General features: G+C 56.8%; 20 protein-coding genes, 1 long non-coding RNA gene and 1 other non-coding gene across 31 annotated transcripts in view; 10 read left to right on the top strand and 12 right to left on the bottom strand.

Moving 5' to 3' along the window:
* Positions 1-13,600: 13,600 nt before the first annotated feature.
* On the bottom strand, positions 13,601-16,167 carry MLLT11 (MLLT11 transcription factor 7 cofactor). Its single transcript, XM_031054697.2, has 2 exons — positions 15,916-16,167; positions 13,601-14,587 (listed from the first exon to the last, which is right to left on the bottom strand). Exon 2 carries the CDS (start codon positions 14,578-14,580, stop codon positions 14,314-14,316), a length of 267 nt encoding a protein of 88 aa, XP_030910557.1. The 5' UTR covers positions 14,581-14,587; positions 15,916-16,167; the 3' UTR covers positions 13,601-14,313.
* Positions 16,168-17,563: 1,396 nt separating this feature from the next.
* CDC42SE1 (CDC42 small effector 1) lies at positions 17,564-20,754 on the top strand. 3 transcript variants are annotated; one of them, XM_034073461.1, is made up of 5 exons: positions 17,564-17,684; positions 18,748-18,865; positions 19,098-19,208; positions 19,854-19,928; positions 20,027-20,754. In XM_034073461.1, the coding sequence occupies exons 2-4, from the start codon at positions 18,812-18,814 to the stop codon at positions 19,923-19,925; spliced, it is 237 nt and encodes a 78-aa protein (XP_033929352.1). In that variant the 5' UTR covers positions 17,564-17,684; positions 18,748-18,811; the 3' UTR covers positions 19,926-19,928; positions 20,027-20,754. The 3 variants fall into 3 exon arrangements, with proteins under 3 accessions (XP_033929352.1, XP_033929354.1, XP_033929353.1); XM_034073463.1 differs by having other exon boundaries at positions 17,634-17,680; XM_034073462.1 differs by lacking the exon at positions 17,564-17,684 and adding an exon at positions 18,370-18,557.
* A 1,400-nt stretch (positions 20,755-22,154) lies between these two features.
* LOC101873936 (myosin-6-like) lies at positions 22,155-35,244 on the bottom strand. The gene is made up of 39 exons (XM_034073457.1): positions 35,044-35,244; positions 34,423-34,566; positions 34,194-34,350; positions 33,361-33,388; positions 33,177-33,285; positions 33,013-33,105; positions 32,882-32,945; positions 32,271-32,369; positions 32,075-32,178; positions 31,633-31,771; positions 31,436-31,554; positions 31,219-31,368; positions 30,943-31,113; positions 30,552-30,861; positions 30,402-30,475; positions 30,240-30,327; positions 30,043-30,160; positions 29,836-29,959; positions 29,528-29,664; positions 29,328-29,454; positions 29,123-29,251; positions 28,794-29,036; positions 28,495-28,671; positions 28,254-28,399; positions 28,078-28,168; positions 27,298-27,687; positions 27,096-27,222; positions 26,895-27,013; positions 25,862-26,058; positions 25,206-25,389; positions 24,670-24,835; positions 24,466-24,590; positions 24,083-24,391; positions 23,682-23,885; positions 23,431-23,556; positions 23,084-23,359; positions 22,872-22,967; positions 22,431-22,565; positions 22,155-22,216 (listed from the first exon to the last, which is right to left on the bottom strand). Exons 1-39 carry the CDS (start codon positions 35,242-35,244, stop codon positions 22,196-22,198), a joined length of 5,817 nt encoding a protein of 1,938 aa, XP_033929348.1. The 3' UTR covers positions 22,155-22,195.
* A 2,922-nt stretch (positions 35,245-38,166) lies between these two features.
* On the bottom strand, positions 38,167-38,238 carry TRNAM-CAU (transfer RNA methionine (anticodon CAU)). Its single transcript has one exon. It is a non-coding gene; the product is annotated as a tRNA-Met (tRNA).
* A 143-nt stretch (positions 38,239-38,381) lies between these two features.
* ILF2 (interleukin enhancer binding factor 2) lies at positions 38,382-42,624 on the top strand. 2 transcript variants are annotated; one of them, XM_034073459.1, is made up of 14 exons: positions 38,382-38,508; positions 38,989-39,030; positions 39,397-39,439; positions 40,256-40,360; positions 40,558-40,635; positions 40,778-40,880; positions 40,963-41,028; positions 41,180-41,296; positions 41,409-41,487; positions 41,583-41,670; positions 41,748-41,809; positions 41,952-42,066; positions 42,136-42,226; positions 42,349-42,624. In XM_034073459.1, exons 1-14 carry the CDS (start codon positions 38,504-38,506, stop codon positions 42,507-42,509), a joined length of 1,155 nt encoding a protein of 384 aa, XP_033929350.1. In that variant the 5' UTR covers positions 38,382-38,503; the 3' UTR covers positions 42,510-42,624. The 2 variants fall into 2 exon arrangements, with proteins under 2 accessions (XP_033929350.1, XP_033929349.1); XM_034073458.1 differs by having other exon boundaries at positions 38,989-39,048.
* Positions 42,625-42,661: 37 nt separating this feature from the next.
* SNAPIN (SNAP associated protein) lies at positions 42,662-43,750 on the bottom strand. The gene is made up of 4 exons (XM_034073460.1): positions 43,619-43,750; positions 43,191-43,237; positions 42,993-43,111; positions 42,662-42,915 (listed from the first exon to the last, which is right to left on the bottom strand). Exons 1-4 carry the CDS (start codon positions 43,726-43,728, stop codon positions 42,823-42,825), a joined length of 369 nt encoding a protein of 122 aa, XP_033929351.1. The 5' UTR covers positions 43,729-43,750; the 3' UTR covers positions 42,662-42,822.
* Positions 43,751-44,758: 1,008 nt separating this feature from the next.
* On the bottom strand, positions 44,759-52,330 carry CHTOP (chromatin target of PRMT1). 2 transcript variants are annotated; one of them, XM_005140890.4, is made up of 6 exons: positions 52,179-52,330; positions 51,079-51,160; positions 49,516-49,669; positions 46,828-47,011; positions 46,569-46,706; positions 44,759-45,773 (listed from the first exon to the last, which is right to left on the bottom strand). In XM_005140890.4, the coding sequence occupies exons 2-6, from the start codon at positions 51,141-51,143 to the stop codon at positions 45,571-45,573; spliced, it is 744 nt and encodes a 247-aa protein (XP_005140947.1). In that variant the 5' UTR covers positions 51,144-51,160; positions 52,179-52,330; the 3' UTR covers positions 44,759-45,570. The 2 variants fall into 2 exon arrangements, with proteins under 2 accessions (XP_005140947.1, XP_005140946.1); XM_005140889.4 differs by having other exon boundaries at positions 46,828-47,014; positions 52,179-52,326.
* Positions 52,331-53,447: 1,117 nt separating this feature from the next.
* On the bottom strand, positions 53,448-59,300 carry LOC101871484 (protein S100-A1). Of its 4 annotated transcripts, none has more exons than XM_031054688.2 (3): positions 59,203-59,300; positions 53,832-53,980; positions 53,448-53,702 (listed from the first exon to the last, which is right to left on the bottom strand). In XM_031054688.2, exons 1-3 carry the CDS (start codon positions 59,255-59,257, stop codon positions 53,559-53,561), a joined length of 348 nt encoding a protein of 115 aa, XP_030910548.1. In that variant the 5' UTR covers positions 59,258-59,300; the 3' UTR covers positions 53,448-53,558. The 4 variants fall into 4 exon arrangements, with proteins under 4 accessions (XP_030910548.1, XP_030910549.1, XP_030910550.1 ...); XM_031054689.2 differs by lacking the exon at positions 59,203-59,300 and adding an exon at positions 55,685-55,777; XM_031054690.2 differs by lacking the exon at positions 59,203-59,300 and adding an exon at positions 55,681-55,748.
* LOC117438050 (protein S100-A13) lies at positions 56,828-58,328 on the top strand. Its single transcript, XM_034073418.1, has 3 exons — positions 56,828-57,336; positions 57,534-57,690; positions 58,140-58,328. Exons 2-3 carry the CDS (start codon positions 57,556-57,558, stop codon positions 58,272-58,274), a joined length of 270 nt encoding a protein of 89 aa, XP_033929309.1. The 5' UTR covers positions 56,828-57,336; positions 57,534-57,555; the 3' UTR covers positions 58,275-58,328.
* On the top strand, positions 59,269-61,950 carry S100A14 (S100 calcium binding protein A14). Its single transcript, XM_005140901.3, has 4 exons — positions 59,269-59,419; positions 59,603-59,685; positions 60,854-61,000; positions 61,102-61,950. The coding sequence occupies exons 2-4, from the start codon at positions 59,653-59,655 to the stop codon at positions 61,219-61,221; spliced, it is 300 nt and encodes a 99-aa protein (XP_005140958.1). The 5' UTR covers positions 59,269-59,419; positions 59,603-59,652; the 3' UTR covers positions 61,222-61,950.
* A 2,475-nt stretch (positions 61,951-64,425) lies between these two features.
* S100A16 (S100 calcium binding protein A16) lies at positions 64,426-67,498 on the top strand. The gene is made up of 3 exons (XM_005140888.4): positions 64,426-64,572; positions 66,542-66,703; positions 66,783-67,498. The coding sequence occupies exons 2-3, from the start codon at positions 66,548-66,550 to the stop codon at positions 66,945-66,947; spliced, it is 321 nt and encodes a 106-aa protein (XP_005140945.1). The 5' UTR covers positions 64,426-64,572; positions 66,542-66,547; the 3' UTR covers positions 66,948-67,498.
* Positions 67,499-69,008: 1,510 nt separating this feature from the next.
* On the top strand, positions 69,009-70,443 carry LOC101873606 (protein S100-A4-like). The gene is made up of 3 exons (XM_013130582.3): positions 69,009-69,375; positions 69,488-69,646; positions 70,278-70,443. Exons 2-3 carry the CDS (start codon positions 69,506-69,508, stop codon positions 70,440-70,442), a joined length of 306 nt encoding a protein of 101 aa, XP_012986036.1. The 5' UTR covers positions 69,009-69,375; positions 69,488-69,505; the 3' UTR covers position 70,443.
* A 1,232-nt stretch (positions 70,444-71,675) lies between these two features.
* LOC106023604 (protein S100-A4-like) lies at positions 71,676-72,572 on the top strand. Its single transcript, XM_031054691.2, has 3 exons — positions 71,676-71,758; positions 72,094-72,248; positions 72,349-72,572. The coding sequence occupies exons 2-3, from the start codon at positions 72,111-72,113 to the stop codon at positions 72,511-72,513; spliced, it is 303 nt and encodes a 100-aa protein (XP_030910551.1). The 5' UTR covers positions 71,676-71,758; positions 72,094-72,110; the 3' UTR covers positions 72,514-72,572.
* A 1,887-nt stretch (positions 72,573-74,459) lies between these two features.
* LOC101873440 (protein S100-A9-like) lies at positions 74,460-75,254 on the top strand. Its single transcript, XM_005140899.2, has 3 exons — positions 74,460-74,490; positions 74,577-74,733; positions 74,865-75,254. Exons 2-3 carry the CDS (start codon positions 74,581-74,583, stop codon positions 75,099-75,101), a joined length of 390 nt encoding a protein of 129 aa, XP_005140956.1. The 5' UTR covers positions 74,460-74,490; positions 74,577-74,580; the 3' UTR covers positions 75,102-75,254.
* Positions 75,255-77,070: 1,816 nt separating this feature from the next.
* On the top strand, positions 77,071-78,526 carry LOC101873273 (protein S100-A12-like). Its single transcript, XM_031054686.2, has 3 exons — positions 77,071-77,142; positions 77,686-77,904; positions 78,249-78,526. Exons 2-3 carry the CDS (start codon positions 77,704-77,706, stop codon positions 78,411-78,413), a joined length of 366 nt encoding a protein of 121 aa, XP_030910546.2. The 5' UTR covers positions 77,071-77,142; positions 77,686-77,703; the 3' UTR covers positions 78,414-78,526.
* A 3,493-nt stretch (positions 78,527-82,019) lies between these two features.
* Positions 82,020-83,707, bottom strand: LOC101873102 (protein MRP-126-like). The gene is made up of 3 exons (XM_031054687.2): positions 83,650-83,707; positions 82,938-83,096; positions 82,020-82,356 (listed from the first exon to the last, which is right to left on the bottom strand). The coding sequence occupies exons 1-3, from the start codon at positions 83,656-83,658 to the stop codon at positions 82,174-82,176; spliced, it is 351 nt and encodes a 116-aa protein (XP_030910547.2). The 5' UTR covers positions 83,659-83,707; the 3' UTR covers positions 82,020-82,173.
* A 6,897-nt stretch (positions 83,708-90,604) lies between these two features.
* On the bottom strand, positions 90,605-91,656 carry LOC106023603 (loricrin-like). Of its 2 annotated transcripts, none has more exons than XM_013130576.3 (2): positions 91,525-91,656; positions 90,605-91,210 (listed from the first exon to the last, which is right to left on the bottom strand). In XM_013130576.3, the coding sequence occupies exon 2, from the start codon at positions 91,189-91,191 to the stop codon at positions 90,844-90,846; it is 348 nt and encodes a 115-aa protein (XP_012986030.2). In that variant the 5' UTR covers positions 91,192-91,210; positions 91,525-91,656; the 3' UTR covers positions 90,605-90,843. The 2 variants fall into 2 exon arrangements, with proteins under 2 accessions (XP_012986030.2, XP_030910565.2); XM_031054705.2 differs by having other exon boundaries at positions 90,605-91,213; positions 91,525-91,623.
* A 9,789-nt stretch (positions 91,657-101,445) lies between these two features.
* LOC115947520 (keratin-associated protein 5-3-like) lies at positions 101,446-102,965 on the bottom strand. The gene is made up of 2 exons (XM_034073481.1): positions 102,843-102,965; positions 101,446-102,443 (listed from the first exon to the last, which is right to left on the bottom strand). The coding sequence occupies exon 2, from the start codon at positions 102,420-102,422 to the stop codon at positions 101,664-101,666; it is 759 nt and encodes a 252-aa protein (XP_033929372.1). The 5' UTR covers positions 102,423-102,443; positions 102,843-102,965; the 3' UTR covers positions 101,446-101,663.
* Positions 102,966-104,526: 1,561 nt separating this feature from the next.
* On the bottom strand, positions 104,527-105,819 carry LOC106023606 (small proline-rich protein 2H-like). Of its 2 annotated transcripts, none has more exons than XM_013130584.3 (2): positions 105,720-105,819; positions 104,527-105,621 (listed from the first exon to the last, which is right to left on the bottom strand). In XM_013130584.3, the coding sequence occupies exons 1-2, from the start codon at positions 105,816-105,818 to the stop codon at positions 105,010-105,012; spliced, it is 711 nt and encodes a 236-aa protein (XP_012986038.2). In that variant the 5' UTR covers position 105,819; the 3' UTR covers positions 104,527-105,009. The 2 variants fall into 2 exon arrangements, with proteins under 2 accessions (XP_012986038.2, XP_030910556.1); XM_031054696.2 differs by having other exon boundaries at positions 104,527-105,645; positions 105,720-105,755.
* An 8,935-nt stretch (positions 105,820-114,754) lies between these two features.
* LOC115947523 (keratin-associated protein 5-5-like) lies at positions 114,755-116,947 on the bottom strand. Its single transcript, XM_034073456.1, has 2 exons — positions 116,842-116,947; positions 114,755-116,434 (listed from the first exon to the last, which is right to left on the bottom strand). Exon 2 carries the CDS (start codon positions 116,393-116,395, stop codon positions 115,124-115,126), a length of 1,272 nt encoding a protein of 423 aa, XP_033929347.1. The 5' UTR covers positions 116,396-116,434; positions 116,842-116,947; the 3' UTR covers positions 114,755-115,123.
* A 7,006-nt stretch (positions 116,948-123,953) lies between these two features.
* On the bottom strand, positions 123,954-125,251 carry LOC117438062 (putative small proline-rich protein 5). Its single transcript, XM_034073452.1, has 2 exons — positions 125,100-125,251; positions 123,954-124,567 (listed from the first exon to the last, which is right to left on the bottom strand). The coding sequence occupies exon 2, from the start codon at positions 124,544-124,546 to the stop codon at positions 124,250-124,252; it is 297 nt and encodes a 98-aa protein (XP_033929343.1). The 5' UTR covers positions 124,547-124,567; positions 125,100-125,251; the 3' UTR covers positions 123,954-124,249.
* Positions 125,252-129,613: 4,362 nt separating this feature from the next.
* The window catches only part of LOC117438064 (uncharacterized), a 2,045-nt gene continuing 925 nt past the window's right edge, over positions 129,614-130,733 (top strand). The window contains exons 1-2 of the long non-coding RNA XR_004550632.1: positions 129,614-130,004; positions 130,530-130,733. The exon at positions 130,530-130,733 is cut by the window's right edge and continues 925 nt beyond it. This is a non-coding gene — a long non-coding RNA (uncharacterized lncRNA). The remainder of the gene's footprint in view (positions 130,005-130,529) is intronic.

The raw sequence follows: 130,733 nt of genomic DNA, 5'->3' as shown, positions 1-130,733 counted from the left end.
CTGGTGCTGCGCCTGTTCAGTGCACGCCTGGCTTCGCAACGCTGCCCCCCGCCCGCCCCTCACTCTCTGCCCCCGGCCCCCAGGGCCGTTGCCGTGGGCAACAAGGCCCCCCCCGGCCCCGGCTGCCCGGGCCCGGGCGCCCTGCCAACCCGCCCGAACGCCGGGCCCCCGCGACCGGGGCCGGAGGGCCAGGAGGGGGTACTGGTGCTGCGCCTGTTCAGCGCACGCCTGGCTTCGCAACGCTGCCCCCCGCCCGCCCCTCACTCTCTGCCCCCGGGCCCCAGGGCCGTTGCCGTGGGCAACAAGGCCCCCCCCGGCCCCGGCCGCCCGGGCCCGGGCGCCCAGCCAAACCGCCCCCAATGCCGGGCCCCCGCGCCCGGGGCCGGAGGGCCAGGAGGGGGTACTGGTGCTGCGCCTGTTCAGCGCACGCCTGGCTTCGCAACGCTGCCCCCCGCCCGCCCCTCACTCTCTGCCCCCGGCCCCCAGGGCCGTTGCCGTGGGCAACAAGGCCCCCCCCCGGCCCCGGCCGCCCGGGCCCGGGCGCCCTGCCAACCCGCCCGAACGCCGGGCCCCCGCGCCCGGGGCCGGAGGGCCAGGAGGGGGTACTGGTGCTGCGCCTGTTCAGCGCACGCCTGGCTTCGCAACGCTGCCCCCCGCCCGCCCCTCACTCTCTGCCCCCGGGCCCCAGGGCGGTTTGCCGTGGGCAACAAGGCCCCCCCCGGCCCCGGCCGCCCGGGTCCGGGCGCCCTGCCAACCCGCCCGAACGTCGGGCCCCCGCGCCCGGGGCCGGAGGGCCAGGAGGGGGTACTGGTGCTGCGCCTGTTCAGCGCACGCCTGGCTTCGCAACGCTGCCCCCCGCCCGCCCCTCACTCTCTGCCCCCGGGCCCCCAGGGCCGTTGCCGTGGGCAACAAGGCCCCGCCCGGGGCCGGCCGCTTGGGCCCGGGCGCCCTGCCAACCCGCCCCGAACGCCGGGCCCCCGCGCCCGTGGCCGGAGGGCCAGGAGGGGGTACTGGTGCTGCGCCTGTTCAGCGCACGCCTGGCTTAGCAACGCTGCCCCCCGCCCGCCCCTCACTCTCTGCCCCCGGCCCCCAGGGCCGTTCGCCGTGGGCAACAAGGCCCCCCCCGGCCCCGGCCGCCCGGGCCCGGGCGCCCTGCCAACCCGCCCGAACGCCGGGCCCCCGCGCCCGGGGCCGGAGGGCCAGGAGGGGGTACTGGTGCTGCGCCTGTTCAGCGCACGCCTGGCTTCGCAACGCTGCCCCCCGCCCGCCCCCTCACTCTTTTGCCCCCGACCCCCAGGGGCGTTGCCGTGGGCAACAAGGCCCCCCCCGGCCCCGGCCGCCCGGGCCCCGTGCGCCTGCCAACCCGCCCGAACGCCGGGCCCCCGCGCCCGGGGCCGGAGGGCCAGGAGGGGGTACTGGTGCTGCGCCTGTTCAGCGCACGCCTGGCTTCGCAACGCTGCTCCCCGCCCGCCCCTCACTCTCTGCCCCCGGCCCCCAAGGCCGTGCCGTGGGCAACAAGGCCCCCCCCGGCCCCGGCCGCCCGGGCCCGGGCGCCCTGCCAACCCGCCCGAACGCCGGGCCCCCGCGCCCGGGGCCGGAGGGCCAGGAGGGGGTACTGGTGCTGCGCCTGTTCAGCGCACGCCTGGCTTCGCAACGCTGCCCCCCGCCCGCCCCTCACTCTCTGCCCCCGGGCCCCAGGGCCGTTGCCGTGGGCAACAAGGCCCCCCCCGGCCCCGGCCGCCCGGGCCCGGGTGCCCTGCCAACCCGCCCGAACGCCGGGCCCCCCGCGCCCGGGGCCGGAGGGCCAGGAGGGGGTACTGGTGCTGCGCCTGTTCAGCGCATGCCTGGCTTCGCAACGCTGCCCCCCACCCGCCCCTCTCTCTCTGCCCCCGGCCCCCAGGGCCGTTGCCGTGGGCAACAAGGCCCCCCCCGGCCCCGGCCGCCCGGGCCCGGGCGCCCTGCCAACCCGCCCGAACGCCGGGCCCCCGCGCCCGGGGCCGGAGGGCCAGGAGGGGGTACTGGTGCTGCGCCTGTTCAGCGCACGCCTGGCTTCGCAACGCTGCCCCCCGCCCGCCCCTCACTCTCTGCCCCCGGGCCCCAGGGCCGTTGCCGTGGGCAACAAGGCCCCCCCCGGCCCCGGCCGCCCGGGCCCGGCCGCCCTGCCAACCCGCCCGAACGCCGGGCCCCCGCGCCCGGGGCCGGAGGGCCAGGAGGGGGTACTGGTGCTGCGCCTGTTCAGCGCACGCCTGGCTTCGCAATGCTGCCCCCCGCCCGCCCCTCACTCTCTGCCCCCGGCCCCCAGGGATGCTGCCGTGGGCAACAAGGCCCCCCCCGGCCCCGGCCGCCCGGGCCCGGGCGCCCTGCCAACCCGCCCAAACGCCAGGCCCCCGCGCCCGGGGCCGGAGGGCCAGGAGGGGGTACTGGTGCTGCGCCTGTTCAGCGCACGCCTGGCTTCGCAACGCTGCCCCCCGCCCGCCCCTCACTCTCTGCCCCCGGCCCCCAGGGCCGTTGCCGTGGGCAACAAAGCCCCCCCCGGCCCCGGCCGCCCGGGCCCGGGCGCCCTGCCAACCCGCCCGAACGCCGGGCCCCCGCGCCCGGGGCCGGAGGGCCAGGAGGGGGGACTGGTGCTGCGCCTGTTCAGCGCACGCCTGGCTTCGCAACGCTGCCCCCCGCCCGCCCCTCACTCTCTGCCCCCGGGCCCCAGGGCCGTTGCCGTGGGCAACAAGGCCCCCCCCGGCCCCGGCCCGCCCGGGCCCGGGCGCCCTGCCAACCCGCCCGAACGCCGGGCCCCCGCGCCCGGGGCCGGAGGGCCAGGAGGGGGTACTGGTGCTGCGCCTGTTCAGTGCACGCCTGGCTTCGCAACGCTGCCCCCCGCCCGCCCCTCACTCTCTGCCCCCGGCCCCCAGGGCCGTTGCCGTGGGCAACAAGGCCCCCCCCGGCCCCGGCTGCCCGGGCCCGGGCGCCCTGCCAACCCGCCCGAACGCCGGGCCCCCGCGCCCGGGGCCGGAGGGCCAGGAGGGGGTACTGGTGCTGCGCCTGTTCAGCGCACGCCTGGCTTCGCAACGCTGCCCCCCGCCCGCCCCTCACTCTCTGCCCCCGGGCCCCAGGGCCGTTGCCGTGGGCAACAAGGCCCCCCCCGGCACCGGCCGCCCGGGCCCGGGCGCCCTGCCAACCCGCCCGAACGCCGGGCCCCCGCGCCCGGGGCCGGAGGGCCAGGAGGGGGTACTGGTGCTGCGCCTGTTCAGCGCACGCCTGGCTTCGCAACGCTGCCCCCCGCCCGCCCCTCACTCTCTGCCCCCGGCCCCCAGGGCCGTTGCCGTGGGCAACAAGGCCCCCCCCGGCCCCGGCCGCCCGGGCCCGGGCGCCCTGCCAACCCGCCCGAACGCCGGGCCCCCGCGCCCGGGGCCGGAGGGCCAGGAGGTTTTACTGGTGCTGCGCCTGTTCAGCGCACGCCTGGCTTCGCAACGCTGCCCCCCGCCCGCCCCTCACTCTCTGCCCCCGGCCCCCAGGGCCGTTGCCGTGGGCAACAAGGCCCCCCCCGGCCCCGGCCGCCCGGGCCCGGGCGCCCTGCCAACCCGCCCGAACGCCGGGCCCCCGCGCCCGGGGCCGGAGGGCCAGGAGGGGGTACTGGTGCTGCGCCTGTTCAGCGCACGCCTGGCTTCGCAACGCTGCCCCCCGCCCGCCCCTCACTCTCTGCCCCCGGCCCCAGGGCGGTTGCCGTGGGCAACAAGGCCCCCCCCGGCCCCGGCCGCCCGGGCCCGGGCGCCCTGCCAACCCGCCCGAACGTCGGGCCCCCGCGCCCGGGGCCGGAGGGCCAGGAGGGGGTACTGGTGCTGCGCCTGTTCAGCGCACGCCTGGCTTCGCAACGCTGCCCCCCGCCCGCCCCTCACTCTCTGCCCCCGGGCCCCAGGGCCGTTGCCGTGGGCAACAAGGCCCCCCCCGGCGCCGGCCGCTTGGGCCCGGGCGCCCTGCCAACCCGCCCGAACGCCGGGCCCCCGCGCCCGTGGCCGGAGGGCCAGGAGGGGGTACTGGTGCTGCGCCTGTTCAGCGCACGCCTGGCTTAGCAACGCTGCCCCCCGCCCGCCCCTCACTCTCTGCCCCCGGCCCCCAGGGCCGTTGCCGTGGGCAACAAGGCCCCCCCCGGCCCCGGCCGCCCGGGCCCGGCCGCCCTGCCAACCCGCCCGAACGCCGGGCCCCCGCGCCCGGGGCCGGAGGGCCAGGAGGGGGTACTGGTGCTGCGCCTGTTCAGCGCACGCCTGGCTTCGCAACGCTGCCCCCCGCCCGCCCCTCACTCTTTGCCCCCGGCCCCCAGGGGCGTTGCCGTGGGCAACAAGGCCCCCCCCGGCCCTGGCCGCCCGGGCCCGTGCGCCTGCCAACCCGCCCGAACGCCGGGCCCCCGCGCCCGGGGCCGGAGGGCCAGGAGGGGGTACTGGTGCTGCGCCTGTTCAGCGCACGCCTGGCTTCGCAACGCTGCCCCCCGCCCGCCCCTCACTCTCTGCCCCCGGGCCCCAGGGCCGTTGCCGTGGGCAACAAGGCCCCCCCCGGCCCCGGCCGCCCGGGCCCGGGCGCCCTGCCAACCCGCCCGAACGCCGGGCCCCCGCGCCCGGGGCCGGAGGGCCAGGAGGGGGTACTGGTGCTGCGCCTGTTCAGCGCACGCCTGGCTTCGCAACGCTGCCCCCCGCCCGCCCCTCACTCTCTGCCCCCGGCCCCCAGGGCCGTTGCCGTGGGCAACAAGGCCCCCCCCCGGCCCCGGCCGCCCGGGCCCGGGCGCCCTGCCAACCCGCCCGAACGCCGGGCCCCCGCGCCCGGGGCCGGAGGGCCAGGAGGGGGTACTGGTGCTGCGCCTGTTCAGCGCACGCCTGGCTTCGCAACGCTGCCCCCCGCCCGCCCCTCACTCTTTGCCCCCGACCCCCACGGGCGTTGCCATGGGCAACAAGGCCCCCCCCGGCCCCGGCCGCCCGGGCCCGGGCGCCCTGCCAACCCCGCCCGAACGCCGGGCCCCCGCGCCCGGGGCCGGAGGGCCAGGAGGGGGTACTGGTGCTGCGCCTGTTCAGCGCACGCCTGGCTTCGCAACGCTGCCCCCCGCCCGCCCCTCACTCTCTGCCCCCGGGCCCCAGGGCCGTTGACGTGGGCAACAAGGCCCCCCCCGGCCCCGGCCGCCCGGGCCCGGGCGCCCTGCCAACCCGCCCGAACGCCGGGCCCCCGCGCCCGGGGCCGGAGGGCCAGGAGGGGGTACTGGTGCTGCGCCTGTTCAGCGCACGCCTGGCTTCGCAACGCTGCCCCCCGCCCGCCCCTCACTCTCTGCCCCCGGCCCCCAAGGCCGTTGCCGTGGGCAACAAGGCCCCCCCCGGCCCCGGCCGCCCGGGCCCGGGCGCCCTGCCAACCCGCCCGAACGCCGGGCCCCCGCGCCCGGGGCCGGAGGGCCAGGAGGGGGTACTGGTGCTGCGCCTGTTCAGCGCACGCCTGGCTTCGCAATGCTGCCCCCCGCCCCGCCCCTCACTCTCTGCCCCCGGCCCCCAGGGATGTTGCCGTGGGCAACAAGGCCCCCCCCGGCCCCGGCCGCCCGGGCCCGGGCGCCCTGCCAACCCGCCCAAACGCCAGGCCCCCGCGCCCGGGGCCGGAGGGCCAGGAGGGGGTACTGGTGCTGCGCCTGTTCAGCGCACGCCTGGCTTCGCAACGCTGCCCCCCGCCCGCCCCTCACTCTCTGCCCCCGGCCCCCAGGGCCGTTGCCGTGGGCAACAAAGCCCCCCCCGGCCCCGGCCGCCCGGGCCCGGGCGCCCTGCCAACCCGCCCGAACGCCGGGCCCCCGCGCCCGGGGCCGGAGGGCCAGGAGGGGGGACTGGTGCTGCGCCTGTTCAGCGCACGCCTGGCTTCGCAACGCTGCCCCCCGCCCGCCCCTCACTCTCTGCCCCCGGGCCCCAGGGCCGTTGCCGTGGGCAACAAGGCCCCCCCCCGGCCCCGGCCGCCCGGGCCCGGGCGCCCTGCCAACCCGCCCGAACGCCGGGCCCCCGCGCCCGGGGCCGGAGGGCCAGGAGGGGGTACTGGTGCTGCGCCTGTTCAGTGCACGCCTGGCTTCGCAACGCTGCCCCCCGCCCGCCCCTCACTCTCTGCCCCCGGCCCCCAGGGCCGTTGCCGTGGGCAACAAGGCCCCCCCCGGCCCCGGCCGCCCGGGCCCGGGCGCCCTGCCAACCCGCCCGAACGCCGGGCCCCCGCGACCGGGGCCGGAGGGCCAGGAGGGGGTACTGGTGCTGCGCCTGTTCAGCGCACGCCTGGCTTCGCAACGCTGCCCCCCGCCCGCCCCTCACTCTCTGCCCCCGGGCCCCAGGGCCGTTGCCGTGGGCAACAAGGCCCCCCCCGGCACCGGCCGCCCGGGCCCGGGCGCCCTGCCAACCCGCCCGAACGCCGGGCCCCCGCGCCCGGGGCCGGAGGGCCAGGAGGGGGTACTGGTGCTGCGCCTGTTCAGCGCACGCCTGGCTTCGCAACGCTGCCCCCCGCCCGCCCCTCACTCTCTGCCCCCGGCCCCCAGGGCCGTTGCCGTGGGCAACAAGGCCCCCCCCGGCCCCGGCCGCCCGGGCCCGGGCGCCCTGCCAACCCGCCCGAACGCCGGGCCCCCGCGCCCGGGGCCGGAGGGCCAGGAGGTTTTACTGGTGCTGCGCCTGTTCAGCGCACGCCTGGCTTCGCAACGCTGCCCCCCGCCCGCCCCTCACTCTCTGCCCCCGGCCCCCAGGGCCGTTGCCGTGGGCAACAAGGCCCCCCCCGGCCCCGGCCGCCCGGGCCCGGGCGCCCTGCCAACCCGCCCGAACGCCGGGCCCCCCGCGCCCGGGGCCGGAGGGCCAGGAGGGGGTACTGGTGCTGCGCCTGTTCAGCGCACGCCTGGCTTCGCAACGCTGCCCCCCGCCCGCCCCTCACTCTCTGCCCCCGGGCCCCAGGGCGGTTGCCGTGGGCAACAAGGCCCCCCCCGGCCCCGGCCGCCCGGGCCCGGGCGCCCTGCCAACCCGCCCGAACGTCGGGCCCCCGCGCCCGGGGCCGGAGGGCCAGGAGGGGGTACTGGTGCTGCGCCTGTTCAGCGCACGCCTGGCTTCGCAACGCTGCCCCCCCGCCCGCCCCTCACTCTCTGCCCCCGGGCCCCAGGGCCGTTGCCGTGGGCAACAAGGCCCCCCCCGGCCCCGGCCGCTTGGGCCCGGGCGCCCTGCCAACCCGCCCGAACGCCGGGCCCCCGCGCCCGTGGCCGGAGGGCCAGGAGGGGGTACTGGTGCTGCGCCTGTTCAGCGCACGCCTGGCTTCGCAACGCTGCCCCCCGCCCGCCCCTCACTCTCTGCCCCCGGCCCCCAGGGCCGTTGCCGTGGGCAACAAGGCCCCCCCCGGCCCCGGCCGCCCGGGCCCGGCCGCCCTGCCAACCCGCCCGAACGCCGGGCCCCCCGCGCCCGGGGCCGGAGGGCCAGGAGGGGGTACTGGTGCTGCGCCTGTTCAGCGCACGCCTGGCTTCGCAACGCTGCCCCCCGCCCGCCCCTCACTCTTTGCCCCCGGCCCCCAGGGGCGTTGCCGTGGGCAACAAGGCCCCCCCCGGCCCTGGCCGCCCGGGCCCGTGCGCCTGCCAACCCGCCCGAACGCCGGGCCCCCGCGCCCGGGGCCGGAGGGCCAGGAGGGGGTACTGGTGCTGCGCCTGTTCAGCGCACGCCTGGCTTCGCAACGCTGCCCCCCGCCCGCCCCTCACTCTCTGCCCCCGGGCCCCAGGGCCGTTGCCGTGGGCAACAAGGCCCCCCCCCGGCCCCGGCCGCCCGGGCCCGGGCGCCCTGCCAACCCGCCCGAACGCCGGGCCCCCCGCGCCCGGGGCCGGAGGGCCAGGAGGGGGTACTGGTGCTGCGCCTGTTCAGCGCACGCCTGGCTTCGCAACGCTGCCCCCCGCCCGCCCCTCACTCTCTGCCCCCGGCCCCCAGGGCCGTTGCCGTGGGCAACAAGGCCCCCCCCGGCCCCGGCCGCCCGGGCCCGGGCGCCCTGCCAACCCGCCCGAACGCCGGGCCCCCGCGCCCGGGGCCGGAGGGCCAGGAGGGGGTACTGGTGCTGCGCCTGTTCAGCGCACGCCTGGCTTCGCAACGCTGCCCCCCGCCCGCCCCTCACTCTTTGCCCCCGACCCCCAAGGGCGTTGCCGTGGGCAACAAGGCCCCCCCCGGCCCCGGCCGCCCGGGCCCGGGCGCCCTGCCAACCCGCCCGAACGCCGGGCCCCCCGCGCCCGGGGCCGGAGGGCCAGGAGGGGGTACTGGTGCTGCGCCTGTTCAGCGCACGCCTGGCTTCGCAACGCTGCCCCCCGCCCGCCCCTCACTCTCTGCCCCCGGCCCCCAGGGCCGTTGACGTGGGCAACAAGGCCCCCCCCGGCCCCGGCCGCCCGGGCCCGGGCGCCCTGCCAACCCGCCCGAACGCCGGGCCCCCGCGCCCGGGGCCGGAGGGCCAGGAGGGGGTACTGGTGCTGCGCCTGTTCAGCGCACGCCTGGCTTCGCAACGCTGCCCCCCGCCCGCCCCTCACTCTCTGCCCCCGGGCCCCAGGGCCGTTGCCGTGGGCAACAAGGCCCCCCCCGGCCCCGGCCGCCCGGGCCCGGGCGCCCTGCCAACCCGCCCGAACGCCGGGCCCCCGCGCCCGGGGCCGGAGGGCCAGGAGGGGGTACTGGTGCTGCGCCTGTTCAGCGCACGCCTGGCTTCGCAACGCTGCCCCCCGCCCGCCCCTCACTCTCTGCCCCCGGGCCCCAGGGCCGTTGCCGTGGGCAACAAGGCCCCCCCCGGCCCCGGCCGCCCGGGCCCGAGCGCCCTGCCAACCCGCCCGAACGCCGGGCCCCCGCGCCCGGGGCCGGAGGGCCAGGAGGGGGTACTGGTGCTGCGCCTGTTCAGCGCACGCCTGGCTTCGCAACGCTGCCCCCCGCCCGCCCCTCACTCTCTGCCCCCGGGCCCCAGGGCCGTTGCCGTGGGCAACAAGGCCCCCCCCGGCCCCGGCCGCCCGGGCCCGGGCGCCCTGCCAACCCGCCCGAACGCCGGGCCCCCGCGCCCGGGGCCGGAGGGCCAGGAGGGGGTACTGGTGCTGCGCCTGTTCAGCGCACGCCTGGCTTCGCAACGCTGCCCCCCGCCCGCCCCTCACTCTCTGCCCCCGGCCCCCAGGGCCGTTGCCGTGGGCAACAAGGCCCCCCCCGGCCCCGGCCGCCCGGGCCCGGGCGCCCTGCCAACCCGCCCGAACGCCGGGCCCCCGCGCCCGGGGCCGGAGGGCCAGGAGGGGGTACTGGTGCTGCGCCTGTTCAGCGCACGCCTGGCTTCGCAACGCTGCCCCCCGCCCGCCCCTCACTCTCTGCCCCCGGCCCCCAAGGCCGTTGCCGTGGGCAACAAGGCCCCCCCCGGCCCCGGCCGCCCGGGCCCGGGCGCCCTGCCAACCCGCCCGAACGCCGGGCCCCCGCGCCCGGGGCCGGAGGGCCAGGAGGGGGTACTGGTGCTGCGCCTGTTCAGCGCACGCCTGGCTTCACAACGCTGCCCCCCGCCCGCCCCTCACTCTCTGCCCCCGGCCCCCAAGGCCGTTGCCGTGGGCAACAAGGCCCCCCCCGGCCCCGGCCGCCCGGGCCCAGGCGCCCTGCCAACCCGCCCGAACGCCGGGCCCCGGCGCCCGGGGCCGGAGGGCCAGGAGGGGGTACTGGTGCTGCGCCTGTTCAGCGCATGCCTGGCTTCGCAACGCTGCCCCCCGCCTGCCCCTCACTCTCTGCCCCTGGGCCCCAGGGCCGTTGCCGTGGGCAACAAGGCCCCCCCCGGCCCCGGCCGCCCGGGCCCGGGCGCCCTGCCAACCCGCCCGAACGCCGGGCCCCCGCGCCAGGGGCCAGAGGGCCAGGAGGGGGTACTGGTGCTGCGCCTGTTCAGCGCACGCCTGGCTTCGCAACGCTGCCCCCCGTCCGCCCCTCACTCCCTGCCCCCGGCCCCCAGGGCCGTTGCCGTGGGCAACAAGGCCCCCCCCGGCCCCGGCTGCCCGGGCGCCCTGCCAACCCGCCCGAACGCCGGCTGGGGTGTAGCTAACCTGGGGTGTAACTAATGTAAGGGGTACGAGCACAGCAGCATGGGAGGTCAATGACACTGCCTGCAGCTGGAGGCCGCTGTTAAGCAGCCCTGGCTCTGGGAAGCTTCATTCCTGACCCTTCCCTCAGCTCTAATGAAGATGAACCCCAGGCAGGAACTGCCTCAGGAGCCCCATCCACAGCAGCAGGGCCACAGCAGCCCTGAGGATGGTGTTTAGCTTGGCTGGGTGACTGCAGAGGGTCAGTTACTGTGGGACTTCTGGCTCGCCCAGGTCATCAGGAGCGGAGGCCTGAGCTGCATCCTGCTCTCAGGGTGAGCTGGGATCCAGCCAGCTCCAGACGCCCTGTGAGAGGAAAACACTCAAGCACCACAGGTCATCAACACTGGTGTGGCACCAGCAGCTTAAAGGGAAACTGCCCCTCTCTGGAGTCCAGCAAAGCCACTTGGCTCTGGGGTAAAGAAGTGAATGTTAAAGGATTATAGAGAAGTTATCAGATTCCTAAATCTCAAGTTAAGGTCAAACATACACTCTACAAACATAAGAGATCACAAAACAACCCCCCCAAAACCCACCCAAAACCCACCCAAACCCTTCCCTAAGGAAAAGTTACCAGATCTTCAGGAGACTCAAACCATTTGCTGACAACCACCAGTTTCTGAGACTGGGCCAGAAACCATTGCAGCCCATTCCTTCTGAATCAGTATCTACCTACAGTTACACACTCAAGTAAACCCGTGTTGGTTTGTGGTGCTTTTCTGTTGTTGTTTTTAACATCTCTGACTGTTCTAACCTGTCACCAGGGTCACAAATGCCAGCTCATAAAACCAGTTATGTCTATTGGTGACAGTTGCTGGGGTTTTAATGACATTCTAACTGGGATGAAATAACCAAAGAAAGCCCCAGATTAACTCACTGCTTCACAAACATTTATCATCATCTTTACCCTGGAAACGAGGCAGGAATCACTTCCACATCTTCAGCTTCCCCCCAGGATGCTGCCTACACAAACCTGAACGGGCACCAAAGTGGTTTCCCTACCTGTGCCACTGTCTGAGCCAGAGAGTGGGGCTGACACCTCAGCGAGAGCTGCGAGCGTGGCCAGCACGGATGTGGTTGGGTTGGCAAAGGGCACCATGGAGCCATGGGAATCCCCTGCTTGGGAAATGGGATCGTCAGGACCTGCCATAGCTCAATGTGAACAAAGCAGACCAAGACACCAGCTCTGAAGCATCTCCTGGGCTTCATCCCAGTGGTCAATGGGAAAGGGGGGATGCTACAGACAGCTTGAGGTGCCTCTCCTGCTGCTGACTACCAAGGGCTTGGGTTAGGGAACAGACTGGACCCACTGTGAATCCTTCATGACAGTTGCTATGCAGGTAAGGAACTGGCTCTGTGTTGCACTGCAGCTTGTACCTGCAAACCCCAAAGGATGTGTTAAACTCATTGGATATGAACAGATCACAGCAGCCATGCTCCTCCTCAGCTGGGACAGCCTCCGTCTCTTCAGCAGTACTTTGGGGGCCACTTTAGCAGCAGTTGGTTACAGAGCATTGTGGTCAGACCCAGGAGCTGCCTGCACATGCTGCTGGGTTCAGTGAGCTGAGCATGCAGGTACTTGCTTCCTCCCCTCTCACATCCAGTAAGGGAGGACCACGGTTACTGCAATGAGGTCTTGATTTGAATGAGATAAAGGAGCCCTCTCGCCTCCAAAAACAATGTTTCTTCCTCCAATTGACCATAGTAATTCCTATTCAAAGGCAGACTTAGTAAGAATGGGACAGGAAATTAACTAAATGGGTGCAAACTCAGTGCATCCAACCCACAATTCCTCTTGGAACAAAACAAAACAGAGATCCTGTTCCTCATTGCCAGCGTAGATAAAGAGATTACAAGCACACAAAGGGAAGTTCAGACAAAGTTCCTGCCTTAACCCTTGCAACCCATTGTCTCTCACCAGCTGCCGACTTTATCAGGGTTATCAAGGGGGTTGTGTTCCAGGAATGACACTTTCAAAGGGCTATGGTGCCTGTTGGGGCAGGTACAGGCCTGGTGCCTGTACCTGCAGGGTACAGGTACCTGCAGGGCACAGGCCTGGTGCCTGTTGGCAGCCGCTTGGAGCCACGTTACAGACTACAGCCACAGACACCTCTTAGAGCGGCACCGCCCCCTCCGCTCCCTACCCCCTCCCCTTCGCGGCTGTTCCCGCCCCTCCCGCCGCGGGCACACAAAATGGCCGATGCGGAAGCAACGTGAGAGCGGAAGGATACATATCGATAACAAAAGAGTCCCCCACGGTCAGCGGGATGGGGGCGGATTGCGCCTTCCCTCCCTGTCACAGAGGGATTAGAGAAGTTCTCCTTTATCCCAGCACCCTCCCAGCCCGGGAGGAGGGTGGAGAACAACGGCGGAGCCCTAAAAGGGGAGTATTTTTTATAGCGGAAGGAGCACAGGAAGAGCGCAGTGCTCTAATTAAGCGCATGCGGAGTGATGCGGCTCTGCAGTTAGTTCCGGCAGAGGCGTCAGGCGCCAAGTACAAAAGGGCCGCGTTGTGGTGCGGGTGTTTTGTGCCCCGTTAACCTGTGAGGTCTGTCTGTACGTATATAAATATACATCAATATCTCTATATAAGTTCGTACATATAGAGATAAAAGGTGGTTTGTGCGTCTCCTGTGGGTGTCCTGCCCGCGGCTGGGAGGCCTCACTCCCTGTGGTGGGTGCTCGGAGCCAAGCGGGGGCTCTTCCTTAGGGATCATCTGGGACGGTTAAAGACAGGAGTGCATCAGTTCTGAACTCACCCTAAACCGATTGAAAACCATTTAATAGCAAATGATGGAAACCAGATCCCAGCCTGGGTTCTTGTTAACGGATCCACAGGAACGTGTGCGGTTTGAAGGGTTTAATTCAAGTTTCATCATAAATACTGTGGGTTTCCCAGCCGGGAACACAGGAATCACAGCTCTGCATAGGAGGGTTTACATTGACACCTCTGGCTTGGCATGGTTCACAGTCAGGCTGCCGGCTCCTGCCGGAGGTACAGGAGGCAAAGGGCAGGTTTCCCAATGTATTCCTTCTTTTTAGGGCACCTTTTGGTGCTGCCTCAGTTCCCCCCTCCCCACAACCTTCAGGACAGCTTCAAATGTTCCACATCACCCCATTAAACCCCCACCCAAGGAAACCACCACCAGGAAGACAAAGTTGTGTCACTCTCACACTTGGGAACAGAGCCCACGACCGTTTCAGAGCAAAGCATGATCCAGGGATGGGACTTAGCTCCCTGTTGTGGGATGATGCTCGGGAAGAAGCTTCATCCGGAACCTCCCCAAGGAGAATGCAGCATTTCTGTTGTTGTAGGTTGTAAAGGGCTGGGATGGATGACTGGGAACCAGCGACGCTTCATTCTGGGGTAAGAGCAAACTGGAGTCTCCTCTCTGGTGTTCAGCTCAGCCCTTGCCCCCGCCCAGCTCCAGGAGGTGCCCAGAGCACTGGGGATGAAACGGGGAGAAAACATGAAGAAAAAGGCAATTCTGGGCAGTGAACACCCCCCCCCCCCCCCCCCCCCCATCCAGGCTGCAGCATTCCCATGTGTGTTTTATCCTCATGGTGTCATTCCTCCTGCTTGGGCTCAAGCCACAGCCTCAGAGAGATGATTCCTCCAAGGCAGAGGTTTGTGCATGTCCTGGCCACGTCCCTGCCTCTCCCACCTCACATCCCTCAGGGTCTGGTTCAGCAGGGATGTGGCTTTAGGAGAGACTGGGCTGGGGGCACAGGGGGAGAGGAGCAGGAGTGATGCTTCCTGCAGCACGAAGCCTGTTCCCCCTGGTCTGCACTATTCCCTGGGCACAAATGAGGTTCCTATAGGAGCACACCAGAAATCAGCTCAACCCCATGGTCACAGAGCCACGGGGTGCAGGGGGGGCAGAACCCCCAGCACCTCCCACACTCGCTGCCATGTGGACGTGGGGCAATGGGGTGGCTGTTTCTGTCCCCTCCCCGTGTGTTTGCCCCCATCCCATTACCCCCTGCTCGCATCGTTGTGGTGCCAGCGGCAGTGCAAGGAGGGGAGATGAGGGAGAAGGTGGAAAAGGGCTGAAGCTTTGAGGGGAGCTCATTTCTGTCAGGTCAGGGTGAACCACTTCATTAATGTTAATGAACGATGTCAGACACTGCCTGGTGACACCAAAACCCCAACCTCCAAACCGACACCAAACCCGAACCTGACACAGCCTAGCAGAGAGGGAGAGGGCAGGGGGTGAGGAGGGGCAGAGAGGAAGGCTTCAGATTAGGTCGAAATCTAAGGAGCTGATGCTGGCAATGGGAGCTCGCCAGAAGTTGAAGCTGTTGAACTGCAGCAGACCCTCCTCTTCCTGGGAGATGTCCTGGGCCTCATCCTGCTTGCTGAGGAGCTTGCCCAGCCCTCCTTTGGGTTTGTAGAGGGCCACATCACTGAGCCCCAGCCCCTCCAGCTCGGCCACATCCAGCTGTGGGATCGGCATCCTCCAGTAGATGAAGGAATCGTACTGGCTGCTGATGGTGTCCAGCATCTTCAGGCTGTGAGGGGGAAGGGGCAAGGGGAGAGGGGGAGAAGAGCTCTACCAAAGCAGCCAAAACCCTCAAGTGTTGTCCATAGTGACCAATCCCATAGGATACACCCACAGAAAACCACTGGGGCAGGAGGGTGTGGTGGAAGTTTGGGTCTGAATGCAGAGCTCAGCTCTGCCACTGGTCTTACCCATGGCCTTTCTCTAAGCTGTAACTTGGAGGGGTGTGCAATGGGACCTGTGCCTCCGTGCCTCAGTTTCCCCATCCACACAAAGGGGAGTGTGGAAAGGAAGTTCAGGATGGGCTCACCCCTTCCCCATCGCATCTGACACCCATCCCAGGCACCTGTATTCCTGTGTGCTGGCATCAGCAGGGAGCAGAGCTGGGCTGACCCTACACCCAGGATCCAGAGTGCAGGAAGTGAGGTCCCAGTGCCTCCCCCCAGAGCCTGTGCCCCTCCCTGGCTGGCATCGCATCACCCCGGGGACCACGACCGAATCCTCTAGAAGGGGCTGGAAGCATCTCGGTGCTGCCATTGCACCCACCCACCCCACGGGTGCATCCCGATCCCACCCCACAGGAGCCGGGAGGGAGCAGCAGGGATGCGGTTCCGCTGCTCCCGCAGCACGGCTGGAGCTGAGTCACTGCTGCCTCCTTCCCTGCAGCTCGAGCGCTTCAAACACCCTCATTCCCCATTGATTCCCCATTGATTCCCCCTTGGAGCCCTGGGATTGATTGGAATGCTCCGGGATGGGTCAGACGCACCTGGAATCACACCCTGCCCCTTGCCATGAGGGGGACCCGCTGCTGAATGTACCGGTGTAAGTCAGGGGCTGGGAAAGGCTCCTGCATCACCACCCCCCGGGGACTGAGCCATGGGGCTCTGGAGCAGCCTCCTCCCTGGGACACATCCCTGGGACCCATCCCTGGGACCCATCCCTGGTGCCTCTCTGCATGACAGCAGCGGGATTTAGCAGGGAGGGTGCTGGGGACAATGGGTTTTAAAGCTTCAAAGCGGGAGGAAAAGGGAGTTTAGCAACAAGAAATATCCAGAAAGGCAATGGATGGGGGGGGGGGGGGGGGGGGACACCCAAACCCCTCCTGTCTTGTGTGTCATCCCCCGTGAAGAGCCTTTCCCCTGGGATCGCTGTGGTCCATTCCTCCTGTGGGGCAAACCCACCTTTATCCACTGCATCCCCTCTGCCTGTGCTTATGCCCCAACCCCAAAACTGATAGAGCAAATAAACCCTGCGGTGCCAATGTCCTCTCCATACAAATCTCTTCCCCAGAAAAGCATCCTCTTGCTTTTCACCCCCCTCTGCTGCATCCCACCTTACCTGCGGAGGACGGACGGACAGACGGACGGATGGACAGACGGATGCTCACTCGCTGCTGGACCAGCTCTTTGTGCGGGAGCTGCAGGCGTCACCGCGTCCCTTTTGTCTGCTGCGTGTCTGGGTCTGCAATGCAGCCCCTCGATGAGCTCCCCTCTGGTGGGGGGGGGACGGTGGGAGGATGAGTCAGCAGCGCCCCCCCCGTCGGGGAGGGGCCGGGGATGCGCAGGAAGGATCCTGTGCGCTGGACCCGTCCAGGTGGGGATGCATTAACCCCACAGCAGACGGGGGGTGTCCCACAGCAGACGGGAGGTGTCCCACAGCAGACGGGGGGTGTCCCACAGCAGACGGGGGGTGTCCCACAGCAGACGGGGGGTGTCCCACAGCAGACGGGGGGTGTCCCACAGCACATGGAGGTGTCCCACAGCAGACGGGGGGTGTCCCACAGCACATGGAGGTGTCCCACAGCAGACGGGGGGTGTCCCACAGAGCTCCCGACCCCTCCAGCTCAGGATTTGGGGGGTAATGGACTCGTTTCAGCCCCCAAGGAGCTGGCAATGTCTCTTTTGGCCTTCACTGTGAAGAGAGGGGGTCCTGCGGCACCCCCAAACCTGGGGCTGCTCGAGGGCGCTTGTGGGTTTGGTGTGAACACCCCATGGATGGGGGGGGCTGGGGGCTGTTTTTGTCTGCATTGCTCAGTCCGGAGGTGTTTGGTTCTGATGCCACACGTCAAAAATAGCTCAGCTTTGGAGCTGGAAGCAGCAGAGAGACACCCGGAGCCGGAGCCGCTGCCAGGGCTGGGACTGAGGCTGCTTTGAGGGGTGCAGTCCTGCTCCCCCCGGTACCGTGTCTGTGGCTCCCAGCGGGGCTATTGCTGCCTCCCCACTGCTGCTGGGGCCAGGAGGATCTCGTGTCCTCTGCTCTCAGCCTGGCCCCACCGGCAGCCGGTATGGGGATATGGGGATATGGGGATCCCTGCCAGGGCCTGAGCTCTGTGTTCCCATGGAGTCCATGGGGTGCAGCTTGGCTGGATGTGACTCACCTGCTTGCCCAAGCCCTTGGCTTTGTGGTGTCAGCTCCGGCAAGGGGCAGCTCCCGGACATCCCAAACCTGTCACATCCCTCCCCTTGTGCCAGGCGCTGTGGGGGAAGGTGTGGGACGTGGGGATGTGGGGTCCCTGTGCTCTATGGGGACTGAAATCGTTCTGCTCTCAGGGCTGCCCAGGCCCAGCACACACACTGTGGGGGGTGTATGGGGCACAGTGTCCTCTGGCACCACAACAACCAGACGTGTCCTTCAGCTGCACCAGGACCATGGGGTAGGAGCAGCCCATGGCTCAGGATGGGGATGGAGGCGGCTGAGTGGGGACAGCGCTGCCTTGTCCGGCCCTGCTGGGAGGGAGCAATGGGACTTGGGGCTGAGCCGGGAAGGGACCATCTGGGGCTCAACCCGGAGCTCCCCGTGTGGGTCTCGGGGGTCGGAGCCTCCGCAGCGGCTGTGGCAGCACCGTGGAGGCCGCAGCATCCAAAGGGAGCGGTGCGGGGGGGGGGGGGTGAGGGGGGGTCCCCACTGTGGGTGCTGCGGCCCCCCCAGGGCTCCGGAGCACACGGGGACAAGCCGAGCCCCGCAGGGACCCGCAGGCCCCGGCCCCTCCCGCGGCCCTGCAGCACCGGCAGCGTCCAGCGGGGGGCGCTGTGCTCCGGGCCGGGCGCCGGGAGAGCCGCGGCCCGCAGCGAGAGCCGGGCCTGGGCCCGCAGCCAGCGCCGGGGCAGGTACCGGGAACGGGAACGGGGCTGGGAACGGGAACGGGGCCGGGAACGGGAACGGGGCTGGGAACGGGAACGGGGCCGGGAACGGGAACGGGGGCTCCTGAGGGGGGGACCCCGCAGAAGGGTCCCGGAAGGAGCCGCGGGGGAAGGCACCGGGGGGGGGGGGATCCCCTTGAAGCCCAGCGGCAGCACCGAGGCCCTGCCGGGACCCTCGGGCCTGTCCGGACACCCCCAGGCCCTGCCGGGTCCGTGCGGGCTGAGCCCGGAGCCCCCAACCCCTCCGGGCCCTGCAGGCCCCGCTGCGGCCGCCGCGCACCGGGGGTCCCGGGGCGGGGGGGGGGGGGCCATGGGGGCCATGGGGCGGGGTTGGGGGGGGGGGGGTTGCGGTGCCTTGAGCCCCTTGGGGTTCCATAGGGATTGGGGAGGCTGAGCCGGGCCCTGAGGCCCAATCCGGCAGCGACATTCCCTAAGGAAGTGGGGCTGGAAGGAGCCCCCCCCCCCCCGTGTCCATCCATAGCCGTGGGGGAGCTGAGCCCCCCCCGTGTCCATCCATAGCCGTGGGGGAGCTGAGCCCCCCCCGTGTCCATCCATAGCCGTGGGGTGATGCAATCCTGCCGGCACCCACCGCACCCAGAGGGTGCTGAGCGCCCTGACCCCATTGCTGGGGCCCTGCAGGACCCATCCGGTGCCGCTTCCTGTTTGCCGGCACCGGGAGCTGCCATCGGGGCTGAGCCGCGGCCATGGAGCGGGTTCTGGGGTGAACCCCCCCCCGTTCCCCCCTCTTGGGCTGCCCCACCGGGGCCGGGGGGGGCTCGGACCCCGTCCGCTTTGGGAGCCGGAAGAGCCCAAACCCGTCCCCGTTTGGGGGAGGCCGCGGTATTTATAACCCGGCTCCGGGATCTGGGATGTGCCAGGGCCCCCCCCCATCCGCACCCCACATCCCGCACCCCACACCGGGCACAGGGGCCGCATCCTGCCCCGGCCCCTCTGGGCTCTGTTTGACCCATGGGTGCTGGGGTTGGGTGCGGGTCCGGCTCTTCCTTCACCCCCCCCTCCCCCCCCGCAGCCTCCTGCTCCCACCCGCACCGGGTCCATGGACTGACCCCGGGGGTCCCTGCACCACAGTCACCATGAGCGACTTCTGGCACAAACTGGGCTGCTGTGTGGTGGAGAAACCGCCGCCGGTGAGTGCAGGGGGGGGGGGTCCGGTGGGGGGGGGCTCCGGTGGGGGGGGGGGGGCTCCGGTGGGGGGGGGCTCCCGTTGGGGGGGGCTCCGGTGAGGGGGGGGGGCTCCGGTGGGGGGGGGGCTCCGGTGAGGGGGGGGTTGGGGCTCCGGTGGGGGGGGCTTTGGTGGGGGGGGGCTCCGGTGGGGGGGGGCTCCGGTGGGGGGGTCTCACGGCCTTCATCCGCTTGCAGAAGAAGAGGAGGAGGAGAATCGACCGCTCCATGATCGGGGAGCCCATGAACTTCGTGCACCTGACTCACATTGGCTCCGGGGACATGGCTGCGGGGGAAGGACTGCCCATGGTACCCAACCCGCGGGCAGCAGGGGGTGCGGGGCACAGGGATGGGTGCAGGGTGGTGGGGTTGGGGTCTGGGGCCATGGTTGGTTGGTGGGTGTCACTGGTGGGGTGCTGGTGTCTCACAGTTGGGTGGTGGGTGTCACTGTTGGGTGCTGGGGTCTCATGGTTGGTTGGTGGGTGTCACTGGTGGGTGCTGGGGTCTCATGGTTGGTTGGTGGGTGTCACTGGTGGGGTGCTGGTGTCTCACAGTTGGGTGGTGGGTGTCACTGTTGGGGTGCTGGGGTCTCACAGTTCGGTGCAGGGTGTCACTGTTGGGGTGAAGCGGCCTGTCCCATGGGTGTCAGCTCTGCTGCCTGGTGCTGGGTCCCTGCCGGCCTCCAGGGTTCTGTGATGGGCATCAGAGGGCTGATAACACAGCTCCTCATCCCCATCCCTCACCCCCATCCCTCACCCCATCCCTCATCCCCATCCCTCACCCTCATCCCTCATCCCCATCCCTCACCCTCATCCCTCATCCCCATCCCTCACCCCATCCCTCATCCCCATCCCTCACCTTCATCCCTCATCCCCATCCCTCATCCCCATCCCTCATCCCCATCCCTCACCCCCATCCCTCACCCCCATCCCTCACCCCATCCCCACCCCACAGACGGGTGCTGTGCAGGAGATGAGGTCCAAGGGTGGATGGGAGCGGCAGTGGAGCAGCTCCCGGGTCTTGTAGCAGGTGAGTACCTGGGGCTGGGCCCTGAGCACCCAATGCCCCCCATGGGTTCATGCAGTTCATTAACAGTTAATTCTGTAACCGGGTTCTTCACTGTGCAGATTCTTGGGTGTTTCAGCCCAAACTTCAGCTGCCTGAGCCCCGACCGGAGCAGAGGCCGACCCCAAGTGCTTCACCCTGCGGTGACTGACACAGCGCAGCCCTCGCCTGCCTCCCGGTGCCTTTGGGCACATCCTGCTTCCCGGAGGCACCGGCTCCGTGATGCGGGGGGGGAGCAGCCCCAGCAGCGTCCGGGACACGGCTGCCTGCAGGATGTGCCAACCCCACCGGGCTCCCTCTGCCATCCCTGCCTGCGCACCAGGCCCCTGTGCATGGGGATCATGGCAATGGTGCTGAGGCTGCTCCGGTGCCTCTGGCAATGGTGCAGGAGAGCAGAACTGATGCTTGTGGCTTGAGCCTCTGGTGCCTCCCGGCAGCGTTTCCAGCACTGCCTCCTTTTCTAGCATAGAGATGTGTTTTTTACCCCCCTTCCCGGAGCAGGACTGTGGCTGCTTCCCTGGGGTCACCACCAGCATTGCCTGGCACTGGCCGAGGCAGGACGGGGCCTGACCCATGGCGGTGCTCGGGCTCCTGACTTCGGGCACGGGTGTACATAGTTCAGACAGTGCCAGGATCCCCTCTCCCATAGCGGATCCCAGGACATCCCACCCGGGCGGCTGCGGCCATCACCGCACTCTGTGCCGCACCGGGTGTGTGGTGCTGGTGAGTGCCAAGGCTCGGTCTGGTTTAACCAACCCATCCTTAAATAAAGCCCTTGTGCTGCCCAGGAGCACGTCTGCAGCTGCCCAGGCTCCCTCGGGAACACCCCGTTGGCACCGAGCTCCTGTCCACGGCCTTCGGTCACCCATGGGTGCTGGTTTGGGTGCGCCGAGAGCCCTGATGCTGCCGCCTGTGTCTGTCATTGTGCTCTCCCACCATGGGTGCTGAGCTCTGCATTACCCCATGGTGGGTCCGGCTGCTGGGCTGGACTGTGCCCTCATCCCTGCTCTCCTGCCGCTCCCTGTGGGCACTGGGGGGTACATAGGGGTCCGTGCATGCCCCCAGCCTAGGGCCTCTATCCCTATGGACCCACCCCGGTGAAGGGCTCTGGTGATGGCAGAGGTGCCTCACCCAGACTGGTGGCACTGGTATGGGGCTCGTTTCCATCTGGAGCGGGTTTGGGCCATGTGTTCGTTCCTGCCCTGGCTCCTCATGGTGCTTTGCTGGGAAGGGGATGGCCACGTTCAGTGCTGAGGCAATGGGAAGTGTTGGGTTTGTAAACTGGGTTTGGAATTCCAGGGAGCAGGAATTCCTTCAGACTGAGCAGTGGGGAAGAGGGAGGGAAACAGCCGCGTCCGGAGGAGGAGATTGTGACAGCACCAGAGGACAACGAGTTCCTACAGGAGAGCCCCAAGCACCATCCGGGACACCACAGGCCCAGAGACCCAGCTCATGGGACGTGTCCTTCTGCAAGGAACATGCACCTTGCTCTGTCCTATCCTATCCTGTCCTATCCTACCCTATCCTATCCTATCCTATCCCCAGCCCCATTCCATGTGCCTGGAATCCCGGGATGCTCCCGCCCCCCTCCCTGTTCCCACTCCCCATTGGCTGCTGCTCCTCCGCCCCGAGCGCAGTTCCTCCCTCAGCCACCAGCGGGCGCCGCAGCAGCGGGTACCGGACGGGCCCCGGGAGCCCCGCCCCTCTCCGCGCAGGCCACGCCCCCTCTCCGGGGCCGCCCCGGGTCCTAATGCCCGCCCGGTCACAGCTCTCCCTTGAGGGTCTGGGGAGTGCCCTGGGGGGCACTTATGGGTCCCAAAGTGTCACTTATGTGTCTGGGGGGACACCTTTATGTGTCCCAGGGTTCAGTTATGGGTCCACCAGAGGCCATTCGTGGCTCTGGGGCTCAGTTATGGGTCCCAGGAGTCAGTTCTGGGTGTGCAGGTGGCACTTGTGGGTCTCTTGGCCTCCACTGTGGTGTCCTCTGTGATGTCCTCACTGCTGCTGTCCCCACATGGCCTCACCCCACAGCCGAACCCGACCCCCAAGTGACCCCCAAGTGCCATCCCAGCCCCACAGCCGCCCATTGACTCCTCTCCAGCCACCAGAGCTGCTTCAGGTCATGTTGGGTCACTCAGTGACATCATCAGGCCCTGCCTTGGGCAGGGAGGGGAGGTGCTGAGCTCAGAGGTCACGTGGGGTCATGGGGTCACATGGTCATGGTGGTGGGGTCACTCCTCATCGTGCAGCTTCTAGGGTAGGACAAGAGATGGAGCATGGTTATGGGCAGAGCTATGGGGCAGAGCTATGGGGCAGAGCCATGGGGCAGAGCTATGGGGCAGAGCTATGGGGCAGAGCTATGGGGCAGAGCCATGGGGCAGAGCTATGGGGCAGAGCTATGGGGCAGAGCCATGGGGCAGAGCCATGGGACAGAGCCATGGGGCAGGGTGATGTTGAAGGTCCCACCTTGGAGCTGATGTCCCGGCTCTTGGCCTTCAGCTTGTTGACCTGGGACTCAGCCATGTCCGCGCGTTCCTCAGCTTCATCCAGCTCATGTTGCACCTTCCGGAACTTGGTCAGGTTGGTGTTGGCTTGTTCCTCCTGGAGGGGGTGACCTTCTGCTCCATCCATCCATTGTCCATCATCCATCATCCATCCATCATCCATCATCCATCCATCATCCATCATCCATCCATTGTCCATCATCCATCATCCATCATCCATCCATCATCCATCCATTGTCCATCATCCATCATCCATCCATCATCCATCCATTGTCCATCATCCATCATCCATCCATCATCCATCATCCATCCATCATCCATCCATCATCCATCCATCATTCCTTCCATCCATCCTCCATCCATCCAACCTTCTCCCCCATCCCACCCCCATCCCTTCACCCACCGCCTCCTCCGCCTGCCTCTTGTAGGCCTTGACTTTCATCTGCAGCTTGTCCACCAGGTCCTGCAGCCGCAGGAGGTTCTTCTTGTCCTCCTCTGTCTGCAGGGGAGGACACAGATGGGGCTGGAGATGAGGCCTCCCCAGACCCGGACTCCTCTAGGGCAGAGCTCCACCATGGCCACCAGGTCAGCCCCATTGCAGCCCATGGTGCTCACCTGGTAGCTGAGCTCCTTGACGCGCCGCTCGGACTTGCGCAGCCCCTTGACGCTCTCTGCATTGCGCTTCTGCTCAGCCTCCAGCTCCGTCTCCAGGTCCCTCACTCGCGTCTCCAGCTTCTGGAGCTGCTTCTTGCCCCCCTTGAGAGCCAACTGCTCAGCCTCGTCCAGCCGCAGCTGCAGGTCCTTGATGGTCTGCTCCATGTTCTTCTTCATGCGCTCCAGGTGAGCGCTGGTGTCCTGCTCCTTCTTCAGCTCCTCTGCCATCATGGCTGCCTGCAGGAGGACGGAGGTCACTCCAGCATCTCCTCACCGTGGTGCTGGTGGACAAGGGGTGCTCTGCTCACGTCAGTGATGGCTTTCTTGGCCTTCTCCTCGGCATTGCGGCACTCCTGGACGGCCTCTTCCACCTCGGTCTGCAGCTGGGAGATGTCTCCTTCCATCTTCTTCTTCTGGTTGATGAGGCTGGTGTTCTGCAAGGAGGAGACCTCAGGGGGGGATCTGCACCCTCGGAGCATGGTGGTGAGCACAGAGCTCCACTTGGATGTATTGGGAGATGCCCACGTGGGTTCTCCATGCCTGGAGGTTGAGGTCTCACCTGTGAGTGCAGGAGCTGGACCCTCTCGGTGGCTTCGATCAGCTCCTGCTCAGCCAACTTGCGGGTCCTCTCGGTCTGCTCCACCACCGCCCGCAGCTCCTCCAGCTCAGCCTGCAGGAGGTTGTTCCTCCTCTCCACCATGGCCATGTTCTCCTTCAGGTCCTCATTGATGCGCCCCACGTCATCCAGCTGGAGCTGAGTGTCCTGCAGAGCACCATGGGATGGGACATGGAGAGAGGATGGGGATGTCCTCCCATCACCACCATAATGGTCCCAGAGTTGGGAATGGGATGAGGAACCATTGAGAACCACCTGGGCAGAGACACGTGGGGCTATCCCAGAAGACCACCCCAACCTCCTCCATCACCTCCTGCTGGGACCCACAGCCACCACCCCCATACCTTGAGGTAACCCTGCAAGGTCTTGACTTGCTTCTGGGCCTCAGCAGCCGCGCGGTTGGCATGTCCCAGCTGGATCTCCATCTCATTCAGGTCACCTTCCATCTTCTTCTTCAGCCTCAAGGCCTCGTTGCGGCTCCGGGTCTCAGCGTCCAAGGAGGTCTGGAGGGAGTCCACCACCCGCAGGTGGTTGCGCTTGGCCTGCTCCATCTCCTCGTCCTTCTCAGCCAGTTTCCGCTCATGATCCACCTTGGCCTGGTTGAACTCCAGCTGAGCCCTCAGGATCTTCCCTTCCTCATGCTCCAGGGAGGCCTGGTGGGAGGGATGGAGGAGACCTTGAGGACCACAGAGACAGGAGGGTGCAGGAGCCATGGGGCTGGGCTCACCTCTGCCTCCTCCAGCGCCGCCTGCAGCTCCAGCTTCTCAGCATCCAGCTGCTTCCTGACCTTCTCCAGCTCATGGATGCTCTTGTGGCTGGAGCTCAGCTGCTCCGTCAGGTCCGAGATCTCCTCTGAAGGGGGTGGAGAGCCCATCACAGCACATGGACAATGGTGGGGAGCACAGGTGGGTGCGAGGACACAAGGTCTCACCTTGAAGGTTCTTGTTCTCCCTCTTGAAGGTCTCCAGGTGCTCCAGGGCCTCCTCATAGGCATTCCTCAGCTTGAAGAGCTCCGTGCTGAGGGCTCGAGCCTCCTTCTGTGAGGCTTCCAGCTCAGCCTGAGCCTCCTCCACCTTCTGCTTCCACTCAGCCAGCACCTGCAGGCACCACAGGAGAACCTCCTGGTGCTCCTGCTCCTCCTCATCCTCTCCATCTCCTCCTCCACACGCTGCTCCTCCTGCTCTTCCTCCTCCTTCTGCTTCTCATCTTCCTCCTCCACCTCCTCCTCTTTCACATTCTCCTCTCTCTCCTCCTCCAAGTCCCCATCTTTCTCCTCCTTCTGTTCCCATCTCCTCCATGTCTCCTCCTCCTTCTACCTCCTCCATCTCATTCTCTTCCTCCTTCTCTTCTTCCTCATCCTCCTCCACATCTTCTCCACCATTTCCTCTTCCTTCTTTCTCCTCCTCCTCCTCCTCCTCCTCCTCCTCCTCCTCCTCCATCCCCTCACACCCCCTTGGTGCCCCCAACCTTATCGAAGTTCCTCTGTTTCTTGTCCAGGGCAGCAGCTGCCGCGTTCGACCTCTCCAGGTCCACCAGCAGGTCCTCGATCTCGTTCTGCAGCCGGTGCTTGGTCTTCTCCAAGGAGGAGCACTTGGCGTTCACGGCCTCCACGGCCTCCTCGGCCTCCTGCAGCCTCTGCGCCAGCTTCTTCCTGCCCGGGGCCACCAGGACATGTGGTTGTGGCCACCCCAAACCTGCTCCCATTCATGGGCTGGCCAAGGCTCAACTCTTCACCTCCAGGTCCTGCAACCTCCTCCAGACCCTTCCAGACCAATCCCATCTCCTCTAGAACCCAATCTTCTCTAGATCTTCTGTAGGCCAATGAAACCATCCTTGGACCTTCTCCAGACCAGCCCAACCTCTTCTAGACCTTTCTTAGACAAATCCAAGGTACCTTAGCCCTTCTCTAGACCAATCCCATCCCCTCTAGGACTTCTGGAGACCAACACCCAACCTGTTCTAGACCAATCCAACTTCCTCCAAACCTCCTCTTGACTGATCCCACTTCCTCTAGACCTTTCTTAGACCTTCTGCAGGCCAACCCAACCTCCAGGTCCTTCAACCTCCTCCAGAACATGGTGTCCCCCCCTGCTGTCCCCATCCATAACGTGATGTCTCCTCACTTGGCCTCCTCCAGCTCCTCGGTTCTCTGGATAGCGTCTGTCTCATACTTGGTCCTCCACTGGGCGACCTCAGAGTTGGCCTTGGAGAGAGCGCGTTGGAGCTCAGCCTTGGCCTCGGTCTCCTCCTCGTACTGCTCCCGCAGGAGGTCACAGTCATGTCGGGCTGACTGCAGGGCATGTGCCAGAGCGTTCTTGGCCTGGGGCAAGAGGAACAAATGGGGGCACCATTGGGTCAAGGTGACCCCTCCTGGGGGGCTCCAGCTTGGCAGGAGATGGACTTCATCAGCCCAGCCCAACTGGAGCTGCTGGAGACCAACCCAACCTCCTCATGCCCTTCTCTAGACCAACCCAACTCCCTCCAACCCCACCTCCTCTAGAGCTTCTGTAGACCCAACCAAACCTCTGAAGCTTCTCTACACCAACCCAACCTTTTCTAGACCTTTAGACACAAGCCAGTCTCCTCTAGACCAACCCAATCTTGCATAGACCTTTCTTAGACTCAGCCCAACCTTCTTTAAACCTCTTCTAGACCAACCCAGCCTCCTCCTGACCTTCTGATCAACCCAATCTTCCTTAGATCTTTAGGATGATGTAGGACCATTGGTTCCCTATTATTTTGCACCCCCTCGAGGTCCTCCAGCTCATCACCACTGCTGCTCCTCAGCCCAAACCTTCTCTCAACCATCCCATCCCCACCATCAACAGTGTTCAGGCTTGGACTTCTCCATGGTTGATCACACCCAATGGCCCATAGAGCAATCCAGCCCATTCACTGCTGGATGGAGGGACCCCAGATCCACCACAGTCAGGTGGAACAACCTTTAGAGTGGAACCTCCATGAGTTGGAAACACCCTCAGATGGAACCTCCATAAAGTGGAACCACCTTTAGATGGAACTGCCACGAGATGGAACCACCCAACCCAACCAGCCTGAATGTGATTCCTCTTGGGTTCTACCACCATAAGGCTGAAGGAGACCTGGTCGTGTATCCTCTCTTGAAGACCCCTGGTGTTCCCAACCCTCCAAACTCACCTTCACCTCCTCCTCCAGCTGCCTCTTGAGGTCCTCCAGCTGTTGGGTGTACGACTGCTTGCCCCTGGTCAGCTGGGAGATGAGGGCCTCCTTCTCATCCAGCTGCCGGCTCAGCTCTCCTGGGGGGGGCATAGGGCATGAGGGGTGAAGAAGTGGGGCAGGGGGGTGAAGATGTGGGGCAGGAGGTCAAGGGGTCCCCACCATTCTCTGTCTGGAGCTTTGCCCGTTGGGTGGTGGTGTCATTGAGCACCCGCTGGGTTTCCTCCAGCTTGGCGCGGTGCTCGGCTGCCTGGTCCTCCATGGTGCGGGAGACCTTCTCCATGGCCACCTTGGAGGAGGGCAAAGGCCTGAAGACAGAGCCTGGTGCCCACCCAGAGCAATGTCCACCTCAGCCTCCTCCTACCTTGGCTTTGAGCAGCTGCTCCATGTTGGAGCTGAGGTCGTCCAGCTCCAGCTTGAGCTCACTCTTCTCCTTCTCCAGCTTCTGCTTGACCCGCTGCAGGTTGTCCAGCTGCTCGGCCAGCTCGGCCACACCATCCGCGTGCTTCTTGCGCAGGGCTGCGGCCGTGGCCTCATGCTGCAGTGTGGCCTCCTCCAGGTCCCGACGCATCTTCTGGAACTCGGCCTCTCTCTTCTTGTTGAGCTCCATCTGCACCGAGGTGGCTCCTCCAGCCTCCTCCAGGCGCTCGCTGAGCTCCTCCAGCTCCCGCGACAGCTCCGACCGGAGCTTCTCCACCTTGGCCCTGCCCGTCCGCTCGGCCTCCAGCTCCTCCTCCAGCTCCTCAATCCGAGCCTGTGGCCACCGAGGACAGGGGAGGGTTGGAGGTGGCTTCAGCCATTGCTTCTGCTCAGCCAACCGGCTGCAGGGCCTCCCATCCGCTCAACCCAACCCAGCTCAACCAACTGCTGACCCTTCAGCTCAACACAACCCAAGGACATGGAGACCCTTCAGTTCAACTCAACCCAAGGACATGGAGACCCTTCAGTTCAACACAACCCAAGGACATGGAGACCCTTCAGTTCAACTCAACCCAAGCAGATGGAGACTCTTCTGCTCAATCCAAGTCAAGGAGGTGGAGGCTCTTCAACCCAACTGAGCTCAACCCAACTGAGCTCAACCCAACTCATCTCAACCCAGCTCTACCAGCTGGAGACCCTTCAACCCAACCCCAGGGTCCCTCACCTGCAGCTCCTTCAGCTTCTTCTGGAGCTGCAGGGCCAGCGCCTGCTCGTCCTCCATCTTGCTGTTCTGCTGGTGGATCTCGAAGTCCTTCCTGTGGGAAGCAGGTTGGGGGGCAGTGAGGTCCCTGCCCGTGTCCCCACATGTGCTGGCCCCACACAACGGAGGCCCAGCCTCACTTCTTCAGTTTCTCCTCCAGCTGCTGTTTGTCGTTCTCCAGGTCCATGATGTTCTCCTGGGTCAGCTTCAAGTCCCCTTCCAGCTTCCTCTTGGCACGTTCCAGGTCCATCCGGATCTTCTTCTCCTGCTCCAAGGAGCCTTCAAGCTGCAAGGAATGGGGAGGAACCTCAGGTTGTCCTCACCAACCACGGTTGTCATCCTCATCAAGGTCCTCAGATGGTGGCCCTGGTCCCTGCTCACATCATCCGCCTGCTGTTCCAGCTTGACTTTGGCCTTGGTCAAGGTGTTGACTTTGTCTTCCTCAGCTTGCAGGTCATCCAGCGCTTGCTGGTGAGCTTCTTGCAGAGCCTTCTTCTCCTTGGTCAGCTTGGTGATGGTCTCATCCAAGCTGGCCATCTCCTCCGTGAGGTTCTTGACCTGGAGAAGAACATCAGGCAGCCACCATTACAGGGTTGGGGCTTCTCAACCAGACTTGGATCTTCTCAACCCAATCCAACCACCCTTGGGTCTCCTCAACCCCCTCCAGGCCAAGGCCTCACCTTGTTCTCAGTGGCATGTTTCTCCTTCTCCACCTTGGCCAAAGTCAGCTCCAGGTCATCAATGTCTTTCTTCAGCTCAGAGCATTCATCTTCCAGCTTCCTCTTCTTGGCCGTGAGCTCAGCGTTCATCTCCTCCTCCTCCTCCAGCCGCTCCGTCAGCTCCTTCACCTTGGCCTCCAACTGGATCTTGTTCTTGATCAACTGGTCACAACGCTCCTCGGCATCCGTCAGGTTGTCCTGCTCCTGTGGTGAGCAGGGGGTGATGAGGGGAGGTCCCACTGGGGGTGCTGACCCCTTCTAGAGGTGCTTTTGGGGTTCATGTCACTCACAGCCTGCACTTGGAGCTGGAGATCGTTCTTCTCCTGCAGCATGGAGACCATCTTCTCCTCCAGCTCCTTCCGTCGCGCTTCTGACTTCTCCAGGGCTTCCTTCAGCCGCCCAAACTCCTCCTTCATGGTCTGGGGGAGGCCCAAAGGTCCCTCTATGAGTGTCCCCACGTCCTCCTGCTCAGCCTTCATCCCATCCCTGACCCACCTGCATCTCCTTCTCCGTCTCAGCACTCTGCAGCAAGGGCTTGATCTTGAAGTAGAGCTTCATCCATGGCCAGTTCTTCACTCCCATGAAGGCTCGGATGTTCCATTGGATCACCAGCAGCGCGTCCCTGGATCGGCCATGGTGAGGTGTCCATCACCGGCAGCAGACCCACCCTCAGGCCCCACATCTCCAGCACCCACCTGCGCTCCAGGATCTTCTTGAACTCCAGGCGCATGAGCTGTCCCCGGGCTTGAGCTTGGATGCGGGTGATGATGCGGGAGAGACGCTCGTCCCGCATCTCCTCCAGCTGCCCCAGCAGCCCAGCCTTGAAGAAGACCTTGGTGGAGAGATGAGGACATGAGCTTGGGGGATGAAGAGCACACTTTGCTGGTGGGATGTAGCCCAGGGAGCTCCAATGGGCAGGGGACCATGTGGCAGGTAGAACAGTGAGGTCTAGATGACCTCCTGGGTGGTGGCACCATGGGGACCATCACCCCTATGCCCTCACCTTGGTGTGGCCAAACTTATATTGGCTGTGGTCAATGTCGATGGAGCCCAGAAGCTTCTCAGCCCCTTTCCTGCTGTCAATGAACTGTCCTTCAGGGATGGCCGCTGGGTTCAAGATGCGATACCTGATGCCAGAGAAGATGAGGAAAACCCAAGCTCAGCCCCTGTGGCTTTGTCCACCTCATCCCATCACCTCCTGGGCTCCTACCGTTGACGGAAGTCCCCATAGAGGATGCGGTTGGGGAAGCCCTTGCGGCAGATGCGGATACCTTCCAAGACCCCATTGCAGCGGAGCTGGTGCATCACCAAGGGGTTGTCCATTACCCCTGGGGGGGGGAGAAGGGGGCATGGTCAGCTTCAAACCCTGCCCTCCCTATCACAAGGACATCACCCCCTTCTCCTCACCTGGCTCCTTCCGCTCATTGGGGATGAGGCATCGGACAAAGTGGGGGTGGGTGGTCTTGAGGTTGGTCATCAGCTTGTTGAGGTTCTCCTGGGGGTGGAGAAGAGGGTTGGCCAAGGGGAAAGAGCTTTGGGGTAGGGGGTGGAGCCACATGGGTCCCATACCCGGTGCAGAGCAGACACAGTCTGGAAGGAGGAACCTTTCTTCTTGGCTCCTTTGCCCTTCCCTCCATCACCACCTGGAGATACAAGATGATTCCATGGAGAACTGTCTTCTCCATGCACCCACCCATCACCCATCAGCCAACCACCCACCGGTGTCTGCCCCAGCGTAGTTGGAGAAGAGGCTGGCCAAGAGTTTGAGGCCTGACTTCTGGTAGAGCCCAACCACCGTCTCGTTGAGAGGGTCCTTGTTCTTCTCCAACCAGCCAATGATGTTGTAGTCCACGGTGCCAGCGTAGTGGACCAATGAGAAGTGAGCTTCTGTCTTGCCTTTGACGTTCCTGGGCTTCCCAAAGTTGGCCGACTTGCCCAAGTGGTTGTCATAGAGTTTGGCCTTGAAGGTCATGTCCGAAGCCTTGGGGAACATGCACTCCTCCTCCAAGATGGACATGATGCCCATGGGCTGGCAAAGACAACACCTGGTCATGGTGGATACCAGGCAGGACCTCAAGTGCTTCCCCAGCCACCCTGGGGGCAGTGGTACCTTCTCAATGAGGTCAATGCAGGCCTGGAGGTCCATGCCGAAGTCAATGAACTCCCACTCAATGCCCTCCTTCTTGTACTCCTCCTGCTCCAGCACGAACATGTGGTGGTTGAAGAACTGCTGCAGCTTCTCGTTGGTGAAGTTGATGCAGAGCTGCTCGAAGCTGTTGAACTGGAGGAAGAGAGACAATGGAGTCAATGGAGTCAATGGAGAGTCAACAGGGTCAACTGAAGACCCAGTGGGCTCAACCCAACACTCAAGGGGCTCAAGGCTCACATCGAAGATCTCGAAGCCAGCGATGTCCAGGACGCCGATGAAATACTGCCGCGGCTGCTTGGTCTCCAGCGAGTTGTTGATCCTCACCACCATCCAGTTGAACATCTTCTCATAGACGGCCTTGGCCAAGGCTCCGATGGAGTAGTAGACCTGCAGAAGGACACCCTGGTGGTCTCTGTGCTGCTGCAGGAGGTGGCTTTGGAAGTGTCCTCCTTACCTGCTGCACGTTCTGCCCCTTGGTGACGTACTCATTGCCAACCTTGACTCGAGGGTGGCATAAGCCCTTGAGAAGATCGGCCGAGTTGAGGCCCATCAGATAAGCCGACTTGTCAGCATCTAAGGAGAAGACAAAGTCAACCTGGAAGAGCTCGAGGGGTTCCTCATCCTGACTGGTCACCATTAGGTGGAACCCACCTTCGGTGCCGTCCGGCTCAGCCTGCTCCTCCCGCTGCTTCTGCTTGAACTTCATGTTGCCGAAGTGCATGATGGCCCCAGTCAGCTTATAGACCCCGGCCTTCTCCTCGGTGGTGAAGCCCAGAACATCAAAAGCGCTCTGGAAGGGGAGGGAACAGGCTGATGGGTGTCCCCACCTGGGGGCAACCAGCCCGTGGACCATCTGTGGGCTGCTCTTTCTGTTTGAGCAGTTATCGACTTCTCAGCCATCTGAAGCCTCTCATCCATCCATGGCTTCATCCATTCACCCAAGGACTCACCCATGGTCTCCTCCATCCACCCATGGACTTCTCCAACCAGCCACAGATTCACACATCCATCCATAGACCACCCATCCATCCATGGACTCCTCCTCCCATGGTCTCCTCCATCCATCCCATCCCTCCACCATGAGATGTCTCACGTCGGTGGCCAGCAGCTCCTCAGCATCATCGATGGAGGCCACGGTCACCTCTCCTTGGGAGACGTAACTGTAGTCGTAAGGGTTGGTGGTGATCAGAAGCATCTCTGGCATGGAGACAACCAACGTTTGTATCAGCCCCAGGACACCCAGATACCACCATGGGGTCACCATAAGTCCAAGGTGTCCCCAGGCTCACCCAGAAGCTCTGGCTTCTTGTTGGAGAGGATCTGGTAGAAGATGTGGTAGTTCCTCTCAGCCTTCAGCTGGAAGATGACGCGGGACTTCTCCAGGAGGTCTGGGGCAGGAGAGAGAAGGTGGTGGGACAAGGAGGTGGAGATGGATGGAGATGGGGATGGAGGTGGCAATGGAGATGGAAGTGGGGATGGGGATGGAGACAGAGGGTCAGGTGGATGGAGACATGAGATGGATGGTAGGATGAGGAGATGGAGGGTCAGATGGATGTGGAGGTGGTTGGACTGATGAAGAGATGGACAGAGAGGTTAGATGGATGGAGACATGGATGAGGAGATGGGGATGGAGACAGATATAGATGGAGACATGACAAGATGGAGGTGGAGAGTCAGACGGATGGATGAGGAGATGGAGAATGACACCAGGAGAGGGAAGAGGACACAAGGAGTTGGAAGATACAAGGAGATGGAGGTGAAGGAGATGGAGATGAAGGAGATGGAGATGAAGGAGATGGAGGTGAAGGAGATGGATGTGAAGGAGATGGATGTGAAGGAGATGGAGGTGAGGGGTACACAACCATGGAGGAGGACACCAGGACATGGACCTATCACTCACAGGTCTCAATATCAGCTGACGCCAACTTCCCGGTGGCCCCAAAGTGGATCCGGATGAACTTGCCCTGGGGATGAGGTTTCTCCTTGAGGCCCCATCCCCATCTCCACCCCCAACTCCCCCACGTCACTCACGAAGCGTGATGAGTTGTCATTGCGAACGGTCTTGGCATTGCCGAAGGCCTCCAGCGCCGGGTTGGCCTGGATGATCTGGTCCTCCAGGGTGCCCTATGGGGCAGGACATGGTCCACAAGGGTCTGACACCACCCCATGGGTGACCCCCATGGCTCAGGCCTCACCTTGCTGCTGTTGGTCGCCTCCTTCTTGCGGTCGCCGATGGCAGCGATGCTGGCGAAGTACTGGATGACCCTCTTGGTGTTGACTGTCTTCCCCGCGCCGGATTCTCCGCTGAGGACAATGGAGGGGACGGTGAAGGATGTTCTTCCCCATTGCACCATGGGGGGGGGTTGGACGTGACCTTACGTGATGAGGATGGATTGATTCTCACGGTCTGGTGGAGAAGAGAAGGGGGGAGATGGATGTTGAGGTTCTTCAGCCTCCACCATGGGAGGTGATCATGGACTCAATGGGGTCCAATCACCCACTTATCATAGAGTCATGGGATGGGTGGGGTTGGAAAGGAGCTTGAGATCATCCAGTTCCAACCCCTGCCATGGGCAGGGACACCTCACACTAAACCAGGGCACCCAAGGCTCTGTCCAACCTGGCCTTGAACACTGCCAGGGATGGAGCATTCACAACCTCCCTGGGCAACCCATTCCTGTGCCTCAGCACCTGAACAGGAAAAAATTTCCTCCTCAGATCCAATCTAAACCTCCCCTGTTCCAGCCTGAACCCCTCACCCCTTGTCCTGTCACTGCAGTCCCTAATGAAGAGTCCATCCCAGCATCCCTGTAGCCCCTTCAGACACTGGAAGCTGCTCTGAGCTCTCCATGCAGCTTCTCTGCTCCAGCCTGAACAGCCCCAACTTCCTCAGCCTGGCTCCATACAGGAGCTGCTCCAGCCCCTGAGCATCCTCGTGGCCTCCTGGGGCCTTGTTCCAACAGCTCCATGTCCTGTTGATGCTGAGGGCACCAGAACTGCCCCCAGTGCTGCAGGGGGGGTCTCAGCAGAGCAGAGCAGAGGGGCAGGATCAGCTCCATCACTGCTGCTCGTGCTGCTTCCAATGCAGCCCAGGCTGCGGTTGGTGTCTGGCTCAAGCACACCCTGAACCCAGCTCATGGTCACCTTCCCATCACCCAACACTTATGGGGCTGGACCCAGACGTGGTTTGGGGTCTGGAGGGCAGTGCTCACCCGTCAGCATGTACTGGTAGGCGTTGTCGGAGATGGAGAAGATGTGGGGAGGAGCTTCGCTCCTCTTCTTGCCCCGATAAGCGGCAACCACCTCCGCGTTGTAGACAGGCAACCACTTGTAGGGGTTGACGGTGACGCAGAAGAGCCCAGAGTAGGTCTGGAGGGGGGACAGGGGGTCAGGGACACCCACATGGGGGGACAGCCATGAGGGTCCATGGGGGGTGCTCACATAGATCATCCAGGCTGCATAGCGCTCCTTGAGGTTGAAGAGCACCGCGGGCTCGTGCAGGAAGGTCAGCATGGCCATGTCCTCCATCTTGTCGAACTTGGGGGGGTTCTGGGGGTGCACATCGGCCTCCTTCACGGTCACCGTCTGCGGGGGGGGGGGCAGGAGGTTATGGGGCAGCTCATGGGGAAAGGGGGTCTCCAGTGGGTTGGGGGGATCTTCAGTGGGTTGGGGGATCTTCAATGGGTTGGGGGATCTTCAATGAGTTGGAGGGATCTTCAATGGGTTGGGGGATCTTCAATGGGTTGGAGGGATCTTCAATGGGTTGGGGGGATCTTCAATGGGTTGGAGGGATCTTCAATGGGTTGGGGGGATCTTCAATGGGTTGGGGGGATCTTCAATGGGTTGGGGGATCTTCAATGGGTTGGGGGGTCTTCAATGGGTTGAGGTCTCTTCCACCCATCAGGGGGCACCCCCATGACTTGAAGAGCCCCCCCATAGTCCCCCCCCTTTGACTCCCATTTAACCCCGCCCCTTTGACCCCACATGGTCACGCCCCCTTTGGCTCCACCCACCCCGGCCCCGCCCACCACGCTTGGCCCCGCCCACTTTGGCCCCGCCCACCTCCCCGAGCTCGGTGGTCACGATGACGTCAGCCCCGCGCCGCTCCGTGATTCGTCCGCGCACGAACTCGTGCTGGGGGTGGGGCACGAAGCACTCTGCGCGCGGCTCGAAGGGGCGGGTCTGGGCGGCCACGCGCTCGGCCTCCGACGGGCGCAGGAACGGGGCGGCCGCGCCCAGAGCAGCCAGCACAGCCTCGGCCATCCTGCCCCATAGAGCCGGGGTCAGTGTGGGGCTGCCCCATAGAGCCGGGGTCAGTGTGGGGCTGACCCATAGAGCCGCGGTCAGTGTGGGGCTGACCCATAGAGCCGGGGTCAGGGTGGGGCTGCCCCATAGAGCCGGGGTCAGTGTGGGGCTGACCCATAGAGCCGGGGTCAGGGTGGGGCTGACCCATAGCGAGGGGGCCAGAGCCACATTCTGACCCATAGCGGCCATGGTCAGTGTGGGGCTGCCCTATAGCGATGAGGCACACAGACACACCCGACCCACCAGTACCCTGCCCCATGGCTGCCCCACGGCTGCCCCATGGCACTGCACTCACCTGGGATCAGTGGGTCTGAAGTGTAAAGATAGAGGAAGCTGTTGGGGGGGGAGAGTGAAGGGCTGCCCCATAGAGCTCAGAGAGCCCCATGGGCACCACAGGCCCTATAGAGCCCTAGCAACCTATAGATTCCTGCACCCCCATGCTATAGGGACATATCTATATCTACACCCTTGTGCCCCATGGATCCCTAATCCCCATTGCCCCCCCCCCCCCCCCGTGCCCCATACTCCTGTGCATCCCACAGCCTCCCTGGTTGCCCCATAGTACCCTGTGTGCCCCATAGATTCTGTGCCCCACAGCCCCTACAGACCCCACTTATCCCCACAGATCCCCACACCCCATAGCTCCCTGTACACCCCACATCCCTCCCGTGCCCCAGAGGTCTTGGCATCCAACAACCCTGTGCACCCCATAGAACCCCCGTGCCCCAAAGCCCCACAGATCCCCCGTGCACCTTATACCCCCCTGTGCCCCATAGATCCTGTGCCACATAGAAACCACCCCGTGCCCCATAGCTTCTGTGCGCCCCAGTCCCCTCTGTGCCCCATAAATCCCTTGTGCCCCATAGCCCCCCTGTGCACCCCATCCCCCCCATGCCCCACAGATCCCCCACTCCCCATCCCGTGCCCCCCAACCTCTCTGCCCCACAGCAGCAGCTCTGCCGCCTCCGCTGCCCATCGGCCTTTATATGGGGCAGAGCTGGGGGGAGGGCGAATTCCTTGGGAGGGGTGGGGGGGGTGTGAGGAGAGGGGGGGGAAGGGCAGCCCTAACCCCTGCCCCATGGCTGAGCTATGGGGCAGAGCAATGGGGCAGAGGAAAGGCTGCCCAGACCCATTGTAGGGGTGGGATGTGGGGGGTGGCTATGGGGCAGGATGTGTGAATTTGGTGTGGGGCATCTATGGGGCGGAACCCACATGTCCCCTCCCTTTGGGGAATCTATGGGGCAGAACATGGGGGTCCCCATGTGTGGGGCACATCTATGGGCCAGGACACCTGTTTTCCCTGTCTATGGGGCATCTGTGGGGCAGAACGTGTGCGTTTGCAGTCTGTAGAGGTGCATCTATGGGGCAGGAAACCTCTTTTCCTTTGTCTGTGGGGTGTCTATAGGGCAGGATGTGTGGGTCCTGCTGTATGTGGGTCATCTATGGGGCAGAACCATGAGGTTCTGCCTGTGTGGTGCCTCTGTGGGGCTTAACCCCCATGTCCCCTCCCTGTGGGGCATCTGTGGGGCAGGACATGGGGGTCTCCATGTGTGGGGCACCTCTATGGGGCAGAACATGTGGGTCTGCAGTCTTTGGAGGAGCATCTATGGGGCAGAACCCCCATTTCCCTTCCCTGTGGTGCCCCTATGGGCAGAACCCCCATGACTGTCGCTATGGGGCATCTATAGGGCAGGCCATGGGGATCCCCATGTGTGGAGCATATCTATGGGGCAGGACAAATGGGTTTGCAGTATGGGGGGGTGCATCAATGGGGCAGAACCCCCATTTCCCCTCCCTGTGGTGCCTCTGTGGGGCAGGACATGGGGGTCCCCATGTGTGGGGCCCATCTATGGGGCAGAACAATGGGGTTCTGTCTGTGCAGGGCCTCTATGGGGCTGAACCCCCATGTCCCCTCCCTGTGGGGCACATCTATGGGGCAGGACAAATGGGTTTGCAGTCTGTGGAGGGGCATCTATAGGGCCTGTATGGGGCAAAACCCCCATGACCGTTGCTATGGGGCATCTATGGGGCAGGACATGGGGATCCCCATGTGTGGGGCACATCTATGGGGCAGAACAAGTGGGTCTGCAGTCAGTGGGGGGCATCTATGGGGCAAAACCCCCATGACCATCGCTATGGGGCATCCATAGGGCAGGACATGGGGGTCCCCATATGTGGTGCCCATCTATGGGGCAGACCCCCCGTTTCTCATGGCGGGGGGGGTGGGGTGGGGCCCTCTATGGGGCAGGCACCGTGGGCCTGGCTCATGTCCCGGCACTTGTGGGGCGCTGACAGGCGGCCCCTCTATCAGGCCCCGTTATCTCCCCCCGCCCCCCCCGCCTGGCGCCGCTGTGGGGCCGCGCTATGGGGCAGGGTCTGGCAACCGGCCCCACACGTGGGACCCACTTTGTTCCTGCAAGAGGTGACAAATTCCCACGGGGGGGGGGGGGGGGGGGGGGGGGGAGGGGACGGGTTTGTTCCTAAAAATGTGGAATTCAGCCCAAATTGGCCCAAAAATGGGGGAATTTGGGGGGAATTTGGGGAATTTCAGCCTCTCCGGACAGATTTTGGACCTTAAAAGGAGGAATTTGACCCAAAATGGGAGGAATTTGGTGTGAAAAGTGGAATTTTGGGGTTAAAAAGGAGGATTTTGGCCCAAAATTGGAGGAATTTGACCCAAAACTGGAGGAATTTTGCCTGAAAAGAGGAATTTTGGGGTTAAAAAGGAGGAATTTGGGTGGAATTTTGGAAATTTCAGCCCCCCCTACAGATTTTGGACCTAAACAGGAAGAATTTGACCCAAATGGAGGAATTTGGCCTGAAAATAGAAGTTTTAGGGCTAAAACCTGAATTCAGGTGTTAGTGAAGGACAAAAGGAACTAGCAGAGGATGGTTTCGATCCATCGACCTCTGGGTTATGGGCCCAGCACGCTCCCGCTGCGCCACTCTGCTGCCTGCTGCCGCCTGCTGCCAGCGCTGTAGGTAACCGCTCTGCGCATGCGCGACAACCTCCGCTCCATTCATACCTATAGCAGCTCTCCCAGCCATGACCGCTCCCTCCCCCCCCTTTGATCGACATCCTCTTGAACCAATAGGATGCCAGCTCCTCGCTGGCAGTGGGCGGGACCACACGGGCGCCAGCCAATAAGCGGCCAGGTTGTTGCGTGGCGCCGGCAGCTCAGAGCGGAGGGGACTCATTGTTGGGCACGGCGGGACCATGAGGTGCGGGGCTCGGGGGGGGGGGGAGTCCGGTTCCCGTTCCCGTCCCCCGGTTCCCGTTCCCCCGTTCCCCCGTTCCCGTCCCCCGGTTCCCGTTAACGCCGTTCCCGATCCCGTTCCCATTCCCGTTCCCCGTTCCCGTTAACGCCATTCCCATTAACGCCGTTCCCCGGTTCCCGTTCCCGTCCCCGTTCACGTTCACGCCGTTCCCGTTAACGCCGATCCCGTTCCCATTCCCGTTCCCATTAACGCCGTTCCCGTTCCCCGGTTCCCGTTCCCCGTTCCCGTTAACGCCGTTCCCCGGTTCCCGTTCCCCGTTAACGCCGCTCCCGTTAACGCCGTTCCCGTTCCCCGGTTCCCGCTCCCATTAACGCCATTCCCATTAACGCCATTCCCATTAACGCCATTCCCATTAACGCCATTCCCATTAACGCCATTCCCATTAACGCCGCTCCCGTTAACGCCGCTCCCGTCTCTCCGCAGGGGTGACCGAGGCAGAGGCCGCGGCGGACGCTTTGGTTCCAGGGGAGGCCCTGGCAGTGGGCGAGTCCGGCTTCTGCTCTAGCGAGGGTGGCTCTTTAGCTCGGCAGGAGCGGGGGGGCTGCTGTGGGCACCGGGACGGGGGGGCCGGAGCTGGCAGCGTAGAGCAGGACAGCGGTGAGGGTAGGACGGGGGGGGGGGAGGGGAGCGGCCCCCACGGGCTGCGGGCACGGGGGGCTCCGGTGCGCGGCCAGGGCCCGTTGGCACCGGGGCAGGGCTCAGCTGTGGACAGTGGGGTCAGATGAAGCCTTTCCCGTTTCTATAGGGCCTTTCTTGCGTCTCGGGGCTGGGTGGGTGTCCCCCCCTCGATCAGAGGATAAAGTTGGTTCTTGTCTCCTTTCATCCCTTTAGGTTCCGGCCCTTTGTGCCGCACATCCCCTTTGATTTCTATGTCGTGAGTAAGCTGTTGGCAGGGCACAACCCGTGTAAGGCTGAGCCCCCAACCCCGTGGGCTGGTTTAGGGTAACCGGAGGCAAGGAGTGCGCTGGGGATGCTCCTGGTTCCATAATGACCCCGAATAGGTCTCATTGTGGGAGTCTGTGTTACCTGGGATGCAGGGGGGGGGTAACAACCACAACCAGTGCCCCCCCCGACCCCAGTTCCTGGGCTTGCTCCAGGAGCTGCCGTTCACCCATCGGATGCTCTCCAGGCTCTTTGTGCTGTGTCGCTCATGGGATTGTGCTGCACTGGGATGAAGGAAGCTTCAAGCTCATCCTGCTCCAGTCCCTGTGTCCATCCTGGCCTTGAGCACTGCCAGGGATGGGGCAGCCACAGCTTCTCCATTCAGCCCATGCCAGTGTCCCATCACCCGCACAGGGAAGAGCTGTTTCCTCAAGGACCAACAGCAACACACGTTTCCCCCTTTAGATGAGGAACCAGTTCCCTCCTCCTGCCCAGTGACTTCCCATTAGGATACAGGACATCCAGAGCAAACAGTGATGGAATCATCCACTCCAGGGCCTAAACCCCCTCTTCCTAAGCCCATCCATTAGAGCCGCCTGCCTGCATGCTGCTGCCTCCTTGCACCGCGGGGGTCCCATTGGAGCAGGGGGAGCTGCCTTAGGCTGTACAGGCAGGATGGGCAGCTCCGGATGGAGCACCGGGACATGGTGCCAGGCTCCGGTGCTGGTGCTCTGGTGGTGGCACTGGTGCTGGTGCTGGCACTGGTGCTCTGGTGCTGGTGCTGGGCTCACCTCTGATCCCCCTGCAGTGTGAAATGGCTTTCCCCCGCGTGAAGCCGGCTGCGGATGAGAGCGGCTTCAGTGAGGCCTTGCTCAAGAGGAACCAGGACCTGGCTCCCACTGCTGCCGAGCAGGTTCCGTGTGGGACCCCCCGTTTGGCTGGGGGGGAGCAGGGGGGGAAGAGGGCCCTGCAGAGCGGGGGGCACTGGGGGTCTCTGCTATGGGGCAGGGCTGGGTGCTGGGTGCATGGTGCTGGGTGTATGGTGCTGGGTGCTCTGCCACCTGATGGAGGAGGCAGATGTGACCCCCCCTCCATGTGCTTCCTTTCCAGGCATCCATCCTTTCTCTGGTGACCAAGATAAACAATGTGATTGACAACCTGATTGTAGCACCAGGGACGTTCGAAGTGGTGAGGCCAGAAGCGGATGGGATGGGGATGGGATGGGGATGGGATGGGGATAGGGGGATATTCCCTGTTCCTGCTCCCAGCCGTGGCTCCGGCTCCTGCCTGTGCCGTGTGTTTCCCCGTGGCTGCTCTGCTCTTCCCGCAGCAAATCGAGGAGGTTCGGCAGGTGGGATCCTACAAGAAGGGGACCATGACCACAGGCCACAATGTGGCTGATCTGGTTGTGATCCTCAAGATCCTGCCCACCCGTGAGTATTGGCCACACGTCCTCCCCTGGCGCTGGGCTCAGCTCCTGCTCTCACCCCTGCTCCTGCTCCTTCTCCTTCCCAGTGGAAGCTGTGGCAGCCTTGGGAAACAAAGTGGTGGAGAGCCTGCGAGCTCAGGACCCTGCTGAAGGTGGGATGGGGCTTCCAGCCTATGGGCTTGAGGGGGGGAACCCCACAGCTCAACCCCCTGGAGCCCTGGTGCCCAGCAGGGACATGTGTCCCCTCTGCTGTTCCCCCCAAGCTTTTCCAGCCCTTCCATGAGGAATTCTCTGTGTCCCCAGTTCTGACCATGCTGACCAACGAGACAGGCTTTGAGATCAGCTCAGCCGATGCCACAGTGAAGATCCTCATCACCACTGTGCCCCCCAACCTGCGCAAGCTGGACCCGGAGCTGCACCGTGAGGGCTCCTTGCTGCCCATGGGGGATCCTTGTGGGGCCCAGGGAGCTTCCCAAGGCCCATCCCTGTCCTCCTTCCCCTCCATCCCAGCCCTTTGTGCTGCTTCTTGCAGTGGACATCAAGGTGCTGCAGAGCGCCCTGGCTGCCATCAGGCACGCGCGCTGGTTCGAGGAGAACGCCTCACAGTCCACGTGAGTTTGGGCTCCTCGGGAATTCCGAGGTGGGAATTCCGAGGTGGGAGCCCCAGGAGAGCTCTCCTGAGCCCCTTTCCCATTCCCTGCTCCAGGGTCAAGGTCTTGATCCGGCTGCTGAAGGACCTGAGGATTCGGTTCCCTGGCTTTGAGCCCCTCACGCCCTGGATCCTGGACCTGCTGGTGCGTGTGCCATGGGAATGCTGCCGGTGACATTCCCGAGCTCATCCCAACTCCCTCTTGTGTCCTCACCTCTCCAGGGTCACTATGCTGTGATGAACAACCCCACCCGGCAGCCCCTGGCTCTCAACATTGCCTACAGGTCTGGTGCTGCTTCCTTCCCCCCAGAAATCCCTGTTCCCACCCAGGTTCTGAGCACATCCAAGCAAAGCAGCATCTCAGGGCTTGAAGGGATGTTTCCATGCTGGAATGCTCTCCTAACCTCAGACCATCTGATCCCATAGGCGCTGCCTCCAGATCCTGGCCGCTGGGCTCTTCCTCCCTGGCTCCGTGGGCATCACGGATCCCTGTGAGAGTGGGAACTTCCGAGTGCACACGGTCATGACCCTGGAGCAGCAGGTGAGCCCCTGCCCTGCGGGGCTGGGATCAGGAGCCCTGCATGGCCTGAGCCTGCCCTGTCCCGTGCAGGACATGGTGTGTTACACTGCCCAGACCCTCGTCCGCATCCTCTCCCATGGAGGATACAGGAAAATCCTTGGCCAGGAGGGTGACGCCAGCTGTGAGTGGTGCTGGGGCCAACACGGGAGCTGCTGGAAGCCTCCAGGCCTGGAGCAATGGGAAGGCTTCCATGGGGCTGGGGTTTGGCTGTGCTGCTCCAAGCCCCCGGGTTGGGCTTTGCAGACCTGGCTTCGGAGATGTCCACGTGGGATGGGGTCATAGTGACACCTTCAGAGAAGGCCTATGAGAAACCTCCGGAGAAGAAGGAAGGAGAAGAGGAAGAAGAGAACCAGGAGGAACCTGCTGCAGGTGAGGAGGAGGAGAGCATGGAGACGCAGGAGTGACTGCCCATGGACCTGGGGCTGCGGCAGTGCCCTGAGCAGAGGAACGAGCCCACGACCTGGTCCCTGTCTGTGTTTTTATAAGCTGTGCATTAAAACGTTTCCCCCTCTCTTTGGAGCACGTCCTGGTCGGGTGAAGGGCAGGACACGATGGGCACGGGGCCGGGATGCAGTCGTCAGCCCAGCAGCACCTTTATTACAGCACCTCTGCCCATCCCATAGCCCCGGGGGGGGAGATCCTGCTCCCTCCTGCCCCATTCCCATCACTGTCCATCGGGGGCTGCCCCAGCCGCGCTCCTGGGGCTCGGGCACAGCCTCACTTGCCCGGGTAGGCTCCGGCTGCCTCCAGCATCGCTCTCCTCCGCACGGTCTCCTTGGCCACGCTGTGGTTGAGCCTCCGCAGCCGCTCCTGTGCCAGGGCAGCCGTCAGGATGGAGGGGATTGGAACCTTGTGCTTTGCTCCCCATTCCCCCCCATTGGGCTGACCTGTGCGTTCTGCAGGATGTTGTTGACCAGCACCACCCTGCGCCGCGCGTTCAGCAGCTTCTTCACGTAGGGGTCGAGGTCCAGAGCCACCTTCTGGTCCTCATTGATGCGGCAGAGCTCTGGGGAGGAGGGGGCAGAGGGTGGGACCCCCATGGCTTACAGGTGACCCCCCATGTCCCGGCAGTGCCCCCCGCTCACCAGTGGCCAGGCTGTCGATGTGCTCCCGCAGCTCCACTTGGCTCTCCCTGCGGAGGGGACAGCTCCAAGCTCCACGGCCGGGACACCCCAAACCCGTCCGTCCTCCACCGGGCACCCAGCGCCCCGTGAGCCCAGCTCCGTGCAGCTACCGAGCCGCCATCTGCCCCCTCAGCCCCGATCCCCTCAGCCCCGATCCCCTCAGCCCCGATCCCCTCAGCCCCCGATCCCCTCAGCCCCCGATCCCCTCAGCCCCGATCCCCTCAGCCCCCGATCCCCTCAGCCCCCGATCCCCTCAGCCCCCGATCCCCTCAGCCCCCGATCCCCTCAGCCCCCGATCCCCCTCAGGCCCGATCCCCCTCACCCCCCGGTCCAGCCCCGCTCCCAGCCCCGCTCCAGCCCCGCTCCGCTCCCCGCTCCGCTCCCCTCACCTCACTGCCCGGACGTTCCCATCCAGCTGTCTCACCGCCGGCCGCAGGAACTGCAGCAGCCCCTCCGCGAACAGCTCCCGAGCCGCGGGGCCTCCGCCGCCCGCCGCCATCACGGCCGGGAATGGCGTCCCCTCAGCGGGGGGGGGGGGGAAGCGGCTTCCGCGGGGCATGATGGGAAATGTAGTCCAAAGGGGGGCAGGGGATGCTGGGAAATGTAGTCCTAAAGGGTCGCAGGGGATGCTGGGAGCTGCAGTCCACAGCGCCCCCGCCGGTGGCACCGCGCTCCTGCAGTACCGGCGCAGGCGCTGACGCCGTTTGGGGTTTTTTGTATCGTTTTGGGGTTTTTTACCATTTTCCGGTTTTTTATCATTTTCGGCCGGTTCACACTCAAAGCTCAGCGCGGGGGGGGGGGGGGGGGGGGGGGGTCACGTGGAGCTCCCGGTCCTGCAGCTGCAGAGTGGGGCAGCAGCACCAGGGCCCCCAGTGGGGTCAGAGCTGTAACAGGGGTCTCAGCATCAGCTCCCATAGGAGCGGGGGACACTCACCCATAGCCCTTTGGGGGGGGTTTGGGGTACCCCAATACCCATGTTCCCCACGCAAGGGGAGGGTTTGCATTGGGTATCATGGCAGCGTTCAAGGCCAGGCTGGACAGGGGGCTCAGAACATCCTGCTCCAGTGGAAAACACCTGGTTGATCCCATGGCCAAGCCCCAGAACCAGCCCTGTCCCCCCCAATCCCACAGCCTCCCCATGGACGAGGCCCCAGCTCCATCTCCTCAGCTCCAGGGCTGCCCAGTTTGCTCCGCAGTGATCCCAAGGGCAGGGACAAACGGACTGATGGGTGTTGGGTGCAGGCTTGGTTCCTGCAGGACCTCCTGCTCCCAGGGACAGGGGATGCTCCCATGGGCAGAGGATGGGGCAGGAGGGATGCTCATGGGCCATCCTGCCACATCCTAACTCCAGGGGTTGGGGGGGCTGGAGGCTCCCTGGTTTGGGGGCTATGGGATGGGGTCAATAGGAACCGGGACAGGAACCGGGACCTCCAAAGCAGGCTCTGCTCATTCGGGGCCTGCTTCCCCAGACCCCCCTGGCCCTGACAATCCCCATTCCCAGGGAAAACAAGCACCAGAGAGTCCACAACTGCTTTGATGACTTCTCCTTTGTTTACAACAAACCAGAGCCACAAGAGTCCATGGAACTGGAACTGTTCACATTATGGCTGAATCCAACGGGGCACAGACCCCTGCCCGCACAGGCACAACGGGAACTGGGGGGTTACACCATAAGGGATGACTGTTGGACCCTGCTGTTTGAAGAGTCCCAACTTCACCCTCCCTGCTGTCATTTGAACTTCCTGCTTCCAATTCCTGTATCCAGAGACGGAAACCACTGGCTCCAACACAACGAAAAGAAGCCAAAGTTTAATCTAAAAACCATAGTAAAACTCAGCTTAAAGGAAGTTTGCAACCTGGGCAGCAACACTGGCTACCGACACGAGGAAACAACAGTGTGGGGCAAAGCTGGCGTGGGGAGTGCCACAAGGAAACCTGCTCCGAGGATCTGTCCTCCTGGGAAAGGGGTTTTTGTTGCTTCAGGATGGGTTCAAACTGAGCCACGGGTGGAAGCTCGGCCCTGGGATGGTGTTCGGGGATGGGGTGATCCCAAATGCCACCACGGAGCTTGGAAGAGGCACGGAACCACAGGGTCGTGTCACCAGCACCAGTGTCAGAGGGTTCCCGTTCGTGGTGGGGGGGAAGAGGAGAAATAAAGATATAAAAACAATCCCAAAGGAAGAGGTTTCATACAACAGAGAGTATCAAAACGTGACAGGAAGACACTAAAGCCTGGGCTGCTCCCTAGGCCGGCGGCTCCTCCCGGTGGGAATCAGGCTTCTTCCAGGTTTAGCTTACGGGCACCACACACCAACTTCCACAAGTCTCTGGGAAAGGCCCTTCAGTCGTTGGACTCGGGGTCTGTCTGAGCCATGTAAGCATCCAGCTCAGCATCCAGGTGTCCTTTCGTCTTAGACATGTAGGCATCCAACTGGTTATCCAGCTGCTCCTTGGTGAGCGCCGGCCGTGCCGATCCTCTGCCGCGGCCCCGGCCTCTGCCGCGGCCTCCGAAGCCGCCCCGGCCCCGGCCGGCCATGCCGCGACCTTGGGGGGGGACAAGAGGATGGTTAGAGCCAGCACAGCCTTTGGGGATCCTGGTGCCCGATCCCAACACCCACCCGCTGACATTCCCAGGATTCCACCTGCCTCTGGTTCAGGCTGAGTTTTGGTGGCCAAGGAGCAACAGCATCAGCCCCTCCAAGCCTGTTCTGCCATGGAATGCTGAGGTTTGCAGCCAAACTCAGCCCAAATGTGTCAGGCTGAAGCTGTGGAGGGATCAGCAGCTTCTTGAGAAGTGCTCCCACAAACATGGAGCCAATCCCCACAGGATCAGGAGGGCACATCTGGCTGAAACATGAACCACCCCCAGCACAGCTGTCTCATCTCCTCCTGCTTCACACATCCCTGCGGTGGAGAGAGTCCATTTATCCAAACGGATTCAGTTCCAGAGGCTGAATTTGAGTTCATTTTGCAGGATTCAGACTTTCTCCTCTGCTCATTTCCCCCTGACTGATGGTTTTCAAAGCCCCCTGGTGTACACAGGCCCTGCAGCACATCCTTCAGACGAGGAGGCAGAGCAGTCCTCCTCAATAGGAGTTCCTGCTGCCTCCCCACTGTTCCAAGCCATGGGTACAACTCCAGCAGCCATGCCCAGAGCCCTCTGTGGGACACTGGCACAGTCAGGGAGCTCCACTGGGTGTTCTGGGAGTTAAAGCCTTCATTTAGCACTATGCCGAGCATGGATTCAGAGGGGTTTGGGGCTGCACCACTCCTGGGTTCCAGGCCTTAAACAGAAGGAATTACAGCTCCCTTTGTGTTATTACCCTTGCGAGCACCAACCTCTGCCTCCAAGTCCTCCACGACCCATTGCGCCTCGGCCCAGACCTCCTCTTCCAGGGCCACCACGGCCTCGAAGGCCACCTCTCCTCAGGCCCATCCTGGGGGATATCCCTCGTCCTCCACGAAGCAGGCTCTGACCTGTGAGAGAGGGAATTCCAATGGGAAAGCCATCAGTTTTCCGAAGGAAAGAAAGACAGAAAGAAAGAACATGTTTCCATGCTGTCAAGAGCATCCAGTGCCACAGGGATCAGGATCTGACCTCGGAGTGGGATTCCTCCTCGCAGCAGAGCTCTGGCTCCCCGGCCTCCACGCATGGCTCCCCGTGGCAAACCCCTCTGCCCCATGGACAATCCTCTTCCCCCCATGGCTCCACGAGCGAGGGGCCCTGCTGGTCGCCCTAACCGGGCCTGGATGTTGCTTTTCCCGAGGCGTTGCTTCAAGCTCTTCTGGAATAAAAGACGTGTAAGAAAAAAGGGGGGGGAAAGTCATGCAGCAATCGTGGACTTGCCCCACAACCAGCACAGTTGTCACCCATCAACACAACAGGGGTGCTGCTCTGGTGTATGTGATGGTAAGGAAACCAGAGGGCTACCAGCTCTCTGGAATATCTCATCAAGCTTCTAAGGCAGACTAGTGTGGGAGGGAGAACTGGTGCAGAGAGCAAAGGCCTCAGTCTGCCCAGAGACAAGGAAGCACTTTACTCTCGGCTTTCAGCAGCGCTGCTCAGGCCAAAGCCAAGCACATCCTTCATCCTAAAGGCAGCCCAATGATCCCTTCTGCTGGGATAGTCCAAGCAGATCCCTGCTGCACAAACCCAGCCTCCCTCCACAGAAGTGACATCTGTGAGCCACACACCATGGATACCATTCCTTAACCCCGTCCTGTTTCCTGTTTCCATACAAAGCTAGGAAAAGCATCCACTTTTCCGTTTATACAAGAAGCAAACTATACTGAAGAGATTTACCCTCACCAGAGCAGCAGCAGAACAGTCATCACTGTGTGCTTGGCTTCTGAAGTGGGTTCTTCACCAGAATCCATTCCCCAGAGCTCCTGCTCCCAAAATGCTCACACAGAAGGGCTGCAGACACGGCTCAACTCCTCACCAAGGTGGGCTTTACATCCCAGCTTAGGCATTTTCCCAACAGCCTAAACCAGGAGCCTCTCTCCTGTGCCCACCCTCACCAGCAGAAAGAGAAAGCACGTGTATGATCCACATCCAACTACTCCTTGATGTCACCTGCCAGCCAACTTTGAAGTTAAGCTGCTGGACCTGGGGCAGAAGCAGGCCCAAGAGCGTTGGCAGTGTTGGCCCTTCCGCTCTGCCCCAGTAGCAGTCGGTACAAAGGGGTTTGCATTAACGACACAGCACAGGAGGTTTATTTAAGCACTCGTGCACTCAGCTGCAAACCACAAACTGCTCCACAGGAGCTCAGAATGGTCCCTTTGGAGAGGACCCACATCCCAAAGGATCAGGTGATAGCTGCACTTGGGAAAACCCAATCACCATGTCAACTTCCAGAGCCCAACTTCAAAGAGCAACACACCAGAATCCAGGTTCCCAACCCCCCATGGCTCTGGGAGGCTGCCTGGCACCACAGCCTGTCCTTAACAATGGGAGCCTCAAGAGACCTTAAGCAGCAGCTGCATTCCTCTATCAGAGTGAGCCCTGAACGTGGGAGGAGGAAGAATTCCAGCTATGTGGGGAGGAGGCTCAGCTGAGACATTTCCAAGGCTTCCTCTTGTGGGAGCAAATGTACAGAATTCCATGGAACTAACATACAGAATTCCATGGAACTAACAGTGCACTCAAGGCAGGCGATGCTGCTGCTTGAGCTCACTGCAGAGCTGAGGCCCTACCCCACAGGCTTCAATTTCACAGGATCCCAGCCTTGTCTGGGTTAAAGGGAGCTTAAGGCTCATCCAGCCCCACGGGCAGGGACCCCTTCCACTGGAGCAGCTGCTCCAAGCCCCTGTGTCCAACCTGGCCTTGAGCACTGCCAGGGATGGGGCAGCCACAGCTTCTCTGGGCACCCTGTGCCAGCACCTCAGCACCCTCACAGGGAACAGCTTCTGCCTAAGAGCTCAGCTCAGTCTCCCCTTGGGCAGGTTCAAGCCATTCCCCTTGGCCTGTCCCTACATCCCTTGTCCCAAGCCCCTCTCCAGCTTTCCTGCAGCCCCTTTAGGCACTGGAGCTGCTCTCAGGTCTCCCCTTCAGGAGCCTTCTCTTCTCCAGGCTGCCCCAGCCCAGCTCTCTCAGCCTGGCTCCAGAGCAGGGATGCTCCAGCCCTCACAGCATCTCCAACACCTCACATCCTTCAATGCCTACACCTCCTCTTGAAGCTTCTCTTAGCAGCCATCCCTCCTGCCGCTTCTCTCAGTCCAGAGTTAGGGAGAAGCACACTGATTTCAGCAGGGAAATTCAGATCTAACAAATGTGTTTGGGTCTTCTGCTCTACTGCCAGAAAGCAACTGGAGGAACATAACCTGTAGGACTCAGCACTGAAAGGTGAAAGGATAAATACTCTTTATCTAAGGAGAATTCAACCCTGTGCCTTAAATCCAGGCCTGCATTCAGCCCCACATCAGTTTGTTCCTCTGTTCCTTGCAGCCAGCTGCTATGAAGGGAGTGCACCAGGAGAGGATGGAGCTGGGGATGGGAGCAACCAGCCTCAACTGGGCAGTTGGAACTGCAGCTAGAGTGTGAGGTGAAGCACTCGCAGATCCAGAAACCCAGACTGAGAACCAGTGCTCTGCAAAAACAGAGAGGAGACATCAACAACCAGCACAACCCCCACACGAAGCACCGAGTCACAAAAGCATTACTTATCTACAGCAAAAAGTGGCATCTCCTGCACGTCCCTTCCAGGTCTCCCAGTCTGAATATCCAAGAGCATATTCCCCAGTCCACGTGCTGGTGCCAGGCATCAGAACCGTGGCTGTCTCTCACCTGTTTGAGCTTCAAAGCAGCCTGGACAGAAGGTCTGTTCTCCATCTGCTGGGCCAGTCTTCTGTTTCTGGCACTGGCTAGCTGCTGCTGCTGCTGCATGGTAGCCCGAATATTCACTGGCATCGGCTGTTTGTTCTTCAGCATGTTAGTAAAGCTTCAAGGTCGAATAAAACGGGTGTTTAAAGAAAGCTTTTATTACATACATTTATTGGCATTTCATGGTTCTCAAGACTGGATCTCCAGATCCCATGAACCTTATGTAAAAGAGTGGTACTTAGGTCACGGCATATGGGATTAGGTATTCCTTGTTTTCCACAAGTGTGCAAGAACTGGAAACTCAGAAATGATGCTGTGTATTAACTGAGAAGTGAGAAAGCTTTAGGCTCCTGAGGTTAGAAATGGCAGAAGGAATGAAAACAAGCAATAAGCAGAGATGGTCGTGACAGATGGGAGAGGACATCACAGGAACACAAAACCAAATGGAAATCTGACTGCAAAAGCCAAATCCACCCTCAAGGAGGGGTAAAAACTCCAGGCCAAAAGGCACCTTAACAGCAGACATTCCCCTAAGGACAGTCTGGTGGCCTCTGGTGTCCCATAGGAGAAATGGCACCAGCCAAGTGGGGTTGCTTGGAGAAACAGTTCCCTTGGCAATTTCTTTGGGGCACGAAGGATCTTCTCTTTGGGAGGATACGGGAGCAGCAAGATGGCAAACCTCCTTAGGAGCAGCCCATCTGCATCCTGCTGGGATGGGGACTATGGACTGACCAAACCAAAACAGGCTTAACAAGGCCTCCCCTGCCCTTCTCCTCTTCCCTAGGATAACTTTAAGCACCACTTTGGCCTCTACGTCCATCTCCCTGCAGCACTTACGAGAGCAGGGGCAGCACAAACACAGCTCTATTTCTCCCTGGCTCCATGCTACCAACACAGATAATCCAAGGGTGGTGAGTAGGAAAGCGAACCAGAACCGCATTGCTGTTAGTTACCAGTGTCGAACTGCACGAGCTCAACGGCATGGAAAAACCAGAGGAATACTCAACAGAAGAAACAAAGGCATCAAGGCAAGAGAGAGAAAAAAAGACATGGAGATGAAGCAAAGCATTTGCCTCTTACAAGGCCCAAAACGTTGTTAAAGGGCCTTTGGGCTTGTTTCAGTGGCCTGCTGCCTGCCTCTTACAGGCCAGACCACATGCACGTGTGTCTGCCTCGGACAAAGCAGCGAGGCTCCTGCAGCTTGGGTAACATGCTACCGTGCTGCAGCATCGACCCGCTCAATGTAAAACACACGTGGAAGAGAAAAGGGAGGGTGTGAGCTTTTCTCTCGGGTGATAAGCATCCCACCACATTCACTATCAAACCGCCACGGATCGAACCACTCGCCCTTTTAAGCTCGGGTACCAGCTTTGGCGCAGTTTAAGGCAGAGGTGCCTAAGCCATCTGCTTGCTTTAGTGAGGTGGCAAGAGGGCCGAAACCACGCTGGTGTATGGTTTGTGGGGGGGGGCCATGATAACTAAGGACAACGATTTCTTATGAGCTGAAGCTGCTGTTGGCTTCCTCACCGCTCGTTCAGAGACATCTTGGTGGTGCTCTTGAGCACGACCTTCGGTGCTGACTGTGCAGCCATCTTCAGCTCAAGAGAATCTGCAAGGCAAGGAGAAGGGCTTCAAGCAAACAGCAGGACCCTCGTGAACCCACCGCATGCTGGAGGGGCAGGGGCAGTAACAGGGCTGCTGTTGCCTTGTGGAGCGTGAAACCCGTGCTAAGGAAGGGTTTATACATCCCCGAGGCAAACGGACTCATCCTTACTCAGAAACAGGCCCGTTGGCAGGGGCAATGCTGCAAACCTCACCCCCCAGCCATCAAACCAGCACCTCAATGCCTTGCTTAGGCCAGGATCCAATGCACTGCCACACTCCCCACACTCTCAGCATCAGCAATAGGGCAGGCCCGGCTTGCTTGAAGGCAGATTATCACCCCCTCAGCAAGAAACCCTCTATGTTACATTACAGAAGTCCCAAACAGCTTAAAACCGTTAAGATTCCACCCTCCGAATGTGCTTATCACCACTTGGGACAGATATAAAGCGTAAGTGGAGGGGGGGTTAGGGCCTAACGCTGCTCTATGGGGTTCTCCACCACAGGAGCTGCCCACGAAAGCAGCACCGGGATTTAACGGGAGCTGTTCCCGATGCTCCAGCCCCAGTGCCCTGGCACTGGAACGGGCTCACCTCCAACCTTACAACGATGCGGACCCATCTGTCCCGTTCTGAACAATTCGAATCAAATTTAACGGTCGACAGCACTCACCCTCCAAACACCTCGAACACCCGCTTTCTTTACCGAGTTTTAGCACAGATCACATAGGAACGGAGCCAACAGGCAGCCGGAACCCGCTTTTTAATTAAAAATGGGGTTTTAAAGCACTTTTTCCCCCCTCAACAACGCAGAGGCAGGGGAGAAAGCCGAGGCCTGCCCTGGGTGAGCAATCGAGCCCTCCAACCCCAGCCCTGCGTGCACAAAGCCCTGGCACCGGCAACAACCGCCATGCATGCGGCCAAGGACCAACCCCCCCCCCGCCGCCTCAGCGCCCCTGCGGCCTCCACTTCGGAGCCGCTCTCCGTCCCTCCCCGCAGCCCTGGGGCAGGACCGGCCGCTCTCACCGAAGCCGACGGTCGCCAGGTCCCGGCAGCGGTGGCCGCGGGTGGCGCGGGGCAGACTCAGCGCCCTCCGCCGCTCCCGCAGGGCTCCAACGACAAAATGGCGGCGGTACCACAGGAACCCCCCCTCCCTCCACTGGGCAAAATGGCGGCCGCGTCGGCGCGCAGAGGGAAGGGGCGGAGTCAGGCGCGTCCCTACGGGCTCTGCTATTGGGTGGGCAGTGATGACGTTGGGGCTTGCGGCGCGGCTATTGGCTGGTGCCGGGCGGGATGGGGATGGGATGGGAATGGGAATGGGATGGGGATGGGGATGGGGATGGGGATGGGAATGGGATGGGGATGGGGATGGGGATGGGATGGGGATGGGATGGGGATGGGGATGGGGATGGGGATGGGATGGGGATGGGGATGGGATGGGATGGGATGAGATGAGCTTAAAGCTCATCCAGCTCCAAAGCAGGGACCCCTTCCACTGAGCAGGTTGCTCCAAGCCCCGTCCAACACTGCCAGGGATGGGGCATCCAAACCTTCTCCATTCAACCCATCCCAGTGTCCCAAAACCCTCACAGGGAACAGCTCCTGCCCCAGATCCCGTCTCCATCTCCCCTCGGGCAGGTTCAAGCCATTCCCCTTGGCCTGTCCCTACATCCCTTGTCCCAAGCCCCTCTCCAGGTTTCCTGCAGCCCCTTCAGGCCCTGGAGCTGCTCTCAGGTCTCCCCTTCAGGCTCCCTCAGCCCCGCTCCAGAGGATGCTCCCACACCCTCCCATGCTGTGTCCTCCACCTCCTCTTTAAGCTCCTTTAACCACCCGTCCCCTTCAATGGCTCAAACCCAACACGAGCAGGGCCCCGAGCTCCTCTCCTGGGCATTAAACCGGTTCCTGCCCCGTTCCCGTCCCACACCCGCACAGAGGGGCACTGATTGCAGCAGGGACACGGACCCGGGGCCGGCCCCAGACGGTGGCGCTGCCGGTCCGGGCGCCGCTGGCCCCGCTCCCGCTGGCCGAGCCCATAGGAACCGGTTCCTCCGGCCCCATGGGGTGCGGTGCCCGGGACGTGCCCCAGCCCCATAGCCCCGTATTGCCCCCCCCATCCCGGACCCCCATAGCCCCGCATTGCCCCCCACACCCCCCCGGCCATGTCCTGCACCCCAATGGGTGAGACCCTCTAGGGCAGGGTGCGATGGAGGCACCGGGATGCCCTCAGGTGGCTTTTCCCTATGGCTTAGGAGGGTATCCCCAAGGAAGGGGACACCTGGAAGAGCAGGACCTGACAGGGCTGCCTTTATTATGGAGCTGGATCCCAGTGGGATGCTGCGGGCTGGGAAGCGGAGGGGAGCTGGGGACAGGATGCTCTGTGCTTTGGGGTGCTCAGCCGGGATGGGGTCAGGCGCTCTCCCAGAAGAAGGTGTTGCAGGCCACGGTCAGGGCGGCCACCAGGACCACGTACTCCTGGAAGTCCACTTCCCCATCGCCGTTCTCATCCAGGTCCTGCATGATCTTCTCCACGGCTCCCGTGTCCTTCTGGGTCTGCGTTTTGGGGTGTGTGTGACAGCATCAGCATTGAATGCCCCATAACATAGGAAGGAAAAGGGGGACCCCTCTCCCTGCATCCCATCGCATCCCATCGCATCCCATCGCATCCCATAGCATCCCTACCTCCAGGAAGCAGCCCAGCTCGCTCTGCAGCAGCTCCTTCAGCTCCTTCTTGCTCAGCTTGTACTTGTCCCCCTCTTTGCCCGAGTAGTGATGGAAGACGTTGATGAGCGTCTCCATGGCCCCTTCCAGCTGCGAGGCCATGATTCCGGCTGCGGGGAAGCACCCATTGTGTTACGGGAGGCACCCACCAGCTCCCCCCTTTACCATAAGGAGCATCCCCCAATCGCATCCCCTTTGTGCTTCCCTATAGGGCAGAGCTGGCAATGGGGGTGTCCGTATCTCTGCATCCCACCATGGACCTGGGCTCACCTGAGCTCTGCTGCTCCGAGTGCTCCGGGCTGGGCTAAGCGGGGCCGTTAAATAAGCTCCAGGCCCCCTCCCTGCGGGAGGATCTGATACCAGGGCTGGACAGTCCGGCTGGCACCGCTGGGCCCCCCTGCCGGGGGCCGGGATACAGGGAACCCGCATCCGTGGTACCCAGGGGCCGCTTCACCCCACAGCGCTCCAGGCTGGTGGACAGGAGCACATCCAGCCCCATCAGTGCTATGGGATGGGGATGCTGAGTCACTTTGGGGGTGTTTGGGTCCTGCTTTGACCTTTGCCATGAGGCTGTGCCCTGTGGGTCATAGGATCATGGAATCACGGGAATGGGTTGGAAGGAGCTTAAAGCACATCTAGAGCCACGGGAGGGTTTCCTGGAAGAGCCTCGGATGCCCCAGTGGGATCCCGGCATCCCCATCACTCAGCACCACTGCCGGCTCCATCCCATCCCTCCTCCCTCCGCTGGATCCGGTGTCCTGGGCCGTGCAATGGGAGCCAATGGAGCCGGGGGGGGAGCCCGGGGGGGCTATCGGGTGACCCGCACACAGAGGAGCCTCTTGTGGAGCGAACAAGAGCTCCCCAATCCCAGCCCCGAGGTTGCCGCAGCAACGGCTCCGTCGGGAAACCGGATTCCCCATGGCAGGCGCTGATAACCCGGCTCTGGTTACGGAGCAGGAGCCCTCCAGCCTCGGGACCATTCCCAGTCCCCCCATTGTGCTCTGGGAGCTGCTCCATGTGGGTTTTCGCAAGAGCCGGTTGGTGCCAGGCTCCTTATCCCGGATTCCAGCCCTCAGCTGGGGCTGATCATATCCTGCTCCCTCCTTTGCCGGCTCCTGCACTTCCTGTGCCTGGGAAGGGCCATGTCCCTGCCTGGGGACCCCTGTTCACCCGGTGCATGAGGGGTTGGGGTCTTGGGGGGTCCTGTCCTGTGCATGGAGCAGTTGAGTTGGGAAGGGGGGGTTGTTCTGGATGGAATTGGGGTCCTGGCTGGAATTAGGGGTCCCGGATGGAAAAGTGGGTCCCAGACTGAGCTGCGGGTCCCAAATGGAAGCTGACATCCTGGATGGAATCTCAGGAGCTGCTCCCCAGCAGGATACAGCTCCAGGTTGGCTCTGGGCAGCGAAGGGGGGACCCTGGGGCCGGGATCCCTATGGAAGACCAGCTCCAGAGCCTGGAAGAGGCTTTTCCAGGGGAAGCAGGACAGGAGCCGGTGGCACTCACTGGCCATGTCCCATCCCTGGTGCGACGGCAACGGCAGGATCCGGCCACCCCTTCCCGGAAGCCTGATCCCAGTTAGGATGCAGCTGCTGGGACAGGAATGGGCATTGCCATTGGCTCCTGAGCTTAACTACAGCCCCGATCCCTGTGTGTGAGGTGGCACAGGGACACCATGGGCTGAGGTCTGACCCCGGCTCCCATCCCGGAGAGCAGGATCAGGCCAGGCCATGGCCACGCACGGGCACCGAGGAGGTGATGGAGGGGCCGTGGTCCTGCTCCCGGCGCTGCTGGCACTGGGATGAGCTCTTACCCACCGGGAGCAGCCGGGGCCGTGCCAGGAGGGTTGCACACAGCTTGGAACAGGTTTCAGCTGCTGCTGCTCCCCCACTGCTCCACTTGCACCCAGTTCAACCGGTTGCTCCAGTTGCTGGGGCCGGGGCTGGGCTGAGCCCATTGCCGGAGCAGGGAAGAGGCTTTTCCATGCCTGGGGTTTGTGGAGCTGCTCGGATGGCATCGAGCATCCCTCACATCGGGGCTGCCCAATGAGGCCTGAGAGCTCATGTGGTTGGGATCCAATGGGACAATGCATGGGGCCAGGGATGCGCCTGCAGCCTGTGCTCTCATCCCAACACACAGGGTAACTGGGATGCTCTGCCCTCTCCCCGCAGCACCAGATCCCTATGGATGGGTGGCTGTGCCCTGCCCATGGGGACAGCCCTGAGCAGGGATCCCCACTTCAACCCTGTGGCTGGGCCGCATCCTGTGGCGGGGCTGCTGCAGCTCCTCGCCCCATCCTGGCACCCCGAATTCCAGAGGCAGGGAGTCATGGGCCCGCCTGGCTCTTGGGGCCGGTGATTCACCCCAATTGTCCCTGTCCCTGACTCAACCCGGAGCTTTCCTAAGCCACCATCCCTGTCCCCTGACGTGGGGCCCAGCGGAAGTCCTGTCCCCATGTCCCACATCATGGGGAAGGGATTGGACCGGACTGGGGCTGCAGGAAGCCAATTCCTGCCCCATGAGCTGGTGTGATGGGTGCGGGGTGGGGACCAGGCCACCCATTCCCATCCCTATGGCACAGGGAACATGTCAGGGCTCAGCAGTGAGCTTTGTGGGTCCCCAGAACACTGCTGGGGGGGGATCCCCTTCCCATGGCTCTGCTGGGGGGGGGGGATGGAGATGGGGATATCCCCATGGATACGCTCCCCATGCCATGGTACCCGGGATGCCTCTGCCATGTGCTGGGCAGAGATGAGACCCCCCCCAGCACTGGTCAGACCTGGGACACTGGGACATGGGATGTGGCCGTGGGAACCGCGGTGCCATGGGCTGGAGCTGTGCGGATCCCGGATGGAAGCGTGCCAGTGCTGCCATGTTATAAATACCCCATGATTAAAGGGGAAAGGCTCCATCCAACCCCCTCATTAATGTGGATTAATTAATTCCCACAAAGCCCACTGTTAATAGGGGTGATGGCCGTGGGTGGCTGAGTCACAACTCTCACTCCCTGCGGGTCCCCATGGCCGGATCACAGCCTGGGATGTGCCACCGGGAATGCCAGGGTGCTGGGGCCTCAGCCCAGTGCAGCCTGCAGGGATGCACTTAGGGATGAACACTTGGGATGCTCAATCCCTATGGGATGCTTGAGCCCGGAGATGCTGAGATGAACCCGCTGTGTCCCCTCTGCATCCTGGTGCCATCCTGGAGCATCCCATCAGTGCCCTGGAGCCCAGGTTCACATCACACTGAGCTTGATCCATTGCCCACAATGGGGAGGGAGCAGAGGAGGACGTGGGTGCGTCCGGGCAGTGCCGGTGCCTCCGTCAATCCGGCTACAACAGGAAGCCCTATTCCAGAGGCACAGAGAGGGGGAAACACGGGTCTGAAACCTCCCATAGGGTCTGAAACCTCCCGGGGGGGGGGGGGTGCTGAGGCCGGTCTGCAGTTCCTCTGCCTGCAGGAGCCAGGGGTAAGTAGGGAATTCCCGTAAGGAACAGCCCCGGCCCCTGTGTTTGCAGCAGGAAACCTCGGCTGTGTCCCCATCCGTTCCCCATGTGCCCCATGGCACCGGAGCACTCACGGGCCCTGCTCCCCCCTGCGCCCTGGGCTGGGGGAGAGGGGTCCCCTTCTCCCCATCCATCCCCCCCATGCCTCTGACCCTGCCAGCCCCACACCTCTGCCCTGCCCCATGGAGCTGACCCAGCTGGAGGAGGCCATAGAGAAGCTGGTGACCACGTTCCTCAGCTGCGCAGGGCAGGAGGGCTCCATGACCCCCGACCAGTTCAGGGCCCTGGTGCAGCTCCAGCTGCCCAGCCTGGTGCAGGTGAGAGGGGCAGAGCCTGGGGGGGGGTGGGGGCTGCTCTGGTACCCTGGGGTGTGTGAGCAAGAGTGAGCAGCAGCTCCTGCTGCCCCCGTGCTCATCCTTGTGTCCGTCCCCTTCCCATCCCATCCCCATCCCCATCCCCATCCCCATCCCCACTTGCATCCAACCTCCATCCCCATACACAACCATCTCCAACCCATCCCCATCCCCAACCCCACCACCATCCTCATCCTCATCTCCATCCCCATCTCCATCCCATCCCCATCCCCACCATCATCCCCATCCTCATCTCCATCCTCAGCTCCATCCCCATCCCATCCCCACCCCCATCCTCATTCCATCCCTTTCCCTTTCCCCATTCATTCCCCATTCTCTTCCCCATTCCTTTCCCACCCCCATTCCCATCCCGCTGGGCACCAGGACTGAGCCTGCCCCTGTTCTCCCTGCAGGACATCCCTTCCCTGGAGGAGAAGATGCAGGAGCTGGATGTGAACAAGGACCATGAGCTGGAGTTCAGCGAGTACTGGAAGCTCATGGGGGAGGTGGCCAAGGCCATAAGGAGGGAGGACACTGGGAAGCAGTGATGGAGCTGGTGGGAATCTCCTCCATAGCCGAGCTAATAAAGGAGCATCCCCTGAGCCTGAGCATCACTGCTGGTCCTACTGAGGGGCTCTGGTTTGGGCACCCATCTGCATCACCCCATCACCACCACACTGTGCGGGCTGGGGCTCACTGTGCTCTTGTGGTGATGGGGCCGTTCCCAAACCACCTCTGCCCCCCCTACACCCACAAACACCTTCCTGCTCAGTGCAACCCCAATGGGCGGCAGGGATGTGGGGCTGGGGTGGAGCTCAGGACCACCTCCAGCCTTGGCACCTCCACAGCATCAGTGCTCATCCCCTTGGGTAGCATTGGTGGGAGCAGCATCTCCCAATGCCCCAAACTGAGCTGCCATTGGCAGCATCCAGCTCCCAGACCCTGGCATTGTTGGGACCCCCAAACCAGTTCCATTGGCAGGACCCAGCTCCCAGACCCTGGCATTGCTGGGGACCCCAAACCAGTTCCATTGGCAGGACCCAGACCCTGGCATTGCTGGGGATCCCCAAACCGATTCCATTGGCAGCATCCAGCTCCCAGACCCTGGCATTGTTGGGACCCCCAAACCGGTTCCATTGGCAGCATCCAGCTCCCAGACCCTGGCATTGCTGGGGACCCCAAACCAGTTCCATTGGCAGGACCCAGACCCTGGCATTGCTGGGGATCCCCAAACCGATTCCATTGGCAGCATCCAGCTCCCAGACCCTGGCATTGTTGGGACCCCCAAACCGATTCCATTGGCAGCACCCAGCTCCCAGACCCTGGCATTGCTGGGGACCCCAAACCAGTTCCATTGGCAGCACCCAGCTCCCAGACCCTGGCATTGCTGGGAACCCTCGAACCGGTTCCATTGGCAGCACCCAGCTCCCAGACCCTGGCATTGCTGGGGACCCCCCAACCCCCTCCATGGGGTACCCGGCGGCTGTTCCCACGCGGCTCCAACCATCCCATCCTTGCCTATTGGAGCCATCCCTGTGGCTGGAAGGAGGCGGTTCCAGCCCCACGCTGGCTTAGGGCCAGGCTCGGGATCAGGCCTTGCCCCACACCGCAGCCGGGAGCTCCCACTCACACCTCCCAGTATAAAACCCCTGCGCACCACAGCCCGCGCACAGCAGCACAGCCCCGGCAGCAGGTGAGTGACCCGGCACCAGCACAGGGGATGGGGGTTCCCAGCAGACCCATCCTGCTCCCGTTGGCTTTGCCATGACTCGTTCCCATTGGGACGTGTCCCGGCAGCTCCCGCATCCCATCCCTGCGCTGACGGACGGGAACCTTCCCTCCCAATCCCATTGCTGAGCCCGGCTCTCTCCTGCAGCTCCCTTGGAGAGGACAGCCCAGCAGCACCAGTGAGGAGCCGGAGCAGCCATGGGCCAGTGCAACTGCCGCAAGAAGCGCAAGGTCCAGGAGCGATGCTGTTGGTGGCAATGGGAGGGCCGGGACCCCATTGGGATGTGGGTGCAGGATCCATCCCTGAGGATGGGCTGGCTCCGAGCAGCATCCTGGAGGCAGTGGAGGAGCCGAGGGGCTGGTTTGGGCTTGGAGCCGCTTGGAAGCTCAGGGAAGGAGGCAGCTCCCATGGATGTGCCTTCGGGAGCTGAGCTTGCTCCTTGCGACCCCTCCGAGGATGCCCCATGGCAGAAAGGCTCCTGTTGTCCTCGGCTCTCAACAGGGGCTGCCCCTTTGCACCTGAGCAGGATCTGGCCGGGGCTGAGGCTCTGAAGATTGTTGCCTTCTTCCTAAAGGCCTTTGCCTGATGTGGTTTGAGAGCATTGCAAGGGGAAACCGCAGATGCCGAGTGAATCACCTCCGCTTCCCTCCCACCATGGCTTTAGCATTGAGTGGATGGGGATGCTGCGAGCACGGGGCTCTGCCCCCCCAAAACCTGCTTGGGAAACGGGGTTGGGGGGGTGTTCTGCAGCCCCAATGGGGCTCCTGCTGCTCCGAGCCCCAGCCCAGCACTGACTCATTGCCTCCATCCATCACTTGTGCAAAGGAGAGGAAGAACCAGTCCGGACGGCAGCGCGGCCCCCGCGCTCTGGGTGTAGACGCCGGGGTGGCGGAGCCTGGCTGGCCCCGGGCAGGGAGCAGCCTGGGCAAGCAGGGGCAGGGGGGGACAAGGCTGCAGGGAGGGGAGGCACAGCAAGGTGGGGGGTACGGGGGGGCTGAGGATGGGAGAGCTTGTATGGAGGGATGCAACATCTGGATGGGGGTTTGACATCTGGATGGTGGAGTTCACATCTGGACGGAGTGGTCTGGCATGGGTATGGAGTGGTCATGAATCTATAGAGTGGTCTCACATCTGTATGGAGAGGTCTGGCATCAGGATGGTCTTGCAGCTGTATAGACTGGTTTCGCACCAGTACAGAGGGTATCACATCTGGATGGAGGGTCTTGCAGCTGTACGGGGGCCTCGCCTCTGTGCAGTGAGGCCTTACTCTAAGAAGGGGTCTCCCCTCTGTGCTGAAGGGGTTATGTGGATAAGGGGCTCACCATGTAGTTCATGGGTAGAACATCTGGCACATCTGTTCGGGGGCTCCTGTCTGAGTGTCCCTGTTTCCCTGCTCAGGACTGCCAGGAGCTCACTGATGTGGAACGCGCCATCGAGACCGTCATCAACCAGTTCCATTGCTATGCAGTGAAGGGCCAGAAGGAATACCTGACCCCCAACGAGATGCAGGAGCTGGTGGTGCAGAAGCTGCCCCACTTGGGGAAGGTGAGAGCAGAGCCCTGGTGTGGGCAGGGGGGGCAGGGGCTGCCTGTGGGACCCCCCATCTCCATCTCACCCCAATGCTTTCTTCCCCCCTCCCGCTGCAGTGTGTTGGACCCCTGGAAGAGAAGATCGAGTGCATGGGAGACCCTGACGAGGCCAAGCTGGAGTTTGGGGAGTACTGGGACATGATGGGGGATGCAGCCAAGGGCTGCCGGAGGAAGTAGAGGGCGGTGGGGGGACGGGAAGGCGCCCGAGGCCTCAGGCTCTGCACACAGACCCGGAGGAGGCTGCTGGTCCCGGTGGGATGCGCCTGGGATGCACCACACTGTCCTGCCGGGACTCATCTCCTCCTGCATCCCTACCCGGGGCGGAGGGATCCCCCTCCCCGGCTCCATTCCTGCCCTCTCCTTCCCATCCGGACACCTCCCTTCCCATCCCCAGCACGGGTGTGGTAAAGGGGGTTCCTGGCTCCGGCTCTGGAGCCTCCTTCTCCCTTTGCTCCAGAGCCTTTATCCCAGGGGTTATCCCACCTCCGGCCCTGAGACGCCTCCGGTTGCAGCTCCCCCAGCCCCAGAGCATCACAGCGAGAGGGACTCAGCTGCTTCCCCCCCCAGATCCCTCGGATGTTGGGGCTCGTCCCCCTGCCACTGATGGGACCCCCTGTGCCTTGTGCTTCCAGCACCTCCAGGGTACCCCAGTGCCAGGGCCAGCATCAGGGTCTCCATGCCTGGCCTGGGGGTTGTTCCTGCTCTTCCCGCAGGGCAGGGACTGTGGTGCCTTGTGCCTGGCCAGGTTTTGGGGGTGCTAAGCCAGGGGGGATGCTCCCCCATTTGCCCCTCTTGAGGGCTGCTGGCCCCTGGCTGGGCTCGGGGCTGGGATGGTGACGGGTTGTTACCAGCTTGCAACCAGTTTTGTATAAGTTAATAAAGGAAAACACTGGAAAATCCCAGCCAGGATGGGGTGACCCTGCTTGTCCTTGGTGGGAGAGGGAAAGGGGGGACAGGAGGGATGGGGCTGCAGCCACCATGGCTCTGAGCATCACTACTGCTGGGCTGCACAGCCCTGCTGGGCCCAGTGCTGAGCTTAGGGTACGAGGGATGCTTTGGGGGTGCAGGGGATGCTGAAGAGGTACAAGGGATGCTGGGGGGTACAGGGGATGCTGGGGGGTATAAGGGATGCTGTGAGGTACAGGGGATGCTGGGGGGTATAAGGGATGCTGTGGGGTACAAGGGATGCTGTGGGGTACAAGGGATGCTGGGGGGTACAGGGGATGCTGTGGGGTACAGGGGATGCTGGGGGGTACAAGGGATGTGAGGTACAGGGGATGCTGTGGGTGATCATGGTCCTGGGGGAATGCAGGTTGCTGTAATGGTTCTTGATTCCTGGGGTGGCTCCTGCCCAGTGGTCCCATTTGAGGGCACCCCACAAGCAGAACCATGTGGTGTGCACGGACCAGGCACCCCCAAAACTCGGGGCATGGGCTCAGAAGGAGCTGAGGATCCAGCAGCACGAACCCCATGTCACAGGATGTGGGATTTCGCTGTCACTGCGGCACACTGGAAAGCAGTGAAGGCCACAAAGTGGCTCATTGGGATGGGGCTGAGTGCATGGGGGCCAAAAATGGGCTTGAAAGGTGCCGAGCGCTGTGAGTTATCCCCTATTCCCTCTCCCACTGCACCATTCCCACTGTGCTGTGTCCTGGAGGAGCCTCCATGGGATGCAGACCCCTGAACCAGAGCTAGTGGAGGGACCTCAGCAGTGTTGGTGCTGCAGGGACAACCCCAAAGGTGAACAAACCCAACCCAAAGGTGATAGGAGCCGAGGCAGGGCCATGGTGGCAGCAGGGCCATGGTGGCAGCAGGGCTATGGTGGCAGCAGGACCATGGTGGCAGCAGGACCATGGTGGCAGCAGGGCCATGGTGGCAGCAGCACCCACACCGCGGCTCAGCCATGGCCACCTGTGTCTCCTCTCACCTTGGGCTGGATTTCACAATGGGAATGACTGTTTCTTGTCCCTGCCTTGGCAACATCCATGGCAATGAAGCAGAGAGGTGTGGGGTGTGCTTGACGAGGCAGGAAATGTGTCAGATGGTTGGGGTGATGATGGGGGAAAAGGGGAACCAAGGCTCCGGGATCCTCTTCCCAGCACCAGGCTGGGAACGTGCCTCCCATTTGTGGTTGGGAGACCGGCTCCTTGGCATGACGGAGCTGTCGGAGCCCTGGGATTCCTGCAGCATGAGGCAGCCTTGATAAGGATGTGTTGTTGATGGAAAGCCCTTGGGGTGATAGGAACAGCTCAGACCAAGGTGGTCGGTGCCCTTGGGGAGCCAACGTTGACCATGCAGGCAATGCCATGCAACACATCGTCCATGCCGTGAGCACCATCACAACCATCACCACAGCCCCCAGGGCTGGCTCTCATTGTCACCCCTTCCCTATGGGACACAAAGTGCTCCCAAGCTGGTGGGCACAGAGCAGGGAGCCCCACACACATGGGGCAGTGCCCTGTGATGGCTGCGGAGGGTACGTGGCTGCTCCCAGCACATGCACACGCCCTGGATGCCTGTAAAAAGAAGGGCCTGGATGTGGTTGTGACATCTGCCAGGCCCAGGAGGATAATGAGGGCTGTGATTCAGAGCTGAGCTGTTTGCCTGCGGCTCCGGGAGGGATTCCCACCCTCCAAGCTCTTGCATCAACGATACGGGAGCATCTCGGTCGAGAGCCGACGGCTTCCTCCCAACCGAGATTAGGGGGAAGCCAATGGAGAGGCTCTGGATGACACATCTGGGGTGTCCCTAAAGGTCCTCGGAGCAGGTGGCTCCTGCCCGGAATAGATCCCTTCCTACAGTGCATCCTTAAATAGGCATCTCCCAATAAGGCCCTATCTCATCTTGCATCAGATCATGGCACCAGTGCTCTGGTACAAGGGTACAATTTGCTGGGACAATTAATGATGGAGGTGACTCCACAAGCACAGCTACCAGTGGAAAAGAGCTGGAAGGGATGGCTGAGAGCCGGAGAAAGCTCTGCTTGGAGCTGGTGCTGATGCTTCCAGCACCACAAAGCCCAGCCCAAAACAAGGGCTTTTGGTTCAAATCAGTGTGGGGGGTTCACCCTGTGGGGCAGCTCCTGTCCCACACCAGGCCCATAGTGGGTGGTTTGAGTAGGATGGGTGATGGGATGCACTGGGGGATGGAGCAGCTGAGCTTTCGGGTGGTGCGTGGGCTGGATGGGATCCCAATACCCCTTCTGGATAATGGGGTCCGTGGGGGGGTCCCCAACTCCTTCCCTCTCCCCTGTTCCGTGCATGGGAAGGAGCAGGAGCCGGATCCTGCTGCACGTCCCTGCTCGCACCAACCCGTCTGTGGTGTTGCAACCACAGGAGCCATGTCCCAGGTGAGCTCCAGGCTGGGAACGCCCCCGGAACGTCAGGGAGGGGTGGGAGCCTCTTTAAAAGCCCCACTGGGCCCCATGCTATGGGTGCGAGGTGAGCAGAGAGCGGTGCCAGCGGCTCCCATTGACCGCGCTGCGGAGCGGGGACAGACGGACACAGCAGGACCCACACGGGCTCTGAGGTGGGGATCGGGAACCCGGCATCGGGATACACGGGTGGGAATGTTCCAGCAGGGACGTGCAGGAACATGGCGGTGCTGGAGTCCCCTTGAGCCCTTCAGCAGCCCATGGGGCCGGGATGAAGGGGACCCGATGGATGCAAGGGGGTGTGTGGTCCAGTGTGGGGCTCAGCAGGTTCCATGGAGCTCTGCTGCCTATGGAGGGGCAGCACATGGGGGGGTGGTGCAGGTCTGGCCCCTGGAATAGGGATATCTGCCTCCTGCTTTGGGCACTGGGGAGCATGTGAGGAAGAAGAGGGAGAGGTGAAGGAAGAAGGGGACCATGGGCAGCCTCGTCCCCTTGTCCCCCTATGGGGACAGTGTCCCCATGCCCTGGCCTGGCCTCGGGGGCTCGTGGTGGGGCCGGGATGCAGGCAGCAGCTGGAGCTGTGAGTCAGCAGTGAAGCAGCAGCCACGATGCCCTGGGGATGGGCTGGATGCTGGTGGCTGGGGACTGGTGATACCAGTGTGGGGTCTGCACCCACTGGTGCTGCTGGTGAGGAAGGGTCGGGGCTGGAGGTCTCCTGGGAGTGGCTCCAGCTCCCAGTGCCCTGCAAACTGGGGCTACAGGCCCAGCAGAGGCTTCCATGGGCACACGGATGGCTCAGGAGGGCACACGGATGGCTCAGGAGGGCACCGGCCATGCCAAGGGATGCAGGATGAGCATGAGCCTCGTGTCTCCTGTCACCACAATGAGGTTCTGATGACCCCGGCCTGGAGCTGGACTGGGAAGGATCAGTGCAAAGGGAGAAGGGACCCGAGGCAAGTGTGGGGCATGGGGCAGGTCCTGCCTGCTTCCAGGATGGAGACACCCTCCCAGATGATGCCCTGAGTGGGGAACGTTGGGACACCCCTTTGGGGCCATTTGTGCTGCCCCATTGGCTTCCTGCAGTGCCGCGATGGTCGCCATGGACTGGTGGAGGTCAGCGTGGATGTGGAACTGACTGGGAACAGCATTCCCAGCTCAGCCCAGTCCCTGCCATCGGCAGGGCAGGAAAGAGCCGAGGCCGGACAAGGTGACGCAGTTCCCGTCCCTGCCTGCATCCTGTGCAGGATGCGGCCACCAGACCCCGTGACAAGGCCCATCCTGTTGGGTCCATCCATAGGAACGAGCTTGGAACCCACCGGGAAGAGGGAAGGGGACCCAGGACATCGAGCAGAGGCAGGATTGGAGCTGGGCTTTGGGGATGCTGTGGGATGGGGGGGGCTGGGGCAGATCCAGACCTGCCCTGGGCAGGGTGTTCCCGGTGCGGTGAAGCAAGAGGAGGGCTGGCCGGTAATTCCTGCCCTCATCCCATCGCACAGCTCCTCCCTATGGAGCCCTGGGAAGCCGCAGCCCCACACGGCCCCGTAATGACTGCCCCGACCCACGCATGGAGGTGGCCGCCCCGAGGGGCAGGAGGGGCTGATGGTGTGGGGCAGGGGCACAGAGCAGAGCCTGCACATGGGCACTGCTGCCCCTATGGGGCTGTTCCATAGAGGCTGGGGTTTGCCTGGGATGGGGCTTGTGGTGACCCCCATACAGGGAATGGGTTGGGTTGGAAGGGAGCTTAAAGCTCATCCAGCTCCATGGGCAAGGACAGCTTCCATTGGAGCAGGATGCTCCTGGAGCACTGCCAGGGATGGGGCATCCAGACTTTCCCCATTGCACCCATCCCAGTGTCCCAGTGGCCTCACAGGGAGGAAGAGCATCCTCAGATCCCACCTCCATCTCCCCTCAGGCAGGTTCAAGCCATTCCCCTTGGCCTGTCCCTGCATCCCATTGTCCCAGGCCCCTCTCCATGTTTCCGGCCCTGGAGCTGCTCTCAGGATCCCTCTCCTGTCCAGACTCCCTCAGCCTGGCTCCAGAGCAGACTCCTTCCCCTCTGCCCTCCCCTATGAGGGGCACACGGAGGCTCCCAGCTCCCCATGGCTGATCCCTGCCCCCCCACAGGCAGCGATGGCCGAGTGCACGGAGCTGGAATGGGCTGTCCAGGTGCTGGTGAACAACTTCGACAAGTACTCGAGCCGCAGGTGCTGCTGCAAGAAGCCAAGACGCATCAGCAAGAAGGACTTCCGCAAGATGCTGAGCTGTGAGCTCAACCACATGCTCACGGTGAGCTCCGGACCCCCCCCCCCCGAACCCCACATCCCCTGGTCCCGGTGTGAGCCCTGTCCCGTCTCTTCCCCTTCAGGACACCGGGAATCGCCGCGCGGCCGATAAACTCATCTGTGACCTGGATGAGAACAAGGACGGACGCATCAGCTTCGAGGAATACTGGACCTTGATAGGCGGCATCGCCAGCCCCATCGCCCAGATCATCCGCCAGCAGGAGCAGAGCGTCAAGCACACCAAGTAGTGGCTCCGGCAGAGCCCCCATCATCACCTCCTGCTCCTCCATCACCTCCTGCTCCTCCATCACCTCCTGCTCCTCCATCCCTCCCTGCTTCTCCCCCAGTCCCATTGCTAAGCCCATCCCCGAGCCCCCTGCTCGCCCTGGGGCACCCTGGTCTCCCAGAGCCATGCCAGGGTGTGATGGGGTGGGAGGAACCTATGGGTGGGAGTTGGGGGGTGCGAGGCCATGGCAGCCTCGGGGGGGCCTTGGGCTGTGCTATCCCTGCCTTCATCCTCACCCCCAAGCCCTCGCTGGGCAAGGAGCCATGGGATGGGCTTCTCCTCAGCCAGGACATGAGTTCTGGCTGTTCTCTGGGGCACACAGCCCATCACAGCCCAGACCCCTCCCAAGGGATGGGGTTTTCCTATGGGATGAAGGGTCCTTTCCCCTTGCCCAAGCTGGTGCAGGCTCTGCCCCGCTGGTGTCCTTCAGGCTCGGGGAGCTGCGGTCCCATCCGGCCGGCACCACTCGGCCTTATTTATTGCAGCAATAAAGAACGGAGGAGCAGCCGGTGATGCTGAGGCTCTGCCTTCCCCCCGTGCGCTATGGGGACACGTGTGGGGCGGAGGGAGGGGTCTGCCCTGTCCCCAGAGCCCCCAAGCCACCCCAAGGTGTCAGCAGACACCGCGGCCTCCCAGCCCCATAGCACCCAAACCCATTGCCTGCGGCGCTGGGCGCGGATGCTGCTGCCCCACACCACGGGGGGACCCTGTTCATGGCCCCATTGAGGGGTCCATCCGGACGCTGCAGCCCCGCATCCATCCGCTGCCTGCCCCACATCCATGGGGTGCGTTGGGAATGAATCTCGGCACATGGAGTGTGTCCCCCCCGCTCCGGGATGGGAAAGGCTCCGAGGCCCCACTTGTGCCGGGATATCCCGGTGGGAAGCGCTGCAGCATCCCTGTGGTGTCCCCATCGCTGGCATCAGCCCAGCAGCACTGGCTCCTGCTGGGGATTTTCCACTGGGATCGGCCTCATCCCTGGGTCTGTGAGCAGGGAACCGGCCCCCCCCATGAGCCCCATTCCCAGGGCAGCCCCTTGGAGCCGGGATCCCCTTCCAGCCGTTCCCAATCCGCTTCCCACCCGGAGCATCGCTGGTTCCTGCAGCCCCGGGGGTCCCGGCGGTGTTCCCATGGGATGCGGTCATGGGCAGGGCTGCGGCTGAGTCATGGAGCAGGAATCCCGCTGGGCGAGGGCAGGGCTGGTGACTCACAGGCTGGTTATGGGGCTGAGCGGGGCTCGGCTGCGCCCAGCGCTCACACGGGACTAGGGACAGGCATGGACCCAGCTCAGGATGTGCCCCCCCCTGTGCAGAGTGCAGGCATCCGGGCTGGGATGGAGCAGCCTCTGTCCATGCTGGTTGGGTGTTCCCGCAGGCACCGTATTCCTGCTGTCTGGAGCAGGCAGGAGGGATGTGTGTGCCAGGGACAGGCTGCAGGGACATGGGGCACATTGTGTGCCTGGCTCATCCCATCTCTCCCCACCACTGGGGAAGGTCTGGGGGGGGTAAGGAGGGCTCTGAAACTGAGCCCACCCCTTGAGGTTGGTGCCATGGCCGGGGGGGGGGGGGGGCACCATCCATGACTCCTGGTGCCAGGAACAAGCGCATGGAGGACCTGGAGGGCAAGGAAAACACGATGGACATCAATGGGCTGCTTGATCAGGCTCTGCATTGGCTTCTACACTGAAGCCAGGCAGCATCGAGCCCTATGGCTTCAATAAAACCACTGTCACCTCCCCAACCCCCTGTGGAACACATTAAATTGCATTGGGGGGGGGGGGGGGGAGAGTGTGTGTGTGTGCTTGGGACCATCTGTCTTGGAAAGGAACCCCTTGGTGTGGGGGACAGTGCAGTGATCATAGACCCATGGAATGGGTTGGAAGGGAGCTGGAAGCTCATCCAGTTTCAAGCCAGTGGAAGGGACCCCTTCCAGTAGAGCAGGATGCTCCAAGCCCCATCCAAGCTGCCCTTGAACAGTGCCAGGGATGGGGCAGCCACAGCTTCTCCCTTTAACCCATTCCAGTGTCCCACCACCCCCACAGGGAAGAGCTTCCTTATATCCAGCCTGAACATCCCCTGTTCCTGTTTCAACCCATTCCCTCTTGTCCCATCACTACAAGGCAGGAGATGGGCTGAGGAGCCCCAAGGGATGCCCCATCCCTTTGTGCCTCCATCCCCAGCCTCCCCCATGGGGCCTGCACCCAAACCCATCCACCTGTTCCTAATGGGATCACTCGGCTCGATAGGCAAAAATGAGGTGTGGATGAGAGCACCTGCATGGGAAGCCCGGAGGCAAGAGGGCTCCATGGGCTGTGCCACCAGAGCTGGGCTATAAATGCCCATCGAGCCCCAGCTGCAGCATCCTGACTGCTCACTGCTGCCTGCTCCCTGGTGAGTGTCTGCTCCCCTTCCTCCCCATCACCCCTCTGAGCATCCTGCCTTAGGATCATCAGGGGATCGGAGCCATCCCCATCCCTGAGCCCATCTGTGCTCTGGGCTGCAGGCACACAGGAGCCTGGCGATGGCATCTCCCCTGGAGCAGGCGCTGGCCATGATGGTCACCACCTTCCACAAGTACTCGGGCAAGGAAGGGGACAAGTACAAGCTGAGCAAGCAGGAGCTCAAGGAGCTGCTCAACAAGGAGCTGCCTGTCTTTGGGAGCGTAAGTGTGGGATGAATCCCTTTGCTGGGGGGGGCAAACCAGCCTTGGGTCTTCCCATGGATCACACTGAGGGATGCAGCCTATGTGGAACCATGGGATGGTTTGGATGGGAAGAGATCTTAGAGCTTCTGCTAGAGCAGGTTGCTCCAAGCAACCGGGGATGGGGCAGCTTCCCCATCACCCCCTTAGGGAAGACCTGCCCCAGACCCCATCTTAACCTCCCCTCTCAGTTTAAAGCCATTCGCCCTTGTCCTGTCCCTGTATGTCACAAAAGGCAGGATGAAACCAGGAGGATCTGAGCTGGAACATTCTTGGACCCAAAGGAAACTTGGTTTTCTTGTGCTCACACCAAGATTTGGTTTGGCAAAGAGAAGCCTGCTCCAATTTCACTGGTTTATATTGGGCTTAACCCTTAATTCCCTTTAAAACTGGGAGGAGAGATGTTTTAGCCCAGTTCCTTCATGCCCAAGAGGTGTATTTGCTGTCCCCATGCCAGCACCCCCCATCTCTGCATCCCCTTCTCCTTGAACCCATGGGGATGGAAGCCAAGGCTTCCTTGTGAGCAGTGGGGCTGGATGGGGAGCACCTCACTCATCCGTGCACCCCAAACCCCACTTTCCCCCCTCCATAGAAGCAAATGGATGATGCTGAGTTCAAGAGGCTCATGAACGACCTGGACCACGACAAGGACAGCGAGGTGGACTTCAAGGAGTACGTCTGCTTCCTGGCCTGCATCACCATGGGCTTCAATGAGTTCTTCAGGGATTGCCCCACCAAGCAGCACCGCAAGAAGTGATCCCAATGGGGCTTCCAATAAAAGCTTTCCCAAAGCCTGGCTCTGTGCTTGGGGTGATTCACATCTTCCTGCTGCTCTATGGGTTTTTCCATGGGGCGACTCAGTCCCAGGAAGCATCCTTTGGAAAAGCCATCCCCGGCTCCGGGCAATGGATTGGGATATCCCATTCCCATCCCCCCCCATCCCTGCTGGCCTAGGGAGAGGTTTAATGCATGTTGGGATCAAAACTGAGCTTCCCTAAGCTTGGCTTGGCTTAAAGCTCAGCACAAGCTCCCACTGGGTTTGGGGAAGGGAAGCTGGGCTGGAGGATCCACAGCAAGAGGCAAGCTCCATGCAAAGCATAGGAGCCAGAGCACATCCCCAGCTTCCCACAGGGAAAAGCTAAAGGAGACCCTTGGGATATGCCTTTCTCTTATCAACGTGGTCCTTAAGGAGCCCCCTGGCCTGGGGAGGCTTCACCCCCTGCTTTCCCTCACCTTCTAAAGCCTCATTTTGGGCTTCGCAGCCTCATTCCCAGGCTCCAAAAGCTCAGCTTTAGCTCAAAGTCTCCTTTCCTGATCCAAGTGCTTCAGTTTTAGGCTCCAGATTAAGGTTTTTAGGCCCCAAGCAGCTTCTTGAGTGTCCAAACTCTTTCAGAGGCTCCAAACCCCTCTTAAAGTGCTCAGATCCCCCCGGGCTCCTTTGCTCTCTATCCAAGGGGGTCAGGGACACTCTGGGTGTGTATCAGGGGATCCCAAGCTCCCGGCTCCTGTTGTTCCCTTGCTCCGTGCCCAGGACAGGCAGGCACCAGCATCACTCCCCGTTACACAACGGGCCCCTTGTGACTCATGTTCCTTGCACTTAGGAAACACAAACCACTTGCAGCCCAGTTAAAACCAGAACAACCCCCCCCCCCCCCCCCCCCCCCCCCGTTCCCAACCCAAACTCCAGCACAACAACAACCCCATGGATAGATCCTGCTCCAAACACCCCTGGGGATGCTGCCAGAACCCTCTTGCCTTGCACTGCATCCCCTGCCCTCGCTGGCAGCCCCTGCTCCCCTGCCTGCATCCCTTACCCATAGGGATCCCCTGCACCCCATCCAGCCCCATGGTGCTCTTCCCATCTGCTCGGCAGTGCAGGAACGGGATGGTTTGGGGGGGTCAGGGCTGCTCCTATGGGTTTTCCTCCCCTCCTTTGCCAGCCAATGTCCAGGCAGGCTCTGGATCAGCATTGGTGCCTTCCCAACCGGATAGCGAGGGAGGTGTCGCAGGCAGGGCTATAAATGCTGCCTCATCCTGCCCTTCCCATCCTCGGCTGTTCCCTTTGAGCTGTTGGTGAGTTGTTTTTCCCCTCTTTCCCCCCTTTATCCTGCTCTCCAGCTGTTCCCAAAGGCACATCTGCCCCATCCCACAATAGGGTCCCACTATAGAGGTTTTCCCCCTGTTGCAAGGAGCTGAGTTTGGAGGCTGGGAAAGCTGCTTCCCCCCCATGTTCTCCCCTTTAATATGGCTTTTTTGGGAGGGTGGGTACCCAGTGTGGGAGGGGGAAGCTAAGGGGGAAATGGTGATGCAGGAGTGGGGCATTGAAGAGCCTGCAGTGTCTATGGGGCAGGGGGTGTGTGGGGATGCTGCTCTCTGTTCTCACCCACTGGTGCTGCTGGTGCCTCCAGGCTTGCTGCTGTTCCCTATGGCATCTCCCCTGGAGCAGGCGCTGGCCGTGATGGTCTCCACCTTCCACAAGTACTCAGGCAATGAGGGGGACAAGTACAAGCTCAGCAAGCAGGAGCTCAAGGAGATGCTCACCAAGGAGCTGCCCAGCTTCAGTGTAAGTGTGGGGCTGGGGGTACCACATCCCATGGTGGATGCTGGGATGCAGGAATGCGGCCAGTGGGATGCAAACCCCCTTTAACCCCCTTTGTGTGCAGAGACAAACCAGTGAGGCCAGTTTACAGCAGCTCATGGACCACCTGGACAGCAACAGTGACAGCCAAGTGGACTTCCAGGAGTATGTGACCTTCCTGGCCTGCATGGCCATGATGTGCAATGACTTCTTCCAGGACTGCCCCGATAAGATGCCGCGTAGGAAGTGAGCAGGGATGCTCCCGTTGTCTTCCTGATGCTCTTGTAATAAAGGATGCTTTAAACCCAATGCTTTTGCCTGCTTTGCAATGGGGTTGGGGGGTTCTTGCCTCAGGGATGCTGGAGAACATCCTGGTTTCCTTGGTTTCCGTGTGAGCATTCCAGCTTCTGGATGGGAACAAGGAGGTTGGGCACTGAGCCCTTGTAAAGCACCGTCAGGGTGAGTCACTGCCCTGCAGCCCTGATAACCCCTTCGTGGCCGGGCAAGGCAGGAGCTTCCATAGGGATTGCTGTCCATAGGGATTGTATTAGGGAATAAACCATGCACCCATCCCTGCAGCTCACTGGAACACCCCTGGATGTGGCTGCACTGCACTGGGGAAAGGGACCCCCCTCACCCCCCCCAAAGCCCTTGGCTCTTTCCTGCCTGACCTGTGCCTGTCTGGAGCTGCAATGATGCAGTTCCCAGCATCCCATCCTGCCCCACTGCTCTGGCCTCGGGGCTGAGCTGCCTCCATCCCTGCGGCACCCACATCCCAGCCCCACGGGCACTGAGCCATGGAGACCAACACCCAGAGCACTGGCCCCAGGGCAGGGCATGCGCTGGGAGCAGCCTGTGTGTGGGTAGAACAATGGGTTCATACACTGGGTTGGGTTGAAGGGAGCTCAAAGCTCCTCCAGTTCCAACCCCTTGAACACTGCCAGGGATGGGGCATCCAAACCTTCTCTGTTCGACCCATCCCAGTGTCCCAACAGCCTCATAGGGAACAGCTCCTGCCTCAGATCCCGTCTCCATCTCCCCTCGGGCAGGTTCAAGCCATTCCCCTTGGCCTGTCCCTGCATCTCTTGTCCCAAGCCCCTCTCCAGCCCCTTTAGGCACTGGGAGCTGCTCTAAGCATTCCCCTAAGTGGCTCCCACAGCAGGTTGGGCAGCAATGGCAGCATGAGGACCCACAGCCCACACGTGTCCATCACCAATGGTGCACCATGTCCCACTGATGCCCTGCGTGGGTCCCATTCCCGGACAGGACGTGCCCATCTCCATCCCACATCCTGCCCCTCGGTCTCACTCTTTGGCAAGGGAAGCTTTGTTCTGGCACCAGTTCCTCCCACACCCTGATTAGGAGCTCATGGGGAGATGTTTCACCACTGCCTCCTTTAAAACCCTCGATGGCTTCTTGTGCCAGACCCATCAAGCACAGATCCGGCAGCAGGGGCTTGGGCATCTTCATGTTCCTTTACCCCTTTACCCCAATCACACAGGGTCCAGGAGCCCTGGGGACCCCATGGGGTATCCCACATGTTGACAGCATCTCCCCAGCAGTGGGAATAGGCAGGAATCGCCCGTGACCTTGGTTATCAGCAGGCAGCAATTATGGCTACCAGGAAACGCCACCTCCTAAGAGGATTCCTGGCACTTGGTGTGTCTGGATTTGGCAATCCCTGGTTTGCTGTTGGACAGGATTCAGGAGGGATCACTTCATGGAGGGGAGGCAATGGCCAGTGGGATGCTGGGGACAGACATTGCCTCCAAGCCAAATTCACCCCCTTCAGGGCACATAGAGGAGAGATGAATCCCATTCCCCATTGGGAAATGACATCATTATCCCATTGGAGACCCTCACCCAGCACCTTCTGTGTGATCCTGAACAATTCCTCTTCCATCATCTCTGCAAAGACCCCCCCAAGCTGCTCTGAGGTCCCCACACAGCTTCTCTGCTCCAGGCTGAGCAGCCCCATTGTTCTCTTTCAGCATCTCCTTGTTTCGGTGCTTCCCCTCCCTCATTGACATGGGGACCAACCAGTTCCTGGAGCAAGAGCTGCCTGGGTGTGCTCCATGGCCTTGCACAATTCCCGAGGTTATCACCCCAAAGGCAGTTGGAGGGTGTCACAAATCACAGCTCAAGGAGGGTATAAAAGAGCCCTCCCTGCACGGCAGCATCACTGCTCCTCCTGCTCCATCCCTGCAGCACCAGACCTCAGCCCCAGGTAAGTGGGTCCTTGCCTATGGCTCCAGTATCCGTGCTGCTGATGGGCTCCGGTGGGGTTTGATGTTTGCTTCTGTCCCTTCCTAGCAAGATGAAAACCGACCTGGAGCTCGCCCTGGAGTGTGCCATCAACATCTACCACCAGTACGCCATAAAGAACCCCATCGATGACTACCTGGACAAGCCGGAGTTCTCCCAGCTGCTGAAGGAGACTGCCAAGCCCTTCCTCCACAACACCACACCGGTAAGAGGCAAGCATAGGGCAGGCTCCAAGTCCTCAAAGGGGCCTCCTTGTGCCATGGGGGTGGTTGGGAGCTCCCAAAGCTCTTTTTCCTGAGGGGTTTCCTGACCCTGTCCATGGTTGTCCCATTGCAGCCCAACGTGTCCATCGATGAGCACATCAACAGCCTCTTTGCCAAAGCCGACAGCAACCACGACGGTCGCCTCAAGTTCACCGAGTTCCTGACCACACTGAATCTGGTCGTCATTGATGCCCATAATAGGTCCCATGGGAAACATGACCACCATCATGGTGCCGGTCATGGGCATGACCATGGCCATGATCATGGGCACGACCACGGCCACGACCATGGCCACGGGCCCAGAAAGTGAAGTGCTCCCCATGACTGAGCCCATGGGATTATGCTTTTCCATCAGCATTATCCCTTCCATCTGTCCTCCAGCACAGACAAACCTGTAACCAAAGCTTTAGCATTTGCTCCTACCTATGGCAATGAAATAAAATGTCTTTCTTCAAGCACCAAATGCATCTGTATTATGTGACTTATCTCCAGGAAGGATGCAACACCCATCAGGGGTTAAATCTGAGGGGTTTAATGCAGGTTGAACTGGAGAAGCAATGGGAATGGGAAGGGAAGGTGACATGGAGGGATCCCAGCTCCCAGGACAACAGCACTGCTGGGTCCCAGTGAACTGTGCAGGTCCCTGTCCTAAAGCATGTCACAACCCCAATGTGTTCCCACTGCATTGTGAGGCTCAGCAAGGTCCCTGCACTGCGTGGTTGGCCCCAGCACCCTTTGCCTCAGCACAGTGGGGTGCTGAGAACCCCATCACAGTGGAAGCTCCTGCACAAGAGTATCCTCAGCCCTGGTTCTTCCAGCCCCTCTTTGCATCAGCTTCAGGATGTGCTGGGGTGAAGTCCCCCAGTGATCCCCAAGAGCCGGCTCTGGAGCTGGGGGTGCAGCATCCTGGGGTTCAATGCTTCTGGAACCTGCAAAGCAATCCAGGCTTATCCTGCAAGCCCTGACTCAGCAGAGGATGAGGCTGAGGGGCTCTGGATGCTGGTGGTAACCCTGCACCGTAAAGCTGGATGTTCCTGTTACCTGACTGTGCATTGAGTGGGAAACCCTCGGGAGGCTCCGACATCCCCAGTGTCAGCTGAAAGCAGCAGCTTGTCCCATGTGGAACATAGGATCTTAGGATAGGTTGGGTTGGAAAGGATCTTAAGATCATCCCCTTCCAACCCCCTTACCGTGAGGAGAAGCAGGGGGGGAGCTTGTGGTTATGTGCACTCAATGACACAAGTGATCACTCTCTTGCAGCCCTTGTCCCCCAGAGGTGGATGCTATTCCAGGGCCCCCAGGTTCCATTCCCCTTGTGGGGCTGAGCATCATGAGCTGCATCCCCGATGGGCTTTGGGGAACATGGCTGGGAAAGGTGGGAATGTGAAGCCCATGGGTCTGTCCACGTGAGGACTCTGCAAGTGCACAGGGAGTGACTTGAAAAGGGAATGAGGACACAGCTTTGGGTTCCCGACAGTCCCTAATGAGTAGAAAGCTATAACGTGAGTCAGGGCTCCCGGAATAGACCTCATGCAACAGCTCTTGATGCTGGCCCTGAGACACGCAAGAAGCATCCTCAAACAGGAATGGTGACCCTTTTGTTTCACTGTCCCTACCCTCTTCCTGGCACCTACCCCCTTATTCTTACATTGTTTTACAGTTCCTTCATTCTTCTAGTACCTGTTGTGCTAACGCAAGATGGGTGGCAGAGGTGACCATTGCACAACACTTGCTGCTCAATGTTGTAGCCACTAAAGACCCTAAAGACCTCAGATGTTCTTCTTTCTCCACCAAGTTGCTGGAGCAAGAGGAAAAGTCCAGTCCAAGTGATGTGAAAACAGAAAGTGATGGCAAATACACTGGAAAACAACCCAGTGGATGTTGTCTTCCCCTTTGCTTGTGCCCAACCGATTAGTAGTGGTAGAAAACAAAGAGATTGAGTTAAAACCAACCAAGGGACAAAGTCAACCGTGTCTCTATGCAGCAGTTCCTCTACACAGCACATTGCAAGGCTTGTAAAGCCTTGGATTTGCCCTTTGTGCTCATGGAGAGGCCACATCCAGTGTTGTCCCCAGCACAGGAGCAGCTCAGCCCTGCGGGAGGCGGTGGTGGGGTGGCAGGACAGCATTTCCCCATGCTGGTGGGTGCAGCCAGGAACCAGGAGCAGAGGTATGAGGTGGGGAAGGGCTCACAGGTTCCAGGTCCGGGAAACGCTCACTCAAGCTGATGCTTGCAGCAGGTGTGTCACTGCCGCTGATGAAAGAGGACCTCAGACGGATATAAAAGGTCTGCAGAGGCTCTTGGATCACTGCGACAGATCCATCCTCTGCAAAGCCTCCTTGGACATAAGGGTGAGTGACACTGCGGTGGCTCTTGCAGGAAAGAAGGGGAGGAGAGAAGTGGTTTGGAGTCTGGGATGTCATTCAATGCCTGTTTCATTCCAGGGTGATGGTTTCTTCTTCGGACAGGGTAGGAGGTTGGTTTTGGCTACAAAACCAGTATAAATGAATGACATTTCCACCCTTAGTGGAGGTGTATTTGTCTCCATGGACAAGGAGATTCAGAGGGAGAAGAGGAGGAGATGAGGCTGAGGTTGCAATGGAGCCTGTACCTGAACCATGCTCCCTGCCTTAAAGTCATTGTCACCGTCTATAGCATGATGCAGATACACGACTGCATCCTCATGGGCTTGTCTGATGTGCCTGACAAATGCCTTGAGGGTGGGAGGAATGAGCTGCTCCTTGGCTGAACCTAAACTGGAGGTGGTTTGGGTGATGCTGTGAAACAGGGACACTCCTAACCCCACTTATTGCCATGCTGCTGGTGCAGACCCCTTGGGGTACCTGGGTGTGGGTTTTGGATGCACCTCATGGCTTGGGGGTTTCTCCACACAGTTCCTCAAGACCTCAACCATGTCTGTGAGCACCCAGCCCAAGAACACCTCTGCTGAGACTCGGCAGTTCCCTGGCAACTGCACATTGGAGCAGGCCCTGAAGACCATCGTGGATGTCTATCACCGCTACAGCATCCGGGAGGGCGAGCTCGACCTCCTCAACTTCAATGACTTCAAGACACTGTTAACGGAGCAGGCACCGACCTTCCTGCAAGCCTGTGTGAGTGCTCAGGGCTGTGCTGTGCTCTCCTGGGGAGGCTGGAGTGGGATGAGGCTGAGGCTGCCTCCAGGGATGCTCCTTGGTGCAGTCCCCATCATGGCTGTGGTCCACAGACCCAGCTTGTCCATGTGCTGTGGGTGCCCCTTCCTCCTGATGCTGGGGTATAGAGCTTGGAAAGGGTCTATGTCCATCTAGAGCTTTATCTAGGGACTAAATGCAAGGTAAGAGAGGGTCACAGTGATGCTGCAGCTTCCAGGATCATGGAAGAACAAACCTAGTTTCCATTGGGGGTGTGCAGCCCAGGGAGGGGGTATCCTAACACACGTCCTGCCGCCCTATTGCAGAACAGGAACCAACCTGGCTACCTGAATAAGGTCTTCCAAGAGACTGATTTAAATAAGGACAAGGACCTGAGCTTCGAGGAGTTCACCATCGTCTTGGGCAAGATAACCGATGATGCCCATCGCATCATCCACAAGGATGACCGCTGCACACCAGACAAGGATTGAGCCTCAGGAAGACTCAGAGGGGGTGGCTGTAGGAGATGGGCTCTACTGCTTTCTGTCTGCTTGGATCACTTGTGCTTGTGAGACAATAAAGTATCACTTGGTGTTCATTGAGATCCTAGCTCAGTTCTCCCTTTTATACCCATCTAATGGGCACCACTGCAGAGAACACATGGTCCTGCTGGAGCTAAACGTCCAAATGAGGCACCCAAAAAGCCCATAAGGGAAGAGGATTATGACTGAGATGTGCAGGAACTGTGCTGCTCAGTGTCTGGGCCAAGCTGATGGGCTAGGAAGGGGTTAATGGCCAGAAGAGCAGCACAAGACACTGCCTGAGCTCCTGCAGTGGCTGCATCTGCTGGGTGGCAGTAGGAGCATCACTGCTCTGATGATGCTCAAAGGAGCTCAGAGTGCATCCGTTGGCTTCCCAAGCTAAACCACATCTAGCACCAGAACCAACCTGACCCAATCCTTGAGATACTTGTACACATTGACCCGATCCCCCCTGAGCCTTCTCTTCTCCAGGCCCAGCTCCTGCTTTACCATGATCCTGGGCTGAGCACAGCAAAGCCCATGGTGCCCAACCCTGCTGTGCCCTATTCCAGCATGAACCATCCGCTTGCCTGTAAATGGCTCTTTTGAAAGAGTTTTGCAACCAACCAGCTCCTCGGGGCACAACCAATCCCAGTCACCTCCAACCAGCTCTTTCCTTGTCTATGGGGCTGCATCCTGATGTCTGCTTCCTGCTCCTATCCTTTCCAGCCAGCAAGTGGGTGCTTGCCCAGTGCTGTCAGCCTTGGGGGCAGCTTCCTGCATTGCTCACAGGCACAACAGCACAGGGAAGCTGCCCCTGCAAGGAGACAGGGCTAGATCATGCTCCTGTGACCCTCAGCAAGGGCCAAGCTCCATGCTCACCTTAGGCTCTCATCCCTGTTGCCTGGTCCAGGCACCATCTCTCTTTGGAACACCCTGACCCATCCCACCCTTACGGCCTCTCCTTGCTCTTCCTCTCCTCCAGGATGCTAAAAATGACTCAAAATGCCATTTCCTGAAGTTGCTACAAGAACTCTGCAACGCGGCCGATGGTCCCTGTTGTGAAACACCCCAACCCTCCTCCAGGGCATCAGAGCACTCCTGTTGTGAAACGTGCACCCCAACCAGTGAGAACTGGGTGTTCACAAGGATGCTGCATCCCCCATCTCCCTGCACAGTGCAGCCCCACATGGAGCTCCCAGAGCTTGTCCATGGCCCTGTGTTCCCCTCCTCTTTGAATCTGAGATGAGCATCGTGTTTGGCAGGTTAAACAACCCCCCAGGCTGAATCAACAGCAGAACATTCCAGTGTAGGAGCACTGGAAAATCCGGTTTTGCTCCCCAATTTAGCTGCTTGGTTGCCAGCTGGGGTTAAACCTCAGCAAGTGCCTGCCTTGGGTGTCTGCAACACAGGGAAACAACAGGGAAATAAGGTACAAAGTGAGGACATGGTCTTCAAAAGCAAAAATAGACCTTTGAGCCACACCTGGTCTGCACAGCACAGAGCAAAGCACCTTTGGCACCGGCTGTTGCTAAGCTGAGGAGCTGAAAGGAAGCTGGGAACCTGCCCTGTGTTATTTGCCTTCAAAGAGCTGCTTGCTGCGGGCAGGGGATGGCTCCTCAGCACCAGGGCAGTGCCCCCAGCACCAGCTCTGTGCCCATCTCACAACGGCAACGCTGTCAGTGAAGCACTGAGATGCCTTTGGGTGCACCAGGTCTGCAAGGATGGGGATGGGATGGGGCCAAGCAGGGATGTCTCATTGAGATACTGCCTTGAAACACCTCCTGCATCCAGCTCTGGGGCAGCAGCACAAGAGGGATGTGGAGCTGATGGAGCATCCCCATCCCTGGCAGTGCTCAAGGCCAGGTTGGACACAGGGCTTGGAGCAGCTACTCCAGTGGAAGGTGTCCCTGCCCTGGCAGGGATTGGAACTGGGTGAGCTTTAAGGTCCTTTCCAACCCAAACTCTTCCATGATGCTTGTGTCACGTTGGCATCCTCTGCTCAGGACCTGCAGGCTCTGTTGGGATGGAAGGGATGGGTGCAGACCCAGGGACCCCTCTGCGTGCTCACTGCACTGCACTGGTGTCCCAGTCCTGCTGCACTCTGTGTGTGCTGGCTGCTTCCCCCGGCCTGGTGGTCCCTCCCCTGCTGGGTGACACAACAGGAGTCCTGCACCCTGTTCAAGAGAGCACAAAGCCCATGTTGTGTTGGCAAATATCCTATTGCATCAACACCATAAGCTTTGAAACTGGTTCCTGTCTGGGCCCTGGGGGACACCTTGTTCCTATGGGCCAGCCCTGTTCCTGGAGGTGATGCATTTCTGCCCTGGCAGGGTGATGACAATGAACCAGCCCCACTCTCTCCCTTGGCTGTGAGGCCCTTACCTGCTCTGGAGCCCCTGAAGTGCTGTAGGATCAGGTGCATCACCCATGTTGAGGTGCAGGATCTGCCTCCATTAAGGACCTGCTGCCCTGGGCAGGCTCAGGCAGAGCTGAGTGGACTCAGAAGCCTGCAGATAGAACCATAGAATGGTTTGGGTTAGAAAACACCTTAAGATCATCCAGCTCCAACCCCTGCCATATGCAGGGACCCCTTCCACTGGAGCAGCTGCTCCAAGCCCCTGTGTCCATCCTGGCCTTGAGCACTGCCAGGGATGGGGCAGCCACAGCTTCTCCATTCAACCCATCCCAGTTCCCCACCACCCTCACAGGGGAGAACTTCCTCATCTCCAGCCCAAACTTCCCTGTTGCAGTTTGAACCCATCACCCCTTACCCTACAGCTCCAGCCCCTGCTGAAGAGAGCAGAGGTTTGAAGGTGTTTGATACCTCAAGATGTCAACACCGACTCCAAAGGAAGCTGAAGCAACCTGGGCACTGGTGGTGAAGCAAACCTGCGGCTGCCTTGTGTTACCCAGAGGGGTTGCTTCAGTGCTGCTGCTGTCAGGAAGCCCATGGCAGGTTCCTTCCCGGAGCAGGGGATGTCAGAGCCTTAGGACATCACCAGTGTTCCTTTCCCCATCCTCCATGAGATGCTTGCAAATCAGTACCAGGCTCTAAGCACAAACAGAGCCAGGCTGCTCAAAGACATTCCCAGCCCCACACTGAAAGCATCTTAATACCAAACCCCTCCTATAGGGATGCTCTGAGGGAGGAGTTGAGGTTGGTCTCAGCTCTTGGCCACAAGGAACTGGACCGTGCTGCAGTGCTACAACTGAGCACATCCATCCCCAGCTCCCTTCCAGCCTTGAAAGACAGACAGACAGACAGAAAGAAAGAAAGAAAGAAAGAAAGAAGCAGTTGGCCCTCCAGGGAAGAGAATTCTTCCACCCTTCTTCCTTCCAGCTCTTTGCAGCTCACTCTCAGGAGATGCACAGGGTGTTTTCAGGCCCAAACACGCTTATTTTCCTAGTTGGAAATGGAAAGACCTGAGCTTCGGAGCAGTAATGTGAGAAACACAGTGAGCAATGAGCCCTCCTCTTCCCAATGCCCACCCACAGCCTGGCTCCAAGGTCCATTGAAAGCCATGCTGGGAGGGTGCAGGACCCCAAGGAAAACCCACACAAACACACACAAGAGCTTGGACAGCCTCAGGGCTCATCTTTATTTGGCAGCAAAACCATCACACTTGAAGGGAAGGGATGGAGGGAGATGGGAAGGGAAGGATGGGGGGGGAAAGCCAGGGGCTGCAAGCACCCCTCGGGTGCCTGTGACCATGGACCACAGCCCATCTCAGTGGTGGTGCTGCTGCTGGTGCTTGTGCTGCTGCTGGTTCTCGACCTCGTGGAGATGCTCATGGGTGGCAATGGTGACACGGACGATGAGCAGCATCACCTCGCTGAAGCTGAGCTGTGCATCCTTGTTCCTATCGAGGTCCTTCATGATCTCCTCAATGGTGGCCGTGCTTGTCACGTGCTGCAAAGGAAGGGGCAGGATGAGGGTAAAGTCCACAGCTCAAGCCTCTTGCTGGGACCCTCATAGGGGTCAGGTCCCCAAGAACCTGGTGCTGAGTGGTTCCATCCTGCTGACATCCCCATCACCTGTTGCTTGGGGTACAGCAAGAAGGCTGGAGAGCAACAGGCCAACATCAGTGCGAGGACACTGGGCAATGAGGAGCCCTATGAAGGTTATGTGTGCCACAAACCTCTCCTTTCATTGACTTAAACCCACTTCCCCTTCTGCTTTAGCAAAGTGAGCGATCAGAACTGCACTTTTGGGCTGCTGGTTCTGACATCCTTGCTCCTGGATGCCAACAGGACCCTGATTTCCCCAGGTAAGGTGAGACGGGTACATGTATGCCCATAGGTGCACCCAGACATGGTTGGGTTTCCTTCATCTGGCTTTAGGGAGCATGTTTGGAAGGTGGCAGCCCTACAGGGAGGGTCCAGGCAGGACAACAGTGAGAAGGGAGTGAATGAAGATCCTATTCAGGCAATGGGGTCCAGCCCAGCTCCATCCCTCCATGGGCCACCAGAAGCTGCTTTGCCCCCACTCACCTTCAGGTAGTTGGCAAGCTGCTTCTCAATGAGGAGCTTCAGCTCCGCCTTGGTCAGGGTGTCTCTGTCCCCCTCCCGTCTCGAGTACTGGTGGAAGACATCAATGATGACATCCATGGCCTTCTCCAGCTGGGAGAGGGGCTCCTGGCTCTGGGAGGTCTGGAAGAGAAACCACGACACTGAATTACATCCGGAGCCATCAGAGATGGGGAATCATAGGAAGCCTGATGTGAGCTTCCCACCAGCTGAGGTCACAGCCTGATTTAGTTCAGGCCTTCTGTTTGGTGGTGACTTTGAGCTGTTTGAATTCCTTCTTCTCTACAGGAGACTGAAGGAAGCTGCAGCCTTTGCCTGCATCTGCTCTGGGATGCACAACCACAGATCCTAGCTGAGATCCCATTTCCACCCCCCAAAACAAGTGCCTTCTGTAAGACAGGCACTGGTGGAGCAAGGCCCCCCAAAGAGCTACTGGCACTGCAGAGACCTCCATAGAGATACAGAGAATGAGGTCTGATGTCTAGGAGCCTCCTCAATGGCTTGATTGTGCCATGGGGAACCTCTTCCAGGAGGAGACATCTCTCCTTGTGGGTCTGGCTTCGATGAGCCTGGATGGAGATGGTCACCCCCTGCCAGCAGCACCTCCAATGGTCCTACCAGCACCTAGAAAAGAGCAGGGAGACCTTAAACACCCACACATTCCCATTGGACTTGCCTTGCTCATCTTGATGCAGTAGCGTGGGTCCTCTCGGGCTGCAGTGGGGCTGGTCCCAGACGCTGCATCTCTTATAGCCCGACCTGCATTGTGAAATGTCCCTGTTTCACCCAATTCCAGTCACTTTCATGACACACTCGTGCATTGCTTAAGGCTTTGAGGTAGTTCCCCAAAGAGGGGTCTATGTGGCTTTGCTTGTATGGTTGGTGTGTCACGTACTCGGGCTGGGTGGCAGGGCATAGCCATGGCCCCACTGTTGGGTGCCCTTCACCTGCCTATTGGGGCTGCATTTCTTCATCAGCTCTCAACCAAAGCACATTCCCTTGTCTGCTTCAGGCTCACTTCAAGTTCACTTTCCTCTATAGTGGTTCTTTCATGCCATGAGGACCCACAGCATCATTCCTGCACATCACCAACCACAGCACCCAAGCCTGGTTTGGGTTGGAAGGGACCTTAAAGCTCATCCAGCCCTAACCCCTGCCATGGGCAGGGATGCCTTCCACTAGAGCAGGGTGCTCCAAGCCCCATCCAGCTCCCAACCACGCTGCTCATACACCTAAGGGGCCAGGACTGAAAGCTGGTGCTGGGCATCACCTACACATGGTGAGCTCCAGAATGGTGCCACCAACATGGCAATTCACCATTGCTTTGCACCAAAAGCTCCATCTGTGTCCTGCCTCTCTGGTAGTGCTCTGAGGCTCCTATAGACAGCAAAGAAAGGAGGATTGTGGCAGGTTAACACTTGTTCTTTTGCACTGAGATGATTGCTCCGTGAGCCAGATTATATATATTAATTACATTTTTATTACATATATTATATAGTTCATTTTAATTTGCTTGTGGCTACTACCATAAAACAAGAACATGTGTATGTGAAGCCTCGAGTCAAAGGTTCAGAGCATCTCAGAGTGTTTAAAAGGCAGCAAACTCGAGGACTTTCAATGTGAAATTCCCTGGTGTTTCTTTCAATAGTCTCTAAATACAACTCTACAAAGCTGCAAAGCCATTAAATTCATTGAGCTGAGCTAACAGAGAGTCCGGCTAGGCCAGGCTTTACCAGGAGCACTCATCTGTAAGACAGACAAAGGCAACCAAGCATTTCAGCCAAACCATAATGTTAAATCAAGCACTGGGCTGCATAAATGAGAGAACAGATGTTGAAGAATCCCTCAGCTTCCTTTGGGTTTGCTTTTTAAACATGAAGCCCCACAAGCAACAGCTGGGAGGCTCCAGCCCCTCTGGAAAGGTCTTTTCTGCACCGTTTAGCATATATTTTATATAGATATGTTTACTATCTATTTCTCTGCACTGTTTATTTTATATACATATTATATGATGTATAATAACTATAGAATCCCAGACTGGTTGGGGTTGGAAAGGACTTCAGGAGGGTTAGATCCAACCCCCCTGGTATGGGCAGGGCCGTGTTGCCCAAGGCTGTGTCCAACCTGGCCTTGATTCATTACATATCTACTGCCACCTAGGTGCTCAAAAGATAACTGTCCTATCCTGACACCACATAGAACTACAACCTCAGCTGTACCCACAGAAAGAAAAGGCTTCATCCAACTTGCCTGTGAGATTAGTGTGAGGAATGAGAGGAGAAACAGTCCCAAAGGCAGTTAAAGGCAGCACTTTATCATAGATGACAGTTCATCCTTGGAAGGAGCTCTCTTCCCTATGCAGGGACCAGTGCAGGAGCAGGGTGTGCTCTGTTAGCTGCAATCTTCCATCAGCTCTCCCGTGCACTAAAGCAAATAAGCACATTAACATGAATCAGGTATATAACTATATAGAGTGAATAAGTACAATAAAGTAAATCAGATATATCAGATAAGTCAGAGCTTTGCCCTGGTGAGGTGCAGTGCCATCAGCTCACATTTGTACCCCACTGAAGGACTATGGCCCATCAAAACAGCTTTGGAATAAGCTCTTCACAGTGCTGACCCCATCCCAAAGCCTGGAGAAAGAAGGGCTGGATTACAGGGCTGGTCTTTATGAGTGACCCTGCAATGGGGAGACGAGATCCAGCTGGGGCTGAGCTGTGCCTCCCTGCTGGGACCCAGCATCCCCATCCTGCCCCGTTCACTGTTGGCCTCCTTCCCTTACTTCAGCCCCCATGCACCCTCCCAGACCCCTCCACATGGGGCCAGCAGCCCAGTGCTGACACAGGAAGGGTTGTGCAATGCCCATCCCTGTGGCCATCGGGGGCTTTGGTGCATCATGTGCATCCCATTCGTTATCAGTGCAGAGATGCTGATAAGGATGGGGTAAAACCGGTCAGTCCTGGGGTGCTGTGAGGCCCCTGGCCAGCAGCTCACCCACCACCATGGGTGCTCAGAGCCCAGCCAGGCCAGGCTGACGCTGCTGTGGATGGGATGTGCTGCCATGGGATGGCATCGTGGTGGCAGCGGCTCCATCCGAAGGGCCTGGCTCAGGTGATTCAGAGCAATTTGCTCCTAATTCCCCTCGTGTCCTAAGTGGAGGGAGGAGCAGGGTGGTTGTAGGTGCCATTGCCATGCGTTGCCCTCCGCCCTGGGGAAGTGCTTCCTGCCCAGTGCATGGTTTCTGGTCCATGGTGGCTGCTCATCAGCCAGGTCCTTGCCATGTGGGATGATGCACTACTGACATGGCAGAGAGATGCTCTTCCAGCATCGTTCATACAGAGATAGGGACCTGCCAACACAGCCTTAACCCCTGCACACCTGGGCATTGGCCTGAGGCCTCAGGGCCACGGGGAAGTGGTGGCCTTGGGGTAACAGATGGATCTTGAAGGTCCTTTCCAACCTGGTTGATTCCATGACACCAGGAATGAACTCCTTTACATCTCTATCAAGGGCATAGGCAGGAGCAGGAGGTTCTCTAGCTCATGGAAGAGCCACCATGGTGATGCCATTCTCTCTGTGGGGTTTGTGTTACACAGCACGGCTGTACCCCCACACTGGGGGGCATGATGCTGCTGCCTGTGCCCACTGTATCCCAATACAGCCCTGAAGTGAATGGGGCTCCCCCAAACCCTCCAGCTCCAGGAACCATAAAGCCATGAGAACAACCCCTGTGCTGCTCCAGCTTCCGCAGCCCTGTCCTCGCTGCAGGGACTTGCTGCCTCTCCTCCCTCTGGCCAGATTTAGCTCCAGACCTCTCGTCCCCATCCCACTTCACTGCAGGGACCTCTCCTGCGGTGGGACAGGGGAGGCAGAGGTCGGCTCCAGCAACCCCTCCTATCCCAACCACACTGCTGGAGCCCAGCCCTGGGAAGAGTGATGGGGAGTGTGATCTCATCTGCATTGTACCCTATCTGGCAATCTTGGGATGGTGCCTGAGCCCTTAATGAACACTGGCACACCCTGCCTAGCCTGTTACACCCCTTCCAGCTCAGCAAACCTGGGGTCATTGACTCCTTGGAGACCACATGGAGATGGATGAGTGCCAGGCATCCCGCAGCCCCTTTGCCTGGGGCTCCAAGGGGTCCCTGGGTACCCTGGCCCCATGCTGCGCTCCATCAGGGCTGAGAGGCAGCCTGGCACCAAGGGCATGGTGTGGGATGGGTAGTGGCTGAGCCTGTGCCATTCACACGTGTAGTAAGGGAGGCTCCCATGCGAGGGAGCTCACAGCCAGTGTTGGCTATGGGCACCCGGGGCTGGCTCCACTCTTTGAATGGGGATGCCCTCTTTGAAAAGCAGCTTTCTCCTTCCTCATGGTGGGCAAACGTGGCTGCAGGCTGCAGCCCCCATGAGGCACGTGAGGACAGTGCCAAAACTAAGCTGAAACCAAGTTTTCTGCAGGAAGACTTCTTGTTTATGACATTTTCTACACTTTGGTGTTGCAAAGCCCCAAGAACTCACAGATCATAGAATTATGGGATGGTTTGGGCTGGAAAGGAGCTTAAAATCATCTAATTCCAACCCCCTGCCATGGGCAGGGACACCTTCCACTTAGAGCAGCTGCTCCAAGCCCCATCCAACCTGGCCTTGAGCACTGCCAGGGTTGGGGCAGCCACAGCTTCTCCATTCAACCCATTCTAGCTCCTCACCACCCTCACAGGGAAGAACTTCTTCCTTATACCCAATCTAAATGCCTCATGTTTCCATCTGAGCCCATCACCCCTTGTCCTATCACCGATGAAGGTCCCTCCCCAGCATCCTTGTAGCCCCCTTCAGACACTGGAAGCTGCTCTGAGGTCCCCACACAGCTTCTCTTCTCCAGGCTGAACAGCCCCAGTGTTCTCAGCCTGGCTCCTATGGGAGCTGCTCCAGCCCCTGAGCATCCTCATGGCCCTAAATCACTTTGGTTGTAAAAGGGAAAAAAAGCCTTTTAGAGGAAGGTAAATGCAAATTCCTGTATAGGAAGATGAGTCCTGGTTTGTTCTATTGGTGCTGATCCGAGGAGGTCCAACCCCAGTGCAAAACCCTATGTAAAGCCCTGCACTCCCCATTCAGGTCCCTGTGGAAAGCAGAGCTGCGCACTGACCTACATACATCTTTCCCAGGCATGCTGGTAAACATCCTCCCGGGGGAAGGATAATGAGGGAGGCTCCTTGGGGAGCGCAGCAATTCCAGAGAACAGGAATGACCGGAAGAAATCCTCACCCTCCACCCACTCCCAGGCAGCCCACAGGGAGCCTGCACCGAGCTGCTGCCAGTCCCATCGGCTGGTTGATGCAGGTGAGCAGGGTGAGTCTCTGAGGGCTCTTTTGGGGCTTGAAAGGAGCTTTTATGTATTTAGGGTCATTTTGTAAGTGGGGCACCTGGGTCTGAAGGTGCAATGAGCACAATGAGCTGGTTGGGCTCCCTCCACCCAGCCCTGAGTGGAGAAGTGGCACTTTCCTTGTGCTGCAAGAGCTGATTCATCCAACCCAACAAGTGCCTGTGATGCCTACAAGGAACTTCAGCCTTTTCATTTAAGCAGGGACAGGGAAAGTGAGGAAATGAAGTGAATCAGATGAAAGTCCTGAGGAGCCTTCAGCAAAGGGAGGTTTTACCTTTACAAAGGCTGGAAGTGAACTGGATGTATTTTGAACTCTTGGCAATGCAAGTAGGGGTTTCCCTGCAGGTCTGCCCCTTGCCACCTTGTCATGTCCTCAATGCCTCCCCTTTTCAGGACTGCAGACATGTCTAAGCTCCTTAAAGCCATTGCTGACATGATGGAGAGTCACCAGGGAAGTGCCAAGAAGGGGAAGAAGTCTGAGCCCTTCAGTAGAAGTGAGTTCAAGAAGCTGATCCAGCAGGAGTTTGCTCCAGTCAAGGTAACTGCACAGCTCTGAGGGTGCAAAGGTGGATGGGAAAGGTGCTGGGCTGATATTCAGGGGTGGTTCTGCAGCACCCACCCCACATCGGGCTCTGTGCATCCTCCTGTTTGCTGCATTGCCCTGGCAATAAGGGGACCTGACCTTCACTTCACCACCTTGCCCCTTTGGGAAGGTCTGATGTGCTCCTGTCCCCTCAGAGGTCACCCACCAGCAAGTACAGATACATCACCAGCCCCCCAGATTCGGACACTGAGCCCATCAACAAGAAGGGCTCTGCCAAGCGCTGTGTGTACTGAAGGGTGGATGCTGCTGCTCGTGGGGCACAGGGATGAGGTAAGGAGGAGCTCAGGGGATGCAGCACGAAGGCAAAGCTCCTGGGCAGCATTTGCATTGCCTTTGTAGATGGGGACAGGTCCTTCCTTGGGACTGGTGTCACCCCAAGCTGGTGTGGAGGCTGTGGGTGATTCCTCCATAGGTTTTCTTCCCTCTCTTATAGGATCCCTGACTTGCCCTGTGAGTGAAGGACAGAGGCACCAGCAACATATGGGCATGGTATGATCACCTTCTGGGCTCCCTCAGTGCAGGCAATGCCTGTCCTTGCACTGCTGGTGGTGAAGATGTGAAGACCGTGCCCTGCTCCATGTATTACCTCCATGAGGCAAAAATAACCCCAGGTCTCTTGTTTAGTCCTGATGCTCCATGGGTGTCTCTTTGGGGTGCTTTGCAAATGCAGTTTAAAGGCTGGGTGGGCTCAGGGGCAGATTTGCTGCTTTCTCCTCATCAACGCAATGGCAGAGTGATGGCTGACCCATCAACCCCTTCCTCTGTGAGCTCCTTTTGGTCTTAATGGGTAGAAAGGGAGAAAGCACCAGGCAATAGGGCTGGAATGAGCCATGCAATTAGTTGACTCAGGCTGGACATTCATCATGAGCAGAGAGTGGCAATTCTTCAGGGCAAATGGGAGCTCTATGGTTGGGAGCTCATCCCCAGCTCATTGGAAGTCAACAGCAGGGTTCCCACAGTGTGCAAGGGGACCAGATGTAGAGGGTGTTTTTACCTATGTCTTTGTGTCATTAACCTGCACAAAGACAGGTTAATAGCTCTATAGTACAGGTAGTACTGCTAGTAGTGAGTGGCCAGAGGAGGAGGAAGCATTACCCAGCCATGCTAGGCCAAGCTAATGAGTGCAGGATCTGGTCCTTCAGCTGAAGGGGTTAATAAATCAGCTGCCTCACCTGTGATGTTTCTGCATTGCAAATATCCCAAAGGAACTTTTTTAGGGCTTATTTTTCTCTTTCTTACATAAATGATTGTAATACCATCAAAACCCAATAAAACCCATCCAACACGATGCCTGTCTGAGCTTCCCTGGGTAGGAGGTGGCTCAAAGCTGTTGTCATGGGGAAGCCTCAAGGGGGTGGGGAGTCTGGGGGCATGGGGGACACCTCCAACTGGTGACACTGGTGTGGGATGGGGAGATGCTTTTATGCTTTCCCGATATGAATCCTGATGGGATTCATCGGTCTTGGCTGATGGTTGTGAGGACCCAGAGATGATCCACACCAACTGTGGCCTGTGATTGGAGCATCACAAGGGCTGGGGCAGAAAGCAGCTCTGCACAGATGGCATGAGCATGTTCATTACTCTCGTTGAGCCCCTGTATGGAAAATAAGGATGAGGAGGTCAAGGAAACACCAACACAAGAGGTCTTGCGAACTCAATGCTTTATTGCTTCATGGGCACCTCATGGGGCCAAGGCACAGCCTGGGTCATCAGGCAGAGGTGGCAGCAGGGACCGCAAGTGATGCCCCTTCCCAGGGAGCAATGGTCCTGGAGGGCAAGGAGAGGGTTTGCAGCCCAGGGCTTGCAAAGCTGTGGGGAGACCAGAGGGAGCTGGTCCATGCGTGGCCTTTGTGGCTGGAGCTGGGGCTGGTGGGACACCCACATCACTTCATCTTCTGCGAGGGCAGCTGGTGGACCTGCTGCTGCTGCTGCTGCTGCTGCTGCTGCTGGTGGTAGTGGTACTGGACCTGTGGCTTCCCATGACAACCACCACCACCGGAGCTATGGCATCCACCGCTGCCACCGGAGCTATGGCAGCCGCCGCCACCACTGGAGCTATGGCAGCCACCACCACCACCGGAGCTGTGACAGCCACCGCCACCACCGGAGCTATGGCAGCCACCACCACCGGAGCTGTGGCAACCACCACCGGAGCTGTGGCAACCACCGCTGCTCTGCCGGGTGTAACGCTCCTGTGTGTGGCACTGGTCCCTGTCCTGACGGGAGCACATGGCTGTGGTTTGGGGTGATCTGCTGGGAGAGAAGAGCTGTCAGGGGCTGCTGTGGGTCCCATCGCCCCCATTGCTGACCCTGTGATGTCCCGTCTGCAATCCCACCCCCAGCACTGCTGTGCAGGATCCTCAGGGTCTGGAGCATCCCCTGAGCGAGGATTCCAACAGCTGCTTGGTATGGCCCAGCATAAGACAGGTCCTCACCTCCCTCCATGCATCCCACCACCCTGCGAGCATCCCAGCAGTGGGGTTTGCATTGAACCTGTGTTCTGCATCCCATGCAAGGAAACCAGCCCCCAAAGAAGGAATATCCATCCATGCAGCCAGACTTACCTGAGCCGGGAGGAAAGCAAGAGGAGGGAATGAAGATCCGAGGGACAGGAGCAGTTTTATAGAGATCTGGGATCCCTTTCCCCGGAAATGAGACAACTCTCTGTCACAGGCAGCTATTAGCTTAATTCCCAGTCCTCATCAAACGCCCTCTGTTTACATCGCTCGCTTGACTCATTCCTGATGGCTATCATTCCTTTTCTATCTGTTTCCTGTGTGCCACATCAGTATCTAATTGCCAGCCTCACCTGCCTGTAATAGGGAAATCCGTGGGTGCCTGTGTTTCCAAAGGCTCAGCTCTTTGAGATGTGTTTTGTTCAATGAAATCCAGGTATAATTATAGCCCCATCCCATAAGGCTCTGCTCTCAGAATCTAATCCCTGCTATTGAGGTGGCACCAGATAAAGCCAGAAATAATCAAGGTAAAAAGGAGTGTAAAGTTGTTCTTTCTTCTTCCATAGATGAGCTGATGATCTCCTTCCGCAGATGAGTGTAGGGACTGAAAGAGGTGTCACAGCCATGGGTACAGATTCCTCCTGGGCTTCCTCTAGGGAAGCTCTCATGTATTCAGCAGGGGTTTTTGAGCTCTCCTCCTTGACCTAAAGGGTGTGAATTCCCCCCAAAATGCACCTGAGCAGCCAGAAGATGATCCTGGGGACCCAGAAGCTCTGCTGTGTTCACATGCATCTAAGCAAGGTCATTGAGTGCTTTGTTGACAAAGATGAGCTATTTCCATCCTCTTAGACAAAGATCAGGAAATGAAGACTGAGGAATTAAAAGACCCTTTTGGTGCTGCCTGATTCATTGATCCATCTTCTGGAGCAAGGCTGGAGCTCCAGAGATGGCCCTTCTCTATAGCCATGTCCTGGTTGGAAAGCTTCACCATCCCTCAGCACTTCAAAGTGTGTTTATCTCCAGAGACCACAGGTCCTTATTTACAGGGTAAAGGCAAGAAGAAGCCTGAGACATAGAAGATAACATTGGGAGCCATGCAAACAGACATGAAGATCCACCTTGCTGCTTTGGGAGCTCCCAGTGGGAGGAAGGGCTTGGACTGTTGGAGCTGAAAGCCAACGTCTTTCCCAACTAGTGCTATTATCAATTATTATATCTCAATGTATCAATTATTTACCAATTATTCTATATCAAGCTGCACCAGGGCAGGTTTAGATGGAGCTGAGGAACAATTCCTGCCCCAGAGGGTGCTCAGGCATTGGAACAGGCTGCCCAGGGCAGGGCTGCAGGCACTGTCCCTGCAAGTATTCACACACCGTGGAGACAAAGCCCTCAGTGCCATGGGTCAGTGGTGGCCTTGGCAATGCTGGGTAACGGTTGGATTTGATGATCTTACAGGTCTTTTCCAAGCTGTTTGTTCTATGATCCTATGATTCTATGTCATTCTGCTCAGCATCCCTAGTGGCACTGAAAACTAACTCCTTCCTGCTTCTAGAAGGTGTTGGCAGCTCCTCCAGGCAAACACCCACAGTCAAAGCCTTGAGCTGGCCTCAGGGTCCCTGTGTCCTGCCCATGGCCCAGCCTGAGCAGAAGGGGAATGACCAGCTCACGTCTATCACATATGTATGGATACTGGAGCTGTTCATCAGGAGCCTCCCAGCTGGTGGCGATGGTGTCTGTCTATCCAAGGGGGTAGTGATGGGGAGGATTGCAAAGCATTTACTGAGGTCATGCAATCTCACACAGAAACCAGTGCCTGCACTTGTAATCAGCAGAGGAACTGTGCAGACACCCACTGAGAGCTGTGTGTCCTGCAGGCAGAAGCCATCAGGCTGCGGGAGCAAGTGTGTGCATGCACTGAAGGGGCTGGTTCCACTGTGGGCTGAACACTATGTCCATAGGGCTTCTTGCTATTGCTACGTGCATCCCTCCCACCAGCCAGAAGGATAAGCAGTGACTAAAGTCTCAAGGACAAATGTGTTGCTGGGCATGAGTCCTGTGCAAGAGGGTTTTGTCTCTTGTGGAGGACATTGTGTCTTGCCCCTGTCAGGGGTGATGCTCTGCACAGGAAGGTTTAATGCTCTTTTGCTTTACAGGTGGTGATCTCACTCATTCAATGAGAAAGGACAATGGGAGGATTTGCAGTTTCAAGTTTGCTTTGCAGTCCTCAGCCTCCCCCATGTCTTAGTTCAGCTTCCAAGAGCAGAAACCACAACAGAACAGCACTGGAGAAGCCTCTGTCCTTTTTCATTGAGGTTACAGAAGAAGAAGAGATCTTTAAACACTCAAAACCCTCATAGGCAAAGAAAAGGAACCTCAACAAGTAGGACTTGTGATTGCTTAGAGGGATTTCTTGGGATGAATGGGGTTGCACTGCTCGGATCCCCTTACCCAGGGGAATGAATTTGGCTTCTCCCTCTTCCAGCTCTTCCCTTGACTCTTCACATCCCTTATTCTGCCCCATTGAGGCAGGTAGGTGCTGAGTTCAGCATGATGAGCTCCAGAAAACACAAGAAGTAAAGAATTCACTGAATTAAATTGCATGGATTTTTGCAGCAATGTCATTTGGTTTCCTTGTCCACACGTGCTGAAGGGCTGGGTGCTCTTTTCCCCTGGTTAAGATATATGAACTGCAAGCAACTGTAGAGGTCCTATATTCCCCTACACCCAGTTGTGCTCCTGTAACATGGACATCAGGATGAGGAGTTTAAGGAAACACCAACACAAGGGAAGTCTTGCTAATTCAAAGCTTTATTGTCTCATGGGCACCTCATGGGGCCCAAGCACAGCCTGGTGCATCAGGCAGAGGCAGCAGGGACCACAGGTGATGCCCCTTCCCCAGGGAGCTGGAGGGCAGAGAAGAGGGTTTGAAGCCGGACAGCCCCAAAGCTGTGGGGAGACCAGAGGGAGCTGGTCCATGCGTGGCCCTTGCTGCTGGAGCCATTGGGAGCTCACTTCATCTTCTGGCAGGGCAGCTGGGGGATCTGCTGCTGCTGCTGCTGCTGCTGCTGGTAGTGGACCTGTGGGATGCTATGGCAGCCACTGCCACCGGAGCTATGGCATCCACCGCCCGAGCTATGGCAGCCACTACCACCGGAGCTATGGCAGCCACCACCGGAGCTGTGACAGCCACCGCTGCCACCAGAGCTGTGGCATCCACCACTGGAGCTGTGGCATCCACCACTGGAGCGGTGGCATCCACCACTGGAGCGGTGGCATCCACCACCGCTGCTGTGGAGCTCCTGCTCATGGCAGTGGTCCCTGTCCTGGCGAGAGCACATGGCTGTGTTTCCAGGTGACCTGCAGGGAAAGAGGAGCTGTCAGGAGCTTTCCTTCCCTGCTTGTGCTCTACCAGAGCAGGGAAATCTGCAGGTACCTTTATCCGGTCTTACCCAGATCCCCACAATCATCTCTAAGCCTTGTGCCAGCTTCTTACCACCCACAGCATTGTCCCACCAAAGACACTAAGAGCATCCAGAGCAACTGAGCAAGGTGACTGTAGCTTTCCAGAGTGGACCCATATTGCTCCCAGAGAGAGAAGACCAGCACCCCAGAGGCTCCCTCCAAGCCCATCTCTCTCTGTTCTCTTTAGCACCCCATGTCCCTGCTCACAGAGCAAGCCCCAACCTACTCCAAAGTGCACATACCCATCTGCTTCCCGTGCTGCATCCAGCCCCAGAGCCCTACAGCATCACTGCCCTTACCTGAGATGCTTGTGCAGCAAAGGAGCAAGGAGGGAATGAAGCTCCCCTGGATGGGATCGCTTTTATACCCTCTCTGTGCACCCCATCTGGGAAGGAAGCACCTCCCTGTCCCAGAGATCTGATGGTTCATTTGATTTGTTGGCTTTTTCTTGGCCTCCCCACTCTGCAGGTTGCTGGTGTGACTCACCCCATCCGTGTTGGGTATTGCCTCCTTATAGGTCGTCATTCCTGTGAATCAGAAACACTTAATTGCCAGCTCTACCTGTGCTTAGTTCCAATGGGGGAGTGATGTGGGTGGCCCTGGTCTCCACATCTGTGCTGGTTTGGTTTTGGTGTTTGGGAGTGCTTTGTGTTTGAGGGGGGAGATGAGGTTGTACATCTAAATCACACCATCCTTTTGAAATGCTTTGAAGTCATCTAGTCCTGCCGATGCACATAAAGCCAGAGAGGTGTCTATAAGTAGATAGATATAGTAGATAGCCTAGTAGAGTGGGTCCAGAGAAGGGCAATGGAGCTGGTGCAGGGCCTGGAGCACAGGACAGATGAGGAACAGCTGAGGGACCTGGGGGTTAGATGGAGAAGGCTCATGGGGACCTGATCGCTCCCTACAAGTGCCTGCAGGAGGATGGAGCCAGGAGGGGCTCTGCTCCCAAGGAACAAGGGATGGGACAGGAGGAACCAGCCTCAAGCTGCACCAGGGCAGGTTTAGGTTGGATATGGGGAAGAGTTTATCCACCTAAAGGATGCTCAGGCACTGGAACAGGCTGCCCAGGGCAGTGGTCCAGTCACCATCCCTACAGGGATGAGGCCCATTGTAACATGGGTTAGTGGTGGCCTTGGCAGTGCTGGGGAAGGGTTGGACTTGATGGACATAAAGGTATTTTCCAACCTCATTGATTCTATGACTCTAAATACCAATATCACTTTGGCACAGTAGAGAACTCTTCCTTAACATCAATTTGACTGTGACCACTGTTGGCTCATGTCTCTTAAAATCAGCTGAAACATAGAATCATAGAATCATAACCTTAAGACCATCTTAAGATCATCCATTCCAACCCCCCTGCCATGGTGAAGAGAGATTGAAGCCAGATTGAATCTTTTCTGTTGGTCAAACTTTTCCTGCTGTTGTTGAAGGCCCAAAAGCAGTTGGGATTCTTATTTTTGGAAGGGGCAAGACTGGTCCTAGGTAGTGATCCAGGATTAGCAGGGTACATAATTATGTGCTTAACTTTCAGCCCGTGAGTAATGCTGAAGTAGCAGCACTGGTGGATTCTTTCCAAGTTGTGAGTGGTTTTAGAGCTGCCAGGGCTCCCATGGGTGCTGCCCTTGGTGACACATAGATCATAGAATGGTTTGGGTTGGAAAGGACCTTAAGATCATCCAGTTCCAACCCCACTGCCATGGGCAGGGACACCTCACATTAAACCATATCACCCAAGGCTTCATCCAACCTGGCCTTGAACACTGCCAGGGATGGAGCATTCACAACCTCCCTGGGCAACACATTCCAGTGCCTCAGCACCTGAACAGGAAACAATTTCCTCCTCAGATCCAATCTAAACCTCCCCTGTTTCAGTCTGAACCCCTCACCCCTTGTCCTGTCACTGCAGTCCCTAATGAAGAGTCCATCCCAGCATCCCTGTAGCCTCCTTCAGACACTGGAAGCTGCTCTGAGCTTTCCATGCAGCTTCTCTTCTCCAGCCTGAACAGCCCCAGTGTTCCCAGCCTGTATCCATACAGGAAGTGCTCCAGCCCCTGAGCATCCTTGTAGCCTCCTCTGGATTTACTCCAACAGATCCATGTCCCTATGCTGAGGACACCAGAACCGCACACAGTGGTCCAAGTGTCCATGCATCCCTTCAAATACCTCTCATAACTGTTGGCCAATTATAACCTAATTGTGGAATGGGGAAAAGTGCTCCAAAATGGATGTTTCTACAAGTCTGGGGGAAATCCTTGGGGTCTACCAGCTCCCCACAACATAGCAGCCACCCAAGGCCACCATGTATCTGAAGGGGGCCTTGAGCACTGCCAGGGATGGGGCAACCACAGCTTCCCCATTCAACCCCTTCCAGTTCCCCACCATCCTCACAGGGATTCCTTATATCCGACCTGAACTTCCCCTGTTTCAGTTCTGCACCAAAAGCAGTCAGGCTGCTCAGGGGCTTAGCTGCTGCCTGCACCATTTTCAGCAATGCCACATATCATTGTGACACACTTGAGAGTTATCTTATGAGGGCAACATCCATTTCATGAATGGCAATCCCGGACCAATAATTACACAATTGGTTCTAATTACAAGCCCAGAAGAAATTTATCAGCTCATTGGGTAACGTTAACATCTTGCAACACCCTTGGCTCAACCTCCAGCTCTTGAAGTGCTGGGCAGAGGGTTTCTAGAAAGGCTTGTTGGGGGGGGGGGGGTTGTCTCAAGCATGTGGAGATACTTGCAGAAGAGAGGAAAATCAGCCATTCATTTCTGCCCATAGGGGTCCCTGACCTGAACAGAGCACTCTGCGCTACCCTTCTTCGAGCAAGTCTTTCCTTCCTCTTCTATGTTTAACAAGTATATAAGACAGAAGTTTATATGCTATACTACTTATAGTAGTACTTATACACTATATATGAATTCCTAGTGGTGGCCAGAGTCCAGAGCTAGACCTGAAGAGTCCTGTCCTAGGCAGTCTGAGCCAGTAAGTTTTAAGTTTTCTTAGTTGCTTTCTATAATTTGTGGATAGACATAAACATGGATGGAGAAGACGACCTAGGCAGAAGGACAAGCAACTGTGACTGGAGGTAAGACGTGTAACAGGAGTAGTCAAGAACCTCAGGATCAGGACAAAGCTGGTGATCTTGAAGAGTGAAAACATCTGCTCAAGCAGTTGGAGAGCAGATGGAAAGCTGAGGCTATGAGGAGAAATGGGCTGTGAGAGCTTTCATAGGGCACTGGATGTTCTCCCTCTGGAAACAAGATGAATCCCCACTGGAGGGACTTGATTCTTTGTGTCACAGTATTGCAAGAGGATCCATATCCTGTCATTCCTCTCCTTACTCCATACAAATGTTAATTGCCCACCACACCTGGATGAGGTTTCTGGATGGTCCTGCTGCCTTTGACTGAAGCATTTGCCTCCTTCTTGTGCCTAATGTGAGCCCGAGTCAGCAATGCAAAGATGTTAGTGGATGGGAAGGTGGAATTGGTGGGATTGGCTTGCAAAGGGGTCCAGGCAATGCAAAGGGCTTGAACAAATAAGAGCAAACAAGGCCGGGGTGGTGTGTAGGTAAAATAAGTGCATTTGGGCAGGTTGGGAAAAAAAGATCTAGGTTGTGAGTGGGCGAAGGAGACAAAGGGAATTAAGGATGCAGGTATGAGCACGTGATGGGGTGGCAGAACATGAGCACAGAGCCCAAGGATGGTCTATGTGGGGTGTGCCCTGAAAACAAGGGGTATGAAGGAGTGTGAGCATCCTCCACTGAGCCCCAGGGGCCAGCACTGGCCATGCAGCTCTACTAGGGTGATGGGGCTCAGCATTGGTGGGTTACAAAAGGAGCTGGGTCACCTCTGGGCTCTTAAAGCTGTCCCAAAGTTTGGGGTTCAGAGGTCGGAGATGGAAATGAGAGAGGGGGAAAACGCAGGAGGTGGGACATGGCTTGGGAGCAGCATCAAAGAGAAACCTATTTCTGAGCAAACAGCACAGAAGCATTAAAAGGAGCTTTGGAGTATTGCAGTATTTCAAGTTAGTTCTTTCTTTGCTCAAAGAAAGACTTTTAACCCAAAGAGAAGGAATTGAAAACCCCATAAGAGGCAGAGATCATTCAGGCAGGAGCCTGGGAAGGAAAGTCTCCAACAGTGTCCCATTTGCAGGATACTTGTTCCAGATATCTAATATTGGTTACCTTTATTACATTTTGATTGGAGATAAAGATAGGGAGGGAAGTGCTGGGACTCTTTGAGCTCTTTCCTCCCTCTGTCCTCACACCTACATCTGGGGAGGGCACCAGGAGCTGCGTCTCTATTGGTTTAAGCTCTGCCTTGGGGAAAAGTCTTTTTGCCTCCCGAGTGCACCTGATTTCAGTAGGACTCTAGAGGCCACTGTCATATTAATAATGGCACTGACTGATTGACTTAAAATGAAGAGATTCATGACTGACTCAGTGCAGGGAATGGGTACATGAGGAAATCAGAATGTCTGGGGCTATTTCACCAGTGTCAGAAGGAGTTTTCTTGTGAAACTATTATTCACGATCCACTGATCACACCCCAGAGCATGTGGATGGTGACAAACATGTTTATAATGTCTCTCGGCGATAGAGCGATAGATGGGAGGATGCTCACGCATGTCAGCGACCTGGATGCATGTATAAGGCAGGACTGTGTTGATGCTATGTCTCTGAGCCCCACATATCTTCTGCAAAGCTCTTAATCTTAGGGAAAGGCTTTTCTGTGACCCTTGGTCCTATTAGGATTGAAGTGCAGGGTTTTAATTTGGGTCATTTGTTGGTTTTATGGAAGGAATGGCCTTTGCAGTTGTCCCGGGTCTCAGAGATGGCTTGTTCCCTAATCGGGATTATAGTTTCTGGGTGGCTTATACATGCTCATGATTCTTTGGTATGTCAGTTACTGGTTTTCTATTCATGAAGGAGAATGAATGAAGCACAGAAAGAACCCAAGACCTGAGAGGGTTTGGGGTACAAGTTCAAACCTCCACTTCCCTTAGAGGTGATTTGAACACAAAGATCTTCTGTTTTGGACAGGGGTGGCTCATGTGAATTGACTGTGTCAAGTTAGATTAAGCAGAACTCCTGCTCTGGGGTGTGGGGAACAGGAGCTGCCCTCCTGAGGTCTCCTCCAACCCAATATTCCACAGCCCAGCTTGCTCCAGAAGGGATTTGGAGGTGGATTTGGATGCTTTGCTACCCCCTGTCCTTTACTGCAATAGTTCTGTTGGCACTTTTCTTCCCACAGAGGTCCCCAAGGCTCACACAAGGGATGCTGCATGCGCTGGGGTAGCTGAGCCATTGCAATGCACCACACAGCCTGGGCCACCCTGGCAAGCCATGCTTGGGATGGTGACTGTGTGCTCTGCAATGCAGGCTGGCATCAGTCTCTGAACATGAGGAAGAGGCTGGCGAGGAAGGTTTACTGAGCATGTCGTCAGCCCCCATATGTCCACCTATAACACCTCTATCCCAGGAGGGTGCATCCTGCACCAGGTTTTGCTTCTTTTCCTTATCCAGATTGTGCTGCAGGAGAAATCTCCACCACTAATGTTGCGAAGCAACTGATTCCATGATGTGTCACATCCTGCAGGCTGGGCCAGGTGGGACACAGGGAGATGGAGACGATGGAGGCTCCTGCCTGGACTGGGTGAGGTACAGGGAGCCACTGGGTACACGATGCTGTGAGTCACTGACTCCAGATCCCTGCTTTGCTGCAACAATCCAACCAGGTGATTCCTCTCATAGCCCTATCAGGACACATCCTACAAAGCGTTGGGTCCTTTCTCCCTTTTAGAGAAAACAGGTCCTGCCAAGTGCTCTCTGATGTCTACAAACCCTTTGCTAACTTCCATTTGACATGTATTCCTGGCAAGATGATCCACACTTCTTCCAAGGTCAAAGTCTTAGAAGGAGTCACATCCATCCTGGTGTTTCCCAACATCTCTCATCAGTCAGAATGAGATCAGCATGAGATCCTGGTCTTTCCTAACGTCTCTTATCAGTCAGAATGCACCGAGCATCACTACCAACTGCTGAAGACACACAGCAGGAGCTGCCTCCCTTGGGATGAGTCAAGGTCTAATGGACCATGGACCAGAACATTTCTCTTCCAGCAGCTTCAGCATTGTCTCTTGTTTTCCACTAGCCATAACATTCCCATTCCCGTGTCCTCTTCCTGACTTTTTTCCCAGGGCTTTCTTGGAGGCTGATGACACAAGTCAGACTGTACCCGTTGCTTAGTCAGTGAATGGGATGATGTGCCACACAGACCCTCTCATTCTTACCTCTCTGATGAAATGCATGGGGTTCCTTTTTACATTAGGATATTAGTATTTAATTGCTGGGTTGCAGAAAAAACTTGTGATGAAAACTGCTACTTCTTAACAAGGAAGTTGTCTGGAATAACCAGATTGAATCAACCAGGAACCTCAGTATGAAGGTGAACAGGGACACTGCAGAGATGCTGCAATCACCAGCTTTGGCCGCAAGAAGGAACAGAGTCAGTTCAAAGGGATGAAGTGGAAAACACTGATGCAAGGGATTATGAACCATAGTTTTTTATTGCCTCCACATCTGCTGTGAAATGAGGGGAACAGCACTTAATGTTTCACAGAGACAGTGAGTTACACTTTCAAAGCATGTTACAAGCAAAATGACAGGAAGAGTGGAGATGCCTGAACAAGACAGGACATGCCACCCGTCAAGGCAATATTGCAAGAGGGAGAAGGTTCCCCCATTCATCCCCATTCCTCGTGTCCTCTATTTTGTCTTCTGGGCTGGCACTTTGCAGACCTGCTTTTGCTGCTGGCTTGGGATGCACTTTGCCACGGGCACACAGCCTTGCTGCACTGGGGAGGGATAGGTCTGCACTGGGGGGCACTGGGTGATGCACTGCGTTGGCTTGCTGTAGCATGGCTTCCCACCTTGGTACCCTGATCCATGGCACGTCTCAGAGCAGACAGACCTCCCGTAGCTCTGGCATCCCCCTGATGTTCCATAGCTGTACGTGGGTCTCCGGACACAGCTTGAACCACCTCCATGGCATGAACCTGAGGTTCCTTGGCATCTCTCGGAGCAGACTGACCTCCCATAGCTCTGGCATCCCCCTGATGTTCCATAGCTGTATGTGGGTCTCCGGACACAGCTTGAACCACCTCCATGGCATGAACCTGAGGATCCTTGGCATCTCTCGGAGCAGACTGACCTCCCATAGCTCTGGCATCCCCCTGATGTTCCATAGCTGTATGTGGGTCTCCTGACACAGCTTGAGCCACCTCCATGGCAGGAATCAGACACAGCATAGCCATGGCACCTCTCGGAGCAGACTGGCTGCCGGTAGCCATAGTGACGGTAGTTGTGCCCTCTCATCCCTTCAACGCCTTCACTGTTGCATCCCGAGCAGCAAGTGTTGTAGCCATAGCGGAAGGGGGTGCGCCGGGTGTCCAGCCAGGACCCCGAGGGATCGTACCAGGTTGAATTCAAGTTGAAGTATGATTCTCTTCCAGAAGAGTAGATCATGTTGGAGTTGTCGGGGAACACCTGAAAAACACACAGTCAAGTATGTCTGGATGTCCTCCTCTTTCCATTCAGTTTGCCATAAAGAAGGTTTAGTGAACGAGGAACAGGTCAACCTTATCCTGAAAGCCTGGATCCATAGAAAGTTCCTGCATCTGCCCAGTACTGCTCACATCACATCCAAACCCACTTTCTGGCCTTACCATCATTTTATCCCTCTCCAAGAACAGAAACAACCATAAAGCATTGTAGAATTTAGGGGCATTGCTGCAGATCCCATACCCAAGTCTCTCAATAGCTTCTTTCTTGGCTTAGCCCGTTGTCCTCTAGCCCTTGTGGTCTGAAGCAGAGGGCAAGCGTGCCAGGTCTGTGACCCCCTGAATCCAGACACCCGTCCAAAAATGAACCTGGGATGTTTCTTACCTAATTCACAGGGGGAAGCAGATGCTGACCAGGGCAGCAGATTGTGAGAGGCAAAGGGTTGGAGGCCTTTTATATAGTTCCAAGTCTCTCCCATTGTAAATGAAACACACTGCAGGAACGAGGACTAAATGATTTATTGCCAAAACACCTCCTCCATTTGGATGCTGTTCCCAGCACTTGGCATGCTCTGCTTGACTCGTGATCCCTGATAAGCATCTCTTAATTATAATTATATATATTATACAACAGTTCCCAAGTGGTGCACATAAAGGATTAATCTAATGTCAGCCACACATCAGCTATGTGAAGCAGGTAATAACGTACTTATTCACCATCTCGAGAGGACCAGGACACTGGCTGGAGGCTGATGAGTGATCTGTGAGTCAGGAACTGTGATGTGGACAGTGCTAATGTCCTGGCCTTCCCCTTCTTCTACTACCCATGAGGAGCATTTCCAGGTGCCTGAAGCACAGACAGGTGATTGGGAAGAGCCAGTTCAGAGTCACCAAGAACAAATTGTGCTGATGGGTTTCGGTGATGAAGACCTTGGCTCTGTGGACAGTGGGATGCAATAGATGCTGCTACCTCGGCTCTTGAAGGCTTTTGGCACAGTTTCCCATAGCAACCTTGTAGTTAAGCTGGTGGAAGTGTGGACTGGATGGGTAAACTAAACAGTGGATGACTGGTGCTGCGTACCATCTTCATCAGTGCTCTGGATAATGGGGTGGACTTGGCTAATCCAGATGACATCAAATTGGGGTGAGCGGCTGAAATTGCTGGACACGGATTGGCTGGAAAAGCCCATGGACTAACTGGGATGGGGTGGCTGGTAAAAAGCACCTTGGAAGGAAAGATGGATCAAAGCTGACCTGGTGTGAGGGTTATGCTGACCCTTGGTCTGTGGGCTCTGATCCTGCTCTGGGTCTAAGCTTGGGAGCTGACTTCAGCAAGAAGAGGCTGGGAAGAAAATAGCCAATAAAATAAGGGATTTCTGAAGCTAAAGTTCACATGTAAGTGGTTTTATTTGTTTGGCTGAAATCAGAGAAAAATTAAATTCTTGTGGTTTTCTGCACCAAGAAAACAAGAATGAATTTCTCTTTTCCTTCTGGTTTTCCTTGGTGGTTGCTAGTGGCTGTGGGGACACAAATGGGCAATACAAAGAGACACCAAAATATGTTTTAATGCACTAGTGAAAGGATTTTCTGGCAAAATGAGAGAGAAACAGCACGTTACCATAGTGCATTTGGGTGGTGCGGGGAAGAGCTGGCCTGTACCTTCCTGCATGGAGTGAAAAGGCATTCCTGGCATGCACAGACACACCTCACGTGCTGGAGCACACCCTTATTATCATGATTAATATTTGTATGATGGATGGCCTCCCCATGCAGTGTTGCTATCTAGTCAATGATGGCATACATTAGAGAGCAAACAGTTTGTACCTAGATCTGGACCATAGTGAAGTCCATGAATTGGTTCTGCGGTGGGTAACCACAGCGGAGAGGATTTTACAGCACACAGATGGGGTTCAACGTGGTTAAACTGCTACAGCCAGAGCCGAAATCCTCGTGAGTAAACTGGTTTTGATTTTAAAGGTACAAGTTTCCTCATGAGAACTTTAATGACTTTTAACATCTCATGGTTGTGTTCATAATATTTCTAGGGTGAAAAATAAAGGAACCAAGTGTCAGCTAAAGTTTTTCCACTTTATTCTTGAATATACAGAGGAGAAAATAAAACCTCAGGAGTCCTTAATGCTCCTGCCATCACAGTGTGTACTGTTCAACCAGTACAGTCCTGTTTTCAAGATCAGAGCAGGTGAATCCATCTCAGGCTGTTTCCTCATCCTTCCTCAGGCTCTTTCCATTCCGCTTCTCCATCCCCATGCTGCTCACCTTCTCAGAGGGGAGAAACGGCTGCTCCACCCTGAGGAAGAGCAAAGTGGGATTGAATGATCCAAATCTATTCCTTGCCATGGAGGACCCTGAGAATTTAAAGTGTCAGTGCTGGGGTCAAGCAGGGGACTGCAGACCCTGAATCCAGTGTGCAAAGAGCAGAAAGGAGCCATCAGCCACTGCTTGTGTGCTGACAGCAGAGGTGAGAACATCGATGAGGCAAGGAGCGAAGCAACCTCCCCTCTGAGCACGTGCTGAGGAGGGATCCCAGCACCTCATTTCTTCTGCAGACAGGGTGGCAAGAGAGTGACCTTCTTTTGCTGGTGCTGGCTGGGATGCAGTGGCAGGGGCACAGCAGCTGGGCGGCAGTGCTGGACCGGTGGGCAGCAGCAGGGGCTGCAGGGACGATGCTGCAGCGGCAGCGGATGCAGTATCACGGGGGGACGAGCATCCTCTACAGGGCACTGGTCCACCCTCCTCCGGACCTTGCCTGAGCATCCCGGCTCCTCGCACTGCAGTGGGGGCCGGTACTGCTGCAGCGGCCGGCGATGGATCTTCACGGGTGGGGGGCAGATGGGCTGCACATGGCTCACCTCCACCCGGCGCCGGGGCTTGTTGCAGCTCTGCTGTGGGCAGTAGCTCTGTGGGGGACATGGCTCCACAGGCTGGCAGCTCTGCGGCTCGCTCTGGCAGGACCCCTCGATGTCACGGCTGAGGCTGCCGGAGTCATGGCAAGGGGGTAGGTTTGTGGTAGCCATGGGGCTGTCGTGGCAGCATCCCGTCCAGCCCTTCTCGCCACAGACCGAGCTGTCGTGGTACAAGTCCTGGTTGCTGTCTCCTTTCTGGTAGCGCATCTTGTGTTCAGCCAAGCCCTTGGGGATAAATAGCTAGGGAAAAAACAACAAACTCCACTGACTTCCTTTTGAATTGCTGTTTCTATGGATAGAAATGAAGGATCCAAATCAGCTGAAAGAATCCAACTCACCCTGTGACCGGGGATAGATGGGCTGAGCAGAGAGGCTGAGTCCTGAGGACAGTGCTGAAAGCCTTTATATGTGGCCAAGCTCTCTTGGAAATGAGGCATGACCTGGGAATTAATAGCTGAGCAGTGAGTGCCACTTCTCTATGGATATTTTTTCTGGCACTTGCTGTTGTATTAATCAGTAGCAATTAACATCTCCCTTGATGGAACGTCAGCTTAGCTCTTTGCATATGCAGTGGCCATTATCCAATTAGTTCTCTCATTGGTCATGTTCAAATACACTGTTACTAAGGTTAGTCAGATGGGATCCTGGCATCAGGATACCTGGAATACCGTGATGTTGAGTGGTGTGCCCAAAAGCTGCCTCTCATGGCAGAAGGAAAGCCACAAGAAGGCCCAGGAGTTCTGGAGTCCAGTCCCATGTGCAGGCACCCAGCAGCTTTGCAGATAGGGCAAACTTGGACCTTGTTTGTCCCAGGTCTGTGATATGTGGACATGATGTTCATCACCTTCCAGAGCATAGAAAAACTGAAGAGTTGGAGAGATGGTGAGAGAATTGAGGGTGACATCAGGACCATGTTGAAAGGCAGATCTGTGGGTACTCCATCAAATGAGTGGGATCAACCACAAGAGACTTTTTACACTCTTTAAATCTGGAACAAGGACTTTATGAAATAACCATTTCAGGCTTTGCCAAGCACCATATCCACCTCTCTGATTTCTGCTTGAACTCTTCAGTGTAGCTTCTCCCCTTTGCATTTCTGTGGATGGTCAAGGCATTTTTTAAGTACCAGCCCCAGGGCTGTCAGTGCAAAAGGTATTTCCATGTGCACACGCTATGGTAGAGCCTCTGTAGGAGATGCTCAGGGCTTGGTCCAGTGGTGCTTGGGTTTGAATCACTGGGCAAAGCATGTGCAGAATGCAGGGTGTGACTCCAAGGCGCGTGCTTGGACTTTGCTGCCACAGAGATAATTTATTCCTTAGCTATAGGAAAAGTGCCATTGCCTTGCAGGAAGCCATGGGATGTGCATGGAAGGATGGAAAAGACCTTGGTATCTGTTCAGGCCCAACAGGGATTTTAGGTTTCTTACCCATTACTGCAGTCCCAAGATTGTGCTATTTGGGGATTTTTTATGTTGGAAGAGGTGTTTTGGAGTCACTTCCCTTCCTGAGGATTTTACGAAGCAGGAAGTGCAAATATTTAAGTTCTTGTCTCTTAAAATTTGACACATTTCAATAGAATCCAGATGAAATTAGGCAGTATTCCTGAATCCCTCAGGCTACACTTATATCTCTGCATCTTTCAATGAGTACCTCCCTGCACCATGCAGAGCATGCTTGATGCTATAGTTAATCATACAGAGAAGGTATCAAACCTTTGAAGAGGCTCATCACATTCACTAATGGAAAGATTCCCATTAACAAAAGAGACCTTTAGCTCTGGCTTGAGGACCATCTATTGCAAACTGTGTATTTTTAAAGGTAGCATGAAGCTGCATGGCCAAGAGGATGCTCCTGTAGCTTAGGTAACGTATTGTCACTAGCAAGAGCTATGATGAAAGACAGACCCAAGGATTTTACTACGTAAACTGAGGTGCTGTCATCATAACATGACAAATAGCTGAAAATTCATTCTATTCCAGAACAAAGCAACTGCTAAAAGAGTCCCAGATCAAGAGTTAGAGTTTAAAAGACAAAGATAATGAACAAACATGTACCAGGAGTTTGCAGCATTATAACTTACACATTTTATTGTCTTTCATGACTAATTGGAGATTAAGCAAGAAAAAGGAGTATGATACATCAACAGCATTAAACATCCCACGCACCAAGAGGAAAATGAACAGCAGGATTCGTGCTTACAAACAAAAATCACACCCATCAGTGGATAGCAACCTCAAAGCACATTTACAAGTGTTTGGTGATTAAAGGCAGGAAAAGAAGAGGATAGATGATCTACAGTCTCTAAGCAAAGGAGGAAGAACGTTCAAGGCCATATCCATATCCAAATGAGCCAGGAGGGAAGCAGCAGCATCAGAGCGCTGCCTGCCCATTGCCAAGTGGGTTTAGTTTCCACCACAGCAGCTGCTGCAGCAGCTATTGTTGTTGTTGCTCATGGTGTAGCAGCAGGTCTGCATGGGCATACAGCAAGTGGTGGGGCAGCAGCACTGCATGGGCTGGCAGCACTGCATGGGCTGGCAGCACATTGATTTCTTGCAGCATGACTTCGGGCTGCTGTAGCAGCACACGGTGTAGCTGTTGTTATTTCCACCGCAGCATCCGTTGGGCATGTTGCTGGTAGTCTTGTAGGCAAAGCTGGAAGGAACAGAGAGAATCTGTCTATGACTGGGAGCAGGATATTTGGACCTTCAGAATTCATTCAAAACACAGGTTATGCTGAATTCAGAGATTCAATCAGCTGAAACTGAGTCCTGTCTTTTTGTTCATAGTAAATCTTGCTCCTACCTCCTCACTGTCCTTTTCCTGCAATGTAGATGCCCACCTACTCATACTAGAGCATAGAAAATAGAATCATAGAATAGTTAGGGTTGGAAAGGGCCTTAAGATCATCCAGTTCCAACCACCCTGCCATGGACGGGGACATCACACATTAAACCATGGCACCCAAGACTCCATCCATCCTGGCTTTGACCACTGCTAGGGATGCAGCATTTACAACTTCCTTGGGCAACCTGTTCCAGTGCTTCACAACCCTCACAGTAAAGAATTTCTTCCTTATAATGTCTTAGCAAGAACCATAGCCAAGGTCCCCTGTGCTTATTCTCCTGTAACCTCTCCATCCTTCTATCTCATACCCATGATTCGTAGTACACAGTTCATAAAAGCCCAGCCTCAAAGTCTCATCCCAGACCCCCTGTCATATTTGGATACTGTTATGAGGTATCAAAGCATTTTTCTTTTAGGAAAGGAAGATTTAGATGTTCTCACTTACCCTGCTGGAGACTGAGGTGAGGTGAACGAAAGAGATGAGCGAATGAAGCGAGCTGGGCCAGGAGACCTTTTATAGTCCTAGACACCTTCCCCCTGGAAGTGAGACAGCCATTGGACATTTGAACTTCCCTGTTTACTAACCCAAACCCATACTTTTTAGCTTTACGTGTCTCCTGGTATTTACTCTTTGCCTTATTATCTGTGATCACTACCTTTGTTTTGCCTCATAATTGTTTAGCCTGCAGATAATCAAAGGGCTGCTATGAATACTAATGAATTTGTCTTCTCTGCAACCTTGCAAGGGAGCCAAAAAATGTGTCCCCGTATCTGCTTGACAAATGCAGACAGTGACGGCCGAAGATGCTAAGGGACTTACTCAGCAGCGGCTTGGTGCTGAATCAGTGGCAGAGCCGAAACTGAATCCCTGGGACATGTCTTTCGGGCACATGAGAGGCTGTTTCATCCGAATGGTGTTTGAAACAAATATGTGGGAGATTTCATGAAAATGGGTATTTTCTGTCCCAGTCACATGATGTGCATGTGAGAAGGGAGAGGGAAGACCATGTGTTTGGGATGTGTTGGGAATCACTCTGGCTCCTGGGTCGCAGTCACCTGCACGTGCCTGCATGAAAGATCATCTTTCCGTCATGCATGTGAAGAGCATCTTCCTGATGCCAAAGCCATCTTTGCCTTTTGGCTTGCCTTAACATTTGCAAACCCTTCCAACTGGGGTGTTTAAGTTTGCATGTGGGCACCTCTAGTGCAGGAGGGTTCCAGTTACTGCTCTGCTTTGCTGGGACTGCTTCCCTAAACACATGTTCTGGAATTCTGAATTGAATATTTGCTTCAGAATCCTTTGCATTCCAATTGAAAACTGAAGGGACATCAGTGCCTGCGCAAACGGCAATGCAAGGAACCATAGCTCTGGGACTGGGGCATTGCAAGTCAACATGTCCCCCCTGCAATTTCACCTTACAATTCAGCTGAAATCTCCTTGTTGCTGGAGCCCTGGCACCCAGCAACACCAGCCCTGCCCAGCTCCTCAGCAAGGAGCTGGAGGTTGTGCAGGACTCTGAGTGCTGGAGGTGGTAAAAGAAGGAGCTCAGCTTAGATCAAAAGAGGGAGAGGAATGTGGGGGTGGAATAGATGTGACAAGCACAGAAAACTGGTTCTAACTGGGGTCATGGAGCTACGTGTAGGGGCTCAGAAGTGATGCTGGAAGAGACCTGGTTGAGGTGGAACCATTTACTGGGAGGGAGAGAAAGAGGAAGGTCAAGGTAAGGCAGAGTTTTGGGCAGCTGAGCCAGGGTGGATGAATGCTTGTTTGATGCCAGCCACTGCCTCCCATGCACTTTGCTGTGGGGCTGGATGCTGGCAGGAGCACCAAGGGTATTTGGGTGGAACTTTTTGCATGTCCTACAATTGCAGCTCTCGTTTGAAGACCTTGATACATTATCCTGAGAGGAGTGTTAATGAGAGGATGGTGGAGCCTGCCTGGCGAGTTCCCTGCCTGCTGCCTGACATCCTCTGGGATCCCTGGGATGCTCCTGTGGGGGGTTCTCCTACATGAGCTGCTATCAGCCCTGAGGACGTTAGGAGAACCTTGGTTTGCTTTCTGCAGAGTGCAGGGGTGAGCAGATAGTGATTTTAGTGCTGCAGTAAATGTTTAGTGCTGCAGTTTAGTGCTGCAGTAAATGCAGCCAGCTTCTTCCCAGGCTTTCCTGGAATGAGAGTAATTCCTTGAGTGAGATGCTGGGGAAGCAGTGTGTTTAATTGCACCTTCTCCAGACAGGGCAGAAGAACATGCATGGCATTTCCTTTCCTCAGAGGTGCCCTGTCAGGATGCATGCCTGCCCATGAGAACTGAATAGGTTACAAGGAATGAATGGAGCAGAAGCATAGGGACACACCTTCACTTGTGCCTCCAGAGGGGAATTTCTCATTGGGAAACCCTGAAACTGCAAGAAGAGGTGATGGTTTAGATGAGCATTTCCTACCCATGATAGTTGTGTTCAAGCCCCTCGTGTAACCTTGGGATTTGAATGGTCTTTGATGAGTGGTCTGTGGATCTCAATGCAAAAAAGGGACTGAAGTAGGGTGGAAACAGTCAGTAAAAGGCATTAGGCACAGAATGAAGGCTGTGGCGCAGATCTTGCGTGCTGTTCTGGCACAACCCTTACTGATCCAGCCCCTCCTTGAAGACAATGGAAGTTTCTCACCATTTCTCTAATGCCTGGTAACACAGACAATTTAACTTCTTTGTAGTTTTACAGAGAGAGGAGGAATATTGTTCACAGAGGTGTCAGACACTCAGCTTGTGTTTGAATAGACCCATGCAGAAGCTCAGAACTGCATCAGGGCTGCACTGGTTTTCTTTGTGTAGGCAAACCCCCTTAGTTAGGCAAACCCCAGAGCATAGTAGCACTGGGAACCAAAGCAAAGCAAAGGTGATGGATGCAGTGCTGCATTCTGGATTTACCAGCTAGCAAACAGACAACCACCAAGGAGCTTAGCAGGCTCATGAACTACAGATTTTATTGGTTTTCAGACAGATTGAAACAAAACAGTGAGGAAAAGGATTAAACACACTGAGAGGAAAACGAACAGCAAGACTCGTGCTTACAAACAAAAATCATACTGATAGCAACCTCAAAGCACATTTACATGGGTTTGGGGATTAAAGACAGGAAAAGAAGAGGATAGATGATCTACAGTCTCTAAGCAAAGGAGGAAGAACGTTCAAGGCCATATCCATATCCAAATGAGCCAGGAGGGAAGCAGCAGCATCAGAGCACTGCCTGCCCATTGCCAAGTGGGTTTAGTTTCCACCACAGCAGCTGCTGCAGCAGCTATTGCTGTTGTTGTTGCTCATGGTGTAGCAGCAGGTCTGCATGGGCATGCAGCAAGTGGTGGGGCAGCAGCACTGCATGGGCATGCAGCACTGCATGGGCTGGCAGCACATTGGTTTCTTGCAGCAGGACTTCGGGCTGCTGTAGCAGCACACGGTGTAGCTGTTGTTATTTCCACCGCAGCATCCGTTGGGCATGTTGCTGGTAGTCTTGTAGGCAAAGCTGGAAAGAATAGAGAGAAGGTCTTTTTTACTGCCTGAATCTCCCTGTTTAGGCAGCTTAAAGCACCCTTATCCCAAAGCCTCTCCCAGAGTGGCTGGAGAAGTCCCTACTGTGCAGAATCCCATGTCAACCTATCCCTGAGATCTTCACATTTTTGCACGGACATCTGTGCATTTGGCATGTTGTCCAGCATTGGTTCCATCAATAAGAAGCCATCCAGCTGCATCCCCAAAATAGTCTCTCAAAACCAAACAGTACTGGAAATCCTGGATGGCTTCTAGCAGGAGCATGTGGAAATATGGTAGACTGCAAATGAAGAGGCAAATAGTAAGCTCTGACTTACCCTATTGACCAGTGAGGACAAGACAGGAGAAGTCAAGATGAGATTATGAAGACCACTGTGATGGGGAGCTTTTTATATGGTTCCAAGCCATCCCCCCTGGAAATGAGGCATTCTTCTGCAATTCCGACTTCCCCGTGTATCACCCAACCTATGCCATTCACGTGTCTTCGGGTAGTTAATCTTTACTTCTTTCTGCTTGCTCACCACTTCAATTCCGCACTGTAATTAGTCTCATATATGAACAAGAGTGGAAACATTCTAATGAATTTGCATTAATGGGATCTGAAGGTAGCTCTAAGGTATTCCCATCCGCTTCCCAAGGAATGAGCCTGAGACACTGGGGCAATGCGCACATGGGAATCAGCTGCTGAAGCAGTGGGAGAACCATGCCTGGAACTTGGAAATGTGACCCCTGGTGTGTTCCATCTGTGCTTGGATGGGATTTTGGTGGGCCAGTGGAAGCTATTTGTCAATGTGAATCCTGCTTTCCTGACTCTGTGTGGTTTAGGTCAAGACTGAGGGTTTCTCCTTTCTCAGCCTTGTTCTTGGAGCTCCCTTCATGATGCTTTTAATTTCTGCTAAGCCTTCCCATGAAAGGGATGGATTAAGTCTAAATTAAGCAGCTTTCAAAGCAGAATGCATGTCAGCTTTTGTCTGTGTTACTTCCATATACTCCGTATTCTGAGGTCATTTCTAAGGCCTGAGACTGAGACACCTTGTGTTTCATGGTATTTGTGATGATCACATTTAAGTGTTTCACACTTACAACTAGATTCTCTATCACTGTAGGCAAGTGTGAGGTTCCAGACTGGAAATGCAATCCTGAGTGCATTTCTCCATCACTTTTCCCTGTACCTTGGGAGCGCAGCTGGAATCTCTCAGATGGTCTGAGTTTTTCAGCAATTACTTCTAGTTGTTTTAGCTGCAGTGAACCAAGCTCTAGGCTGCTCTACATGCAAAGGCTGGCTGAGAAATCAGGAGGAAATGATAACATGGTTGCAGTCAAGGCAGATATTACACGGCTTAGGAATGGGGGAAGGAGTTGTGGCCATGTGCAAAGCCAGCACATCTCCACATGAGAAGATAATGGAGTCTTCATGTGACGAGAGGGGGCACCAGTAGAAGAAGGGAGTCCTAACATACTTGATGTTTATGGTAACTAGAGACTTCCATCCTGTTTAGCTGCCTCTGAATGTGAGGCTGGAGTGGTGACCGATGACTCCTCACGCTGGGACATGCTGTATTTTTCCAAGATGCAAACATGACCTCTTCTGACGTTCTGGAAATGTCCTAGGGGAGCATTGTTTCGGTCACACCATATTAGCTGTATACCTGCCTGAAGGAAGTAATGCCCTCTTTGTGTAAACCCTTAAACATGTCATCCATGGAATAAGTCATTAATTGCCTTTTAATCAGGTTTTATTGTTGCCATATTGGCCAAGGAGATCCTTCTGTTAGAAGTATAGAATCATAGAATGGTTTGGTTTGGACAATACCTTCGAAGCTCACCCAGTTCCTAACATGAGCAGGGACACCTTCGACTACACCAGGTTGCTCAGAGTCCTGCCCAACCTGACCTTGAATGTTTCCATGGTTGAGGCATTCACCACCTCTCTGAGCAGCCTGTTCCAGTGTTTCACCACCCTAGGAGTACAATGTCCTTGTACCTACTCTGAATCTACCCTCCTTTGGTTTCAAACCATCACCACTTTTACAAGCCATGCCAAGATGTCTTTGTAAACTTCCAGGATGGTTCCATGAATTTGAGAGCTTTGGAAATGGGGGTGAATCCATCACAGCAGCTTTCCCAGCATGATTTCCATAACATGTAATATGGAATGGGATCTCCTTCTGCCAGTGGAATTTACCTATTAGTAAAAGACTCCTAAAGACCTGAGTTTATGGAAGAGCCTTACATGGGAGAGAAGACTATTCTAATGCAGACTTTGTGTATGCTCTGAAGATCTGGTTGAGGGAAGCAATCAAGACAGTGCTCAAGGCATTTTCCTGAGCCATGCAATTCAGAGCTGAGTCCTGAATTTTAATAGTAAAGGAAGTCTCAGCCAGGTACAAAAGGTCTCGTTGACTCATGTGTGTGTTATTTTAGGAATGAAGCTTTTAAGTTGTATGCTAAAACCTGGCTGTCATTCCAACTGCTTGGAATCCAGGAATGCTGCATATGAAAGTCTCTGTTCACACAGGAATAATTAAAGAACATAAAGTGTTTTCTGAAATCTATTGCTTTGAAAATGGAAGTGGAAGAAGATGGTGCCTGCTCTTCACTGAGTAATGAGCTCCTCTCAGTACCTAGTGAAATACCTGTTGTACATCGTGAGTTTCTTATGCATCTTATGGAATGGTGTGTCTTCAGATGGTGGGGTTCTGCAGACTTCATTCCAACTGTGCCCTTTGAGTTTTATTTACTTTAACCATTAAGCTGTAGAGTAAAAATTGAGCTGAGGCAGATGATCAGTACATGGAAGGAGGAATCATCACCAATGATGATCCAGTTTACGCTAATAGCATTGCTGGACAGCTCTTTGTTCCCTTAATGTTCTGCTGTGCCATGGGAGCAGGTCTGTAGCCAGCAGGAGCCTGGCAGAAGACACAGGAACAGCAGCAGAATGAGGACGTGTTCTGGGCAAAGTGATGTAAAAACAACCAAAGCAAGATTTTGTGTTTTGCTCAATACTAACTTTTATTGTCTACAAATGAAGAGAGGGAATGAAGAACGATAACATAAACAGCAAAGAGAGCCCAAGTCCCATACACCAAGAAGAGAATTAACAGCCCCACTAATATCTAACAGCTCTTTTGCCTTACATGATGGGTGACATATTCAAGTGCACTGCAGATGTTCAATAATGAAAAGGCAGGAAGAAGACAGCTCAAGTTTGAAAACAAGAAGAAAATCACAAGGTGTTTACTCCATCATCATGCGAACCAGGAGCAAATGAGCAGGTTTTCATCTCCCTGTGCCTGTTCTTGTTGTGTACCAGAGATGGGAGCCGGCAGAGCTGCTTTTACTACCCAGAGCTGGCTCAGCAAAGCCTCTTGATTGAGGTACAGCACTGCTGGATGGGAATGCCATACTTCCTCATGGGAGAGCAGCATGGCACAGGGCTGCAACGCAGCACAATGGGCTTCTTCACGGTGTAGGAGCAGCAAGACAGACATGCAGGAGGGCAGCAAGGGCGGCAGGTACAGCAGCAGGGTACCTGGCCACAGCAACAGCAGGTCTTCTGGCACACCTTGGTTTCACAGACGGACTGCTGGCATGGATCACAGCAGGTAGACTGCTGGCATGGGTCACAGCAGACAGACTGCTGGCATGGGTCACAGCAGGTAGACTGTTGGCATGGGTCACAGCAGGTAGACTGCTGGCATGGGTCACAGCAGGTAGACTGCTGGCATGGGTCACAGCAAGTAGACTGCTGGCATGGGTCACAACAGGGCTTCTGGCATGGGTCACAGCAGACAGACTGTTGGCATGGGTCACAACAGGGCTTCTGGCATGGATCACAGCAGACAGACTGTTGGCATGGGTCACAGCAGACAGACTGTTGGCATGGGTCACAACAGGGCTTCTGGCATGGATCACAGCAGACAGACTGTTGGCATGGGTCACAGCAGGGCTTCTGGCATGGATCACAGCAGGGCTTCTGACATGGGTCACAGCAGACAGACTGTTGGCATGGGTCACAACAGGGCTTCTGGCATGGGTCACAGCAGACAGACTGCTGGCATGGGTCACAGCAAGGCTTCTGGCATGGGTCACAGCAGACAGACTGCTGGCATGGGTCACAACAGGGCTTCTGGCATGGGTCACAGCAGACTGTCTTTTGGCATGGGTCACAGCAGACTGTCTTCTGGCATGGGTCACAGCACACAGACTGTTGGCATGGGTCACAGCAGGTAGACTGCTGGCATGGGTCACAACAGGGCTTCTGGCATGGGTCACAGCAGACAGTCTTTTGGCATGGGTCACAGCACACAGACTGCTGGCATGGGTCACAGCAGACAGTCTTCTGGCATGGGTCACAACAGGGCTTCTGGCATGGGTCACAGCAGCAGGACTGCTGGCATGGGCTGCAACAGACGGTCTTCTGGCATGGCTGGCAGCAGACGGTCTTCTGGCATGGGTCACAGCAGACGGTCTTCTGGCATGGGTCACAGCAGACGGTCTTCTGGCATGGGTCGCAGCAGCAGGACTGCTGACATGGGCTGCAACAGACGGTCTTCTGGCATGGCTGGCAGCAGCACACAGCCTTGCTCTTCACAACGGAGCAGCATCCGCATCTGCAACAGTGCATGTTGTTTGTTGAGTGGTCAAGGCTGGAAGGAGCGAGGACCTGAAACACAGAGTACTTTCAGATACAACTTCTTCCCAAGTATATAGAGGTCTGCTTTGTTTTAGCGTTTAAATGCTGCTAAGTCCAATGGCAGTAGCCACATCATACACTGCTCCCAGCTTCTTTGCTTTGACTTCCATCCCAAGCAGCTTATTTTCCACTTTGCTCTTTCTACCAACTGTCTTTTGCAGTAAGCAATAGACCAACAGGCTTGGAAAGCCTGCGTTTCAGAGAGAGCTGGAGCTCACAGAATCATAGAATAGTCTGGTTTGGAAGGGACCTTTGAAGGTCCTTTAGTCCAACAACCCTCAAAGATCAGAATCAAAGACACATTTCAATTCATTGCTTGACCAAAACCAAATGAGAACCATTGCCATCAAAGAACACCGCTAATGGGTAACACTTACCGTGCTAACTGAGTGGTGCAGTTGAGTGAGGAGCAAAGGGATGGGGAGACCTTTTATTTAGCTCCAAATTGTCCTTCCGGAAATGAGGTACCCCACAGCAATTCGTGATTTATGTGCTAAGCCTATACTTATTTGTTGAATGGGCCTTCATCTGTTTAGTCTTTGCCTCATTATTTCCGACCAACCCATCCATTCTGAGTTATTATCCATTTGTTCTGTAAATTTTTTACAGTTTTTTAATGTCAAGTTAAATGGCAGTGTCAATTGCAGATTGACATCTGGTGTGATGCTTGTGAACTGCATAAGAGGCATGTTTCTGCTCATTTTGCATATGGTAATGCGGTTATGTTGTGATGCTATGTGGCTTGTTCAGAGCTAGTGAGTCCTCAATTAACATAAAATCCATAATTAAGATTGAGGAGCAGTCAGTTCCATGGACGTGCAGAGGCCTTCTGGACGTCAGGCACTTCTCAGAATTCCAGAGAGTGTAATTCCATGCCCCCATGGTTTGATTATGGTTGTAGAAATGCTAAAGCCCAATGTCTGTCTTTGGAGTCTCTGCTCATCAGAAGGGCATATATGTGACAGAAAGTTCTTGACATAGAATCATAGAATGGCTTGGGTTGGAAAGGACCTGAAGATCATCCAGTTCTAACCCCCTGCCATAGGCAGGGATACCTCACACTAGAGCAGGTTGTCCAAGGCTCTGTTCAGCCTGGCTTTGAGCACTGCCAGGGATGGGGCAGCCACAGCTCCTCTGGGCACCCTGTGCCAGCGCCTCAGCACCCTCACAAGGAAGAACTTCTTCCTTATATCTAACATCTCAACCTTTTCTGCCTCACCCCATCCATGCACGGGATAAAGCCTGCCCTTGGCCTTGCCAATATCAGGAATATTAGGTGCAAAGGACTGTGTGAATTTATCATGGAAGTTTGGAATAGAATCGGGGTCAAATTGGTGTCTGTGTTTTCCCAATTCCTTTGGAATATCTTTAAATAACAGAAAAATGCAAAACTTTCCTGGCAGTTTTACATCCTGTTTATGTTCAGCACAACTTCATCAGCAAAATTCCTATTCCTTTTTTTCTTTCCAGTTGTATTGTGCCCTCGAGTCATGAAAGATCCACCTACTCCTGTTACGTTTGGAATAACTCAAGGCTCAGTCCTCAGTCGCCCATTGGCAGTCATTAGTGCTGATGTTAATGATCACACTGCAATTATTCATTGATGAAGCTGATACTTAGTTTGCGTGAAAGCCTGAAGGCCTCACGTGATGCCCTGAGCACCTTCAGGATTTCCAGTTAAACTATGTCTTTGCCAAAATATACCTGTCTCCGGTCAGAAGGGATCCATGGGACCCCAACCCATGACTGATGTGATCAAATGTCTTGGGTCTGAGATCACCCAAAAAGGGAGGGATGCTCCTGCTGTGGTAGGACCAAAGGACCCTTGGGACTATCTCCTATAATATGCTGCTTCACTGGAGATATTCTGATTTCTGCTGAGATGAAGGAGAGAACATTCTGTCTTCATGCAGAAACACAGTGGGATGCGTGCCACAGATCCTGAGGGAAGACAGGTCATTGTGAACCTTCTGTTTGCTTTCCAGTGACATAAAGCATCTGTTTCCACTCAGTCTCTGTTGGGTAGCTGCTGTTTCTATTTGACTACATCCCAGCTTTGAGAACCATAGAAAGAAACCACCCAGGCTTGCTTTGAGGAATTCAAAAGACCATGAGGTCACCACCACTCCAGGCAAGCTCTTTCCAAGTTCAATATTGCTGTCCACTAAAACACAGGCTTTGATTCCTACTGAGTTTGGCTTCATGCTAATGACTGGGTTAGGCTGGGTCACTGCCACCCATTATAGTCTAATTAGTGATAGAGATTTACACCAGCTGTGTACCTGCTTCTCAGCTAACAATAAAGGAGGCTCATGGGAAGCTGGGAGGTGGGTTTTGGTCTTGCAGGTGAATGTCAGGAGGCTCTGGTTTTAGGAACATGGAGGTCCAGGAGCAGGTAGGTAAAATAAGGGCTATTGGTCAAAATTAGGCAGTTTTCTGTGTGATGTTGTAGGGATCTGGTGCATTGATTCATGCAGGGTACCTCTGAGTGAGAACCCTCTTGCTGCTGCTAGAGCTGATTGTGAACATCAGAGATGCCTGAAGCCATTTGGGATAGATCCATAGACAGCTAAGGTTTTACAAGAGAAAAGATTCAAATTTGACCCCAAACAAGATCACAAGTGGATTTTACATTGAGTGAATGAACTTAGCAGGCTCTGTGAGATGCCCAGAGTAACACTGCTCTGTTTGGATTTGAAAACTATGGATGCAGTGAAGCAATCCTTGCTGTGAAGCAGCTAAGGCAAATTCCTCCTCATTAATCCTTAGGGGTTTGCTCATGGTTTATCCTGGTTGTATAAATCCGCTGCTACATTATTTAGTCAGCAGAGCAGAAATGTTCCTCTAAGCCATCTAGAGCGTTAGGCATAGAGGATTTCTTCTCTTGTGAAATGTCTATGGGCTCTGATGTGAAAGGAAGTATTCGAATGAGGTAAACCATTCATAAAATCTTTGGTCCTTAATGTTCCAACTCTTCCAAGGTTGACAAATACATGGAATAGAATAGAGCAGAAATTAAATGAGCTTTGTTCTCATTTCCCTGTGATCGCTGCCATATCTCATCTTCAAGTTAATGGGAACTTCAAGCTTGAGCACAGCAGAAAGAGCAACCAGTTCAGAAGCTTTTTGCCTTTTGTGGGTTTTGGAAAAGGAGGAAGTACAGTGTGCTGTGATTAGTCACAGAATAGAGTCGGAGGCTTGGGTAGCAGGGGAAAGTGAACTTGAAGACAAAATCACTCCTGTGGACAAAACCCCCTTCCTAACTGGAAAGTGAAGAATGAGTAAGGGAAAGAGCTTTTAATGCAGCTCCACGGGTCGCATGGGAATGAGCCATCTCTTAGCAATGACAACAACTTGAATGGAGGTGAGTAACTAATTGCTCCCTGCATCCCGTTTGCAACTTTTCCTTTTTAGCTGTTCCTCTATAATGACCATTTTCTCCTTAACCTATAAATAACTAATTCCAATTACTTATATACCAAGTGGTCATTTACAAGGTACTTGCCACTCAGCCAACTCATTTCCCACGCCTGCACTTGGATGGATGAATCACGCTGGAGAAACCTGTCATTTTACACTGTAGAAATAGTTTAATTGTTCGAAACCCCCCAGGATTAGCTTTGTTTTGTTTCCAAATATAGCAGCAGCTTTTAAAGGTGACATCTGCAGTGAAAACATGAAGGTGCAGACCAGGCCCCCGGCTCTAACTCTGAAAACCCCTTTGCTGAGCTCAGTGCAAGGCTTTGGTTTCACCAGCAGTTAACACACATTTCTCCTAGCCCTCTGCATGTGTTGCAGCACTCCTGGCATCCCTGGTGGTGCTGTGGGTGTTTTCCTTCACTTTCACGTTTCCTTGGCATTCCTCCTTTTCTAGCTATGTTCACCAGTGATTAAAGCATGGCTCCAAAGCCACAAGACAAAACCCGATGCCACCAGGCAAGCAGATACGATGGAGCAGTGACTAAAACCATCCAGAACTGTTAGGTAGGATTGATATATAATTTTTATTGTCTTGCTGGAGATTGAAACAGCAAAGCAAGAAAGAAACTATTCCCAGTGGGCAGTGGTCTTTGCTTTGGCAGAAAGATTAACACTTCAAAGCTCATTAAACTGAGAAGCTTGTCCTAATACCATGATACCCTCCAACCCTATTAAAGGTGTTTGCTTGCAGAGGAGCAAGGGCTGGCAAGTAATGAGCAAGGAGATGAGCTTGAGGTTTTGGGTGAGATCCAATGCTGGGGTTAAATCCTGCTGTTAGTACTTGGGGCATTTTGGTGGCAGGTCACAGATGTTCTTGGTGTACTGGGGGCAGTAGCGCTGCACAGGGGGGGAGTAACGCTGCATAGGGGGGCAGTAACGCTGCACAGGGGGGCAATAGGACTGCACAGGGGTGTAGCAGGGCGTCACGTAGGTGAACTTCTGCACAGGCTGCCTCTGGATGGTGTAATGGCAGGAGGATCCTGAGCTGTGGCAGCCGGAGTGGGATCCATGGCAGCCAGAGCTGGATCCATGGCAGGAGGACTCATAGTCGTGGCAGGATCCACGGGAGCACATCTTCCTGGAGTATTGGCAAAGCTGTCAAGAGCAAGAGATCCATGTGGTGACAGGAGCCCCAGATTTACTTCTTCTATTCCCTCCTTTGGAACTAGAATTATCTTAAGGTCTTTCCAACCAAAACCATGATTCCAACTCATGATTCTTGAGATCCGCAGGGAACCCCTCTCACTTTTTGCATACCTAATCCAGACTGAATCATAGAATCATAGAACAGTTTGGGTTAGAAAGGACCGTAAGATCATCCAGTTCCAACCCCTGCCATGGGCAGGGACACCTCACACTAAACCAGGTCACCCAAGGCTCTGTCCAACCTGTCCTTGGGCATTGCCAGGGATGGAGCATTCACAACTTCCTTGGGCAACCCATTCCAGTGCTCAGCACCCTTACGGTAAAGAACTTCTTCCTTGTATCCAATCTAAACTTCCCCTGTTTAAGTTTTAATCCTTTACCCCTTGTCCTGTCACTATAGTCCCTAGTGAAGAGTCTCTTCCCAGAAACCTTGTAGGCCCCCTTCAGATACTGGAAGGCTGCTATGAGGTCTCCAAGCAGCCTTCTCTTCTCCAGGCTGAATGTACCCTCAGTCCTGCTTAATCTGTTTGCTCTGGTAACTGCTGTGTGAAGCTAAATCCCTTCAAGCCAACACAAACTCCATGAACCACTCCCAGATCTCATCACCCTTGTGAACCAGAATGGAGCTCATTTTGCCTGAGGAACCCTTCGTGTGCTGCACCTTCCCTGGTGATCCCATCCCTCCATCCACCATCCACAATACCTGCCTCAGAGCCCCACAAAGTTGCCAGGCATTTAGCTAAATCCCAGCTCCCAAGCTCCTTAGAAACCTTTAGTGGAGCATCAACCAAGATAGTAAAATTGGTCTTACCCTCGTCAGCTACAAGGAGAAGTGTCTGGAAGCAAAGGTGAGTGACTGAGGAGGACTGCATTGAGTGATCTTTTATATGGCTTCAAGAGGTTATCTCGGATGTGAGACATCTCTTTGTAATGGCAATTTAATTACTTCCACGCTAAATCCTGGCAATGTTTGCACTACCCTATATTTTGCCTTTCCTCTTTGACACACAGTATATCATCCGATATGTAATTCCTAATGGATTTTCCATAAGGATTTTGGAAGGCATCTTCTTGCCGTTTCCTGGAGATTAACACTAATCTCATAGGTGTTAATTAGCTTGTGAATGGGCCACTGGGATTGCATCAGTAATTTAAAGGTCTTTATATCTCAGCAATGCTGACTCCTGTGATAGGGCCTACGGTTCTGTGCGGGTGACAGCTCAGGATTATAATTTATATGTTGTTGAATGCCAGGAGGAAATGGGATTATGAACTCCACAACTCACGGGTATGGCATGATGTTGGGAAGTCTGGTGTGATCCTTTGTTTCCCTGGTACAGTAAAAACATCAAGTATTTATGATCCTTTGTATGTTCTTTGACGTGCTGACATCATCCGGTTGTTCCATGTGTATCAAAGGTTATTTAGGACTTCAGAGCAGAGAAAAATGCCTGGTGATGAACTCTTTGCAAGGTAAGAGGATGGTCTGTTTCCCTGTTCCTTGCATTTTCTTTCCCTTCATTAATACAATAGAGTTTTTCACCTGACCTCACCTGCAGAAGTGCCTGGAAAGCAAGGGATTCAGAGAAATGGAGGATTTGAGCTAAATACTGGGTTCTGTCACTGTCACTAGTGGTGACATTATGGGCACTAAAGCTGGATTTATAATCCAGTTTGACCTGGTCCTTGAAGCATGAGAAAATGAAGCCCAGAACTCATCCACCTTGGAAAATGTTACCCAGTAGAGTAATTTGCTAACTGCGTTCTCTAAAGTACTGGTGTCCTACAGCTTTTCTTCAGGCTAGAGGTGACATAACTGCTTATGGTGAGTTTTGTGCAACAAAGCAGAATTGCACAAATTCCTCAGGGACATTTTATGACTCAGTTGTGTGTCCAAAACCCAGTCAGCAAAGCTAGTGCTTGTCTGACACTTCTTCTTTTCTCTGTGCTTTGGCCTCCAGCATCACACTGATGTTCCTCAGAAATCTTGCTACCTCCTCAGCTGCCTTCAGAACCTGGGTTATCCCCACTTGAAAACTGTTTCTGAATCACATTCAGATTGTGTTCAGGAAAACAGCATCTCCAAAGAGTTATCATCTATTGCTTGTGGTTCTTTTAGGGGAGTAAGGGAAGCCCAATCTACAGTAATTAAATATCAGTTTCAGGGCAATGTGGTGGCTGATATTTGCTCAGTTACATTCAACATTGTTTGGTTTACAAGCTCTCCATAATAACACACTGAGCTGTTCAGATCTGTGTTTTACATGAGGTAGATCTTTTCCTCACATTTCTCTGCTCCATATATACTAAGAGTATATATGTATATATATATATATATATATATATGAGTATATACTACTTAGACTCAATACTGGATATGAAAAAGAAGTTTGACATCTGTTTTCAGAGGTTCAGAAGTAATAAGGGATTTGAAAATCCTTGTATGCCCAAATTCTGAAGTGGAGCTTGGAGTTGCATATACTGAGTAAGAATATTAGCAACTGTGAACTGCTTATTCCTCCTTCATTTAATGTCTCCAAATCAAAGGAATTTGCATTGAATTGATTTTGTTGTTGTGGTTGTTTTCAAAGTGATGGGACAAAACTCTGTGTAGACCAACCCATTGGCTGGTGTAAGCAGGGGAAGCTTTGTTCTGTTCAGCCCTTTTTAGGTCCATTTCATTTTTGGTAGTTGAGAACTTTTTCCCCTTCTGATGTGTCTGTTTTCTTCCTGAATGAACATGGGGATTGTTGGCCACCAACTATGGGGACATTTTGAGAATAGGAAGAAATTTGACTGAAGAACCAGAAAACAAATGAAAAAGCATAAAAAAAGGAATTAAGAAACTGAAGCACAATACAGGTCTCATGAATGGTAAGATTTATTATTTCCCACAGCCAGATGAGTACTGGAACAGAAGTGCATAGCACAGAAAAATTCCCAACAGTAATTATGCCCTGAATAATTAGAAAGGACATTTCCTGAATAATTAGAAAGAATGACACCGTGAATGATAATTAGGGGAACACTTCATCCAGACCAGCGATGAGGCACCTGACAGAGACCCAGGGATTTCAGTAAGGATGAGATGATCCATGCCCACAGCATCCAAGGGAGGAGCGAGCCGGTGGGTCCAGGTGCCGGAGCTGGATCCTGCTGTTAGTACTTGGGGCATTTTGGTGGCAGGTCACAGACGTTCTTGGTGTACTGGGGGCAGAAGGGGGCCGGAGGGCAGTAGCGCTGCATAGGGGGGCAATAACGCTGCACAGGGGGGCAATAGGACTGCATAGGGGTGTAGCAGGGCGTCACGTAGGTGAACCTCTGCACAGGCTGCCTCTGGATGGTGTAATGGCAGGAGGATCCTGAGCTGTGGCAGCCGGAGTGGGATCCATGGCAGCCAGAGCTGGATCCATGGCAGGAGGACTCATAGTCGTGGCAGGATCCACGGGAGCACATCTTCCTGGGGTATCGGCAAAGCTGTAAGGAAGAGAAAGAGACCATCAGTCTGATACAGCTGCCCCACTGTAACCTTCTTTTTCCTTGGCTCTTTATCCATAGAAATGTTGTTTTCCTCTGTTTTGTAATGTATGCGATAACTTGACTCTAAAAGTTATCCTGGCTTGTCTTTTGGAGATGCTCTATGGTGGTCCAGCTCTGATGGGAATTTCTTTACCAAGAAGCTGCTTTTGGCTTTTTAAGTTGAATTTTACTTCTAAAACTACACTGATATGTCTGAGATCTCTCTCCCTCCATCCCCAGCAAGCCTGGGAATTAATTCCTTGCTAGGTCCCAAAGGTTGTCTTTGCAGATCTGGCCCTTCAAGTACTCCTATTTTCCTGTCACCCCATCTGCTGTGAGAAAACCATGGGCACCCTTTGTGTAGCTTACAGGTACAGCCACCAAAACTAAGAAATTCATAAGACAAAGGCAAGGTGTAAATGCAGAACTAGCCAGCTAGAATTCCTATGTGAGTTCCTCAGAGTAGAAGAATCAGTATAAGCCAACTTACCCTTTGCTGGAGCAAGCAAGAAGAGCACAGGGAGCTGCTGTTGAATGAAGGAGGAACAGAGGATGCTGATCTTTTATATCTTCCAAGGGGTTGTCTGAGACATTATGCATCTCTTGGCAATGCTGACAATTAAGTTGTCACATTCATATTTATCTTCTGTGTCTAGTTTTTTAGCGCTTCCCATTTGACACAGTCAGGAAGAACAATTATGACTTTTTTCTTAACATGTTAATAGGCAATGGATTTCCCAATCTGCTTTATAAGGGAATTTTGAAGGCAGTTGCATATTTACATATGAAAAATGAACCTAACCCTAGAGTTATTAAGTGATTTGTTGTTGGGCAACTGGTATTACATCAACATTCAATTCACAAGTGTTGACTCCTAACCCGCATGCTGCCCCTTGGTCCACATGGGAGACCATTGTGATTGATATGTGCTTTTTGTGACACAAGGGACTGTAATTATCAGCCACGACTCACATGGACTCTGCTTAGAGAGAAGTCATGTTGACTAGCTCAAGCATACCTAACACCTCAACACCGGAGATGACACTAGAAGGATGTCCCCAGTTCCATTTCTTCCATTCCATTTCTGAGTCCACTAGCCATCAGCTCTCTTCCCCTTCTGCCACAATATTATCCTGTTTACATTCATCCTAGAAGGGGATTTCAAATCCTAAGCAGGAAGTATTTATGCTGGGAAGTTATCACCTGTTGGCATCCTGTTTTCAGATCCCAAATTGCTTCAGGCTCCTGTCTTACTTAAGCAATTTTGTAATTTTTCCTCATTACAGTGTTTCCTTATTTACCATCAAATTTCCCTCACAAAGGCCCAAAACTTGACTTCAAGACAATAAAATGGGTAATTGTTCTTTTCCCGTGACTTTTCCCTAGGTGGTACTCTTTGGGAGTGTCCCATAAGTCAGTCCTGCTGCAACCAGAACAAGGGGGGCCTAAATGTGCTAACCAAGTTCAGAAGGGAGCAGCTACCCTTCTTGAGATGGTCTTCATATCTTTCAGGGTTTATTTTCATGTCATTTTTTTGGGGGGGGAGCAAATAAACTGCTACTCTGCCAACAGTTCTGTGTTCAAATTCAGTTTTGTATTCAAAATCTTAATGATGCTAATTCATTATGAATATGAAACTACATCCTGGAAATGCAGTTTCATGTTCTGACTGAGGTTCGTTCTTTTTCAAGGCCAAGATTGAGCAAAACTACTGGTTTTTTAAAGTCTTTTGGAGCCTTTATTTATGAAAATCTCACCTACAGTGTTCTGAAAAGCACTGAGAGTTATGAGTAATGAAGGAATGGTTCATCTAGGTTGATGAAGTGGTATTTTTGGGGAAGTCACTTATGTCATTTCTCCACCATACAGGCTGCACCTAACCCTTTTGCAGATACTCAGAGTTAATGATGGAAGCTGAAGCTTGTTGTCAAACTCTTTGTGAAACCATTGCAGAGAAACAGGCCCTGGCGGAAGGAAGCGAGCAATCCTGTTCTAGAATAGATGTCTCAGCTAGATGGGTTGTCAGCTGAGTGGATAAGGATAGTCTTAGGTTATCAGAAGTAGTGAGAGATTTAGCATTTATTTTTAACAGTGTGGGATTTTCGTTGAAAACACTAATTTGAAGTTCAGGGAAGGAAGTGGAGGGATAGAGAAGAATCTGAGACACCTATTTGCATTTATTAGACACCTCAAAATGTTTGTAATCCTGAATCAGAGTGACAAATGAAGTATGAAGAGCTGCTGAAGTAGGGAACTGGGAAAGACAGTCCTAGGCTACACAGGGTACAGGTTGGCTCATTGTGTGCTTGTCTATAAATGCTCCCATCTGCTGCAAAATTGCATTTGGAATGATGGGTTTTCGTTCACTTAGAAAATTTGGGATGTGTGCATTTTGTGATAAATTGGAGAAGAAAAGAATGAGAAGTCAGAGGTGAGGATGATTCTTGAGTAAAGAGGATAAAATAATCATAAAATCTTTCATTTTTTTTCTTGGAAATGAAATTTTATTGTCTCGTCATAATGTTTTAGAGGTTGACATATCACATGTAAGCCACCACCAGCAGAAACCAGTCCCAGTCTTTTGGGAAAGAGCATAGAACAGATCTGATTTATGTTTTGAAGGAAATTCCAATCACAGATGAGGTGATCAAGGATTCACACAGACCAAAAAATGGGAAGAGAGAGCCAAGGATTCAAGCTTTAGGCATCAAGAGCATCCAAGGGAGGAGCGAGCCGGTGGGTCCAGTGCCGGGGCCTGATCCTGCTATTAGTACTTAGGGCATTTTGGTGGCAGGTCACAGACGTTCTTGGTGTACTGGGGGCAGAAGGGGGCCGGAGGGCAGTAGCGCTGCATAGGGGGGCAGTAACGCTGCACAGGGGGGCAATAGGACTGCACAGGGGTGTAGCAGGGCGTCACATAGGTGAACCTCTGCACAGGCTGCCTCTGGATGGTGTAATGGCAGGAGGATCCTGTGTCGTGGCAGGAGGAGTGGGATTCATGGCAGGAGGTTTCGTGGCTGTGGCAGGCCCTGCGGGAACACATCTTTCCAGAGTATTGGCAAAGCTGGAAGGAAGAGAGAATTGGTCATGCTGGTGCAGTGGCCGCAGTCTATACAAGCATACCCGCGTTCTCTAATATGCTCTGGATTTCCCCTTTTCCTTAATAATTCCTAATTCTTCAGGAATAAGAAAGTGATTTCAATGCTGGTTAGTATTTATAAGGATGTATATTATGTGCTGATTTACATCCCCCACTAAAAACATGAGCTTTTACAGCTGCAATTTGCTTTGCAGAGAAAAACTACTTAAAATATCTATTTCCCATAAGCAACCCCAGGCCCTTCAGTGTCTTCTACTCAAAAACTTCAAAGCCTCTTTTCCATAAAGTCTTCTTTCTATATTTTCCATTTTTTTTTTGTTTATCTTTAGCCTCATCCTGCTCACCCTGTATCCCACTTGTCGTTTGAGTGAATAGAACAGCTTTTGTGAGTAACAAGAGCTTGGTCTCTGGCATAGCCAAAGTCAAGACGTGAGGAGTTTCATACTCCAACTCTGCCAAATCTTGTACAAAAGTATCTGTTTCATAAAGGAACTCAAGAGAAACAGAAAAATTGGACTTACCCCTTCAGCAACAGGAATGAATGTGTTTAGAAGCAAAGAAGCGAATGAAGGGAACTGGGATGAGAAACCTTTTATACTCTTCCAAAGGTTTATCTGGGACATGAGGCATCTCTTGGCAAGTGTAACCTAATTACATATCCCAACCCATTTTATCCCCTGTATTCAGCTTCCCACATTTTCCCTTTGATGCACTGTACTTTTTGCATTGTAATTGTCCCGTAGGATATTAATAGCACTTTAATTCCTCTGCCTCCCTATGAAAGATATTGGAAGGTATTTCACACAAAGTGACGCCAATACCAAAGAAACTACTGGATCTGGTCACGGGCAGCAAGTATCAAGGGGAAGAGATGTTTGTAATTCAGAAGAACCATTTCCTCAAGCAGTGCCAGGATGTCACATGGACTGAGAGCTAAATGTGATCACACCTCCATGTGCAAGAAAAATCATTGCTAATGTTAACACGTGTGGATTATGTTTAGGGCAGGAATACTTCAGCTGAATCGCCTAATTGTACAGGACATTGTAATGAGAGAACCAGCATTATCCCATTGATGTGTTCACTAGTATCTTCAACCTGTCTGCATGGTGTGTCCTATCAAGGATTTTTCTTATTCTTTTGTGGTGGGTTGACCTGTCATAACATAAGAAGGACATGGAACTGTTGGAGCAAGTCCAGAGGAGGCCACGAGGATGATCAGGGCTGGGGCATCTCCCACACAAAGACAGGCTGAGAACACTGGGGCTGTTCAGCCTGGAGAAGAGAAGCTGTGTGGAGACCTCAGAACAGATTCCAGTGTCTGAAGGAGGCTACAAGGATGCTGGGGAGGGACTCTATTGGGGACTGTAGTGATAGGACAAGGGGTGATGGGTTCAGACAGAAACAGGGGAAGTGCAGGTTAAATATAAGGAAGTTGTTCCCTGTGAGGGTGCTGAGGCGCTGGCACAGGCTGCCCAGAGAAGTGGTAAATGCTCCATCCCTGGCAGTGTTCAAGGCCAGGCTGGATGGGGCATGGAGCAACCTGGAAGAGTGTGAGGTATCCCTGCCCATGTTCCAGGGGGATGGAACTAGATGAACGTAAGGTTCTTTTCAACCCAAACCATTCTATGACCCCACCTGGTCATATTTATTATGGGAAAATGCATTTGACAGGGCTGTAGCTCAAGAAAAAGTAAACCAAGCTGTGTAATCTGGTAGGGGTAGATGCTTCAGAGCCTGGATTTTCCTGTGAATCATGGATGAACACTGGTCTTCCTCTCCGTGCCTATGTACAGGTCATGCCCATCTAACCCAGCAATTACGCTTTCTTGTCCCATAAAAGGCAAGAATGTGTCAACACCAGGATGGCATTGTGGATTAGACTTCAGGCACAACTGATTTTGGGTGATGCTCTCCTGACTCACTGGGATCCCTCAAACAGGTCCATTCACCTCCGTGTTTCAGTATCACAATGTACAGAATGAACCCATAAATATTTTGCTGTAAAGTTTCATTTCGGCTGTAGTTAGGCAACACCTTTAGAAACCTTTGATCTTGTATGGAGTAAATATGTTGTCATATAAAAGACAGGAGATAGTAAAAATACAAAAGTACATCAGACATAGATATTGGCAACTAAAGGCACAAACAAACCTGGCTGTGGTCAGGGGAGAGCAAAGACCCAATTCTCTAGGAGCGCATCACTGCTGAAGCCTCCAGCTTTATAAAGTTCCCCTGTTTCAGGCCATTCCCTTCAGTTTGACTTCTCCCATTGCTCTCCTGTTCTTGACTAAGGTACGTGATTTGACTGATCATCCAGGGCATTTATGAAAGCTATATGCTGTATGTAGACTATAGCTCTGTGTTTACCCACTTGACTTGGCTCTGCTTCAAACTGCTTGTTTATTGTGCATGGTGCAAGAAAGAGATACTTTCCATGGAGTATTTCTGATATTTCATTGATAACCAGAACAATAGAAATTAGGTTTTTGGAATAAATATCCAACTTGCAGGAAAAACATGATAGTATCTTATATGTCATTCAGAAGATATGTTATAGACAATGATAAAATAGGGAGGGGGGGTGGTGGGTGGAAAAAGGCAAAAGTTTCTATAGTAAGTCCTCTATTTTTGGTGGGCCCTGCTTATCTTGAAGTGCATAGCATCACTATGAAGTGATCATAGAATCATAGAATGGTCTGGGTTGGAAAGGACCCTAAGAACATCTAGTTCCAACCCCCCAGAATTGCTAAATATAAAAAATGTCATTAAAAATACAAAATAATTGCATAAAAAGATATTGTCTTGCTTCCATCACAGAGCTACCTTTCCTATTGGTGATTCCACCACCCAAAATGGCATGTTCTTCTGGGAGGGAATCCTTCTTCAACTTGAACTCAACCTGGTATGACCCAGCAGGCTCCTGGCTGGACACCCGGCGCACACCTCTCCTCTATGCCTACGGCTGTGGCTGTGCCCATGGCAGAGACTTGTGCCTGGGTGGCCACGACTACCGGCACTATG

Source organism: Melopsittacus undulatus, assembly GCF_012275295.1.
Source record: "Melopsittacus undulatus isolate bMelUnd1 chromosome 20 unlocalized genomic scaffold, bMelUnd1.mat.Z SUPER_20_unloc_1, whole genome shotgun sequence".
Lineage (NCBI taxonomy): Eukaryota > Metazoa > Chordata > Aves > Psittaciformes > Psittaculidae > Melopsittacus > Melopsittacus undulatus.
Note: the sequence above shows the minus strand (reverse complement) of the source record. Positions and strands in the feature narration are given on the sequence as shown.

Bases quoted from the DNA above. Each gene is read 5' to 3' on its own strand.
- MLLT11 (XM_031054697.2), bottom strand. From the start codon at position 14,580: ATGCTGGACACCATCAGCAGCCAGTACGATTCCTTCATCTACTGGAGG.
- CDC42SE1 (XM_034073461.1), top strand. From the start codon at position 18,812: ATGAGCGACTTCTGGCACAAACTGGGCTGCTGTGTGGTGGAGAAACCG. The intron at 18,866-19,097 runs GTGAGTGCAGGG...ATCCGCTTGCAG, and splicing joins TGGTGGAGAAACCGCCGCCG to AAGAAGAGGAGGAGGAGAAT. The intron at 19,209-19,853 runs GTACCCAACCCG...CCCACCCCACAG, and splicing joins CGGGGGAAGGACTGCCCATG to ACGGGTGCTGTGCAGGAGAT.
- LOC101873936 (XM_034073457.1), bottom strand. From the start codon at position 35,244: ATGGCCGAGGCTGTGCTGGCTGCTCTGGGCGCGGCCGCCCCGTTCCTG. The intron at 24,591-24,669 runs GTGAGACCTTGT...CACCCCCTTCAG, and splicing joins GGAGAACAAGAACCTTCAAG to AGGAGATCTCGGACCTGACG. The intron at 24,392-24,465 runs GTGAGCCCAGCC...CCCTCCCACCAG, and splicing joins CGGCGCTGGAGGAGGCAGAG to GCCTCCCTGGAGCATGAGGA.
- ILF2 (XM_034073458.1), top strand. The intron at 40,636-40,777 runs GTGAGGCCAGAA...CTCTTCCCGCAG, and splicing joins CACCAGGGACGTTCGAAGTG to CAAATCGAGGAGGTTCGGCA. The intron at 42,067-42,135 runs GTGAGCCCCTGC...TGTCCCGTGCAG, and splicing joins TCATGACCCTGGAGCAGCAG to GACATGGTGTGTTACACTGC.
- SNAPIN (XM_034073460.1), bottom strand. From the start codon at position 43,728: ATGGCGGCGGGCGGCGGAGGCCCCGCGGCTCGGGAGCTGTTCGCGGAG. The intron at 43,238-43,618 runs GTGAGGGGAGCG...TCCCCTCCGCAG, and splicing joins GGGAACGTCCGGGCAGTGAG to GGAGAGCCAAGTGGAGCTGC. The intron at 43,112-43,190 runs GTGAGCGGGGGG...CCTCCTCCCCAG, and splicing joins CATCGACAGCCTGGCCACTG to AGCTCTGCCGCATCAATGAG.
- CHTOP (XM_005140889.4), bottom strand. From the start codon at position 51,143: ATGGCTGCACAGTCAGCACCGAAGGTCGTGCTCAAGAGCACCACCAAG. The intron at 47,015-49,515 runs GTGAGAGACAGC...CTTTTATTCCAG, and splicing joins CTGCTTTGAAGCTCAAACAG to AAGAGCTTGAAGCAACGCCT. The intron at 46,707-46,827 runs GTCAGATCCTGA...CCTCTCTCACAG, and splicing joins AGGAGGAATCCCACTCCGAG to GTCAGAGCCTGCTTCGTGGA.
- LOC117438050 (XM_034073418.1), top strand. From the start codon at position 57,556: ATGGAGCTGACCCAGCTGGAGGAGGCCATAGAGAAGCTGGTGACCACG. The intron at 57,691-58,139 runs GTGAGAGGGGCA...TTCTCCCTGCAG, and splicing joins AGCTGCCCAGCCTGGTGCAG to GACATCCCTTCCCTGGAGGA.
- LOC101871484 (XM_031054688.2), bottom strand. From the start codon at position 59,257: ATGGCTCCAATAGGCAAGGATGGGATGGTTGGAGCCGCGTGGGAACAG. The intron at 53,981-59,202 runs GTACCCCATGGA...GCTTCCCCGCAG, and splicing joins CGCGTGGGAACAGCCGCCGG to CCGGAATCATGGCCTCGCAG. The intron at 53,703-53,831 runs GTAGGGATGCTA...CCCAAAACGCAG, and splicing joins AGCTGGGCTGCTTCCTGGAG to ACCCAGAAGGACACGGGAGC.
- S100A14 (XM_005140901.3), top strand. From the start codon at position 59,653: ATGGGCCAGTGCAACTGCCGCAAGAAGCGCAAG. The intron at 59,686-60,853 runs GTCCAGGAGCGA...TTCCCTGCTCAG, and splicing joins ACTGCCGCAAGAAGCGCAAG to GACTGCCAGGAGCTCACTGA. The intron at 61,001-61,101 runs GTGAGAGCAGAG...CTCCCGCTGCAG, and splicing joins AGCTGCCCCACTTGGGGAAG to TGTGTTGGACCCCTGGAAGA.
- S100A16 (XM_005140888.4), top strand. From the start codon at position 66,548: ATGGCCGAGTGCACGGAGCTGGAATGGGCTGTCCAGGTGCTGGTGAAC. The intron at 66,704-66,782 runs GTGAGCTCCGGA...CTTCCCCTTCAG, and splicing joins AGCTCAACCACATGCTCACG to GACACCGGGAATCGCCGCGC.
- LOC101873606 (XM_013130582.3), top strand. From the start codon at position 69,506: ATGGCATCTCCCCTGGAGCAGGCGCTGGCCATGATGGTCACCACCTTC. The intron at 69,647-70,277 runs GTAAGTGTGGGA...CCCCCTCCATAG, and splicing joins AGCTGCCTGTCTTTGGGAGC to AAGCAAATGGATGATGCTGA.
- LOC106023604 (XM_031054691.2), top strand. From the start codon at position 72,111: ATGGCATCTCCCCTGGAGCAGGCGCTGGCCGTGATGGTCTCCACCTTC. The intron at 72,249-72,348 runs GTAAGTGTGGGG...CTTTGTGTGCAG, and splicing joins AGGAGCTGCCCAGCTTCAGT to AGACAAACCAGTGAGGCCAG.
- LOC101873440 (XM_005140899.2), top strand. From the start codon at position 74,581: ATGAAAACCGACCTGGAGCTCGCCCTGGAGTGTGCCATCAACATCTAC. The intron at 74,734-74,864 runs GTAAGAGGCAAG...GTCCCATTGCAG, and splicing joins TCCTCCACAACACCACACCG to CCCAACGTGTCCATCGATGA.
- LOC101873273 (XM_031054686.2), top strand. From the start codon at position 77,704: ATGTCTGTGAGCACCCAGCCCAAGAACACCTCTGCTGAGACTCGGCAG. The intron at 77,905-78,248 runs GTGAGTGCTCAG...GCCCTATTGCAG, and splicing joins CGACCTTCCTGCAAGCCTGT to AACAGGAACCAACCTGGCTA.
- LOC101873102 (XM_031054687.2), bottom strand. The intron at 82,357-82,937 runs GTGAGTGGGGGC...CTTCCTTTGCAG, and splicing joins AGCTTGCCAACTACCTGAAG to CACGTGACAAGCACGGCCAC.
- LOC106023603 (XM_013130576.3), bottom strand. From the start codon at position 91,191: ATGTGCTCCCGTCAGGACAGGGACCAGTGCCACACACAGGAGCGTTAC.
- LOC115947520 (XM_034073481.1), bottom strand. From the start codon at position 102,422: ATGATCTACTCTTCTGGAAGAGAATCATACTTCAACTTGAATTCAACC.
- LOC106023606 (XM_013130584.3), bottom strand. From the start codon at position 105,818: ATGCCTCATTTCCAAGAGAGCTTGGCCACATATAAAGGCTTTCAGCAC. The intron at 105,622-105,719 runs GTGAGTTGGATT...TTTTTTCCCTAG, and splicing joins CATCTATCCCCGGTCACAGG to CTATTTATCCCCAAGGGCTT.
- LOC115947523 (XM_034073456.1), bottom strand. From the start codon at position 116,395: ATGCACTGTTGCAGATGCGGATGCTGCTCCGTTGTGAAGAGCAAGGCT.
- LOC117438062 (XM_034073452.1), bottom strand. From the start codon at position 124,546: ATGTGCTCCCGTGGATCCTGCCACGACTATGAGTCCTCCTGCCATGGA.